Source organism: Lathyrus oleraceus, chromosome 3, assembly GCF_024323335.1.
Source record: "Lathyrus oleraceus cultivar Zhongwan6 chromosome 3, CAAS_Psat_ZW6_1.0, whole genome shotgun sequence".
Classification (NCBI taxonomy): domain Eukaryota; kingdom Viridiplantae; phylum Streptophyta; class Magnoliopsida; order Fabales; family Fabaceae; genus Lathyrus; species Lathyrus oleraceus.
In genome coordinates, this window is record NC_066581.1 from 460002476 (window position 1) to 460146654 (window position 144179).

At 39.8% G+C, this 144179-nt stretch overlaps 1 protein-coding gene across 1 annotated transcript; it reads right to left on the reverse strand.

The window, feature by feature from the left end:
- Positions 1-32771: 32771 nt before the first annotated feature.
- LOC127131658 (uncharacterized) lies at positions 32772-98845 on the reverse strand. Its single transcript, XM_051060571.1, has 2 exons — positions 97295-98845; positions 32772-32831 (listed from the first exon to the last, which is right to left on the reverse strand). Exons 1-2 carry the CDS (start codon positions 98843-98845, stop codon positions 32772-32774), a joined length of 1611 nt encoding a protein of 536 aa, XP_050916528.1.
- Positions 98846-144179: the final 45334 nt, after the last annotated feature.

Consider the following 144179-nt stretch of genomic DNA (forward strand, 5'->3'; position numbering starts at 1 on the left):
TGATGACACTGAAATTCACCGTATTTTCGACTCCGATTTCCCATGCATTTTAGTTGTTTTATTATTATTTTGTTATGTTATTATTATGTTTCTCTTTGTTTTCAGTTTTTCAGTCTAATCGGAGCCCCGATCGAGAAAAGGAGTGAAAACGAGCTAAAAACCCTAAAATTCAGCATTTTACACTTGTGGCACCCATTGTGGTTGGCGCCATGGGTCCAGCCATGACGTGTCCTAGCTTAACTTTCCTCAACTGCCACGTCTCCCACTATCTCCATTTGAGCGCCACACTTTGCTCTTGTGGCGGGCGCCACAAGAAGAAAAGTTTTCCCTCCCAATTTCAAACTGAAGGGCATCCTTGTCTTTTCCATTATTTTACTTGCCTATAAATAGAGACTCGAATTCATTTGTTTAATCATCCAAACTTAGAGCAAACTTAGTTTCACTTAGGCATATATTCAGTATTTTAAAGTGGTAATCGCTTCACATCAAGGTGTTACTACAATTGTGTAGTCAAGTCTGTGATCGAGTCTGTAATCGAGTTTGGAGCACTTTGGAAGGAAGTTAATCCTGCCGCCATTTTCATTTCTGTTTCACATTTTATTCAACCCTCTGATTGGAGCAGGTTTTTATTGCTTTACCTTTATCTATTTTATTTCCCGCATTATCTTTACTTCATTTATTTCCCGCACTGTCTTTACTTTATTTATTTCCCGCACTGTCTTTACTTTATTTATTTCTCGCACTCGCACTACTTTTATTTATTTCTCGCACTCGCACTACTTTAATTTATTTCCCCTCATTGTATTTACTTTATTTATTTCTCGCACTCGCACTACTTTTATTTACTTTCCACACTCGCACTACTTTCATTTATTTTCCGCACTCGCACTACTTTCAATTACTTTCCGCACTCGCACTACTTTTATTTAAATTAAAATGCACCTTTACTTTACCATGTCTAACTAAACCTATAAAGGTTAGAATGTAAGGATCATAATTGAACCGATAATCCGTACAATTGTTCGTAGAAACACTTAAGGGCTATTTTGACTTTCAACTTAAGTTTTCCCGCACTAAATTTCCGTAGGGTAAGATCGAAAGTCGTCCAACGTCTTTTTAAACTTAGTTGTTTTTTAACTATTTCAAAAACAGCGAAAGCGCTTTGTTTAGTTCATTAGGAGTTTTTAACTTAAGAAGAAAAGTGATTTTAAACCTATTTTCAGACGCGTTTATAAGTTTAGAGTCTGGTTCGTGAGAACCTCTTTTGGTTAAGAAATCCAGGTTAAAATACTTTTCAACTTAGTCAAGATACTATATTTCTTAAAAATAGGTTTACTACTCTAACGCAATGCGCGCCTTTTTATAAGTGACAATAAGAGGGTTTGATTAGGGAGTACAACTCGGTTTTGAATACGCGAAAGCGACAGTTCCTGTTAAATTGGTTCTTTTCAAAATAGGAAACACTGCCCATAAGTAGTTCTGTTAGCAAGTACTTGGATTATTAATTGATTATGTGAATTACATTCGAGCCTGTTTTTATTAATTGAATTTAATTTAATACTTTACTTTTCATTGCACACTCTAAAAACCCCTATTTCGATTACCTTGGATAAACACCATAACAATAGATAACGATAGATTGAGACTTGGTCTCTGTGGATTCAACAATCTTTTATATTACTCTGACGCGTTCGTATACTTACGAAAAGCACGCATCATTTATCTGTATAAATTTGACACTTTTGGCATTTCTTCATAAACTTGCAGAAGCCAGATTCCATGGTCAGCCAATAGTAACCTTCTTTCAACATCTTCTTAGTCATAGCATGTCCATTGGAATGAGTACCAAAAGAACCTTCATGAACCTCAGTCATCAATAAGTCTGCTTCGTGTTTATCCATGCATCTGAGCAAAACCATATTGAAGTTTCAATTGTAGAGCACATCACCATTCAGGTAGAAGTTACCAGCTAATCTCCTCAAAGTCTTCTTATCTTTCAAAGATGCCTCAGGCGGATAAATCTGACTTTCGAAAAAACTCTTGATATCAAAGTACCACGGCTTTTCATCTCTCACCTCTTCAACAGCAAACACATGAGCAGGCCTATCAAGATGCATCACAATCAAATTGGGAACTTCATTCCATAATTTCACCATAATCATAGAAGCCAACATTGCAAGAGCATCTGCCATCTGGTTTTCATCTCGAGGTATATGATGAAATTCAACCTTTGTAAAGAAAGTTGAAATCCTCCTCGCATAGTCCCTATATGGTATTAAAATGGGTTGATTCATCTCCCATTCCCCCTTGATCTAATTTACAACCAAAGTTGAATCTCCGTAGACGTCAAGATACTTGATTCTAAAATCAATGGCTTATTCAAGCCCCATAATGCAAGCTTCATACTCGCCCATATTGTTCGTACACTTGAAAGTTAATCTAGATGCAAACAGAAAATGATGAAGGTGAGAAAAACAAGAGAGGGGGGTTTGAATTGTTTTAGAAATGAAAAGCTTTTTCAAAGATAAGAACACACATAATTTTATACTGGTTCGCTTATAACACAAAGCTACTCCAGTCCACCCGGCCAAGGTGATTTCGCCTTCAAAAAGGACTTAATCCACTAATCTTGAAAGATTAATACAACCAAACGTGCAAGAGAGTGATCTCTTAGTCCTCCCAAGTATACAGACTACGCAGAGACACTTGAGGAACAAAAGCAATTTATCAAAAATAGATTTGTAATCGAGAGTGCTTCTAAGGGTAAGCAAATATTACAGCAGAATAAATAAGCAAGTGTTTTCACGTATGAGCAGCAGCTCGTGAAAAACTAAGAGAGAATGTAAAGAGTTTTCTGTGCGTTGTTATGTCTCTCAATGAGGTAGGCTGTCCTTTATATAGTGGTGAAAGGACCGTTGGAGTGATGACAGAATATTGGCCTTTGATGAGCATTCAATGTCATTACTTCTATGTTTCTTGCCATAACCAATTTGTCTCCCTGAATAACTTCTTTCTAAATATACTTTCTTTCCATTTGAAGAAGTTCTTTCCGTTACTCTTTCTGGATTTGGAGAATCTTCGTCAAAGTCTTTGTTATCTCGGAGTTTCTGTGTCAACTAGAGATTGCGTTGAGGTTACGTCAGAGCTTCTAAGAGTACTGGTCTTTTAGATCATCAGAACTGAGTCCAGTGGAAGTTTAGAGATTCTGGTATTCTAATGTCGTATTTTTCTCAGAGTCAGAACTTCTAGAGCGCACTTCTTCTTCAGATGCTTCTGATCTTCTAGTACTTTGTATCTGATCAGAGTTTGTATCTGATAAAACGATCAGATTCCTTTGTTTCTGTTCAGAGTCCTGCACACTTAGAGAATTTTCGTTAGGGTGCCATTTTTGGTTTCATCCTTTGTTATCATCAAAATCCGGGAATTATATTGTAGAACTAATTTTGTTCTTACAATCTCCCCCTTTTTGATGATGACAAAACAATCTTAATTAAGAGATGAAACATTTAGAGATAAGGATATTTAGATCAGAAGGACGTGAGCTCCCCCTGAGATAAGTCTGGGAGTTCAGAAGTTCTTACCGGAGCTTCCATGATATGATGTTTCTAGATACTCTTCTGCATATTTCTAAGTCAAAAAGGATTAGAGCCAAATTATTAAATAATGTTTGCAGAGTACTGAAGGATTTAGATATGTTTTCATCAGAGCTGTTTTTTGAGTTCTCCCCCTTTTTGTCAGAATCAAAAAGACTTAGCAAAATAAAGGAAGGGCAAATATATATATATTCAGATAGAAAGCACAAACAGCAGAAAGCGAGAACAAACACTACAGAAAGCAACAAGCAAGTCAGCAATCAAAAGGAATCCTAGGTGCCTAAGGGTTTGGAGGTGGAGGCATCCTCTGAAGCAGTTGCGTCAGCAGATTCTAAATGTTGACATTGATTGAATCCTGTTGATCCAATCTGGCTCGAACTTCTTTCTGCTCCTTTTGAAGATCTTCAAGTGTCTTGAGAACCAGAGGGACAAAGGTGGAAGACTCCCCCTGAGTCAGAGCATTCGGTTCTACCCTGTTGGCAGATTCTTCAGCACGACGAGCTTCAGCTTCAGCAGCAACTTTAGCTTTAGCTTCAGCAGCAGCTTTTGCTTCAGCTTCAGCAGCAGCAGCGTCAGCTGGAGCTTTGGCTTCAGCTTCCTTAAGTCTTTGTATTTCCTCTTGCCATGCTTTTTCTTCTGCTTCATTTCGGGCTTGCTCCTCAGCTTCTCTGGCTAGGCGCTCCTGTAGTCTTACTTCAGCAACTCTGATGAAGTCGTTTCTGACTTGCTCAAATGTTTTGTGGTTCCAATGACCATTTGTGTTAAAGCTTTTGATAAACATTAGCTTTTAGGTTTGAGTTATCCTAGAGGTTGATATAATACTCACATGTATCCTTAGTGATGGACCATAAGTCTTCCATGCTTATTATAGGGTTAACCCCACACTAGCATGTTGAAGCTCTCCTCACATGGTGGATTTGTGGTTTTAGGTTGAGTTTTCTCCCTTTGATAACAAAAGACCTTAAGGCTTTTGGCCAATCAATTCACCAACTTCTTTTGTGATTTTTACCCCGAACTACGAGGTTTTGATCCTACCTTTTTAAGATGGTACGTAGGCAATGGGTTTATCCGTTCAAACACAAAATTGTAACTAACTTGTATATTCTTTTCTCATCTCCCCAATCATGTTTGCACAAATATTTTCACAAATACCAACCTACCTTACACATTTGTAAAAAGGGCTCCCTTAGAGTACTAAGGATTTTTTGGGTGCTTAAAACCTTCCCATTGCATAACCAACCCCCTTATCCAGATCTCTGACATTTTTATTAGTTTTTTATTTGATAAAACTTCTCGGTTTTTGTTCGCTTTCTAACATTTCCTTTGGATAAATAGAAGTGCGGTGGCGACTCGAATTGTATGATTTACTTTTGATTTAGTCAATAAATCTAAAGGTAACGAATACCTCGCTACAGAAAAGTGGCGACTTTGCTAAGGATACATTTGCCTAGTGGGTTTTGCCTACTTTTTACCTTTGTTGTATTGTATGTTTATATTATTTGTGACATATTTTTGTGCAAATTTGGGATGACTGTATTGATTGTAATGTATGAATTGCTTGATATATCAATTGCTTGTGTGCTTGGTGGTCTTTTGTGAGATGAGTTCTCTACCCGAACTCGAGTGCACTTATGATAGGATAATGGCATAGTCTTGTTGACTTGGGTGGAGTTATTCCTTAGCAAGTTGACTTGCAAGCCCATTCACTTGGTGGAGGTTATGTTGGGATTAATAATGTCACATGAGTAGTCATGGTTAGGCATTACTCTTTCCAATATATGCCTTAGAAGCCAAGGAACTTAGATTACCTAGCCCATGTTGGCCTATTTTAGGACGTAGTGCGAAGGTCGTTCAAGTGTAAGATTTGATACGATTGTTACGCGATACTACACTCATAAGAGTCTCTCTTGAGAATGTTTTTAGAATACAAGTAGTCATTTATCCGATAATATCCAAAAGATGAGATAATGACTATGGGAACCTCTTGTAGAACATGATTGTCAGGTTTTACCATAGTACACTCCCTTTGGGTGGTTCTTAACCGAGACTCCATGCTCGTGACTTGCAACAAACCCTTGATTCGCGGTCGATCCGTTCTCGTATATCTTTAATATCAATGGAACTTAGGTGTTGATAAGGTGTAAACCATAATCCACCAAAATGGATGATTGATATTAAGGATGACTTGATCCATCCCTTGACCTTTGTGTGGTGTGATTTGCTTGATCCTTGAGTGTGATTGTTGCATCCATGCATTCATGCATCCATATCATCAACAATGAGAAAATTTTCAAGGAACTTAAGAGGTCTATTTGCAAATTTTCAGACATGGATAAGCAAAGAAGGAGTACAAAGAAGTACAGTTTCAGACAACCCGACTTAAAAGAGTTAAGGAGTTTGACATCCTATGTATTAGATCCCTTGGAGTTCAAAACTCGCCATGGGAAGCTTCTGTCTATTCTTGCGACTCAGGTGGATGAAGGTCTGATGAGTGTGTTGGTGCAGTTCTATGATCCCTTGTACCGTTGCTTCACTTTTTCGGATTTCCAGCTTTTTCCCACGCTTGAGGAGTATGCCTATCTTGTGGGTATACCTATTCTAGATCAGTTGTCGTTCAGTGGCTTGGAGAGAGTTCCTTCTTCCCAAGAGATTGTTGATCTGTTGCATATAGATAAATCTATTGTGGGTGCTCATATGACTACCAAAGGTGGAATTCAAGGTCTCCCATCTAATTTCCTCATTGCTCAAGCTACTTATTTTGGGAAGGCCATGAGTGAGGACGCCTTTAAGGCCATATTTGTACTTCTCATCTATGGGCTAGTGTTATTCCCCAACATCGATAATTTTGTGGATGTGACGCTATTAGGATTTTCTCTACTCTTAATCTCGTTCCTACTCTGTTGGGTGACACTTATTTCTCTTTGCATATGAGGAATTCAAAGGATGGTGGTACTGTAAGACCCTAATTTTGTCCCTAAGATCCCTCATAGCATCATATCATACCATATCATTGCCTCAAGGATCTTTGTGCACCTTTGCTTCCCTCCTAGTGGGTGGGTTATCTTCTGAAGAAATCAACAGTCAATCAGTCAAAAACAGCCATTGAGCAATAGATGGTGACCATTCTTGAAGAATTTGGGCACCATGATCATTAATTAAGAGGTCATATGGGTTGTGATATCATTTGGAATCAAGATCTCAAGTGGTAGGGGCTTGGAATTCATCAGAACATGGTTCAGTCAACCAAAACCCTAGCAAAGTCAACTGTGGTCAACTGTGCATTTAATCAGTAATTTGATGGTGGGAATTGGTTTGAGAGGTCTCATTCATGTCCATACAAGCCTCATATAACATGTCAAACATCCACAGTGAAGGATTGGAGGTCAGATGAAAAGTTTCCAAAAATAGTAAGTTGACCTGTAATTGGAAATTGCCAAAAATGGAAGTTCTTCTCCTCACAATTACTTCATCATACAAGCTTCAAATGAATTTTTGCCCAACATGAAAGTTGAAGATCTTGTTCTCCCATTTCCAAAAAGTCCACGAACACTCATTTCTCATGTGTGGTTGGCAAGTTATGATCAAATCATTCTCAAGAATTTTTGAACTTCAAAGTGGCATAACTCTTGAACCATTTGGCCAAATTGAGTGAGGTTTTTTTCTACAAGTCATATTTGAAATTCTCTATCCAAATCCTTCATCACATTTCATCAAATATCATCCAATCAAAATGGCCTTTTTTCAAGTGACTTGAATTAAAAATGGGAGGGGTACAAAGTGACTTTTCATTTTAAACATTTTCTGCACATTCTACCAATTACACTTGATTAAAAACCATATTTCGAGTTTGCTTGAGCCCAATTTTCACACTGTAGCATGCCATGCACATGCAATATGAGTGATGTTACCAATTGTCCAAAACACCTCCACTTAGCTAATTGCATTTACCACTTCATTAACCAAGTTTAGGCATTGTTAATTAGGAGTATATATGGCATGTTTCTGACTGAAAACCCTAGCCACAATTTACAAAACTGAGATCTGAACTTTTTCTCTCAAAAACTCTCAATTCTTCACTTGGATTTTTTCTGAAAAATCTCCAAAGAACTCGTGCCCTTGTTCATTGATTCATCACTTGCCATCATTCTTGAAGCTTTTGCAAGCATATTTTCACAACTGTAGAGCTCTTTCCTAGCACCGTTCCATTGAATATCATCCATGGCAGTTGGACTTTCGAACTGGAATTGAAGCAACTGAACCTTCAAGACTCCTCCATTCATCTCCTGGAGCATCATTGAGCTGCTGTTTCTACCTTCCAAGGCCAAATAACCACGAATCAACACTGTTCTTCAAATCAGGTAAATTTTCGAACCTTGCCAATGATGAAATCATGATATGCTTATTATAGATCTTTCCATGCTGGTTGTAATGAGCTTTGAATCATGGAATATTGTTGAGTATTAAGGGAGATACACTGATTTAAAGTTTGGTTATCAAATGTTGTGTTGCTTATTTCTTCCATGATAGTTTGAATTAGGGTTAATGAGTGTTGGATTGTTGATGTACACTGTGAGATGAGTTGAATGGTGTATCCATTTCCAAAATCTGGGATAAAAAGTTCATCACGATGATGAACATGATGAAGGTCGTATGAACCCTAAATTCTCCAACCCAGAATCGTGTTTGATCCATTAGAATTGTTTCTGCATGCATTTCGTGTTTCCCATGGCCATGCACCAATCAGAACAGGACACGCCCTTAAGTGAAACGCGGCGTTTCACTTAAGTGGCCAGTTAATTACAAAAATGCCATTGTCCGTGTTATATTTCATTTAAATCATTTCTTTTTTCAATTTTTATTTCAATTGGTATGCCAATCTTAGAAAATTCATAACTCTGCCAATACTTGTCCAAATAACATGGGAGTTTTTGTGAAATGCTCCTCATGATCTCTAGTTTTTTATGGTGTTTTTTCCAGAATTTTTGCACGTGTAGATTTTTAAAATGCCTAGAGTTTGTTCTTGTGTGTCCAATTTGTGTATGCCATGCCATTTTGCTTGTGAAATGATGATACCTAATCCAATGAGGCTGAAATTTTTTGTGCTTAAACTAGACATGTTCATGGTCATTTTGGTGTAGGGTTTGTGATTTTATCATTGCTGGTTGATGAGATATGATTTTTTGAATAGAGGTGTGACAATTTGTGTCACACCATTCATGTCCAACTTCTTGATTTTTGTTACCATGCTTATTGAACTCAAAATGGTTTGGATTTTTGCATGAAGCTACTTGTGAATGTTTAGAATGCTTGTGAATTTTTTCTGGAATTTTTGAATGCATTTCCTATTTGTTTGGTAATTTCTCCCCTATTTGACCAATTGTTGACTTCTTGTGAGACATGTTTTCATTTGATTTGGGAAATCCTCATGCATTATTGGATGGATCTACAATTTGGCATGTGCATTGTAGACATCTTGAGGTATATCGTGGCTTTGGTCCCATTCATTTATCATGTTTTATCGTTGTTTTATGATTGGTTGAAGTTTATGCATGTTTTGATGCTTTGTATGAGCTTGCTTGAACTTGCCTGGATGTTTTGAATTTCATTGACCTACTTACTTTGATCCAAATGAGCTGAAATTTGGTATGCCTATCATGTTGTGGATGATGTTTGATCATGAATTATTTGAGGATTTATTGAAATGTTTGTGATTGGATTTGAGTGGAGTCTTTCTGTTGACTTCTTTGAGGTTCTATATGACATGCTTTGACCTAATTTGTTTGTGAAATGATAATGATGAATGATATGAATGTGAAACCACTTGGGTTTGTTTCTTAATTGTTTGAACTTGATTTTGGATATCTTTCACTTGCTGTTTTGGATTTTTTATCTCCTTTTGACCCTAGGCTTGTCCTAGTGGTCTTGCTTCTCATGTTTGAGTTTGCTTTTCAGGTTAAGAAGCAAATGCTTTAAGGAGATTAATGCAAGTTGATTGAGTTTGGTTTATTTGATTGTTATGAGCTAACTTGTTTGTTTTGTAGGATGCTTAGCTCACTTGCTTTGAGCTTTGTGCTTTGCACATGAGATTGATTGTGTTGTCTGTTGGTTCTTAGCTGTTTGTTTTGATCTTGTGATTGGTATACTGATTATATTTGATTGGTTTCAGGTACCATAGTTGCTAGTAGTTCTTTGAGAACTTGCATTGCTTTGCTTGATAGCATTTGCATTGAGGTATAGCACTTTTTTCTCCATGTAGTCTGGAAGACCTGGCCTGTTACATGGCCAGGCAACTGTCTGAAGTCCTCCTTAAGAGGCAATGTTCGTGCTTGTTTACTTTTGTCCCCGAGCAGGAAAAGTCCTTCGAATAAGGCAATTGGTAAAACACAAGAGATATGTAACCTATCTCCTACTATTCTGTGTGTCACTCACCTTGCTCACACCACATGTGTTGATGCATAGTGAGTAAAAGCCCAAGATCAATCGAGTCAATAATCTATGGAGAGAGTTCCTACTTTCTGAACTCCCACACCTTCTATCATTTGAAGCTCTCCCTGACCAGGGATAAGAGCATGAGGCACACCCCTCATATCCTTTCATCTGCTTCACCTTGGCTCTCAATGTCAAGGTTAAGAGCACCATTAACCCCATTCCAGTTGGCTTCAATGCCTAACCCTTTGTATGAGCCTAATTGTTTGGTTATAGAGTGTGCTGAATGACTTCGGTTGATTGATTGCTTACTTCATATGCACATGTTTGCTTGTATGATTTGTGCATTTATCATCATTAATTGATCATTAGTGCATGATCATTTCATTTGTCTTTGTGACATATCCTTGTTGATTGCCCATTGAGGATAATTGTAAGACCACTCATTGGCCATTGCTCCTATGATATGGAAGTGAGTATAAGACCATTTCATTGGCCACTCATCTTCTCTTTGCTTGATGCATTTGCTTGTTGTATGTGAGGATGCAATTGTAAGTCCATGTAATTTGGCATTTGTAGGCAACGGGTTCATCCGTTCAAACACAAAAATAACTAACTTGTACATTCTTTTCTCATCATCCCATTCATGTTTTCACAATATGTCAAAACAAATAAACATTTTTTATACAACAAGAGTGAAAAGGGCTCCCTAGGAGTACCTAGGACGTGATGGGTGCCTAACACCTTCCCATTGCGTAATTTACCCCTTACCCAGACTCTCTGATCTTTTATTGGTTTTCTACGTGTAAAACTTCTTAGGTTTTTGTTCGCTTTTTAACCAATCCTTTGGATAAATAAAAGTGCGGTGGCGACTCAATTCATTGTATGCTTTGCTTATGGTTTAATCAATAAATCATATAGCGACGAATACACTGCTACAGAAAACTGGCGACTCTGCTGGGGAAGACTGAAAGTCCTTGGTGGTATTGCCTACTTTTCACCCTTGTTGTGTGCTATATTGTTATTTGTTATATGACATATTTTTGTACCATTTGGGATAACTGTATTGATTGTAATGTTTGAATTGCTTGATATACAATTGTTGTTTGCTTTGGTGATCTGTGAGATGAGTTCTATACCCGAACTCGAGTGCACTCTAGGATAGGAGAATGGCATAGTCTTGTTGACTGGTGTGGAGTATTCCTTAGCCAGTTGACTTGCGAGTCCATTCACTTGGTGGAGGTCATGTTGGATTAATAATGTCACACAAGTTATTTGTGGTTAGGCATTATTCTTTCAATCATGTGCCGCAGAAGCCAAGGACCTTAGTTTAGCAAGCCCATCTTGGCCTATTTTTAGGACGTAGTGTGGAGGTCGTTCAGATGTAAGTTCTGATGCGATTGTTACGCGATACTACACTCATAAGAGTTTCTCTTGAGAATATTTTTGGAATACGAGTATTCGTTGCTCCGATAATATTCGAAAGATGGAACGATGATTATGGGAACCTCTGGTAGAACATGTCTGGCAGGTTTAAACCCTAGTACACTCCCTTTGGGTGGTTCTTAACCGAGACTCCATGCTCGTGACCCTCAGCAAACCCGTGATTCATGGTTGAGTCGTTCAAACAACCTTAATATCAATGGAACCTGGGCGGTGATCAGGTATAAAACCTAAATCCCCCAAAACGGATGGTTGATATTAAGGATGTTCGAGCTGGTTCATGTACCGTTAATATCAATGGAACTTGGGTGTCGATAAGGTGAAAACCTAAATCCACCAAAATGGATGATTGATATTAGGGATACAATGAGCTTTCCCATGACCTTTGTTTGGTGTGACTTGTTTGATCCTTGAGTGATATTGTTGCATTCATGCATTCATGCATTCATCTGCACTTCATGTCATCAGAAAAAAAGAAAATTTTCAAGGAACTTAAAAGGGTTTATTTGCAAAATTTTCAGACATGGAAAGACCAAAAAGGCATACAAAGAAGTACAGCTTTAGACAGCCCGATGTAAAAGAGTTAAGGAATCTGACATCTTATGTATTAGATCCCTTGGGTTTCAAAGCTCGCTATGGGAAGCTTCTACCTCTGCTGACTACTCAGGTCGATGAAGGGTTGATGAGTACTCTAGCCCAGTTTTATGATCCTCTGTATCACTGCTTCTCTTTCCCGGATTTCCAGTTGCTGCCTACTTTGGAGGAGTATTCTCATCTTATTGGGATCCCGATTCTGGATCAAGTGCCGTTCAGTGACCTAGAGAGTATTCCGACTGCTCGAGAGATTGCCAATTTGTTGCACATAGATGAAGATTTGATTAGGGCTAATCTGACTACCGAAGGCGGAATTCAGGGTTTTCCTTCCGAGTTCCTCATTGCACAAGCTACCTTTTATTGGAAGGCCATAAAGTGAGGATGCCTTTGAGGCTTTATTTGTGCTGCTCATCTATGGATTGGTGTTGTTTCCCAACTTCGACAAGTTCGTGGACATGAACGCCATTAGGATCTTCTCAGTTCTTAATCCCGTTCCAACTTTGTTGGGCGATGCCTATGTCTCTTTGCATCTGAGGAACGCAAAGGGTGGAGGAGTTATTGTCTGCTGTCTACCTTTGCTATACAAGTGGTTTATTTCGCACTTGCCGCAGACAGTTGCTTTCAAGGAGAACAAGGGATGTCTACGGTGGTCTCAGAGACTTATGTCTCTCACTAATGATGATATCACTTGGTATGATCGCGTGTATGATACCGTCCAGATCATTGACTATTGTGGTGAATTCCCTAATGTGCCTCTTCTTGGCACATGTGGTGGGATCAGCTACAATCCCATTCTCGCACGACATCAGCTTGGGTTCCCCCTAAAGGATAAACCTCATAACATTCTGTTAGAAGGTGTGTTCTTCCAGGAGGGTAAAGATCCCCAAGGCCTGAAAGCCAGATTTGTCCGTGCTTGGCGCAGTATTCACAAGAAGAGTAGGAACGAGTTGGGTCCAAAGAACTGCATTGCTTTGGAGCCATACACCTCTTGGGTCAGACAGAGAGCTGCCGTGTACTTGATGCCATATGATCATCCGAGACCTACACCATTGGATGTGGCTGGGCCTTCAACCCTCCCTACCCAACGTGTAGAGGAGTCGAGAGAAGAAGACCTTTCACGTGCTTGGATCCGTGAAAGAGAAGAATTGCTTCAGCAACTTAAGGAGAAGGACGCTATGATTGAGTTCCTCGAGCATCGAGTGATCGACGATCCGAACGACACTTGGACCTCTCTGCTTCCTCAGTCTTCCAAATTCTGGAAGAGGAAGTATGATCGACTTGCAAAGGAGAAAGCAGACATGGAAGCGGCCTATGAGAGAGAGATCAAGAAGTTGTGTACTTCTCGTCTTCCAGCATCCCGAGCTTCTAGGGATCCATAGGATGTTTATTTCCCTTTTCTCTTTGTAATGATCAAAAATGCTGTACTTCTTTGTCTCGATATATTGAATGAGATATTTTCCATGAGAAATTAAAATGCTTTAACTATTCAAAATATTGCAAATAATACCCTAAGGGTTCCTTGAAAATAAACAAAGCATCTGCACAAGCATTTCACGCATCATTTTGCATAAGCAGGTACCCTTTGTTTCTGGTCTTCTTGTCCTAACTCTGTGTTCTTCATTTATTTTGAAAACAAGCTGACTCACCGATATTATACTCGAGTCAATTCTGCAAGAGTTATGGAGCAGCTAGAACAAGAGAACAGAGAACTGAAAGAAGAGGTCGCCAGACTTGGCGCTTTGATGGAGCAACTCCTCGCTGCTCAAAATCAACCTGCTCAACCGCCTGCAACTCCTACCCAGAGGACGGTCATCTCAGAGGTCGTCGCTTCGACTGTGCCAGTCAGTGCTCATCATGTGCCCGATGCTATGCCAGCCGGTTTCCCTTGGGGAATGCCTCCAAGTTTTATGCCTGATCAGCCTGCTCCAACTTTTGCTCATATGCCGGCATCTAGCCCGGTCCCTGTTGCCGCTCCTCCTGTCGTGCATACCATGCCAAGGGTAGACGACACCATCTATCACTCCGAGCCGTCTGAGGGCCCAGACGTTAATGAAAAGATGGACGCCATGAACGACCAATTCCTTGAGCTGAGAAAGGAATTGAGGACTCTTCGAGGTAAAGATTTGTTCGGCAAGTCTGCTGCCGAATTGTGCCTTGTTCCCGGTGTGAAGATACCGATTAAATTCAAAGTACCTGACTTTGAAAAGTATAAAGGGAACACCTGTCCACTCGCTCACCTGGTCATGTACGCCAGGAAGATGTCTACCCAAACTGATAATGATCAGCTGTTGATTCATTATTTTCAAGACAGCCTGTTCGGTGCTGCACTTAGATGGTACATGAATCTGGACAGTGTTAATATTCGATCCTTCAACGATCTTGGCGAAGCTTTCGTCAAGAAGTATAAATACAACGTTGATATGGCGCCTGACCGTGATCGACTCAGGGCCATGTCTCAGAAGGATAAGGAGACATTCAAGGAGTACGCCCAGAGGTGGCAAGAGCTGGCAGCTCAGATTACTCCACCGCTAGAGGAGAAAGAAATGACCAAGATCTTTTTGAAGACTCTTGGCTCATTCTATTATGAGCGGATGGTAGCAAGCGCTCCCTCTGATTTCACCGAGATGGTGAACATGGGGATGCGTCTTGAGGAATGTGTCCGTGAAGGACGATTGGCGAAAGATGAGAGCTCTTCTTCTAAACGATATGGGACGTTTAAGAGGAAGGATGGGGAAGCACATGCTGTGCAATCCCATCCCAAACATAGAAGACCCTCTGTTCAGAGGAAGCCTGCACGTCGTGCCGGTCATCAGCACCAGGTGGCTTATATAGCACCTGTCTTTAAAGACAATGCTCAGCAACATCAGCAGTATCAGCATCAGCAACAATATCAACAACCTCAGTATCAGCAACAACATCGTCCACAACAACAGGCTTACCAGCCTCGTGGAAGTACAACCAATCAAGCTAACTTGAGTTATGATAGGAAGAAGATCAGCTTCGATCCAATTCCTATGTCATATGCAGAGCTTTATCCTTCCTTGTTGGAAAGGAAATTGGTTTCTCCCAGGGATCCTCCTGCCATTCCTGCAAATCCACAGTGGTGGTATAAACCAGATCAGCATTGTGTTTACAATTCCGGTGCTCCAGGCCATAACATCGAGAATTGCTACCCACTCAAGACTAAGGTTCAAGACCTTATGAGATGTGGAATTTTGAGCTTTGAAGATTCAGGCCCGAATGTCACCAAGAACCCATTGCCTGCGAATGGGAAATCGGTTAATATGGTTTAAGAATGTCTTGGGAAGTACAAGGTCAGATATGTAAGCCACATTAGACAGTCGTTGGTTGAATTACATCGTTTGCTGTGTCAGTACAGCCACATGGAGCATGACCACGACAAGTGCCGCATCTGCTCGGTTAACCGCTTGGGTTGTAATCAGGTACGAAGAGAACTCCAAGAGTTGTTGGATGAGGGTACCATTGAGATTTTGCAGAATCGCAATGTTGATGAAGACGAACCTGAGGTTAATGTCATTTCACCAGTGTTCAAGCTGCCCGAGCCTGTTGTTATCCGTTACGATAGCAGCAAGCCGAAGGTTTCTCCTTCGTTGGTCATTAAGCCTGCAGGCCCATTGCCCTATTCCTCTGACCGAGCTGTGCCATTCAGATACAATCCTGTCGCTGTGCAAGATGGGGTAGAAGTGCCTTTACCTTCAACTTCTGTGACCAACGTCGCTGATGTAAGTGGGTTGACCCGAAGTGGTCGTGTGTTTTCTGCGCCTCCTAAGGCTGTTGCTTCTGATACTGTTGAGCGTTCTGTAGGGACAGCTGTGAATATTCAGAATCTGGCACGTGATGTTGCCAAACCATCCTCCTCTGTACAAAAAACTCTCGTTTCTTCAGTTGGCCCGAGTGGCATTATGGATGAAGAATCTGATGAAATGCTGAGGCTCATCAGGAAGAGTGAGTACAACGTTGTAGACCAGCTTCTACAAACGCCATCCAAGATTTCCATTCTTTCTCTGCTGCTGAATTCAGAACCCCATAGGGAGGCTCTACAGAAAGTCTTGGATCTGGCGTATGTTGATCACGACGTCACCGTTGAGCAATTTGATAGTATTGTTGCAAACATTACCGCTTGCAACACTTTGAGCTTTTGTGACGCTGATCTCCCTGAGGAGGGAAGAGACCACAACATGGCTTTACATATCTCCATGAATTGCAAATCTGATGCAATGTCCAATGTGTTGGTGGACACTGGATCATCTCTAAATGTATTGCCAAAGACCACACTCTCTCGATTGTCATATCAAGGTCCTCCTATGAGGCAGAGTGGGGTTGTTGTGAAAGCATTCGATGGGTCGCATAAGACCGTGATTGGGGAGGTTGATCTCCCAATCAAAATTGGACCAAGTGATTTCCAAGTTACCTTCCAGGTAATGGATATCCACCCATCTTATAGCTGTCTCTTAGGCAGACCATGGATTCACGAGGCTGGCACCGTGACATCCACCCTACACCAGAAGCTGAAATTTGTCAAAAATAAGAAACTGGTGGTGGTAGGGGGAGAAAAGGCTCTCCTGGTTAGCCACTTGTCTTCTTTCTCATACATTGACGCTGAAGATGAAGTTGGAACGCCATTCCAAGCTTTATCTATTGATGAACCAATTGAGAATAAGTCTCCATCATTTGCTTCCTACCGTGATGCAAAGCTGGCCATTGAGTGTGGTGCAGTTGCTGGTTTAGGGAAGGTGATCGAGCTTGAAGACAATAGATCCCGGGCTGGCATTGGCTACTGTTCTGGGGCATATAATGAGCAAGGTTTGTTCAAGAGTGGAGGATTCATCCATGATGATCAACCTGAGGAGGAAGCTGCTGCTATCTTGGAAGAGGATGCAGAGGACCTGAACAATTTCGTCATTCCTGGTGGTGTCTGCCACAATTGGGTCGCTGTAGATGTTCCTACGGTCATCCATAGATCAGAGTAATTGTTCACTTTGTTTGAAACCCTTCTCCCATGCCAAAAGGAGAAGTGATGACATTGTTGGCAAAGCATATATACAATGATGTTTTCATTCAATTAATGCATTGTTAAACATTTGTTTTTCCTTTGTTTTTACTTTTTGCTTTTGCATGAAATCAGTGATCACAAAAAACCCATAAAAAACAAGAATAAAAGCAATCTTTTTCATCTGCATAATGGTTTGCTTGTTTAAATTCTAAAAGTTTTTCATTAACCAAAATCATTATGCAGGTTGATCCTAAAACCCATTGAACATAATGATCCAACGCCATCTCCCAATTTTGAATCCCCTGTATTTGAGGCAGAGGAAGATGATGTTGAGGAGATTCCTGATGAGATTACCCGTCTCCTTGAGCACGAAGAGAAGATCATTCAGCCGCATCTCGAAGACTTGGAAACAGTCAACTTGGGGTCTGAGGATTGTGTTCGTCAGGTGAAGATTGGGGCACTTCTTGAAGGGTCTGTCAAGGAAGATTTAATCAGTTTGCTACGAGAATATTCAGATATCTTTGCGTGGTCATATGAAGATATGCCGGGTTTGGATACAGATATTGTGCAACATTTCCTACCTTTGAAGCTTGAGTGCGTGCCTGTGAAGCAGAAGCTCAGAAGAACTCATCTAGATATGGCAGTAAAGATCAAAGAGGAAGTTCAGAAGCAAATTGATGCGGGGTTTCTGGTGACTTCTACATATCCTCAATGGGTGGCCAATATTGTGCCTGTTCCTAAGAAGGACGGAAAAGTCCGTATGTGCGTTGATTATAGAGATTTGAACAAAGCTAGTCCGAAGGATGATTTTCCTCTACCACACATTGATATGTTGGTAGACAATACAACCAAATTCAAAGTCTTTTCGTTTATGGATGGATTTTCCGGATATAATCAAATCAAGATGGCACCAGAGGATATGGAGAAGACAACATTCATCACACCTTAGGGAACATTCTGTTATCGAGTGATGCCCTTCGGTTTGAAGAACGCCGGAGCCACGTATCAACGAGCTATGACTACCTTGTTTCATGATATGATGCACAAGGAGATAGAGGTCTATGTTGATGATATGATTGCTAAGTCCCGAACGGAAGTTGAACATGTTGAGCATTTATTGAAGCTTTTTCAGCGTTTGAGGAAGTTTAAACTTCGCTTGAATCTGAACAAGTGTACATTTGGAGTCCGTTCTGGCAAATTGTTGGGTTTTGTGGTAAGTGAAAGAGGTATTGAGGTTGATCCTGCAAAGGTCAAAGCAATACAAGAGATGCCTGCACCCAAAACTGAGAAGCAAGTCCGAGGTTTTCTTGGCCGCTTGAACTATATTTCCAGATTTATATCCCACATGACGGCCACATGTGCGCCGATATTCAAGCTCCTCCGGAAAGATCAGTCTCATGATTGGACCGAGGATTGCCAGAAAGCTTTCGACTGTATCAAAGAATATCTGTCTGAACCTCCGATATTGTCTCCGCCTGTGGAAGGAAGACCTCTGGTTATGTATTTGACAGTTCTTGAAGACTCGATGGGTTGTGTACTCGGTCAACAAGATGAATCGGGGAAGAAGGAATTTGCTATATACTACCTCAGTAAGAAGTTTACTGATTGTGAGTCTCGGTACTTCATGCTTTAGAAGACGTGCTGTGCTTTGGCTTGGGTTGCTAAGCGTTTACGCCAGTACATGATAAATCATACAACTTGGTTGATATCTAGAATGGATCCAATTAAGTATATCTTCGAGAAGCCTGCTTTAACTGGGAGGATTGCCCGTTGGCAGATGTTGTTGTCTGAGTATGATATTGAGTATCGAGCTCAAAAAGCTATCAAAGGTAGTATCTTGGTTGACCATTTAGCGCACCAGCCGATCGAAGATCATCAGTCTGTTCAGTATGACTTCCCGGATGAGGAGATTCTGTATTTGAAAATGAAAGATTGTGATGAGCCTACACTTGATGAAGGTCCGGAACCTGGTTCCAGGTGGACGATGGTGTTTGATGGCGCTGTTAATCAATATGGAAATGGAATTGGGGCAATGGTCATTACTCCTCAAGGTTCACACATTCCGTTTACAGCAAGGCTAACTTTCAAATGCACGAATAATATGGCGGAGTATGAAGCCTGTATTATGGGACTTGAAGAATGCATTGATTTGAGAATCAAGCATCTTGATGTGTATGGTGATTCGACCCAGGTTGTTAATCAGATCAAGGGTGAGTGGGAGACGAATCAACCAAGTCTCATACCATACAGAGATTATGCAAGGAGGATTTCAACGTTCTTTACAGAAGTTGAATTTTATCATATTCCTCGAGAGGATAATCGGATGGCAGATGCGCTTGCTATGCTTGCTTCCATGATTGTAGTCAGACGGTGGAATGATGTCCCCAATATTACTGTGATGCGCTTGGACAGACCAGCTCACATATTTGCAATTGAAGAAGTGAAAGATGACAAGCCTTGGTATTTTGATGTCAAGAATTTCCTCCAGAACCAGGTCTACTCGCCTGGGGCATCTGTGAAAGATAGGAAAACTCTGAGAAGGTTGTCAGGCAGTTTCTACCTCAGTGGTGAAGTGCTGTATAAGAGAAATTTTGATATGGTTTTGCTCAGATGCGTGGATAGACACGAAGCAAACCTATTAATGGCTGAGGTCCATGGACATGCCATGGCTAAGAAGATGTTGAGAGCAGGCTACTATTGGCTGACAATGGAGTCTGATTGTTGCAAGTATGTGAAGAAATGTCACAAGTGTCAAGTTTATGCGGATAAGATTCATATTCCTCCGACACTTCTGAATGTGATTTCATCACCATGGCCTTTCTCTATGTGGGGAATCGACATGATCGGCATGATTGAGCCGAAAGCGTCCAATGGACACAGGTTTATTCTCGTAGCAATTGATTACTTCACCAAATGGGTTGAAGCCGCTTCGTACGCGAATGTAACCAGGCAGGTGGTTGTGAAGTTTATCAAGAACCAGTTGATTTGCCGTTATGGTGTGCCAGAGAGGATCATTACTGATAATGGATCTAATCTGAATAATAAGATGATGGATGAGTTGTGCGCTGAATTCAAGATTGCACACCATAATTCCTCTCCCTACAGACCTAAGATGAATGGGGCTGTTGAAGCTGCTAATAAGAATATCAAGAAGATTATCCAGAAGATGACTGTCACGTACAAAGATTGGCATGAGATGCTGCCATTTGCTTTGCATGGATATCGTACGTCTGTACGCACTTCAACAGGGGCAACCCCTTTCTCTCTTGTTTATGGCATGGAGGCTGTTCTCCCAGTAGAGGTGGAGATCCCATCAATAAGAGTCTTGATGGAAGCCAAGTTGACTGATGCTGAATGGATTCAGAGTCGTTATGACCAATTGAATTTGATTGAAGAGAAGCGGTTAACTGCCATGTGTCATGGTCAGTTATATCAGCAGAGAATGAAAAAAGCATTCGATAAGAAGGTCAAGCCTCGTGTGTTCCGAGAGGGTGACCTCGTGCTCAAGAAAGTTTTGTCTTTCGCGCCCGATTCTAGGGGCAAGTGGACTCCAAACTATGAAGGTCCATATGTTGTCAAGAGAGCCTTTTCAGGCGGTGCTTTGATGCTTACAACAATTGATGGGGAGGATTTCACTCGTCCTGTGAATTCAGATGCAGTCAAGAGATATTCGCCTAAAAAAAAGGTATATGCAAAAGAAAAAACAGAATAGCTCGCTAAGTTGAAAACCCGAAAGGGCGGCTTAGGCAGAAATGAGCGTCTCGGTGGAGAACCCGCAAGGGTAATCCAGGCAAAAATTAGAGACTTAAAAAAAAAGAATATTTGCATCCCGCTAGATTGAGTACCTCACCCTGGGGCAATCTAGGCAAAAGTTAGGGATTTGGCAAGTAACTGCATCCTGACAAGACTTTCTGTTTCACCAGCTGTCTGTTTATCAGAGGATTCTCGATTCGCCGTCAATTGAAGCTTCGAATACATCGAGATTCAAATTGGTAGAGAAAGGATCATTATGTTCAATGTAGCCCTCTTCCAATATATATCACTGATTTCAAATTTGTACAGATCTATGGAGTCTTGCTATTTGCAGGCTACCATTCCATCAAATCAATTTGAGCTTTTTATCCAATTATTTGCGCTCTTATTTGTTTCAATTCAACAAATGTTTTGCATGTTTTAATTGATAAAATGTCATTGTTTTAAACGAACAGATTTTTCAAAATTGTTGTTTTAAACAAAGTGAATATTCACAATGTTGAAAGGATACTCAAGAATATCTCAGTGCTCTCCTGAGGGTGGCGTGATCTCCAACAGGTAAGACATTTGTTCATATTCCTGGTTTGGTTGTATCTTCTTTCTTTAGATCTTTGTTGGGGTTGTTCCTCAAACAGAGTTGTTGGTGGGGTTGTTCCCCAAGTAGAGTGTTGTTGAAGACTTCGTTTTCTCCAGCAGCAGTCTTCCCCAACTGAGTGCTCTCCTTGTGGAAGATTCGGTGGTTAATGGTTTGCCATCCTGGTGCCCCGTCACCTTCTCCAGTGGGTCGACATCCCCAGAATTTATTTGTCTCCTCAACATAGTCGCGAGCAGAGTTGTTGTCACTCTCCCCAGTGCAGTTGCCAGTAGAGTTGCTGCTTTCTCTCTATCAGAGTGTTTGTTCTCCTCAGCAGAGCAGGATTTATTTTCCTACTCAGTGGTTGATTGGGGTTGGCATCCCAGTATTTTCACCCATTCTTTCCCGGCGTAGTCTGCAGAGTGGTTGTTGGGGCAGTTTTGCCTGTTGAATACTCCTTCAATCCCCGGTATGGTCGGATGATGGCTCCATCATCCAGAGATTGGATTGATTTCCTGATTTGCTTGTGATCCTCAGTAGAGTGGTTTGTTGCCGAAGCTACTGGTGTGATCCGTCCTCCCTCAGTGGGTTGTTCCCCGGAGTTGTTTGGAGTTGCAGAACTCTTTGTTTCTCAGTTGATGCTGAGATCCCCTGCGGATCTTCGAGATTTTCTCTTGTTCCCCAACAGATTCGTCTTGGTGGCTGTTTTACCCGTTGTGACTTTTTGTACCCTGGTTGGTTTGTTTGCTGATCCAGCATTCAGAGATTTGGTGTGCCCTGATATCTCTAAGCCTCTGCTTCCCCAGCAGTACCCGCAGATCTATGCTTTATAGCATGTAGATCTCCGCAGACTGGCTTTCCAGTTGGTTTTTCCCTTGGAAGTATAGTACCGGGCGTTTGGTTCCTGGACCTGTTTGTGTTAGATATGTCTGTTTTGTCAGCATTCATCAAAACATAAATCACGCATATTCATAAACATTCAGATATTCATGTTGCATTTCTCGCCATATATCTCTTGTTGATTGTTCCTTGCTATGGTGATGCAGATCCCCAATAGATCTCCCCTAGCAGATGTCGGGTGTTAAATCTCTCCATATAGAGTCAGCCCCATAAGCAAGAAGTGTCTGTTGTCTTTCCTTCTGCAGTTCCCCACTGAGATATATCCTCGTGGATGACGGTTTCTTCCGTTTCCTCCCAACATATATATTGGGATGGATTTTCCTATTTGAGTTACATCCTCATTAGGACGTGTCTTGATTCAGTCTGTCTTCTCGGATTGATCCCGAATTGGCTATTTGTCAACTGTCTCGTGCTTCCCTGTGGGTTGTTCCCCAGCGGAGTTTTTTCGGGCCTCTACCCTTATACCGGTAGTTGTAAGTCCTATTTTCTTTGCCCTTTCAGCGGAATTGGTGGTTATATACCTTTTATTCCTCGGCAAGTTTTTTGGTTTTCTACCTCGTATTTGGTAGATGTAAACCCTAATTCATAGTTATCCCCACCAGAGTATGGCTATTACCCCGTATTCGGTAGTTGTAAGTCCTATCTCTTTTCCCCTAACAGAGATAACCTTTGTGGTTCGTCCTGATTGTAAGTGGATTTCTGTTGTTGTGGTTTTATCCCTAACAGACTTGGTGTCTCCCTGTGGTGATTTCTATCCCCAGTTTGAGTCTGTGGTCTTCTACCCCGTATTTGGTAGCTGTAAATCCCATGTGTTGATTCTTTCTCCCCAGCGGAGTTTGTGCCTTGTGGTATAGTTGGATAATTTCTGTTTGCTAGCAATTTTATCCTCAGCTGAGTCTTTGGTTCATACCCAGTAGTCGGTATTCTTAACCTCTCGTTTCCTCAGCCAGATTTTTGGTATTCTACCTCGTATTCGGTAGCTGTAAATCCTAATTTCTCCCTTTTGCAGAGCTAACCTTGTTGTTCATCCTAACCGATGATGGTTACTCCTTGTGTCTATCTTCATTCGTTGTTCGATGTTGATATTCCCTGTTGCTTCTGGGTAATTGCCGGATGCTAGCAATTGTTTCCCCAGCAAGCAATCTTCTGGATAATTGCCGTATGCTCGCAGTGTTATCCCTTTTGAAGTCGCCAGTGGGTCTTTTCACTGTTTGCTAGTGATTTGTTCCCCGGATCATTGATTGTTTATCAATGCATCCCCAGCTTTTGTGGATAATTGCCGGATGCTTGCAATTTATCCCCAGCGGGTCTTCTTTCATTTACCCTTGTGTTGGTAATGTTGTTGTTCCCTTTGATTGGTCATCATTATATACCTAGTTTGGTATCCCGGTGCCTTCCTTTTCGGTTGATTTATCCTTTATTAACCCAGTAACCGGTTGTGGATAATCTTTCATGCGAGTATGTTATCCACGGTCTGCCGGTAATGAATAATATATCTCATGCACTCTTCAGTCGAAGCCTTTCGTGTTTCCCTGATCGAGTAAGATTCGTACTTCCCTTTGCGGAATCGAATATTCTTTGTTGTTGGATAATTGCCGGATGCTTGCAATTTATCCCTTTGAGTTGTCTTTCGTTTACCCGGATGCTTGGTATCGATTGTCTCTCTTTTTGGTTAGTCACCTATTATATACTTCGGTATCTCTGGTGTCTTTTCCTTTCGAGTATATTATTCACGGTCTGCCGGTAATGAATAATATGTCTCATGCGCTCTTTAGTTGGAGTCCTTTGTTGATCTTCCCCAGTCGAGTGAGATTCGTATTCTTTGTAGAATCGAATATCCATCCTCTAACCAGTTTGTGTTTCGGATGATGAGTGTTTTGGCATATATACCAATTCACGTTTTCGGTAGATCACCTATTATATACCTTGGTATCTCTGGTGTTTCTTACCATGCGAGTTTATTATCTACGTTCTGACGGTAATAGATAATATATCTCATGCGAGTTTTCTTATCCCCGGTCTGCCGGTAATGGATATTATATCTCATGCACTCTTTGGGTTTGTGTCCCCAGTTGAGTAAGATTCGTTTTCCCGTTGTGGACTCGAATATCCATCCTGTAAGTCGATTTGCTTCTTCAAGCCCTCCTTTCGGATGATGAGTGTTTTGGCATATATACCCATTCACGCTTTGGTCGGTCACCTATTATATACTTCGGTATCCCTGGTGTTCCTTCCCCTTCTGCTCCCTATTATGACCTCGGTCCCCTGTGGAGTCAGATTTTCCTGAGTTTATGTACCTTTTCCAGGTCTTTCTCGGATGTTTGGTTGATTGATATCTCGCACCTTTATACCGGTCTTAGATATTCATTCTTCCTGAGTTTGTTGCCCTTACACCGGTAACACCTCATTCTTTGGTGCTTCCCCAGTGGAGTTTCCTGTTGCTTTTCCCCAGGAGTCAGCTTGTGTCTCTCCAATGGATGTGTTCTCCTTTGGAATCTTCTTTTCCCAAGTGTGAGTCCTTCACTCCCCAATGAGGTCTCCAGTCGGATTTCTGTTATTCCCTAATCGGAGTCGTGTCTTGTTCACGCTGTGTCAGTTTTGTTTTCCCCAACTCAGAGTCGTGTCCTGCTCACGCATTCTTTTTTCTTTTACTATCCCCAACAAGAGTCATGTTAGAGTCTCTGTTCCTGGTGAGTGTATTACTCCGACGGATCGTCTTTTCTTCTGTGTGAATCATATTCCCCACAGAGTTTGTGTCTTTTGCATACATACATTTGCATCATGAGGTCGCTTAGGGACCAAAATTTGTCTCATTACTGTTATTTAAGCCCATTCTACCGCGTCGAGATGAAGATTTCTAAACTTCACTTCTCCGGCTAGAATGACCTTAAATAGGGGCATCTGTAAGACCCCAATTTTGTCCCTAAGATCCCTCATAGCATCATATCATACCATATCATTGCCTCAAGGATCTTTGTGCACCTTTGCTTCCCTCCTAGTGGGTGGGTTATCTTCTGAAGCAATCAACAGTCAATCAGTCAAAAACAGCCATTGAGCAATAGATGGTGTCCATTCTTGAAGAATTTGGGCACCATGATCATTTATTAAGAGTTCATATGGGTTGTGATATCATTTGGAATCAAGATCTCAAGTGGTAGGGGCTTGGAATTCATCAGAACATGGTTCAGTCAACCAAAACCCTAGCAAAGTCAACTGTGGTCAACTGTGCATTTAATCAGTAATTTGATGGTGGGAATTGGTTTGAGAGGTCTCATTCATGTCCATACAATCCTCATATAACATGTCAAACATCCACAGTGAAGGATTGGAGGTCAGATGAAAAGTTTCCAAAAATAGTAAGTTGACTTGTAATTGGAAATTGCCAAAAATGGAAAGTTCTTCTCCTCACAATTACTTCATCATACAAGCTTCAAATGAATTTTTGCCCAACATGAAAGTTGAAGATCTTGTTCTCCCATTTCCAAAAAGTCCACGAACACTCATTTCTCATGTGTGGTTGGCAAGTTATGATCAAATCATTCTCAAGAATTTTTGAACTTCAAAGTGGCATAACTCTTGAACCATTTGGCCAAATTGAGTGAGGTTTTTTGCTACAAGTCACATTTGACATGCTCTATCCAAATCCTTCATCACATTTCATCAAAAATCATCCAATCAAAATGGCCTTTTTTCAAGTGACTTGAATTAAAAATGGGAAGGGTAAAAAGTGACTTTTCATTTTAAACATTTTCTACACATTCTACCAATTACACTTGATTAAAAACCATATTTGGAGTTTGCTTGAGCCCAATTTTTGCACTGTAGCATGCCATGCACATGCAATATGAGTGATGTTACCAATTGTCCAAAACACCTCCACTTAGCTAATTGCATTTACCACTTCATTAACCAAGTTTAGGCATTGTTAATTAGGAGTATATATGGCATGTTTCTGACTGAAAACCCTAGCCACAATTTACAAAACTGAGATCTGAACTTTTTCTCTCAAAAACTCTCAATTCTTCACTTGGATTTTTTCTGAAAAATCTCCAAAGAACTTGTGCCCTTGTTCATTGATTCATCACTTGCCATCATTCTTGAAGCTTTACCAAGCATATTTTCACAACTGTAGAGCTCTTTCCTAGCACTGTTCCATTGAATATCATCCATGGCAGTTGGACTTTCAAGCTGGAATTGAAGCAACTGAACCTTCAATACTCCTCCATTCATCTCCTGGAGCATCATTGAGCTGCTGTTTCTACCTTCCAAGGCCAAATAACCACGAATCAACACTGTTCTTCAAATCAGGTAAATTTTCGAACCCTGCCAATGATGAAATCATGATATGCTTATTATAGATCTTTCCATGCTGGTTGTAATGAGCTTTGAATCGTGGAATATTGTTGAGTATTAAGGGAGATACACTGATTTAAAGTTTGGTTATCAAATGTTGTGTTGCTTATTTCTTCCATGATAGTTTGAATTAGGGTTAATGAGTGTTGGATTGTTGATGTACACTGTGAGATGAGTTGAATGGTGTATCCATTTCCAAAATCTGGGACAAAAAGTTCATCACGATGATGAACATGATGAAGGTCGTATGAACCCTAAATTCTCCAACCCAGAATCGTGTTTGATCCATTAGAATTGTTTCTGCATGCATTTCGTGTTTCCCATGGCCATGCACCAATCAGAACAGGACACGCCCTTAAGTGAAATGCGGCGTTTCACTTAAGTGGCCAGTTAATTACAAAAATGCCATTGTCTGTGTTATATTTCCTTTAAATCATTTCTTTTTTCAATTTTTATTTCAATTGGTATGCCAATCTTAGAAAATTCAAAACTCTGCCAATACTTGCCCAAATAACATGGGATTTTTTGTGAAATGCTCCACATGATCTCTAGTTTTTTATGGTGTTTTTTCCAGAATTTTTGCACGTGTAGATTTTAAAAATCCCTAGGGTTTGTTCATGTGTGTCCAATTTGTGTATGCCATGCCATTTTGCTTGTGAAATGATGATACCTAATCCAATGAGGCTGAAATTTTTTGTGCTTAAACTAGACATGTTCAAGGTCATTTTCGTGTAGAGTTTGTGATTTTATCATTGCTGGTTGATGAGATATGATTTTTTGAATAGAGGTGTGACAATTTGTGTCACACCATTTATGTCCAACTTCTTGATTTTTGTTACCATGCTTATTGAACTCAAAATGGTTTGGATTTTTGCATGAAGATACTTGAGAATGTTTAGAATGCTTGTGAACTTTTTCTGGAATTTTTGAATGCATTTCCTATTTGTTTGGTAATTTCCCCCCTGTTTGACCAATTGTTGACTTCTTGTGAGACATGTTTTCATTTGATTTGGGAAATCCTCATGCATTATTGGATGGATCTAAAATTTGGCATGTGCATTGTAGACATCTTTAGGTATATCGTGGCTTTGGTCCCATTCATTTATCATGTTTTATCACTGTTTTATGATTGGTTGAAGTTGATGCATGTTTTGATGCTTTGTATGAGCTTGCTTGAACTTGCCTGGACTTTTTGAATTTCATTGACCTACTTACTTTGATCCAAATGAGCTGAAATTTGGTATGCTTATCATGTTGTGGATGGTGTTTGATCATGAATTATTTGAGTATTTATTGAAATGTTTGTGATTGGATTTGAGTGGAGTCTTTCTGTTGACTTCTTTGAGGTTCTATATGACATGCTTTGACCTAATTTGTTTGTGAAATGATAATGATGAATGATATGAATGTGAAACCACTTGGGTTTGTTTCTTAATTGTTTGAACTTGATTTTGGATATCTTTCACTTGCTGTTTTGGATTTTTTATCTCCTTTTGACCCTAGGCTTGTCCTAGTGGTCTTGCTTCTCATGTTTGAGTTTGCTTTTCAGGTTAAGAAGCAAATGCTTTAAGAAGATTAATGCAAGTTGATTGAGTTTGGTTTATTTGATTGTTATGAGCTAACTTGTTTGTTATGTAGGATGCTTAGCTCACTTGCTTTGAGCTTTGTGCTTTACACATGAGATTGATTGTGTTGTCTGTTGGTTCTTAGTTGTTTGTTTTGATCTTGTGATTGGTATACTGATTATATTTGATTGGTTTCAGGTACCATGGTTGCTAGTAGTTCTTTGAGAACTTGCATTGCTTTGCTTGATAGCATTTGCATTGAGGTATAGCACTTTTTTCTCCATGTATTCTGGAAGACCTGGCCTATTACATGGCCAGGCAACTGTCTGAAGTCCTCCTTAAGAGGCAATGTTTGTGCTTGTTTACTTTTGTCCCCAAGCAGGAAAAGTCCTTCGATAAGGCAATTGGTAGAACACAAGAGATATGTAACCTATCTCCTACTATTCTGTGTGTCACTCACCTTGCTCACACCACATGTGTTGATGCATAGTGAGTAAAAGCCCAAGATCAATCGAGTCAATAATCTGTGGAGAGAGTTCCTACTTTCTGAACTCCCACACCTTCTATCATTTGAAGCTCTCCCTGACCAGGGATAAGAGCATGAGGCACACCCCTCATATCCTTTCATCTGCTTCACCTTGGCTCTCAATGTCAAGGTTAAGAGCACCATTAACCCCATTCCAGTTGGCTTCAATGCCTAACCCTTTGTATGACCCTAATTGTTTGGTTATAGAGTGTGCTGAATGACTTCGGTTGATTGATTGCTTACTTCATATGCACATGTTTGCTAGTATGATTTGGGCATTTATCATCATTAATTGCTCATTAGTGCATGATCATTTCATTTGTCTTTGTGACATATCCTTGTTGATTGCCCATTGAGGATAATTGTAAGACCACTTATGTGCCATTGTTCCTATGATATGGAAGTGAGTATAAGACCATTTCATTGGCCACTCATCTTCTCTTTGCTTGATGCATTTGCTTGTTGTATGTGAGGATGCAATTGTAAGTCCATGTAATTTGGCATTTGTTTTCCTATGATCATATGTTGGAGGTTAGAGTAAGCCCAGATAAATTGGCATCTGACATCCAAGTGTTTGCTTTGTTGTTGGAGATTGGTATAAGCCCAGATAGATTGGCATCCGGTATCCACTTTTTATTTCTTTGTTGAGGAGATTGGTATAAGTCCATGGAGTGGCCTCTGATATCCAGTTTTGTTTTAGGAGATTGGTATAAGTCCAGTGATTGGCATCCGGTATCCGCTTTTGTTGACTTTCTTCTTTTGCTTTGCTTGTTTGTTATTACTCATTGCCTATTCCAAAGGACACACTAGAGTCATCTTCTATATGATCTCAAGAGGTGAACCTTCTAGGAAGTTTTACACTCCACCTTCATCCATTCATCCATTTTGTCATAAACCTTTTCACACATTGCTTTCAAAACTTGAGATAAATATTGTGCAAACATCTTCATGCTGTCAAATTAGAAACCTGGACCCTAAGTCCTTGACTTTCAAATTCCATTTCATAATACTTCTTTTGAATCAATCTTAATCATACTTTGACTCTCCTTTTGTGAATAATCATAATCAATTAACTTCACCCATTCAATTGTTTTGTGGCGTTGTCCATTCTTGTTAAGTTTTCATACATTAGCCATAGGTTTGATTTATCCTAGTTGGTTGATGTTAATCTCGCCTATTTGTCCTTAGTTGATTGAATTGTAAGTCTTCCTTGCTTATTATAGGGTTAACCCCTCACTAGCAAGTTGAAGCTTTTCTCACATGGTGGACTCGTTGTTTCATAAGGTTGAGTTTTCTCCTGTGGATAACGTAAGACCTTAGGGCTTGTGTTTAAAATTGAATCCAATAACTTTTGGAAATCTTTTAGCCGAACTACGGCGTTTTGATCCTTACCTTTCATGGAAGGTACGTAGGCAACGGGTTCATCCGTTCAAACACAAAAATAACTAACTTGTACATTCTTTTCTCATCATCCCATTCATGTTTTCACAATATGTCAAAACAAATAAACATTTTTTATACAACAAGAGTGAAAAGGGCTCCCTAGGAGTACCTAGGACGTGATGGGTGCCTAACACCTTCCCATTGCGTAATTTACCCCTTACCCAGACTCTCTGATCTTTTATTGGTTTTCTACGTGTAAAACTTCTTAGGTTTTTGTTCGCTTTTTAACCAATCCTTTGGATAAATAAAAGTGCGGTGGCGACTCGATTCATTGTATGCTTTGCTTATGGTTTAATCAATAAATCATATAGCGACGAATACACCGCTACAGCATTGTGTGTTGTTTGCTTCTATTGTACAAGTGGTTTATTTCGCACTTGCCACAGACGCTCACCTTCAAGGAGAACAAAGGATGTCTATGGTGGTCTACGAGACGTATGTATCTCACTAATGATGATATCTTTTGGTACAACCGTGTATATGATGGTGTGCAGATTATTGACTCTTGTGGTGAATTCTCCAATGTGCCTCTTTTTGGTACATGTGGTGGAATTAACTACAACCCTGTTTTGGCACGTCGTCAGCTTGGGTTCCCCTTAAAGGATAAACCTAATAACGTTCTGTTAGAAGGTATGTTCTTTCAAGAGGGTAAAGATCCCCAAAACTTGAAGGGCAGGATGGTCCGCGCTTGGCGCAAGATTCATAGGAAGGGAAGGAAAGAGATGGGTCCGAAGAATTGTATTGCTTTGGAACCCTATACCTCGTGGGTAAGAAGGAGAGCTTCTAAGTACCGCATGCCCTATGACTACCCGAGACCTACACCTATGGTTATGGTTGGGCCTTCAACCCTCCCTAACCAAGGAGTAGAGGAGTTGAGAGATGAAGACCGTTCGCGTGTTTGGGACCGTTAGCGAGAGGCGCTACTTCAATAGCTTAGATATAAGGATGTGTTGATAGATTTTCTGGAGCATCAAGTTATCGATAAGCCTAATGATGTGGTAACTTCTCTTCTTCCCCAGTCATCCAGGTTTTGGAAGAGGAAGTATGATCGACTCGCCAAGTAGAAAGCAAATATGGAGGCAGCCTATGAGAGAGAGGTGAAGAGGCTTCGTGCAACTTATCTTCCGGTCTCGAGAGCTATGGATGACTGTTACTAGGGTTCCATAGGATGTTCATTTTCCTTCTCTCTTGTATTATATTTGGTTACCAAGACTGTACTTCTTTGGTGTAAAAATTTTCCAAATATTATTGATATGATTATTTTATATATGTCTAAATGATTAATATTTCCAAATGTTTGCAAATAGGTCTCTAAAGTTCTTCTGATTAAAAAATAAATCATATGCACAAGCATTGCATGCATCATGTGCATAAGCAGGTTTTGGTCAGGGCTTCTTGTTCAGTGGTCTAACTCTGTGTTCTTCATTTATTTTGAAGACAAGTTGACGCACCGGTACTATACCAGAGCCAACTCATCAAAGCTAATGGATCACCTCGAGCAAGAGAACATAGAACTCAAGGAGGAAGTGGCAAGATTGACTGCCCTGATGGAGTCATTCTTAGCCGCCCAAAGCCAGTCTTCTCCAACGCCTTCAACTCCTCCCCAGAGGATGGTCATTTCTGACATTGTTTCCTCCATCGTGCCTGCTGCCAGCGCTCACTTTGCTCCTTCAGCTATGCCAGCCGGGTTTCCCTGGAGGATGCCCGCGAACATTGTTCCAGAGGGTCTCTCCCCAACGTTTGCTTCTCTGCCGGCATCTAGCTCGGTCCTTGCTGTGCCACCTCCAGTCGTGCATACTTTACCGAGAGTTGATGACACCATTTATCACTCTGAGCCATCTGAGGGCCCAGATGTCTACGAGAAAATGGGCGATATAAATGATCAATTCCTTGAGCTGCGCAAGGAACTTAAAACTCTCAGAGGGAAGGACCTCTTCGGCAAATCTGCTGTTGAGCTATTTCTCGTACCCAATGTCAAGATTCCAGTCAAATTCAAAGTGTTGGACTTTGAAAAGTACAAAGGAAAAACTTGCCCGCTCAGCCATCTTGTGATGTATGCACGCAAGATGTCGACTAAAACCTGGAAACAATCAAATCCTGATCCATTACTTCCAGGACAACCTGTCCAGTGCCGCTTTGAGATGGTACATGGGCCTGGATATTGCGAACATCCGCTCCTTCAACAACCTTGGCGAAGTCTTCGCCAAGCAGTACAAGTATATCGTTGATGTGGCTCCCGATAGGGACCAACTGAGGGCCATGTCCCTGAAGGAGAAAGAAACATTTAAGGAGTATGCCCAGAGGTGACGCGAATTGGCTGCACGGATTGTGCCCCCTCTGAAAGAGAAAGAAATGACGAAGATCTTTCTCAAGACTTTAAGCTCTTTCTACTACGAGCGGATGATTGCTAGCGCTCCTTCTGACTTCACCGAGATGGTGAACATGGGGATGCGTTTAGAAGAAGGAGTCAGGGAAGGGCGCCTGACTAGAGAAGAAGGCTCTTCTGCCAAACGTTATGTGGCGTTTTCCAAGAAGAAAGATGGAGAGGCACCTGTTGTGACCTCCCATGCTAAACAAGGAAGACCCTCTATGAAGAGGAAGACTGGGCGTCCCGCCAGTAACCCGCACTAGGTGGATCATATAGCACCTGCATTCAGAGAGAACCAACATTATCAACATTAGAACCAGCAACAGCAACATCAGCCGTATCAACAACAACAACATCGTCCGCAACAGCAGGCCTACCAGCCTCAAAACAAAAATCAAACCAGCACTAGCTATGATAGGAAGAGGGTCAGTTTTGATCCTATTCCAATGACCTATGCAGAATTATATCCTTCATTAATTGAAAGGAAGCTGATCACTCCACGTGACCCATCTGCTATACCGACTAACCCTCAGTGGGGGTATAAGCCCGAGCTTCATTGTGTTTATCATTCCGGTCCTCCCGGACATGATGTGGAGAATTGTTACCCTCTCAAGACCAAGGTTCAAGACCTTGTTAGAAGCGGTATTCTGTTTTTCGAGGACGTAGGTCCTAACGTCAAGAAGAACCCATTACCCGAGCATGGGAAATCTGTTATTAATATGGTTCAGGATTGTCCTGGCAAATACAAGGTCAAATATGTTAGCCATATCAGACAATCACTGGTCGAGATGCATAGACTGTTATGTGGATACAATCATTATGAGCATGACCATGACAGCTGCCGTGTATGCACTGTCAATGAGAGCGGATGCCATCACGTCAGGAAAGACATCCAAGAAATGCTGGATCAGGGTGTGATCGAGATACTTCATAATCGTGATGAGGATGAAGTTAATGTGATATCGCATGTATTCAGGATACCTGAGCCTGTTATTATCAGATATGATGGCAGCAAGTAGAAGGCCTCTCCTACTCTCATTATTAAGTCAGCTGGCCCTGTTCCATACTCTTCCGACAAGGTTGTTCCCTATCGATATAATGCAGTTGCATTAGAAGATGGGAAGGAGGTGCCTCTGCCCTCCACCTCTGTGATAAATATTGTTGATGTCAGTGGTTTGACCCACAGTGGTCGTGTTTTCTCGGCGCCGCCGAAACCCCAGCCTGACACCAGAAGAACTGATGCTGCTGATAGTATCGTCCGTCCTATGGGGAATTCTTCTTCTTCTCTGAATTCGTCACTTGCTGTTGATAGACCTGTCGCTGCTGCTAGAGCTCCTGTCCCTGCTGGCCAAAATGGCATGATGAAAGAGGACTGTGATGAGATGCTGAGGCTCATCAAGAGGAGCGAGTATAATGTTATAGATCAGCTGCTACAAACGCCTTCAAAGATATTTGTGTTGTCTTTGTTGATGAACTCTGAGCCACACCGTGAAGCTTTGCAGAAGGTGTTGGACGTGGTGTACGTGGATCATGACGTCACCATAGAACAGTTTGATAGCATTGTTGCAAACATTACTGCTTGTAACAACCCAAGCTTCTGTGATGTTGATCTTTTCGAGGAGGGAAAAGACCACAATTTGGCACTTCACATTTCAATGAACTGCAAGGATGATGCCATGTCTAATGTGCTGGTAGACACAGGATCATCGCTGAATGTGTTACCAAAATCCACTCTGGTGAAACTTTCTTACCAGGGGCCTCACATGAGGCAGAGTGGAGTGGTTGTGAGAGCTTTTGATGGATCCCGAATGACTGTGATTGGTGAGGTTGAACTCCAAATCAAGATTGGACCTAGTGATTTCCAGGTCACTTTTCAGGTCATGGATATCCACCCATCATATAGTTGTTTGTTAGGAAGACCATGGATTCACGAGGCAGGCGCCGTGACATCCACCCTACACCAAAAGTTAAAGTTCATGAAGAACAAAAAGTTGGTGGTGGTAGGGGGAGAGAAGGCTCTCTTGGTAAGCCATTTGTCTTCCTTTTCTTACATTGATGCTGAGGATGAGGTTGGGACTCCGTTCCAAGCCTTGTCTATTGCTGAGCCTTCTAAGAAAGGAACTTCTTCATTTGCGTCCTACAATCATGCAAAGTTGGCCATTGAGCATGGCGCAACTACTGGTTTAGGACAAATGATTAAGCTGGAAGATAATAAATCCAGGGCTGGCATAGGGTACTCTTTGCGCACTTTTAACAAGCACGGTTTGTTTCAGAGTGGTGGATTCATCCACAAGGTCGAAGACCAAGAAGATGTTGTTGTTGTGGAAGATGATGTAGAGGAAGATTCTGGCAACTTTGTCATCCCTAGAGGAGTCTGCAATAATTGGGTCGCTGTTGATGTTCCAACAGTTGTCCATAAGTCCACATAATGTTCATTTTTTGTTTAAAAACCCTTCTCCCATGCCAAAAGGAGAAGTGATGACATTGTTGGCACATAAATACAATGATATTCATTCAATAAATACATGTTAAAGGTTTGATTTTCCAAATTATTTTCACTTTTTACTTTTTGCATGAAATTGGTGATCACAAAAAACCCTAAAAAGAGAATAAAATCAATCTTTTCATTTGCATAATGATTTGCCTTGTTTGAATTCTAAAACCTCTTTATATCCAAAATCATTATGCAGGTTGATCAACCCCATTGAACATAATGATCCAACACCATCTCCCAACTTTGAGTTCCATGTATTTGAGGCCGAAGATGATGATTTTGAAGAGATCCCTGATGAGATTACCCATCTTCTTGAGCACGAAGAGAAGATCATTCAGCCACATCCTGAGAATCTGGAAACAGTCAACTTAGGGTCTGAAGATTCTGTTCGTGAGGTGAAGATTGGGGCACTCCTGGAAGAGTCTATGAAGAAGGGGTTGATTGAGTTTCTACGAGAGTATGTCGACGTCTTTGCCTGGTCATATGAAGACATGCCTGGTCTGGATACTGATATCGTGCAACATTTCCTGCCTTTGAAGCCTGACTACGTGCCTGTAAAGCAGAAGCTCAGAAGAACTCATCCTAATATGGCAGTGAAGATTAAAGAAGAAGTTCAGAAGCAAATTGATGCGGGGTTTCTGGTGACTTCTACATATCCTCAATGGGTGGCCAATATTGTGCTCGTGCCTAAGAAAGATGGAAAAGTCCGAATGTGTGTGGACTATAGGGACTTGAATAAAGCTAGTCCGAAAGATGATTTTCCTCTACCACATATTGATAGGTTGGTAGACAATACAGCTAAATTCAATGTCTTCTCATTTATGGACGGAATTTCCGGTTATAATCAGATCAAAATGGCACTCGAGGATATGGAGAAGACAACATTCATCACACCTTGGGGAACATTCTGTTATCGAGTGATGCCCTTCGATTTGAAGAACGTCGGAGCCACGTATCAACGAGCTATGACTATCTTGTTTCACGATATGATGCACAAGGAGATTGAGGTATATGTTGATGATATGATTGCATTTGTTGAAGCTTTTTCAGCGTTTGAGGAAATACAAACTCCGTCTGAATCCGAACAAGTGTACATTTGGAGTCCGTTCCAACAAGTTATTGGGCTTTATTGTCAGCGAAAGAGGTATTGAAGTTGATCTTGCCAAGGTCAAAGCAATACAAGAGATGCCTGCACCCAAAACTGAGAAGCAAGTCCGAGGTTTTCTTGGCCGCTTGAATTATATTTCCATATTTATATCCCACATGACTGCCACATGTGCGCCAATATTCAAGCTCCTCCGAAAAGATCAGCGTCATGATTGGACCGAGGATTGCCAGAAAGCCTTTGACAGTATCAAAGAGTATCTGTCCGAGCCTCGGATTCTATCTCCTCCTGTGGAAGGGAGACCCTTGATTATGTATTTGACAATTCTTGAAGATTCCATGGGTTGTGTATTGGGTCAACAAGACAAATCAGGGAAGAAAGAGTATGCTATATACTATCTGAGTAAGAAGTTCACTGATTGTGAGTCTCGATACTCAATGCTTGAGAAGATATGTTGTGCTTTGGCTTGCGCTACTAAGCGCTTACGCCAGTATATGTTGAATCATACAACTTGGTTGACATCCAATATGGATCCAATCAAGTATATCTTTGAGAAGCCTGCTTTAACTGGGAGGATTGCCCGTTGGCAGATGCTGTTGTCTGAGTATGATATTGAGTATCGAGCTCAGAACGCTATTAAGGGTAGTATCTTGGCTGACCACTTGGCACATCAACCAATTGAGGATTATCAGTCTGTTCAGTATGACTTCCTAGATGAGGAGATTCTGTATTTGAAGATGAAAGATTGCGACGAGCCTACGCTCGATGAAGGGCCAGAGTCTGAATCCCAATGGAGCATGGTATTTGATGGCGCTGTAAATCAATATGGAAATGGTATTGGGTAAGTGATTATTACTCCTCAGGACACACATTTTCCTTTTACAGCAAGGCTAACTTTCAAATGCATGAATAATATGGCGGAGTATGAGGCTTGTATTATGGGTTTAGAAGAGTGTATTGATGTTAGGATCAAACATCTTGATGTTTATGGTGATTCGGCCCTTGTTATTAATCAGATAAAGGGTGAATGGGAGACGAATCAGCCTGGCCTCATCCAATATAGAGATTATGCGAGGAGGATTTCAGCTTTCTTTACTAAGGTTGATTTCCATCGTATTCCTCGAGATGAGAATCGGATAGCAGATGCGCTTGCTACGCTTGCTTCGATGATTGTGGTGAAATTCTGGAATGAAGTTCCCAATATCACTGTGATGCGCTTGGATAGACCAGCTCATGTATTTGCAGTTGAAGAAGTAAAAGATGATAAGCCATGGTATTATGATATCAAGTGTTTTCTTCAGAGTCAGATTTACCCGCCTGGGGCATCTGTTAAAGATAGGAAGACTTTGAGAAGATTATCTGGCAGTTTCTACCTCAATGGCGGTGTGCTTTATAAGAGGAATTTTGACATGGTTTTGCTCAGATGCGTGGATAGACACGAAGCAGACCTGTTAATGACTGAAGTCCATGAGGGTTTATTTGGTACTCATTCCAATGGACATGTCATGGCTAAGAAGATATTGAGAGCAGGCTACTATTGGCTGACAATGGAGTCTGACTGCTGCAAATATGTGAAGAAATGCCATAAGTGTCAGATTTATGCGGATAAAATCCATATTCCCCCGACACTTCTGAATGTGATTTCATCACCATGGCCTTTCTCTATGTGGGGATTTGACATGATTGGCATGATAGAGCCAAAGGCGTTCAACGGTCACAGGTTTATTCTCGTAACAATTGATTACTTCACCAAGGGGGTCGAAGCGGCATCATATGCAAACGTGACCAGGCAGGTAGTTGTGAAGTTTATCAAGAATCAACTCATATGCCGTTATGGTGTGCCAGATAAGATCATTACTGATAATGGATCTAACTTGAACAACAAGATGATGAAAGAGTTGTGTAGCGAGTTCAAGATTGCACATCATAATTCTTCTCTTTATAGACCCCAGATGAATGGGGCTGTTGAAGCTGCTAACAAGAACATCAAGAATATTATCTAGAAGATGGTTGTTACGTACAAAGATTGGCATGAGATGCTGCCATTTGCTTTGCATGGTTATCGTACATCTGTCCACACTTCAACAGGGGCAACCCCTTTCTCTCTTGTATATGGCATGGAGGTTGTGCTCCCCGTGGAAGTTGAGATCCCATCAATGAGAGTCTTGATGGAAGCCAAGTTGACTGAGGCTGAATGGGTTCAGAGTCGTTATGACCAGCTGAACTTAATAGAAGAGAAGAGATTGACTGCCATGTGCCATGGTCAGTTATATCAGCAAAGGATGAAGAAAGCCTTTGATAAGAAGGTCAAGCCACGTTTTTTTCGAGAAGGTGACCTCGTGCTCAAGAAAGTCTTGTCATTCGCGCTCGATTCCAGGGGCAAGTGGACTCCAAACTATGAAGGTCCATATGTTGTTAAGAGAGCATTTTTAGGCGGTGCTTTGATACTTACAACTATGGATGGGGAGGATTTCACTCGTCCTGTGAATTCAGATGCAGTCAAGAAATACTTCTCCTAAAATAAAAACAGAATAGCTCGCTATGTTGAAAAACCGAAAGGGCGGCTTAGGCCAAAAGGAGCGTCTTGTTGGATTGAAAACCCGAAAGGGCGATCCAGGCAAAAGTTAGAGACATGAAGAATATATATATATATATATATATATATATATATATATATATATATATATATATATATATCCCGCTAGATTTAGTACCTCACCCTGGGCAATCTAGGCAAAAATTAGGGATTTGGCAAGTAACTGCATCCTGACAAGACTTTGTTTTTCAGCCGTCTTCTGTCAAAGATTCTCGCTCAGTCATCGTCAACTTAAGCTTCAAATACATTGGATTCAGAGTTGGTGGAGAAATGGTCATTATGTTCAATGTAGCCTTTTTCCAATATATATCACCAATTTCAAATTTGTATATATATATATATATATATATATATATATATATATATATCCCGCTAGATTGAGTACCTCACCCTGGGGCAATCTAGGCAAAAATTAGGGATTTGGCAAGTAACTACATCCTGACAAGACTTTGTTTTTCAGCCTTCTTCTGTCAAAGATTCTCCTCAGTCATCGTCAACTGAAGCTTCAAATACATTGGATTCAGAGTTGGTGGAGAAATGGTCATTATGTTCAATGTAGCCTTTTTTCCAATATATATCACCAATATCAAATTTGTAAAGATCCATGGAGTCTTGCCATTTGCAGACTACCATTCCATCAAATAAATTTGAGCCTTTATCCAATTCTTTGCACTCTTATTTGTTCTTGTTCAACAAATATTTACATGTTTTAATTGATAAATAAAATTTGTTTTAAATAAAGTTTTTATAAACTGTTTTTCAACAAAGTGAACATTTACAAAAGACTGAAAGGATAAATGGAATATCCTCAGTGCTCTCCCAAGGATAGTATGATCTCCAAAAGGGTAAGACATTTGTTCATATTCCTTGCATATTTGTATCCTCTTCATCATCTTTCAGTTTGTCTCCTCAGTGAGCGCAGAAAGGTAATACACCACAAAATCCCCAGAGAGTATGGATATTGGTCTCAGTCTTCTAGCTCCCAAGTGAGTCTGGATCCAACATAGGTGTTTTATCAATTATATGGTTGACATCCCTTGTGTGGATTGATCTAAAATCCCTTATAGATTGATAATTTGACAAGCTAATCTTTTCGAGGAAGTTGGTACTTCTTCATTCAGATTGGAAATCTCCTGCAGAGCGAGTTAGAATTCCCTGCATGAGTGGAATTTTCAACAAGTTGGTTTGTAGCTTATCCCCAGTGGATTCACATACATTGATATCCAGCAGGTTTGCCTCCCGTTCATTCCTTAGTAGGGTTTCTCACATTTGGCTTTCCCCAGTATGGTCACCAGCAGGTTCTCTCCAGCTGATCGCCTACAGGTTATTCCCGGTTCAGTCATCAGCAGTTGTTTCCCTAGTGGAGTTGCCTGATCGGAGTCTGTTTGTTGTTACTTCCTCCTTCTCAGATAGTTTCCTTCTATAGGAGTGGGTGATGAAAATGTTTATTTTCCATCCCCAGCGGAGCAGTGTTTTCTCTTCTCCTCGGCAAAGATTGTTTCTCCAGCAATATGAGGAATTGTGATGGTTATTGGAACTTTTGATTGGTGGTTTTTCCCCACAGAGTTTCATATCTTCCTCTGGTTTTTCCCCAGTAGAGTTACTTCTACGGCGGATCTTATCCATGTTTAGTTCCCCCAGCTAAGACTCTACCTAATCCTAGTTTGGCTTTGGAACTTCTAAAAAGATGTGTTATCTTCTTCCCTAGTGGAGTGACTAGTTCTCCTTCTCCGCAGCAGAGACATTCCTTCCGTGGTTAGAAGTGAATATTGTTTGATGTGCTTCTGTTTGGTGGTTTTTCCCCACAGAATTCCACATCACCCTCCTGATAAGATTCACAGAAGAGTTCTTCTCTAGCTGATCTTATCCATGTCTCTGCATACTGTTGGAAGATCCCCAATTTTGGTGGTTGTGATCCTTTGCTTGTTCCCCAACTTTGGTGGTTTCCTAGTATTTATTGCCCCCATCAGATTGGATTTCCCCAGTGGGCCTGGCTTTCTCTTTTGAGATGTTGTACCGGATGTCTGTCTGTTGATTCATGGACCTGCTTGTGTTAGATATGTCTGTTTGTCAGCATTAATCATACATAAACTACTCATATACATGCATAATTATAACATTTAGATATTCATGTTGTATTTCTTTGCCATATATCTTTGTTTGTTATCTCCTGATAATGGTGAAATCTTTCCCCAAGTGGATGATTGTGTCTGATCTCTCCATATAGAGTCAGCCCCATAGGCAGAAAGTGTCTATCCTTTCCTCCATATTCCCCACTGAGTTATGTCCTCATGGATGATTAGTATTTCAGTTTCCTCCCAAAACATGTATTGGGACGGAATTACTCCCCTGAGCTATATCCTCATTGGGTTGAGTCTTGTTTCATTGCGTGTCTCTAGTTTGTCCGTAGACTGACCCCTGTCTTGTTATTTCCCCTGCACTTCCCTGTGGTTCAGGTGATCAATTACTCAGTAAACAGTAATTGTTCATTCTCTCCCCAGCGGATGTTGTGGCCTTCTACCCAGTAACCTGTAGTTGTAAGTCCTATTTTCTGTGGTTTTCTACCCAGTAACTGGTAGTTGTAAACCCCATTTTCGTCCCCTTGCAGAGTTAACCCTTGATGTTGTTCATCCTAACCGATGACGGTTACACTCTTCTGTGGTTTTCTACCTAGTGATCGGTAGATGTAATCCTCTATTTGTTGGTTATCTTGATCCAATATTCAGTATTGATATTCCTTCCTTTTTAGTATACCATCCAGTAACCGGTGATATATCTCCCGGATCATTGCTTTTGTCAATGTATCCCCAGTGGGCCATCTTTCATTCACCCTTGTTTGGTAATGATTGTCTCTCCCCTTGGATTGGTCATCATTTTATACCCAGTAGCCGGTATCCCGATGTCCTTTCTTTTCGGTCGATTTATCCTTTATTAACCCAGTAACCGGTTGTGGATAATCTTCCATGCGAGTATGTTATCTATGTTCTGACGGTAATAGATAATATATCTCATGCGCTCTTCAGTTGAAGCCTTTGTTTTTCCCCAGTCGAGTAAGATTCGTATTTCCTCATGGAACCGAATGTCCATCCAGAAATCGAGTTTGCTTTTTCAGCCCTCCTTTCGGATGATTAGTGTCTTTGAAATGTTCCCAATTCACGCCTGATTGGTCACCTATTATATGCCCGATAACCGGTATCCCTAGTGTTCCTTCCTTCTGCTCCCTATTATAACTTTTTATCCCCTGTGGAGTCAGAGTTTCCTGAGTTGAAATATACCTTTAGGTCTTCCTCATACGTTTGGATGATTGATATCTATCACCCTTATACCGGTCTTAGATATTCATTCTCCCCGAGCGTGTTGTTTTAGTTCACCCTTATACTGGTGATTTGATCACATGTCTCTTTGAGCTTATTACCCAGTAATCGGTAATACCTCATTTGTTTCTTCCTAGGCTGAGTCCTTTGTGGATTTCCCCACCTGAGTCCCTTTGTGGACATTCCCCATCTGAGTCCAGATTTTTTTATCCGAGGTATCCTTTGTGGATAGTTTTGCTATATTGGCATATTCCTCAATACATGCATCTTTGCGTCAGCTCAAGTCTTTCCATTGATTTATTTTCATGGAATCCCTTCGTGTCTCCCAGCATGTTTTAAGTCGTGACATGCTCACGCATTTTATCCCCTTTATTCCGCAGTAAAGTCCCTAGAGTCTTTGTCCCATTTATGAGTGTATTACTCATATGGATTTTCAGTTTCTCCTGATTTCTTTTCTTTGTGGACATATATCCCCACAGAGTATTAATTTTTGCATACATACATTTGCATCATGAGGTCTCTTAGGGACCAAAATTCGTCTCTTTGTTATTATTTAAGCCCATTCTACCTCGTCGAGACGAAGATTTTAACCTTCATATCTCCGCCTAGAATGACCTTAAATAGGGGCATCTGTAAGACCCTAATTTTGACCCTAAGATCCCTTATGGCATCATATCATTGCACATTGCATTTGCCTCAAGGATCAGAGTATCTTGGCTCCTTAACCCTAAGGTGGGACTTGTGTGACTTGAATTGTATATTATTGCTTTTCTTATTTTGTTTACTAGCCAAAAGCACACAAATATGTGACTAACTTTGTTTGTTTTGAAGCTTGAGCAGTCAAGTGATCCAAGGCTCCTAGGAGGCCCCTATGCCCATTGAAGTGGCCAGATGAAGTGAAAGCAAGCATGAAAATGGTTCACAAAGCTCTCAAGCATCATATATGCCTCCCAAGTATCTCAATTATTCAATTTGATCAAGATAAACCAAAGGGCTTGAGGATTGCTTCCCAAGGAAACCCTAATTCAACTGTGCATTGACTGTGCCTTGCTCATGAAGCAACCTCAACGTATGATCAAATACAATCAATGTAAGTTCTTTCATTCATCATTTTATGCATATATGTGCCTATGTGAGTTTCCTTAATCATCCATTCATCAAGGTTTGAAGTTTGGCTTTGAGAAGTTGATCAGTCAATTCATTTGACTATTTTGAAATCCACTGAGACCTAACTTTTCATGTGTTTGTCAAATGAAGATGACCCCAAGATAAAATATCTTCTTAAGACCCATGTGAACAAGTTTAATGTTCATAAAAAATTTATTTGAAGCTTGTAAGGTCATCATTCATTTAAAAATATTATAGGTCATTTTGACTGAAACCCTAATTTTGGGTCAACTTCCCAAGGACCTAACTCCTTCATTTTTTATGATTTTGAGGTGGGACCAAGTGAATTGGAAATTTTAAGATGTCTAATTCATTTTTTATGTTGGACAAAGTTTCATAATCCTAAAATAAACACATGTGATAATACAAAATATTATAGGTCACTTTGGACCAAAGTCATTGAAATGTGAAAAAGTCCAACTTCAAGTGACCATAACTTTCTCATAAAAAATCAAAATGATGCAAACATTAAGTCCAAATTAATTATATTGAAAATATATACAACTTTTTTGTTGAAGGTTTTGTCATTTGAGTCTTGCATCATTGAAACAGAAGGGCTTGAAGTTGGTACATTTTGGCAAAAATTCCATATACATGTTTTGTTCGACATAACATTTGTTTCTCATGTCAAGACCTTTCCAACCATTACCCACATGCCTATGTTTCAATTTTTCAAAGGGGATTTTCGAAGAGGTGAAGTTTTATGATTATTTATGGAAGCCATGTTGAATCTTTGTGCACAAGCTAATACGTTGCAGGTTGCACATCCAAATCATCTCACACTCATCTCAGCTTGCATTTTCCATTGCATATGGGCCTCCCATGCGCCTGTACAGGCCCATGCATGGAGGACCCAACTTCACATGCACACGAGTTCCTTCATGCTTGCATCAAGCTTGCCTATAAATAGAAGACTGCATTCACTTCAAAAGCCAACCTAAAGGCGCCTGAAGTTCTGCACAAGTGAAATCCCAACCTCCATTAAAAGGAATTTTGAGTTTTTTCTTTCAATTTTCAAGTTCAATTTTCATCTTCATTGGTTGATCTTTGAACTTCAATTCCTGAACAAGCTTCATCAAAGAATTGGAGTGGATCTAGCACGGAAAAGCTGCACTTCAAAGGTTGTTGTTCAAACTGTTTTCATTCGAAACTCCTTGGACATTGATCATTTCTTGCATTGCTTAGTACCTCTGAAGTCCTCATGTGAGAGACAATTGATTTGAGCTTTTAATTTCATGAATTGAATAAGTTCAGTTTGAACACCAAAAATTTCCATCTCAGATTTCTGTCTCTATAGAGATCTTGAGTGGAAACCAAGGGTACAGGGGTGATGTACGTTACCCCAGCTTTCCATTGATGTATAGATCGTGCATTTTGGTGAAGGTTTCGAAACCTGCAAATTTTGGTCGGAACTGTGAGTCTCGCCGGAGAAGACGGTGGTTTCCACCACCGTTCCCACGTGGACGAGTTCATGGCCATTGGATCTGTTGCTTATGATTTAATCTGGACCTTTGGTTTAATTGACTTTATTAAATGCTTTGTGTTACGCGTTTGACCAAGCCCTACCATGAGCGCGTGCTATACAGCCTTCTGATCAGCCACGTCATTTAATGAGCCTTGATCAGACACTCTTTGTTTTTTTCCAAGTTTTGAATTTCATTTTATTTTCTTTAATTCCATTTTTATTTTAAAAATTCATAACTTCTTCATTTTTAATCATAAAAATATGGGACCAATTGCAAAAAAAATCTTTTAAATTCTAGTTTCTAAAAATGATTTTTAATATTTTTTATGATTCCATTTAATATTTTTTGTGAATTATTTCTTTTCTGGTTATTTTTAATTCATTTAAAATACTTTCCAATATTCAAAAATGCAAAAAATATTTCCTTAACATCATTGAATGATGATGGATCTATGAAAAATATTCTCATCAATTTCTTAATTGATTTGAGATTTATTTGAGATTTTAGTTCAATTATATTATTTTTCTTCATTTTTAATTGTTTAAAATTAGTTTCTGTTTTCAAAAAATGATGAAATTTTTTGTCAAACTTTGTTTGACCATGTTGAACTTATGATGATCCAATTGAACTTTTCCAAGTTGATTTGAATTGGATTTGAAGTTTGACCTTTATTTGTTTATTTTAATTCAAGTATTATTTTAATTCCAAAAAATTACCAAAAATATTTTTATTGTTTCTTGACTTCTAAGCTTCATCTCACTTCTATTTACCATTGACTGATGTTGATTTCATTCATATTTTGTCAATGTGTTTTGTTAATGTCATTTAAATTTCAATTATGTACATTCAATTTCTTCTTCTTCTTCTTCTTCTTCTTTTTTCTTTTTGATCGATGAGTTAATGATTGATAGTTAGCCTTGACATATGAGGGGCTTAACCTTATTTGATTCAAATCAAATTCATCTTGATCAAAGATCAAGTGAATTGCTTTGCATTAAAGATAAGTTTCTTCTTAGTCAAGCAAAAAACCTAAATCCATACAAGATCATTCTTCTTTTCTTTTGGCATGGCAAGTTGTAGGAGCTTCGCTTACTAGTCATGGTCTCTAACTTGTGTTTGTTGCCCATAGTTTTATTGACCAACCTCAGATAGGTGTGACTACTACGTTAGTCCACTTACGATTGCTTAACATAGCGCTAAATTGCCTTATGGCACACTAACACTAACTACTAATGATTAACTTTTAATTCAAGCATTTAATTCTTGCAATTTACTTTAATGCAATTTAATTTCTTGCTCATTAATTCATTTGTCTTTGCCTTTTGCTCACTTGAGCTCATGTTTATGCTTATGCAATTTGCCTTTTGCTCACTTGAGCACATTATTGTGTATATACTATTGCTTTGTGCTCGTTTTGTTTTTGTTTGTGTGAATCCAATGCAAATGGAGAAAGGACTTAGATTTAGGACCTCACCTATGCTAATAGAGTTTCAAGAGCAACTAGCACCTCATGCCTTTAGAATGATAAACATGTTGAAGAGCAACTAGGCCTCATGCCTTTAGAATGCTTAAAATCTTGAAGATAACATTGCAAGGATCCTAATTCTAAACTCACTCTTGTCCATTCTTTCTATTGCATTGTGGATCTTTTTGATTTGTGTGTTCTTGTGTTAGGGACCCCAAACTTGAGCTACTTAGAAGAACCATTGTCATGGACACCGAAGATAAGAGATACAAAAGCCAATTGGAAGATTCCTAGGAGCTTGATTGATTATTTGCTTGATTGCTTGAGTTATTTGATTATTGCTTGCTAAGTCCAAAGGAAAGGAGCAAGTTGGGTCATCTTTATGATCTCAAGAAGGGAACTCCAAGTGGTTTTATTTCTCTTCCCTCATCTTTGCATGTTTAGGATCTAGCCATTCTCTTCTTCTCTCCACTCTAACCCAAGCCAAACTTTTGTGCAAACATTAACATTACTTTCAAAATTAGAAACCTAGGCACTATGCCTTTGAATTTTCAAACTCTTTAAATAACACTTCTTTTGAATTGACTCCTAAGTCAACTTTGACCTTACTTTGTGAATACTTTTCCTTTGTAAATACAACTCACTCAAATGTTTTGTGGTTCAAATGACCATTTATGTTAAAACTTTTCATAAACATTAGCTATTAGGTTTGAGTTATCCTAGAGGTTGATATAATACTCACCTGTATCCTTAGTGATGGACCATAAGTCTTCCATGCTTATTATAGGGTTAACCCCTCACTAGCATGTTGAAGCTCTCCTCACATGGTGGATATGTGGTTTTAGGTTGAGTTTTCTCCTTTTGATAACAAAAGACCTTAAGGCTTTTTGCCAATCAATTCACCAACTTCTTTTGTGATTTTTAACCCGAATTACGAGGTTTTGATCCTACCTTTTTAAGATGGTACGTAGGCAATACGTTTATCCATTCAAACACAAAATTGTGAATAACTTGTATATTCTTTTCTCATCTCCCCAATCATGTTTGCACAAATATTTTCACAAATACCAACCTACCTGTAGCACCTCAAATTTGCCCCCCTCATTCATGCATTCATTTTTAGGTCATTTAACATTTCATATTGCATTTCATCATGTCAATCAGAATTAGATCCAAGAAGCTTGAATATCATCCAAGACACTTTGTGGGTTATATCTAGGTGATCAATCAACACAAGGGAATGACTTGAGTTACTTCCAACATGTTCAAATGGGGCCTATCCATCATTCAAAATGCTAATCTTGAAGGAGAAAAAGTCTGTTCCCGAGCTGTCATGCTCGCTAGGCGAGCAGCGTGGTTCGCCTAGCGAGTCTGAACTGTCATGCTCGCTAGGCGAGCAAATTCTTCGCTAGGTGAAGCGCACGCGTTTTAAAAATAAAAAAATATATATAACAGAAAAATCTTGGACTTGGACCTCTCTCATTTGAGCCCACCAATCCATGGAAATCAGGTTATAAATTCTAAAAATTCAGTGGAAAAACCTAAAAAAGAGCTAACAGAATTCAGAGCAGTCTCCATAGACACTGAAGAAAAAACTCCTTTGCACAGGATCACCTCTACCAATTCCATCTCATATAAACCCTAAGATTGCTTTACAAACCCAACCGGGCAATTCAATTTCATTCGATCTCTCCAATCAGGTTTGCCCTATTTCCATTACTTTATGCTTTCAATTTGAAATTTCTGAATGTATGAGGCATCATGGGTGAATTTGGAAGAGTGGGTATCGTTAGGTTTCACATGTGGGTTTAGATATGCATGAATGTGTAGAACAACGCCTTGAATGTTTGATCACTTAATTCCTGAAATGGGTACCACGGGGTTTGGGGTTACTGAAATCGGACTGTTATCGAGGAAGAACCCAGAATCCGCAGGCATTCGCTAGCAATTCGCTAGGCGAATCTGCAGCGAAGCTTTGCTAAGCCTTCGCTAAGCGAAGCAGTAACGATCGTGACAATAGTTGTTTTTTCTGTTTACTCTCTAATCCGTCTTGTCTTTGTTGGTTTTTCTGTTTCTATTGCATTCGTACACTGTTTACCTGACGCTGTTGTGGTTATGGTCCTTTTGTTTGGTGCAACTCTTGATTGCACCCCATCTTGTTATTCTAACTTGTTTGTTGAGTTTTTTGTGAGGGCTCACATGACTCTTGAAGAGATAGCTTGCTTGGTATTCCACTTTATTTGTGGGATACCATTTGGAGATTTATTCCGATTACTTTACTGACTTGCTTTCTTTGATGGTGCTAGCTTGAGAGATCACCGGGTTTCTTGCTTCTTTAGTTGTTATTACTTCGGATTTTTATCCGTGTGGTATATCTCTTGATCCCTTTATCTTTCCCTCATTTTACCGCTTTCTTAGCTGGAAGACCTCGATAGGAATGTGAAACCTACCTTATAACATTTGTAAAAAGGGCTCCCTTAGAGTACTTTTGGTGCTTAAAACCTTCCCATTGCATAACCAACCCCCTTATCCAGATCTCTGACATTTTTATTAGTTTTTGATTTGATAAAACATCTCGGTTTTTGTTCGCTTTCTAACCTTTCCTTTGGATAAATAGAAGTGCGGTGGCGACTCGAATTGTATGATTTACCTTTGATAACTTTTGGGGTACGACACAACGTACCAGAGAACTATGACCACTCATTTTCATGATATGATGCATAAAGAGATCGAAGTTTATGTTGATGATATGATTGCCAAATCAAGTGATGAAGAAGAACATGTTAAGAATTTGTTGAAGTTATTCCAGCATTTGAGGAAGTACAACCTCCATTTGAATCCCAATAAATGCAGTTTTGGTGTTCGTTTTGGCAAGTTGTTGGGCTTTATTGTCAGCGAGAATGGTATTGAAGTTGATCCTGCCAAGGTCGAAGCAATACAAGAAATACTTGTGCCCAAACTGAGAAGCAAGTCAGAGGTTTTCTCGGCCACTTGAATTATATCTCGAGATTCATATCGCATATGACTGCCACATGTGCGTCTATATTCAAGCTTCTTCAGAAAGATCAGTCTTGTGATTGGACTGAAGATTTCCAGGAAGCTTTTGACAGTATTAAAGAGTATCTGCTTCAGCCTTCAATTCTGTCTCCACATGTTGAAGGAAGACTGTTTATCATGTATTTGACTGTGCTTAATGAGAGTATGGGTTGGGTTCTTGGTCAGCAAGAGGGATCTGGAAAGAAAGAATATGCAATCTACTACCTTAGTAAGAATTTCACCGACTGTGAGACTCGATATTCTATGCTTGAAAAGACTTGTCTGCGCCAGTATATGTTGAAATATACTACTTGTTGATATCTAAAATGGATCCAATCAAGTACATATTTGAGAATCCTACTTTAACTGGGAGGATTGCCCGTTGGAAGATGTTGTTATCAGAGTACGATATTGAATATTGATCTCAAAAAGCTATCAAAGGTAGTGTCTTGGATGACCATTTGGCTCACCAACCGATTGAAAATTACCAGTCAGTGCAGTGTGACTTTCCTGATGAAGAGATTTTGTACCTAAAAATGAAAGATTATGATGAACCATTGCTTGAAGAAGGGCCAAAACCTGATTCCCGTTGGGGCATGGTATTTGATGGAGCTGTTAATCAGTATGGTAATGACATTAGGGCCGTGATTATAACTCCTCAAGGCACTCATTTTCTGTTTGCAGCTAGATTGACTTTCAAGTGTACAAACAACATGGTTGAGTATGAAGCTTTCATTATGGGGCTTGAAGAGGCCATTGATCTTAGAATCAAATATCTCGACGTCTATGGAGATTCAACTTTGGTTGTAAATCAGATCAAAGGTGAATGGGAGACGAATCAACCCGGTTTGATACCATATAGAGACTATGCAAGGAGGATTTCAACTTTCTTTACAAAGGTTGAGTTTTATCACATCCCTCGAGATGAAAACCGGATGGAAAATGCTCTTGCAACGTCAGCTTCTATGATCATGGTGAAATTCTGGAATGAGGTTCCCAATCTGACTGTGATGCGTGTTGATAAGCCAGCTCATGTGTTTGTTGTTGAAGAAGTCAAAGATAAAAAGCCATGGTATTTTGATATTAAGTGTTTCCTCCAAAGTCAGATTTACCCACATGGGGCCTCTTTGAAAGATAAGAAGACTTTGAGAAGATTAGCTAGCAACTTCTACCTAAATAGTGATGTGCTTTATAAGAGAAACTTCGATATGGTTCTACTCAGATGCGTGAATAGACACGAAGCAGACTTATTGGTGACTGAAGTCCACGAAGGTTCCTTTGGTACTCATTCCAATGGACATGCTATTGCTAAGAAAATGTTAAGGGCAGGTTACTATTGGTTGACAATGGAATATGATTGTTGCAAGTTTGTGAAAAAATGCCACAAGTGTCAAATTTTTGTAGATAAGATTCATGTTCCTCCAAAACTATTGAGTTTCATCTCCTCTCCGTGGCCCTTCTCCATGTGGGGAATTGATATGATTGACATGATTGATCCCAAAGCTTCGAACGGATATCATTTCATTCTAGTGGCTATTGACTACTTCACAAAGTTGGTTGAAGCGACATCGTATGCAAATGTGACCAAGAAAGTTGTTATGAGGTTTATCAAGAATCATATTATATGTCGTTATGGTGTGCCGAGTAAGATCATTACTGATAATGGATCTAACTTGAACAATAACATGGTGGAAGCTCTTTGTAAATACTTCAAGATTGCACATCTTAATTCTTCTCCCTACAGACCTAAGATGAATGGGGTTGTTGAAGCTACAAACAAGAACATCAAGAAGATCATTCAGAAAATGGTTGTGATGTATAAAGATTAGCATGAGATGCTCCCATTTGCTTTGCATGGGTACCGTACCTCCATCCGCACTTCAACAAGGGTAACCCCTTTCTCACTTGTATATGGTATCGAAGTTGTACTCCCAATAGAGGTTGATATCCCATCATTGCGAGTCTTGATGGAAGCCAAGTTGACAGAAACTGAATGGTGCCAGACCAGATATGATCAGCTGAATTTGATTTAAGATAAAAGATTGACTGCCATGTGTCACGGTCAGTTGTACCAACAGAGAATAAAGAAGGCATTTGATAAGAAGGTTAGGCCTCGCGTGTTCAGAGAAGGTGACCTTGTGCTGAAGAAGATTATATCTTTTAAACCTAATGCTAGGGGAAAATGGACTCCTAATTATGAAGGCCCATATGTTGTTAAGAGAGCTTTTTCAGGCAGTGCTTTGATTTTTACAACTATGGATGGTGAAGAGTTCACTCGTCCTGTGAATGTCGATGCACTCAAGAAATACTTCGTCTAAAAAGAAAAAAACAGCTCACTAAGTTGAAAACCCGAAAGGGTGGCTTAGGCAAAAATGAGCGTCTCGGTGGATTGAAAACCTGAAAGGGAGATCCAGGAAAAAATTAGAGACATAAAATAGAAAAATCATCCCGATAGATTGACTACCCCGCTTTAGGGAAATCTAGGCAAAAATTAAGGATTATGGCAAGTAACTGCATTCGTTTAGGCCGGATCATTAGAGACAGTTTTGAGCAAGTCATTTGTTTTTGATTCATCATTCTCGACCGAAGCCAAGGACACGGTGGATATTGAAGTTGGTAGGGAAAGTAGTGATCATTGTATTCAATGTATCCATTTTCCATGTAAATTACCTTTTTTCAACTTTTGTAAAGATCTATGGACTCTTGTCATTTACATACTACCATTCTATTAAATAAAGTTGAGCTTTTTATCCAATTATTTCTACTCTTATTTATTTTCAGCTAAATAGAATTGAATTTTATGTTGATAATTTTGAAATTGAATTAATAAGTAAAAGTCATTTTTCTTAAATAATAATGAAAGTAATTACTTTGAAAAAGCAATCAATTACAGTAAGGAATATCAACAGCAAACTGAGAACAGGTAAGTCCTAAAGTGCGACGCATTGATGGTTTCTCCCAGCGGTTGGTTTGATAACCTTTTCCTCCCCAAGAGCAAGTCAGTTTCCCCAGCTGAGTTTGTAATCACCTCCCTAGCTGAGTTGTAAGCTCACATCCTCAATGGTTTGCATGGACCCAACCCAGAGTTTAATCTCCTAGAAGTCCCCAACGGAGTTCATTTCTGATCCCCGACAATGTTGATTCGTGAGAAGTATTTTATTTGTATCCCCTACGAGGTTGTCTCATTTGATTTTATGTTGACCTAAAATTCCCCCAGAGTTGACAGTTCAGGTATTCGAAAGATCTTCTCTCTCTATCCCTAGCCAGGTTTAGGATGTTCAGATCCAGTTGATTTGCATCCATCCCCAGCATGTTTCTCCAGTTGGTGTTTCCATCTAATCGAGAATAGCTAAGTGTTGTAGCGATGATCCAAATTGGTGACATTTGTATCCTTTGTGATTGTTTTTGTCAGCATAATCATCAATCATATACATACACATTCATACATCAGATATTTCATTATGCATTTTATTGCATTTGATTCCTTAATTCTGATCCTCTACTATGGTGATAAGGTTTCCCTATGTAGATTCAGTGCGACTGTTCTCTTTCAAAGGTAGAATGTCACCTCTTAAGCAGAAATAATATGACCTTTCTCATTTCCCACTGAGATATTTCCTCGTGGATGATTATTATATCAGTTTCCTCCCCGGTTGATTATCTGGATGGAACCGCTCCCCCTGAGTTATATCCTTATTGGGTTGAGTCTTTGTTTGACCATTTCTTCCTAGCTCTTCCCTAGACATATATCTTTGGTCCCTTGAGAGTCTATTACCCAGTAACTGGTAATATTCTTCTAAATTTTTGAGTACTTTACTTTTTCCCAATACATCGTAAAAGTAACTCACTTCCTATTTCCCCAGCGGATTCTTTTTCATGTTTCCCCAGGCAGTCTATCCTTGATATGTTCATCCTATCCGATGACGGATATTCTCCCCTTTGCAATTTTCTACCCAATAGAAAGGTAGTTGTAATCCCTATTTCATTCCTCATAGAGTTTCTCCTTGATATGTTCATCCTAACCGATGACAGATGTTCTCTTTTCAGTTTTCTACCGAGTAACTGATAGATATAATTCCTAGTTTTACCCAGGTGGTCTATCCTTGATATTTTCATCTTAACCGATGATGGATTTTCTTCCCCTGAGTCTATCCTTGATATCTTCACTTTAACGGTGACAAATATTCTCTCTTTGGTCTTCTGCCTAGTGACCAGCAGTTGTAAATCATATTTGTTGTTTTCCACAGCAGGTTATTCTTACCCAATAACCGGTAACGAATACGCCTCATATTTCCCCCAGTGAGCCATCTTTGATATGTTTACCCTAACCGGTAACGGATGCCTCTCGGTCAGATTATGTTATATTCCTACCCAGTAACCGGTAATAGATAATATACTTTTGGTACTCCTGTGTTGAAGTTTATTCTTCCCTAGTTGAGTTTGAGTGCATATTTCCTCAGTGAAATCGTCATCCCTTGTTTGGTTCAGGTATTTGAGCTTTCTTCTAATTTACCCATTTCCCCCCGCATATTATCCCTATTCCCCAGATGAGTCCTTCCATTGATTTATTTTCATGGAACTCCCCCGTGTCTCCAGTAGTTTTTTAAGTCGTAGCCTGGCCTACGCGCAACACTTTTGTCCCCCGTAGTCTCTGTCTCCTTAGTGAGTGTTCCTTATGGAATGCATTTTTCTCCTGTGGACTTTCAGTCTCTCCGAATTCCTTTCCTTTGTGGCGACATCTTTCCCCACAGAGATTACTTTTAACATTCAAATTATACCCATCATGAGGTCTCTTAGGGACCAAAATTTGTTTCTATTATTTGTTATTTAAGTCCATTCTACTGAGTTGATATGAAGATTTTAACTTTCACATCCTCAGTTAGAATATCCTTAAATAGGGGCAGCTGTAAGACCCCAACTTTGACCCTAAGACCCCTCATGCTATCTCATCATATGCATTGGCTTTGGGATCACACCTTGGCATCCTCTTCACCCCTCATTCATTGGGTTTGCATTGGGAGAGATAACCAAGCACATTTTGATTGTATCATACTTTCTCTTTCATTATTCACTAACCAAAATACCAAAAATATGTCCATGTATAGTTTGTTGCTTTTGTAGGTAGTGTTTGTGCTCACCTATGCTCCATAAAGTTCATATCTAGGGTTAGAGACCCTCAATGCAAGGAGATCAATCAAGAAATGGTTCAAATTGGTTATAGACATCATATATGGATCCCTATGGTCTTCACATATATTTTTGATCAAGAATTCATCAAGAGTTTGAAGCTTGTTGGCCTTGGAAATCCTAATTCATCTAGGTATCTTTTGTGATTTCCTCAGCAAGTTTCTCCAACAATTGAACAAATATTTCAAGGTACACTTCATATTACATAATCTTACACATTTGTGATCCTCCATGAGTCCCAAAAATCAAGATAATGTCAAGCTACCAAGATGGTTCATGGTGGTTGAATAGAGAAAGTCAACTAGTCAAAACTGGGGTTCCCTAGACCCTATCTCCTACAATTTTTGTCATATTAAAATTATTCCAAGAGAAACGTTACTCAAAATGACATTCCAAACAACTTTAAGGTTGAAGTCAAGAGCTATTTTTTCTTTGAAAGTCATATATTATGGTGAAAGATTATAGGTCATTTTGTCTGAACACTAGTTAGGAGGTCAACTTCCCAAGACCATAACTGTCTCAGTCTTTAAGAGATGAAAGCTATTAAAATTCCATGATTGAATTCAAGATGTCTACCTCAACTTTTATGTTTGGAGGAAGTTCAAATTCAACATGCAAATGCATGTGCCAAGAGGAAACATTATAGGTCATTTTGGGCCACTACCATTGAACAAGTGATTTTCCTCAGCTTCTAAAATGCATAACTCCTTCATGCCAAATCCAAATGAGGTCAAATTTGTGACTAAATTGAATATGTTTGAAAGAGATACAACTTTTATGAAGGAATGTTTTCCATTTGAAGTCCATATCAAAAGATATTCAAGGTGGAAGAAGTGAACATTTGACTTGGTGGTACTTAGAATTTTTTTCAAATATGTTAGATTTTACAAACTTCCACCTTAAAATTCATCATTATCCAAGCTTCAAATAGAAACGTATTTAACATGAAATTTGTTCCTCTTGATCCCACCTTTCCAAAAAGTCCAAAATCATCTCATTTGGATCAATATTGGAGTACTTGCACATGGGTGCATTGTGTGGTACCATTTGGAAGAATTTCATGATTCAACTCAATTCAACATTGCATGGCTTAATGTAACACTTTCAACATGACCTATGCATGATTTTGGACCTTTGCTAATGATTAATTGGGCTACTCCCATGCTAGCTCATGAAGGAACTTGCTATTTTTGAACATTCAAATGGAAGTGTGTGAAAATCAATTGCCAAGGCTATAAATAGAATTTCATTGTGATCAGAACTCTATCAATACCTTGCCCAAGCTATGCCAGACCAATCCAAACCCTCAATTCCATAGAATTTTTGAAGATTTCTTTTGAAATCGAGCTTGAACTTCATCTTCTTTTAGAAGTTCAAACTCCAAAAATTCATTCCCCTTTTCATCTCAATTGGTTTCTGTAAGCAAGAGGTAGAGGAAGCAAGCAAATCCAAATCAAGATCAAGTTAATTTGAAGCAGCTTGAAGGATTAGGCAACATTCCATATGCAAAAGAACTTGGCCAATGCCAACATTTCTGAGACCAAGTATTGTGATTTGAGCTTTCATCTGACGCATGTATTGGGATCCACTTGAATTCATCTACTACATGGTGTTGATATAACTGTTATTTTGATCTTGTGTGTAATGCTTTATCCTGAGTTAATCAAGGAGTATTTCATCTGATACATAAGAAGACAAAGAAGACTGCTAACTAAGGAATTGCTTCCTTGGATGTGGTTATCTTTATTTTATGCCTTGATCTTCATATTGCTAATTTCTTGCGGATATTTTCTTGATTCAGAGTCCAAAGGGAAAGTGGGTTTTCTATATGACATTCTTGTCTGTTGGATTCCATCCCATTGGTCAGATCTTTTCAACTCTTAACTTTTAATTTTATGCTTAAGATTAGTCTCTTCATCTTCTCCCACTTCTTAAATTTCAAAATTTCTCCCCCTTTTTCAAAAACTTTCTTTGCTTGTGATTTCAAAACTTAGACCTTATTTCAAATTAGAAACTTTGGCCTTATGCCATTGCATTTTTAAACTCTTTTCTTAATCAAATTTGTAAATGAACTTAATAATATTGACTTAAAATTTCAAAAGACAAAAAGAAACTAACACTCATTCAAACTCTTGGGCCTTTTGTGCCTCTTTTTAATTTAAATTTTGATTAAAAGCAATCCACTCATTTTGAAATTGTTACCACGAACTATGAGGTTTTGATCCCTCATTTTTATGTTGGTACGTAGGCACAAGTCCGAAGGTCTTGTCAAACACAATAATATAATCAATGAATTCTTTTCTCATCCCCACACTTTATTCTTATCAAACATCTTTTATACCAAAAAACGCATACACACATAAAAAAGGGCTCCCTAGGAGTACCTAAGGCACTTTGGGTGCTAACACCTTCCCTCTGTCTAACCAACCCCCTTCCCTGTAATCTCTAGCATTTTATTAGTTTTGATTTGAAAACTTCTTATCTTTGGGTTTTGTTCGTACTTTTCCCTTTCCCTTTGGAAACAATAAAAGTGCGGTGGCAACTCTGGTTTTATTGACGTTAAGTTTATTCATAGCTTAATGGTCATGAATTTACCACTACAGGCGCGTGTTATAATGGTGTCGGGAAGTCAGTTTGTAGCGTCGGTTTCTGATCGAGAAAGGGTGAATGATGAGTTTTTGATTGTTTGTTTTGAAAATGAAAATGATGCATGAATGTTTTTATATTAATTCAAAGCTCTTTAGTTATCCGTGTTGTTATATTTGCAAGAAACACTTAATAATTTATGATTGCAATAAGGAAAACACACATAGTGAAGTCAACAAAGTTTCATTCATCCTTTGAAGGGAATAATACAAGTACAAGTATAATGGAAATTTTAAAATATAAGTTGTTGAAATAAATAAAGCAAACTAGATGTCAACCCGAAAGGTGACCCCTTGAGACTTGCGGAGATCCTTAATGTCAGTGATGAGATCTGCCACTACCTTCTTGAAAAATTTGACAAAATGGTAGACTTCTTCAAGGGTGTTCTCAGGGAACATGATCAAATCATCCTCTTTTAACTTATTGGGAAAGTCTTGGAGGGTATAATTAGTTAGGACTGCCATGTTTGCATACTTGTCTCTCCACTCGTTGTAGAGGGTTTAGGAGGTTTTGGATTATGTCATCCCTTTAAGCTATTGAACTTTCTACCCCACATTATCTCTCCTCCCAATATCTGCAATCATTTTGCAATTCCATGTACGCTTGGTTGTAAATTCCCATCTTCAGATTCTTGATTTGCTCGCAATCTCTTCCAAGGTTGTACTGCTAGCATAAGAAGCTCTGATGAACCTTTTCCCTTTCTAGTTGTTTTGTATCCAAGAGATCCTTGCACTCCTTAAGAGTGGTCCTAAGCTCTGGGATTTGGGCTTCATAATTCTCCCTAGCTTCTTTCTTCATTACATTATACCTCTCAACGGTCTTCTCAAGGTCCTTGATGGTTCAGTAAGCTTGATCCAACTTGTCGTTACACGCATCTAGATCTGAACTGGCTCCTAGTAGAGCACCAATTTCCTAAACTCTTTAGCCTTCCACTTTCCTTAGTCTCTTCATGATGCCCATGAACTCATCAGAGACTTGCTTACCCTTGTCATCCAAGGTGTAGTTATGTTCCTTGGTGCAGCCGAGTTGGACTCATAGTTGAGTGTTCTCCAACTCAAGCTCTCGTATTTTGTTGGTAAGCTTGTCCATGTATTCTTGCAATATGGGCTCGGGTTCGGGTTTTAATGATGAAGAGTCATAAACGAAGGGCATCTTGACGACCCTAGCCCCTTCTTTTACCCATACAAAGCAGGGTTCCTTGGCTAGGATGTTCTTCTTTCCCCACTCTTGGTCGATCCGGATCATGCTTGTCCAAGTTGTCTTCACTCTCTTCACAACTGAATTAAGTGGATCCACAATGTTGATGATGAAAGGTGTTAGAAAAAGATTTTGATTATGCAATATATCTCTAAGTTTTGATGATAACAAAGAATGAAACAAGTTAGTACCCTAACAATTTTATTAAGTGTGCAGGATTCCAAGTTAAATTGAATTTAATGAAATGAATATTTGCATCTGAATTAGCCTAGAAATGCTGACCCAACACAAAGAGAAATCAGATCTAACTTGGAACATAATGCATCTAAGGACCAATTACCTGAGGAATCTGACTCTGAAGTTCAAGCTCTGATGATCTGATTCTAAGAACTCTATCTGAGGACTCTACAAGAGATATCTGAAGACTATACAAGAGATATCTGAAGACTCTGCAAGAGATGTCTTAAGACTCTACAAGAGATATTTGAAGAATCTACAAGAGATATCTGAAGAGTCTGCAAGAGATATCTGAGGACTCTGCAAGAGATATTTGAAGACTCAGCAAGAGATAACTTAAGACTCTGCAAGAGATATCTGAAGACACTAACTCTGAAGACTCAGATCATGCTCACCTCATTCTGACACATGCTCAGAAATACGCAATCAAATGTCACCTGGTCATAAACTTAAGCTAGAAGCATCCAAAATTTTAGTACAATCCTTTTAAGGAAATATTTGATTTTGCTCCAATTCTGCTATGGTAAGGACAAGGAATTTACTACATTTAACTCCCACAGCTGGCACGAAATATTTTTTGATTTCCCCTAACGGTATCATCTCAAGTGTTATAAGGGCCTCCTCACAACTTACTGAACAACATAAATTTGATACAACAACATTCTCATACTGAATATTCTTCACCATTATTTTTGTAAGAAATAGTTTCCATACAAGAGGTGTTGCTCAATATTGTGTGGTTCTTCTTCACTGTTCTTAAATTGTGTCTATACTGCTTATCTATAAGCATCTAGTGAAACACTTTGTAATTCTTGTAATTATTTGTGATTCCTCAAGTGACTTGTTTAGGTCTGTAGACTTTAGAGGGCTAAGAGGTTATTGGACTCTTAGACAAACTTTGTAATATGTTGAGCTTAGTGGATTATGTCCTTAGTGAAGGTGAAATCACTTTGGCCGGATGGACTGGAGTAGCTTTGAATTTCAAGTGAACCAGGATAAATCATTTGTGTTGTCATTATTTATTATGTGTGTGTTATTTCAAAAATCTTTTAATTCCTGTGAAAAAAAATTCAAACCCCCCTTCTTATTTTTCTCTATCTTCAATTGGTATTAGAGCTTCAGCTCTGTTATTGATTTCTGAATCAAACACTTAACCGTGTAGAGAGACCCAGGGTGATAAAAGCTTCATGGCAAACAGAAATGAAAGAGATAGCTACAATGTAAAACCTGCAGTTTTTGATGGAGACAAATTTGACTCCTGGAAAGACGAAATTGAAAGTTTCTTCCTTGGCTACAATGTTGATCTCTGGGATATGGTTACAAATGGTTATGAGCTACCCATCTCTACAATTGGTATTCCTATTCCAAGAAGCAGAATGAGTGATGATCATAAGCGTGATTTCAAGAATCACCATAAAGAAAGAACTGTTATGTTAAATGATATTTCCTACAACGAGTATGAGAAGATAACCAACCGGGAAATAGCCAAAGATATTTTTGACTCCTTGAAAATGATGCACGAAGGCAACAATCAAGTTAAAGAGACTAAGGCTCTGGCCTTAATCCAGAAGTATGAAGCCTTTAGAATGGAAGATGATGAAGTTGTTGAAGTGATGTTCTCAAGGTTCCAAATCTTAGTTGCAGGACTCAAGGTTCTGGACAAAGGATATACTACAATAGATCACGTCAAGAAGATAATCAGAAGTCTTCCCAAGAAGTGAAGACCTATGCTTACTGCTCTGAAGTTGTCCAAGGATATGAATAGCGTAACTCTTGAAGAACTTATCAGCTCTCTCAGAAGTCATGAAATAGAGATAGAATAAGATGAACCTCGGAAGAAAAGAAAATTCGTTGCTCTAAAGTCTAGATCAGAAAGAAGAAATCCAGAAAGGAATAAAGCATTTCAAGCTGAAGAGAAAGAAGTTGATGACTCTGAGAATGAAGATTCTAATGATGAAGAAGAATTATCTCTACTTTCCAGAAGAATCAAACAGCTCTGGAGAAAAATACAAAACAAATTCAGAAGATCCAGATAGAAGGGAGACCGTCCAGATTAAACCTCCAAAGGAAGACCCAACAAGGAAGTAGCCTGTTATGAATGCAAAGAGCCTGGAAACTAAAGAAATGAATGTCCAAAGCTAAAGAAGGAAAGCTCCATAAAAGAAAGCTTCAAGAAGAACTCATTCAAAGCAAAGAAGAAAGGACTCATGGCAACATGGGAGGACTCTGAATCTGAAGCTCTAGAATCGGATTCTGAAGAGGAGCAAGCAAACATAGCATTCATGGACACTACCTTTGGAAGTTCATCTGAAACAAAGTCTGACTCTGAAGAGGTATTCTCTTACTTTTCTCGTTCTGATATTGAATCCCGTTTGTCAGAATCTCTGAGCTTGTATCAGAAGCTTTGATAGAAATTCAAGAACCTGAAAAAGGTTCATGAAGAGACTGTTGGACAGTGTGATAAGCTTGAGAAAGATGTTTCTGAACTTAAAGAAAATAATTTTATGCTTAAAAGAGAAAAAGATTTTTCAACTAAGAAATGTTCAAAACTTGAGGAAACTCTTTCTAAAGCTCCACCTACTTCTGACACTATCATATACAAATATGATAAAGCCTGTCATAAATTTCTGAATAACATCCTAGATAGAAGCAAAATGGCTTCTATGATCTATGGTGTAAGTCATAATAGAAAAAGAGGAATTGGTTATGAATATAATGAAGATGATCGGAAACCCTCTATAGAAAACAAATCAAAATGTCCTTTTTCTTACCATTATACACCGACGCAAACACAGAAGTTTAGTAACGTTAGAAAACTCAAAGTTTTCAGACACTCTAGGAGAACTATTCCTAAAGGACCCAAAAAATTATGGGTACCAAAAGATAAAATAGTACACATTGCACATATCCTATGCAGCAGTGTTAAAATACCAGTCATGGTAGTTGGACTCTGGATGCTCGCTACACATGACGGGAAGAAAGCATATGTTCCAATACCTGGAACTTAAGGATGCTGGTTTCGTAGGCTTTGGAGGAAATCAGAAAGGAAGAATTAGAGGATCTGGAACAGTTGTTAACAAATCTCTTCCCTCTATTTCGGATGTTAATTATGTTGAGGGATTAATGCATAATTTGTTATCCATAAGTCAATCAAGTGATAATGGTTATGATATTACTTTATGTTGGTTCTATGTATTGGCATCAATTTTGATAAAACTTAGTGTTATCACAAGATGTCACGCGTGTTATTTTGACATGTGATATCAGCTTCCTGCAGGTTGTTTAAATATGGTTGTGCAGGAGTTAGCCAAGATGTTAGGCCCGATGTTAACACATGTGCATACAGAACATTCAGTCTGAATGTTATGTGTTTTTTGTTGCGCATTTCATTAAAATCTTTGTGTGCTTATGTGGAGATTGCATGTGTTATTCAAGGAGTAATTCTATTTAAAACCAGAATGTTCTATTTTCCAAAGAGGAATGATTAGCTATTGTTTCTTAGGAGATACGCAATTAAAATAAAATTAGGGTTTCATGCTGCCCTGGCCCATTCAAAAAGCTTATATTTAAAGGCCATGTAAAACTTGTTTTACACACGCAAGATACTAACGATGAAGTGAGAGAGTTTTAGGGTTTTAGTCTTGTGTGAGCTTGTGAATTCTGAGCCATTCATTCATCTTGTTGATGTATGAATTGGACTGAGTTTCGTGTTGTAATTTGTCCACTCTAAGCTTTGAAGTACGAGTGTATTTGTTTACTTGATTGATGCTTTTAAGCAAGATCAAGTATGTGTCCTTTAAGTGTGTCTTCTTTATTTGTAGTATTTGTTCTAGTATCATTGTTGTGATTGAGGGGGAGTGAGTAGGGTCTCATATCGAAGAGTTCTTAGATAGAATTCATACGGGTAGAGATTAGGTGAAAAGACTGTAACTTGAAGTTGCTTACTGAGAGTCTTTGAACTAATTCTATTTAGTGGATTTCCTTCCTGGCTTGGTAACCCCAAGACGTAGGTGCGTTTGCACCGAACTGGGTTAACAATTGCTTGTGTCGTTGTTTAAATTGTTTCTCTAATTTTATCTTGTTTATATTTCACTTGTTGTTCAGAATTTAGTGTTGTGATATTACCTTCGACATCTCATATCTGATACCAGAATTTCAATTGGTATCAGAGCAGGCATCTTGCTCTAGCTCTGGGTGTGATCTTGGGACGTTACTTTCTGGTACTATGGATAGAGACAGAGGATCTGTGCATAGACCACAATTCTGGATGGATCTAACTATGACTATTGGAAACCTCGGATGGTAGTCTTCCTGAAATTGTTGGATAATAAGACTTGGAAGGCTGTTCTAACAGGATGGGAACATCCCTTCACTACAAAGGATGAAGAAGTTACAACTGATAAGAAGCTTAAGGAAGAATGTACCAAGGAGGAGGATGAACTAGCTCTTGGAAACTCTAAAGCATTGAATTCTATATTCAATGGGGTTGATAAGAACATCTTCAGACTGGTGAACAATTGTGAGGTGGCTAAAGATGCTGGGAACATTCTTAAAACTACTCATAAAGGTACCTCTAGAGTGAAGATGTCTAGATTGTAACTGCTTACTACAAAGTTTGAGAATATGAGGATGAAAGAAGATGAAAGTATACATGACTTCCATATGAGTATCCTTGAAATTGCTAATGCCTCAGGAGCCCCGGGTAAGAAGATGTTAGATGAAAAGCTTGTGAGGAAAATTCTCAGATCACTTCCCAAGAGATTTGCCAGGAAAGTGACACCATAGAAGAATCTCAAGATATGTGCAAGATGAGAGTGGATGAGCTATTTGGATCCCTCCAAACATTTGAGTTGGGAATGAGTGATGGATCTAAAAAGAAAGTCAAAAGCATAACCCTGTGTCAAACACTGAAGATAAAAAGGAAGAAAGCAATCAGGATACTAATGAAGATATGGCTAATGATTTAGCGTTACTTGGAAGACAACTCAACAAAATCCTGAAGAGCCATTGTTCATATCATTCTAATTGTTTATGATAATGCAATTTTTACTTTGTCCATTTGGACCATATTGTGTGATATATTTTATTTGTGTATACTTTGCTTGTTTATGTGGTCTTTGACCATTAATGTACACAATAATAACAAAAACCCTAAAAGACTTTTGAGTGGATTGTTGGCTTGATCTTGGACAAATGGACTTTGAATCTAGGCAACCTTCCTATGCTAAAGAACTTGGCCAATGCCAACTTGTTGAGAAACCAAGTGCTTGCAATTTGAAATTCATCTGATACATCTTTGAAGACATCTCTAAGTTCATCTACATCATAATCATTGTGAAGCTGTTATTTTGAACCTGTGACTTGTGGAATTCATCTGTTACATGGGCTATTTTGGAGAAGATCATGGAATGGATAAGCTTGGATGTAGACATCTTTATTTGATGCCTTGCTCTTCATGATAATATAATTGTGCATTTGTGTGTTGCTTGATTCTAAAAATCAAAGGGAATTCGGGTTTCTATTGACATTCTTGTCTATTGGATTGCTACCCATTTGGTTAGATCTTTTCAACTCTAAACTTTTAATTTTGTACATAGGATAGTCTCTTCATCTTCTCCTCATTTATTTAAGTTCAAAATATCTCCCTCCATTTTTCAAAATCTTCTTTGTGTGACCTACTTTTGTTCTAAACTTTGACCACTTTGCAAAAAAAGATAGAAACTTTGGCCTTATGCCATTGCATTTTCAAACCTCTTTTCTTAAATCAAGCTTGTAAATAAATTTAACTATACTTGACCTAAACTTTCAAAAAGCCAAAAAGAACTAACTCATTCAAACCATTTTTAGGCCTTTGTGCCTTTCAAACTTAAATTTTGTTAAAAGTAATGCATCCACTTTGAAATTTGTATCACGAACTACGAGGTTTTGATCCCTCATTTTTATGTTGGTATGTAGGCACAAGACCGAAGGTCTTGTCAAACACAAAAATATAATTAACGAATTATTTTCTCACCCCCCCCCCCATTCTATTTGTTTGTAAACATCACTTTATACCAAGTATATAAGGACACAAAAAGGGCTCCCTAGGAGTACCTAGGACACTTTGGGTGCTAACACCTTCCCTCTGTGTAACCAACCCCCTTACCTGTAATCTTTGACATTTTATTAGTTTTGATTTGAAAACTTCTTACTTTTTGGGTTTTGTTCGTACTTTTTCCCTTTTCCCTTGGAAACAATAAAAGCGCGGTGGTGATTCTTGTTATTTGATCTCTGGATTTTCAATAGCTTGATGATCATGAATTTACCGCTACAAGCAGTTGTCCTTAGATCTAACTCCTCTCATGATCGTCTCATTTTTTGCATTAGTAATCAAGCATTCAGTTTTTGTGAAGTTCACATTTAGACCTTGATCACATAGTTGACTAATGCTAATCAGGTTTGTAGTCAATCCTTTAACAAGCAACACATTATCAAGGTTAGGAACTCCAGGGCAGTTCAACTTTCCAATCCTTTTGATTTCACCCTTTGCTCCATCACCAAAAGTTACATAGTTGGTGACATGGGATTGAAGGTCATCCAGCAGGTTTTTGTTTCCATTCATGTGTCTGGAGCATCCACTGTTAAAGTACCAATCTTCTTTGGCTGAGACTCTGAAGGAAGTGTGAGCTATCAAGTTAGTAGCACCAGCCTTAGGAACCCATTATTTTTCTGTTAGCAGGGATGTGTTGTTTGGGTCTAGGTTGATGAGTAGGACTAGGATAACCATACAGCCTAAAGCAGAATGGTTTTATGTGACCAAATTTCCCATAGTAATGACATCTCCATCTTTGGTGTTTTCCTTTATGTTGTCTTTCCTTGTGATGTTGAGACACCTGATATGACATCTTTGGTTTTCTATCAGTGGGACTACATTCAGGAGAGGATTCATTGAACCCAAGGCCAGTTATGTCTCCTTCCATCTTTCCGGCTTGGAGGATTTTGTCTAAGGTGTCAGATCCACTGTTTAACATTCTGACATACTTTGTCATCTCATCCAGTTTGGAATTCAGGAACACAACTTCAATCTTCAACTTAGAGATGGTTTCTAAGTGTTTTGTCCTCTCAGTCTCTAGCTGAGTTATTAGTTTCTTCTGATTCTCTACTTATTGACACACTTCTTCACTTTTGAAACACAACTTCCTGTAAGAAGTAACTAGTTCATCAAAGGTCAATTCATCATCACCAGAGTCTTCATCAGGATCCCATCTCCCAGTCAAGGCAGTCACACGATTGGCAGATTCTCCTTCTGTTTCACTTTCAGAATTATCATCAGACCAAGTAGTAGCAAGACTCTTCTTTTGTTTCTTGAGATAGGTCCCACATTCAGCTCTAATGTGACCATACCCTTCACATTCATGGCATTGAATTTCTTTTCTCTGTCTATATTTTTCTTTAGATTTTGTTCTTCTTCCAGCATCATTGGGCCTACTGATGTCAAATGAGTTGTTCTTGACATTAGACTTTGACCTCACATCCATCCTCTTCGGGATTTTATTGAGTTGGCTTCCAAGTAACACTAAATCATTTGCCATATCTTCATCAGTATCCTGACTGCTTTCTTCCTTTTTATCTTTAGTGTTTGACACAAAGGTTATGCTTTTGACTTTCTTTTCAGATCCATCACTCATTCTCAAACCAAATGTTTGGAGGGATCCAATTAGCTCATCCACTCTCATCTTGCAAATATCTTGAGATTCTTCTATGGTTGTCACTTTCATGGCAAATCTCTTGGGAAGTGATCTGAGAATTTTCCTCACAAGCTTTTCATCTGACATCTTCTTACCCATGGCTCCTGAGGCATTAGCAATTTCAAGGATATTCATATGGAAGTCATGTATACTTTCATCTTCTTTAATCTTCAAATTCTCAAACTTTGTGGTAAGCAGTTGCAATCTAGACATCTTCACTTTAGAGGTACCTTTTTGAGTGGTTTTGAGAATATTCCATGAATCTTTAGCCACCTCACAATTGTTCACCAGTCTGAAGATGTTCTTATCAACCCCATTGAATATAGAACTCAATGCTTTAGAGTTTCCAAGAGCTAGTTCATCCTCCTCCTTGGTCCATTCTCCCTCAAGCTTCTTATCAGTTGTAACTTCTTCATCCTTTGTAGTGAAGGGATGTTCCCATCCTGTTAGAATAACCTTCCAAGCCTTATTATCCAACGATTTCAAGAAGGCTACCATCCGAGGTTTCCAGTAGTCATAGTTAGATCCATCCAGAATTGGTGGTCTATGCACAGATCCTCCGTCTCTATCCATAGTACCAGAAAGTAACGTCCGAAGATCTCACCTAGAGCCAGAGCAGGATGCCTGCTCTGATACCAATTGAAATTCTAGTATCAGATATGAGATTTCAAAGGTAATGTCACGACACTAATATCTGAACAACAAGTGAAATATAAACAGGATAAAAACAGAGAAACAATTTAAACAGCGAAACAAGCAATTGGTAATCCACTTCGGTGCAAACACACCTACGTCTGGGGGCTACCAAGCCAGGATGGAAATCCACTAAACAAAATTAGTTCAAAGACTCTAATTAAACAACTTCAAGTTATAGTCTTTTCACCTAATCTCTACCCGTGTGACTTCTATCTAAGAACTCTTAGATATGAGACCCTACTCATTCCCCCTCAGACTTAGGGGATTGGTGGAATGTACATTCCATCTCCCAAAATGAATGGATGATATTAATTTGGCAAAAGTCCTCCTTTGACCAATTTGTGATTCGATCCATTCTCCTCCCACTTCATCTTATTCCCTTTCTTCATTCATTCATTCCATTTGGCGTATGCTATCTCATAATCCTAAGGCTAGTTGATTGAAAAATTGACATGAGTATGGATGAACATAGGCCACACCTTTTTGCATATTCTTTTTGTGTGTGGTATGTTTCATGATCATAGTCCATTATACTATGTCTCTAACATGCATTAACACCAAAATTTTATTGCCCGGCCTCAAATAGTTGTGACTTCTACATAAGTCCAATTACGATTGCTTAACATAACGCTAAATTTGTGACATAGAAGACATAAGCATTCTAGTTAGCGCGATTGTAAGTCTCCCCTCTTTCATGGTATTGTGTGGAAATTTGGCCTTTTTTCCTTCCTTTGGCAGATGTCTTGGTTCAAGGATCCATGTTTGTGATAAGTGGGTTGAGTGTTCTCCAAAGAATGACTTCAATTAAAAAGCAAAAGCAAAATAATACTAACTTCTAACCAATTAACTACTAACTTTTAATTTCAAGTCCTTTACTTTAATGCCATTTAATTTTTGTTTCTATTCATTCGCCATTGTTCATATCATTCTAATTGTTTATGATAATGCAATTCTTACTTTGTCCATTTGGACCATATTGTGTGATATATTTTGTTTGTGTATACTTTGCTTGTTTGTGTGGTCTTTGACCATTAATGTACATAATAATAATAAAAACCCTAAAAGACTTTTGAGTAGATTGTTGGCTTGATCTTGGATAAATGGACTTAGAATCTAGGCAACCTTCCTATGCTAAAGGACTTGGCCAATGCCAACTTGTTGAGAAACCAAGTGCTTGCATTTTGAAATTCATCTGATACATCTTTGAAGACATCTCTAAGTTCATCTACAACATGATCATTGTGAAACTGTTATTTTGAACCTATGACTTGTGGAATTCATCTGTTACATGGGCTATTTTGGATAAGATCATGGAATGGATAAGCTTGAATGTGGCCATCTCTATTTGATTCCTTTCTCTTAAAGATAATATAATTATGCATTTGTATGTTGCTTGATTCTAAAAGTCCAAGGGAATTCTGGTTTCTATTGACATTATTGTCTATTGGATTGCTACCCATTTGGTCTGTAAATGACAAGACTCCATGGATTTTTACAAAGTTGAAAATGGTAATTTACATGGAAAAAGGGTTACATTGAATACAAATGATCCTTAATCCTTCTACCAACTCTTGATATCCACTGTGCTCTTAACCAATGTTGGGGCTGAACTGATGTCAACCTTGTGCTCAAACAAACCTTCAAAACACTGAAGATCAGCAGAATGCAGTTACTTGCCATAATCCTTAATTTTTGCATAAGTTGCCCCAAGGTGGGGTACTCAACTTATCAGGATTTTTTTTCTGTTTTATGTCTCTAATTTTTGCCTGGATCGCCCTTTCGGGTTTTCAATCCACCGAGACGCTCGTTTTTTCCTAAGCCGCCCTTTCAGGTTTTCAACTTAGCGAGCTATTCTTTTATTTTTCTGGGCGAAGTATTTCTTGACTGCATCTGCGTTCACAGGACGAGTGAACTCTTCACCATCCATTGTTGTAAGAATCAATGCGCCGCCTGAAAAGGCTCTCTTAACAACATATGGGCCTTCATAATTAGGAATCCATTTTCCCCTAGAATCTAGTTTGAACGATAGAATCTTCTTGAGCACAAGGTTACCTTCCCTGAACATACGAGGTCTGACCTTCTTATCAAAAGCGTTCTTCATCCTCTGCTGATACAACTGACTATGACACATGGAAGTCAATCTCTTCTCTTCAATCAAATTCAGTTGATCAAACCTGGTCTGACACCATTCAGCCTCAGTCAACTTGGCTTCAATGAGCACACGCAATGAAGGAATCTCAATCTCTACGGGGAGCACTGCTTCCATACCATAAACAAGAGAGAAAGGGGTTGCCCCTGTTGAAGTGCGAATGGATGTACGATACCTATGCAAAGTAAAAGGGAGCATCTCATGCCAATCCTTATTTGTGAAGACCATCTTCTAGATAATCTTCTTAATGTTCCTATTCGCAACTTCAACAGCCCCATTCATCTTGGGTCTGTAGGGAGAAGAATTATGATGTGCAATCTTGAAGTCTTTACAAAGAGCTTCCACCATATTGTTATTCAAGTTCGATCCGTTATCAGTAATGCTCTTACTTGGCACACCATAACAGAATATGATCTGATTCTTAATAAACCTTACAACAACTTATTTGGTCATATTTGCATACGATGCCGCTTCAATCCATTTTGTGAAGTAGTCAATTGCCACTAAAATGAAACGATGTCCATTCGAAGCTTTGGACTCAATCATCCCAATCATATGAATTTCCCGCATAGAGAAAGGCCATGGGGAAGAGATAACATTCAATAGTGCCAGAGGAACATGAATCCTATCAGCATAAATTTGACACTTGTGGCACTTCATCACAAATTTGCAACAGTCAGATTCCATTGTCAGCCAATAGTAACCTGCTCGCAACATCTTCTTCGCCATTGCATGTCCATTGGAATGAGTATAGAAGGAACCGTCATGCACTTCAGTCATCAACAAGTATGCTTCATGTCTATCCACGCATCTAAGCAAAACCATGTTGAAGTTTCTCTTGTATAGTATACCATCATTCAAGTAAAAATATCGGCTAATCTTCTCAAAGTTTTCTTATCTTTCAAAGATGCCCCAGGAGGGTAAATCTGACTTTGGAGGAAACATTTGATGTCGTCATACCACGACTTATCGTCTTTGATTTCTTCAACAGAAAACACATGAGCCGGCCTATCAAGACGCATAACAGATAAATTGGGAACTTCATTCTAATACATCACTATAATCATCGACGCCAACGTTGCAAGAGCATCTGCCATCCGATTTTCATCTCGAGGGATATGATGGAACTCAACCTTTGTAAAGAAAGTTGAAATCCTCCTCGCATAATCTCTATATGGTATCAAACCGGGTTAATTTGTCTCCCATTCTCCTTTGATTTGATTCACAACCAAAGTCGATTCACCAAAGACATCTAAATACTTAATTATGAGATTCATGGCCTCTTCAAGCCCCATAATGCAAGCTTCATATTCTTCCATATTGTTTGTACACTTGAAAGTCAATCTAGCTGTAAATGGTAGATGCGTCGCTTGAGGAGTAATAATCACTGCCCGAATTCCATTTCCATATTAATTAATAGCTCCATCAAATACCATGCCCCAACAGGAACCAGGTTTTGGCCCTTCTTCAAGCAATGGTTCATCAGGAAAATCATATTGCACTGATTGATAATCTTCAATTGGTTGGTGAGCCAAATGGTCAGCCAAGATACTACCTTTGATTGCTTTCTGAGATCGGTATTCGATATCATACTCTGACAACAACATCTGCCAACGGGAAATCCTCCCAGTTAAAGGAGGCTTCTCAAATATATACTTGATTGGATCCATTTTGGATATCAACCAAGTGGTATGATTCAACATATACCGAGGCAGACGCTTAGCAGCCCAAGCCAATGCGCAACAAGTCTTCTCAAGCATAGAATACCGACTCTCACAGTCGGTGAACTTCTTACAAAGGTAGTAAATTGCAAATTATTTCTTTCCAGTCTCATCTTGCTGACCAAGAAAACAACCCATACTATCTTCGAGCATAGTCAAATACATGATCAACGGTCTTCCTTCAACAGTGGGAGACAAAATTGAAGGTTCAAGCATATATTCTTTGATACTGCAAAAGCTTTCTGGCAATCTTCGGTCCAATCACAAGACTGATCCTTCCGAAGAAGCTTGAATATAGGTGCACATGTGGCAGTCATGTGGGAAATGAATCTAGAAATATAATTCAAGCGGCTGAGAAAGCCTCTGACATGCTTCTCAGTTTTGGACGCAGGCATCTCTTGTATTGCTTTGTCCTTGGCAGGATCAACTTCAATAACCTTCTCGCTGACAATAAAGCCTAATAACTTACCAGAACGAACACCAAAAGTACACTTATTGGGATTCAAGCCGAGTTTATACTTCCTCAAACGCTGGAATAGCTTCAACAAATGCTCAACATGTTCCTCTTCATCAATTGATTTAGCAATCATGTCATTGACATACACTTCAATCTCTTTATGCATCATATCATGAAAAAGAGTAGTCATTGCTCTCTGGTAAGTTGCACCAGCATTCTTTAGACCGAAAGGCATCACTCTATAATAGAATGTTCCCCAGGATGTAATGAATATGGTCTTCTCCATATCTTCGGGTGCCATCTTGATATGATTATATCCGGAAAATCCATCCATAAATGAAAAGACTTTGAATTTATCAGTATTGTCTACCAACATATCAATGTGTTGTAGAGGGAAATCATCTTTCGGACTGGATTTATTCAAATCTCTATAGTCGACACACATGCGGACTTTTCCATCTTTCTTCGACACATGCACAATATTGGCCACCCATTGCGGATACTCAGTTGTTACAAGGAAACCGACATCAATCTGCTTATGCACCTCCTCTTTGATCTTCACAGCCATATCAGGATGCGTTCTTCTCAACTTTTGCTTAACTGGCGGGCATTTTGGCCTCAACGGCAATCTATGCTCCATAATCTCAAAATCCAAACCAGACATGTCTTGATAGGACCAAGCAAACACATCTGAATACTCTCAAAGAAGATCAATCAATCCGTTCTTGACATCTGGACACAGTCGAGACCCAATCTTGACTTCCTTCACATCATCTTTGGAACCCAAGTTGACTAGCTTAATCTACTCTTTAAACGACTAAATAATCTTTTCATCTTGCTCAAGAAGACGAGACAATTCATCACTCACTTCTAAATCACTCTCCTCCTCGGCCTCAAACACAGGGAATTCAAAATTTGGAGAAGGAGAAGGATCATTGTATTCAATGGGGTTAGGAACCAACCTGCATAATGATTTGATATTTTGATTTTAGAGAAGTGAATTTGTGACCAAATATTATGAAGATGGACAATTATATTGTTTATTTATGTTTTTTGTGATTACCATTTTAAGAATAAAGAAAAAAGTAAAAATAAACATCAAAGATGTGGATGAATAGAATTAATTTTGTTAATAATCAATTTAAAATGCCCAAACAATGTTCACTTCTCCCTTAGGCATAGGAGAAGGATTTTAAAATATAAAAGCAATTACTTAGATCGATTCAAAATAACAGGAATATCAACAGCAGCCCAATTGTTGCAAGCCTTTCCATGCGTCACATAATTGGTGCAGTCTTCCTCTTCGTCATCCTCTAGCGCAACAGCTAAGTGTTGTTCATTTCCATTAATGAACCCTCTGCTACGGAAGCTGATTTACATATCTTCAGATCTTGTAATTGATGAACCTTTCTGGAACCCCAAACCGGTTTTGCCCTTGCTATCGGAGACCTCTACCATGCGCCCCCACTGATCAACAGTACCTTCTTCAACAAACTTCTGAGCATCTTTCAACGAGGACATAGGTGCCCCAACTCTCTTTTCATCAGTAATACGTTCCAACCTCATCCTCAGCTTTAACATACAAGAAAGATGACAAATGGCTAACCAACAGTGCCTTCTCTGATGCAAAGTGGAGGTAACAGCTCCTGCCTCATGAATCCATGGCCTTCCCAATAAACAACTGTAAGTCGGGTGGATATCCATTACTTGAAAAGTAATCTGAAAATCACTCGGACCTATCTTAACTGGAAGGTCCACTTCACCAATTATTGTCTTGCGCGAACCATCGAAGGCTTTGACGATTACACCGCTATACTGTAGGAGAATTGCCATCCAAGGCGCAGCGGAATTTAAAAATTTCTCCATTTAGTGATCCTTACGAATGGGCATGATCAGTGATAGAATCGTTACCTCTTGTGGCGATTCAAACCTTTGGTGCAGATCTCTGATAATGATCAAAACCTTTGATACAGATCCACGGGGCGATCACGAACGTTGAACGATGACAACGTCTCTACTCAGTCCACACGAACGAATTCCTTCAATCGCAGTGCTAGCTGTTATGAATGAAGGCTTTGAGTGAGAGAGAGAGATACGAAATTCCAACTCTTCAGTTGTGTTTTCTGTCTCAGTGAGTTACAATGGTATAGACTGTGTCATCCTTTGAGTGAGAGAGAGAGATACGAAATTCCTCCTGTGATAATAATTATGTGTATAATTACCCCTTTGCCCTTATGTCTATATTGAACACAAGGTATAGACCGTGTCATCCTTGTCCAGTTCAATATTGGGCCCATAGACATTTATCCTGTTACGCAGGATGGGCAAATTTCATCTAGGACACTCATGTCCCTCAGCATGCTTTGTGGAGTACTCATCAACTGTCTTTATGGTTATCCACTTACGGACAACGTTGGATCAGCAACAAAGCACTCGACTCTACATCAAGGATCCATAGTGGTTTCAGGTCGAAGAGTGGTATACACTATTATCACCATGAGAATAACTTATGACACTTTGCATGACTTTCTATATAGTATTCTCATAGCGGGTCAATCCGGTATAAATATTACTCCTAATATTCATACCTATGTTTAAGACTTGATAACTCTTTATCCATGATCCATGAGATGTGATCATCAGTCTACAACCATAATAGTCTTAATGCTTTAATGTTATCCCACTTCACACTAAAGCTCGACTACGGATACTTTAAGAATAGTGTCCTTATGTTTAATGTGTTCTCATGATTAAGTCACACTTAATACATTAAACGGGCTTTCTATTCCAGGGACTTTATTAATTAACCATAATAAGGAAAATGCCTTTTATTATTAATAAATAATTCGATACAAGTACCAAAAGTATTGGCCTCTAGGGCTTACACCAACATATACCTCATAGGCGCTCCTTGGTAAGATAGCTTTGACAAAGTTGACTTTAGAAGCATATTCAGCGGCGACCCAGTGTCAACAAGCACGTTTGACAAAGCATCTTCCTTACAGTTCATTGAAATATGCAAAGCCAGGTTATGATTTCTTCCCTCCTCAGGGAGTTCTTCATTGCAAAAGCTCAAATTATTGCAAGAAGTGATGTTAGGCACGATGTGATCAAACTGATCCACAATAACATCATGCTCTACGTATGCTTATTCAAGAACTCTCTGTAGTGCTTCTCTGTGCGCTTCGGAATTCAAAAGAAGAGACAACACTGAGATTTTTGAGGGGGTCTGGAGCAGTTGCTCAACCACGTTAAACTCGCTCTTCTTTATCAATCGGAGTACCTCATCATCATCAATGGCTTTCAATTTGCTGGATTCACCAGACTTATCTTTTGAAACGCCAATTGGATCTACATTAGGAACCTCTACCTTCTTACCAACAATCGTTTCTTCTTTGTTTTCTGGGAACACCGACCCAAACACTCGACCACTGCGGGTCACCTTTGTTACATCAGCAATGCTCACTACTGAACTAGCCGTAGGTAACGGAACCTCTTGACCATTCCTTATCATTGTAACATTGTACCGGTATGGTACAACCTTATCAGATGAATACGGGACTGAGCCCGCTAACTGTATTACCAACGATGATACTGATCTTTGACTGGCATTATTATTGTTGCTGCTGTCATATTGAATTACCAACCGCTCTTGTTTTTTGAAAACAGGTACTATGACATTGACGTCGTCATCTTCATGACGAGATTGAACAATTTGGATCGTTCCTTCATCCATCAAACGTTAGATGTCCCTTTTCACTACAACACACCCTCTTCGGTTCACACTACAAACAGCATAACCATCATGGTCATGTTCACAGTCACTCACCAAACAGATATCCTTGTGCATCTGCACCAAGGATCTTCGGATAAACCGGACGTCATAAACCTTGAATTCTCCAGGACAACCTTCCACTATATTCACTAAAGAGTTCCCATGAACGGGCAAAGAGTTCTCTTCCACACTTGGCGCGCGGTCCTCAAAGGACACCATACCACTCTTCATAAGCTTTTGAACCTCATACTTCAATGGATAGAAGTTTTCAATATCGTGTCCGGGTGCTCCTTAATGAAAAGCACAATAGAGCTCAGGTTTATACCACCAGGGAAGTGGTTCTGGGATCTGTGGTGGGTTCCTCGGTTGAATTAAGTTGTTGAGAACTAATGAGGGATACAGCTCTGCGTATGACTTAGGAATCGGGTCAAAAGAGACCTTCTTCCTCTCAAAGTTCTGCTGATGATGATTGTTGATGGTATTGTTGTTGTTGTAGGTGTTCGTTCTTTATTGCGGTTGTTGTTATTGACGTTGATGTTGTTGTTGTTGAATTGGTGTTGCTTGTTGATTGGAAAATATTGGAATTACTGATGACACTTGATGATGATGATGTTGACGGGGTGGTGGTTTCCTTCTAATCTGAGGCCTCCTCTGCCTCCCACTGATTACTGCGTTGGTCTCACTATCCTTCTTCTTACCAAAGTTGCTACCATATCTCTTGCTTGTTGATGCGTCATCTCTTGACAACCGTCCCTCACGGATTCCTTCCTCAAGTCTCATCCTCATGTTTACCATTATGGTAAAATCACTGGGGGCACTATCGATCATGCGTTCATAATAAAATGAACTCAAAGTTTTCATGAAGACATAGACCTCAGTTGGTCTCTATCTGGCACCATGTCCACATTATACTTGTATTGCTTCACAAAAGCCTCTCCCAAGTCGTTGAAAGTGTGAATGCTTGCACTATCCAACCCCATGTACAAACGGAGTGCAACACCAGTCACACTATCATGGAAGTTATGATTAAGCAATTGATCATTGTTGGTCTGAGTAGACATCTTGCGGGCATACATCACAAGATGACTGAGCGGAAAAGAGTTCCCCTTATACTTTTCAAAGTCAGGCACTTTGAACTTCACTGGGATCTTGACGTTGGGCACTAAGCACAACTCAGCAGAACTCTTTCCAAACAAATCTTTACCTCTCATTGTCTTCAATTCCTTGCACAACTCAAGAAACTGATCTTTCATCTCGTCTATCTTCTTATAAACATCCGGACCCTCAGACGACTCGGAATGATAGACGGTATCCTCTACGCGAGGCAAAGTATGCACAACGGGGGGTGGCACAGACATGAACGAGATAGATGTCGGCATGGAAGCAAATGTAGGTGCAAAGACTTCGGTCACAAAGTTGGGCGGCATTCCCCACGGGAATCCGGTAGGCACATTCGGCGTGAAATGAGCGGTAGCAGCAGGCATGGTAGAGGTAGTCACCTCTGAAGTAACAGTCCTCGCGGGAGGAGTTGCGGGTGTTGGAGAAGCTTGGTTCTGAGAAGCAAGAACTGACTCCATCATGGCAGTCAAGCGGGCGATCTCGTCCTTCAGCTCTCTGTTCTCTTGCTCCAAATGTTCCATTATTTTCAGATGATTGGCTCGGGTATTATACCGGTGAGTCAGCTTGGCTAAAGCACAGAGGAAACACCAATCAGACATTTGGAGAAAACCTGCTTATGCAAATGATGCATGAAATGCAATGCTTGTTTATTTTTATTTTCAAGGAACTTACTATATCATTTGCAAATATATAATATTTAAATGGCAATTGCAACAATTTGATATGACCAAAAATCCCTTTTTATTTATACAAATTAGAAGGATTACACTGAGTAAAATTTCAGAAACCAAAATAAACAGATACAAGAGAAAAGGAGACAAGTCATCCTAAGGATCCCTAACAACAATGTGAAGAGATCTGGATGAAGGCGTGTACTTCCTTCGAATGCGACGGATCTCGGTCTCAAAAGAAGCCTTCATCTAAGTCTTCTCGAGGACAAGCTGATCAACAATCTTCTTCCAAGCAACGGAAGGCTGAGGCATGCTAGAAGATGAAACCTCTGTCTCTCTCTGTCTCTTCGTCACTCGGTCTTCAAGTAGCTCAATAAGTGTATCTTTGTCCTTGGACTCCAACTGCAACTCTTCATGCTTCTTTCTCAAAGCATGGAAACGCTTTTCGCACATGTCCTTCTCTTGCTTCATCTTGATGAACGCGTCTTCCAACTCCTCTACATTTTGGTTAGGGATAGTTAATGGCTCAACCACAACCATAGACATAGGTCTTTCGCAAGGATAAGGCATTTTTAACTCCATAGCTCTCTTCTTCACCCAAAGAGTGTAAGCTTCAAAAGCTACACAATTACGTGGACCAAGCTCGGATCTTCCTTTCCTATGCACACTATGCCAAGCATGCACAATCTTTTGCTTCAAATGTTGGGGATCTTTACCCTCTTGATAGAAAAGACTATCTAATAACATGTTATTAGGTTTGTCTCTCAAGGGGAACCCAAGTTGACGACGAGCCCAAGCAGGGTTGTAGTTAATTCCTCCTTGTGTGCCAATGAGAGGCACATTAGAGAATTCACCACAACTATCAATAATCTCTGAAATGCTTAAAGACAGATCATAACAAACTATATCATCATTATTGAGAGACATAAGTCTCTGAGACCACCTTAGACATTGTTTGTTCACCACAAAAGCATGTGTCTGAGGCAAGTGCGAAATAAACCACTTGTACAGAAGGGAAATACAACAGACAATCGTTCCACCACCTTTAGAATTCCTTAGATGCAAAGAGAAATACATATCACCCAAAAAAGTAGGCACAAGATTCCCAATCAAGAAAAGTCTAATGGCGTTAACATCAACAAAATCGTCAATGTTATGGAGAAAAGCTAATCCATGGATGAGCAACACAAAGATAGCTTCAAAAGCATCCACACTATCAACTTGAGCAAAAGTAGTAGCTTCCTTGATGAGGAAAACATATGGCAACCCAAATAACCCATCTTTCTTCACCCAATTGTAGCGGGAAATTCATGATCATCGAGCTATTGTCAAGCTAGAGATCAATTAACAAGAGTCGCCACCGCACTTTTATTGTTCACAAGGGAAAAGGGAGAAAGTACGAACAAAACCCAAAAGGTAAGAAGTTTTCAAATAAAAACTAATAAAAGTTAGAGATCACAGGTAAGGGGGTTGGTTACACAAAGGGAAGGTGTTAACACCCAAAGTGTCTTAGGTACTCCTAGGGAGCCCTTTTTGTGTGCATATGTATTTTGTACAAAGTGATGTTTACAAACAAATAGAATGAGGGGATGAGAAAAGAATTCATTAATTATATTTTTGTGTTTGACAAGACCTTAGGACTTGTGCCTACGTACCAACATAGAAATGAGGGATCAAAACCTCGTAGTTCGTGATACAAATTTTAAAATGAGTGTGTTGATTTTAACAAGATTTAAGTTTGAAAGGCACAAGGGCCTAAAATTGTTTGAGAAAGTCAGTTCTTTTTGGCTTTTTGAAAGTTTAATGTCAAATATAGTTAGTTTTATTTACAGGTTTGATTTAAGAAAAGAAGTTTGAAAATGCAATGGCATAAGGCCAAAGTTTCTATCTTTTTCGCAAAAGTGGACAAAGTTTAGAACAAAAATAGTTCACACAAAGAAGATTTTGAAAATTGGAGGGAGATATTTTTAAATTAAAGAAGTGGGGGAAAAGATGAAGAGACTATCTTATGCACAAAAATTAAAAGTTTAGAGTTGAAAAGATCTGACCAAATGGGTAGCAATCCAATAGACAAGTATGTCAATAGAAACCCAGAATTCCTTTGGACTTTTTGATGCAACATACAAATGCACAATTATATTATCTTGAATAGCAAGGCATCAAATAAATATGGCCTCATCCAAGCTTATCTATTCCATGATCTTCTTCAAAATAGCCCATGCAACAGATGAATTCCATAAGTCACAGGTTCAAAATAACAGCTTAACAATGATCAATGTTGCAGATGAATCTTAGAGAGATCTTTAAAGATGTATCAAATGAAGTTCAAATTCCAAGCACTTGGTTCTTCAATAAATTGGCATTGGCCAAGTCCATTAGCATAGGAAAGTTGCCTAGATTCTAAGTCCATTTGTCCAAGATCAAGCCAACAGTGCATTCAAAAGTTTTTTAGGGTTTTTTGTTATTATTATGTGCATTAATGGTCAAAGACCACACAAATAAACAAAGTAACACAAACAAAATATATCACACAATATGGTCCAAATGGACAAAGTGAAAATTGCATTAACATAAACAATTAGAATGATATGTATAATGGAAAATGAAATGGAGTGCTAAAAATAAACGGCATTAAAGTAAAAGCTTGAAGTTTAAAGTTAATAGTTAGTAGGTTAGAAGTTAATTTTGTTTTGCTCTTGATTTTAAGACATTCTTTGGAGAACACTCAACCCACTTATCACAAGCATGGATCCTTGAACCAAAACATCTTCCAAAGGAAGGAAAGAAGGCCAATTTTCCACACAATACCATGAAAGAGGGGAGACTTACAGTCTCACTAACTAGAATGCTTATGCCTTTTATGTCACAAATTTAGCGCTATGTTAAGTAATCGTAATTGGACATATGTAGAAGTCACAACTATTTGAGGTCGGGCAATAGGCTTTTGGTGTTAATGCATGTTGGAGACATAGTATTATGAACTATTCTCATAAAACATACCACACATAAAAAGTGTGGCCTAATCGCATCCATACTCATGTTAATCTTTCAATCAACTAGCATTAGGACTTTGAGATGTCATAGGCCAAATGGAAATAAATGAATGAAGAAGGGGAATTAGATGAAGATGGAAGGGAATGAATAAGATCACAAATTGGCCAAAGGATGACTTTTACCAAATTAATATCATTCATTCATTTTGGGAGATGGAATGTACATTCCACCAATCCCCTAAATCCAATGATATTAACTTGACAAAGTCAAATCAACCTTGACCAAGGCCCAACAACAATAAGCAAACTCAAACAAGTCAATACAATTGATCAACAAAATTTAATAGGCATTTATTCAATTAAAAATAATAAAATAATGCATTTAATTCAAACATGTTTTGTCCAATCCCTAAAATCTCATCAAAACACCAAAGAAATGGCCATGAGATTTATCATAGGTCAAACATGGTCAAAGGACCTTAGAGAAAAAAATTCATAATTTTTGGACATTTAAAAATATTTTTAAACAATTAAAAACCAATGCAAAAACAATTAATTGATAAAAAATATTAATAACGATCCAAAATATATTTTTAATTCAGAATATGAAAGAGAAGAATATTTAATTTTTTTTTGTAAAAGTCCCATATTTTTTGGATCAATATTGAATTTAATATGAATTATTGAAGAAAATGCAATGAAAATAAAATATCAGAAAATCAAAATTACGTGGACCATCAGATCTCCCTCATTAATTGAGGTGGCAGATCTGATGATCCAAAACGCGCGTTCCACATGTACATGAGTCAGCTGCATGGCAAATGTGGTAATCAACACCAATGCTCAGGATTAGAACGTGAGAGGAGGATCATGTGGTTTAGATGTAACACAACTCATCGTTGGAGCAAGAGCTCCGGTCTTCTCCGGTGAGCCTCACCGGACTGGTCAACATGAACCATCACCAAAATAAAAAACAGGGACATGATCTTGAAGAAAAAATGGCACTAAGCTCGAATCTGACCTCCATTCATTCCAATACCAAATATATTGAGAGATATGTGGAATTGAAAATTGAGGTACATGAACTGAGTTGCTTCGATTTGACCTCAAAGCAACTCAATCTTCTTGCCTATATTGGTAGGACTTCAGACAACAAAAGAATCAATGGAATTGAGCAAGTATTTAAGAGAATCGAAGAGTTTAAAATTTCTGAAAATTACCTTCAATGGAGGTCTGAACATGGTGGATCTTGATCTGCCTTGTGCTTGGACTCACTCTACTTGCTTGTAGGAAGAGAATGGAAAGGTGTAGAAGCAATGGATTCCTGGAGAATTGAATTCCAAAACAGTGGAGATTCAAGCTCAAATTCAAATGAATTTATCAGGTTTATCCTATGAGAGTGAAGGGTTTTCAATGGGGGATCAAAGCTGGCGCAATGGTGTGTGAAATTCTGAGCAATTGAAGCTCTATTTATAGCTAAATCATGTGATATTTGCACACTCACTTTCACTTTCCAAAATTGGCAAATGATGATGCAATGCTGCATGGGCGCGCATAGGCCCATGAAATGATAACTTGAAGGTCCAAATTGAAGATCAGATGTGTTAAAGTTGGCTTAGATTCCAAGGCACATGTATATTGATGTTTGATGTTGGATCCATGCTAAATGATATCAGCCTATTTAAGCCATGTGCAGCCTATGTATTTCAAGTCCAAAATGGATGAATTTGAGCTCTTTGGAAAGGTGAGATCAAGAGGAACAAGTTTAATGTTGAACACATTTTCATTTGGAGCTTATAACTTGGAGAAACTTGAGGTGGAAGTTTCGAAAAATTTGACATATCAAAATTTTTCTAAGTGTCAAGCCATATGTCTCAATATTCCACCTTGCTTAACTTTTTATAGGAGCTTCACATGAGAAACGTGTCTTCATCAAAGTGGTAGCTCTATAAAATACCGTCAAAATGGTCACCAATTTCATGTCATTTGAATTTGAAATGAAAGATTTATGAATTTTTGAAGTTTGGAAAAATCACTTGATCAATGGTATAGGTTAAAAGTGACCTATAATGTAGCCTCATATCATATGCTCAAAAAAGTTGAACTAACTCCCACTCCAAACATCAAAGTTGAAGTAGACACATCGAATTTGATTTTGCAACTTGGAAATCTTTAATATCATAAAAATTGAGAAAGTTATGGCCTTGGGAAGTTGACTTTCAAATTAGGGTTTAGACAAAATGACCTATAATGTTTGAACATAGAAAATGATTTTCCAAGCACCACTAGCTCTAGGTCTCCACATTAAAGTTGTTTATGATGTCATTTATAGTAAGTTTTCTCTTTGAATCATTTTCATATGTTGAAAATTGTAGGAGATAGGGTCTAGGGAGACCCGACTTTGATCAGATGAATTCATCTGGCCAACCACCATCAACCAACTTGCTAACTTCCTATTCTATTGACTTTCTTGGGTCATGGTAGATCATATATGAATAAGATGATGATTTTTGAAGTGTACCTTGAGTAATTTTATCAATCGGTAAAATAGCTTGTTGGAGAAGTTACTCAAGATACCCAGTCAAACTAGGGTTTCCAAGGCAAATCACCCTCAAACTCTTGAAGAAAACTTGATCAATATGACATGCAGAGAACTTTGGGACTCATATATGATGTTCATAACCATTATTGAATCAACTCTTGGTTGTGCTTTTTGTTCATGAGGGTCTCAAACCCAATATGTGATTTTGATGAATCAATGAGATCATGGCCTACCTACAAAAGAGTTAGGCAAATGCAAAGACATATTTTTGGTATTTTGGTTAGTGAAATGATAAAATTCAAGTATGATATAATCATAAAGTGCTTGGTGATCTCTCCCAAAACAAACCCAATGAAATAGGGGTAAGGAGGATGCCAAGACATGATCCCAATTCTTATGCTTATGATGTAATTGCATGAGGGATGTTAGGGTCAAAATTGGGGTCTTGCAGTTGCCCCTATTAAAGGACATTCTAACTGAGGAGGTGAAGGTTAAAATCTTCGGCTCGACTCAGTAGAATGGGCTTAAATAACAACATAGAGAAACAAATTTTTGTCCCTAAGAGACCTCATGATGCATATGATATGAATACATAAGTCAATGCTCTGTGGGAAAATATTGCCACAAAGGAAAAAGAAATCAGAGAGACCAAAAGTCCACAGGAGTATGATGTATTCCATAAGGAAACTCACTAGGGAGACATAGACTCTGAGGGGATAAAATGAGTTATGCGTAGGCCAGGCTACGACTCAAAACTACTGGGGGACTAGAGAGATTCCACAAAATGGAAAGACTCAGCCGAGGAAATAACAACATCTGCAGGTTATACGAATACGCCAAGATAACATTGAGGTACTCGACTCGTACAGGGGAACAACGATTTCACTAAAGAAATGCGCACTCAACTCAACTAGGGAAGCAATAAACTTCAACACAGGAGGAGCAGAAATCTATTATCTACTACCTGTTACTGGGTAAGGAGATAATAAAAATCTGACAGAGAGAACATCCGTCATTGGTTAAGATGAACATATCAAGGATGACTCGCTGGGAACCAACATGAGGGAGTATTCTTGACCGGTTACTGGGTAAGAATAACCTTGCTGGGGAAAACTGCAGAAAGTAGGATTTACAACTACCAGTCACTGGGCAGAAGACCAAGGGTGAGAGTATATGTCATCGGTTAGGATGAATATATCAAGCATAAACTCGACAGGGAAGAAAATCTGTCACCGGTTAGGATGAACATATCAAGGATAGACTTTCCTGGGGATGTTAAGGAGGATACCCATCATCGATTAAGATGAACATATCAAGGATATACCAACTGGAAAAAAAAAAGAATTACATCTATTGAAAATCGGATAGAAAACTGTCAGGGAGAATAAATCTGTCATCGGTTAGGATGAACATATCAAGGATTAACTCTGCGAGGGGGAAAAATAGGATTTCCAACTATCGGTTACTGGGTAGTAGACCAATCAAAGAGAAAATTCGTCATCGTTTAAGATGAACATATCAAGGATAGACTCTGAAAAGGGGAGCAAAAATAGGGATGACATCTATCAGTTACTGGATAGAATACCAAAGAAGAGAAAATCCGTCATTGGTTAAAGTGAACATATGAAGGATAGAATCTCCACAGGAAAAAGTAGGATTTATAACTACCAGTTACTGGGTAGAAAACCAACAGGGAGAAGAAAACCCGTCATCGGCTAAGATGAACATATCAAGGATTAACTATCTGAGGAACCAAAATAGGGATTACAACTACCTTTTTATTGGGTAGAATACCAAAGGTGAGAACATCCGTCACTGGTTAAAGTGAACATATCAAGGATAGACTCCTGCGGGGAATAGATCCGCTAGGGATTCTGTTGAGGAGAAAAAAGGTACTTTTGCCGGGTATTGGGCAAGAAGTAACAAACCACAAACTAAGAAGAATATTACCAGTTACTCGATAATAGACTCTTAAGGGACCAAAGTATCTATCTAGGTAAGAGCTAGAAAGAAAACGGTCAATCAAGAGTCAACCCAATGAGGACATAACTCAAGGGGAGTAATTCCATCCAAAAACATTTGCTGGAGAGGAAACTGAAATAACAATCATCCACGAGGAAAAAAACTCGGTGGGGAAATAGAGAAAGGTTAAAGTCTTTCTGCTTAAAGGGGTTGACACTCTACAATTGAAAGAGGACAGACACCAGATTTGGTATGGGGATAAAGTATCGCCATAACAGAGAATGAGAATCTGAAACAAATCAAATGTGCAGGATATGCAAAATCATGAAATTATATGAATGTATATGTATATGTATATATGATGATTATGCTGACAAAACGATCGCAAAGGATACAGAGGTGTCACAAAGAAATTGAATCACCCGTACAACCCTCGGTCAACCCACTAAATATGGAGACTACTGCTGGAAAAAATGAAGATCGCCACCCAAGGGACTTCACTCTAACTGAGGACAGAGGAAATCTACTGAGGATAGAACATCCAATTTGTGGGGAATTTTAGGTCAACACCATAAAAATGGGGGATAACCCTACAGAGAAATTAATCAATAAATGTTGTTCAGGAACCAGGAGGAAATTCTGACTGGGAGCAAAGGTACATGGCGATTGGTGAGGACACCAAAATGATCTACTGTGGAAAGATCAAACATCTCTGATGACATTCCACTTGCTGAGGAAATATGAACTCCGCTGGGGGGGACTCTGTCGGGGACAAGAACATGCTGCAAAGTATCTGAATCAAACAACTCAGTTGGGGATAAAGAAATAAGCTCTATCGGGGACCAAACGCTCCACCGAGGAACCTAATAAACACTGAAGCTTAGGTATACCCGAAGAGTTAACTGCTTGGGGAACCTCATATGCTTCACACTTAAGGACTTGCTTTCTACTGAAATGTTGTTGATATTCTTTTTACTTGCTTTGGAAAAATTCTTGCTTTTATATATTAAAGAAAACTTGATTTTGATTTAAAATTTTAATTTCAAAATGATCATAATAAAATTTAAAATTATTGGCTGAAGAAAATAAGAGTAGAAACAATTGGGTCAAAGCTCAGTTTTATTTAATAGAATGGTAGTCTGTAAATGACAAGACTCCATAGATTTTACAAAGTTGAAAATGGTAATTTACATGGAAAAGGGTTACATTGAATACAAATGATCCTTAATTCCTCTACCAACTCTTGATATCCACTGTGCTCTTTCCCCCTGCTGGGATGATGAATTGATGTCAACCCCTGTGCTCAAACAAGTCTTCAAAACATTAAAGATCAGCAGAATGCAGTTACTTGCCAGAATGCCTAATTTTTGCATAAGTTGCCCCAAGGTGGGCTTGGGGTACTCAACTTATCGGGAAATTCTTTCTGTTTTATGTCTCTAATTTTTGCCTGGATCGCCCTTTCAGGTTTTTAATCCACCGAGACGCTCATTTTTGCCTAAGCCGCCCTTTCGGGTTTCCAACTTAGCAAGTTGTTCTTTTCTTTTTAGGCGAAGTATTTCTTGACTGCATCTGCGTTCACAGGACGAGGGAACTTTTCACCATCCATAGTTATAAGTATCAATGCACAGCCTAAAAAGGCTCTCTTAACAACATATGGGCCTTGATAATTGGGAGTCCATTTTCCTCTGGAATCTGGTTTGAACGATAAAATCTTCTTGAGCACAAGGTCACCTTCTCTGAACACTATAGGTTTGACCTTCTTATCAAAAACTTTATTCATCCTTAGCTGATATAACTGACCATGACACATGGCAGTAAATCTCTTCTCTTCAATCAAATTTAATTGATTAAACCTGGTCTGACACCATTCAACCTTAGTCAACTTGGCTTCCATGAGCACACACAATGAAGGAATCTCAACCTCTACGGGGTGTACTGCTTACATACCATATACAAGAGAGAAAGGGGTTGCCCCTATTGAAGTGCGGACAGATGTACAATACCCATGTGTAATACCCCAAAATTTACCCTTCCATTTTTTCCTAGAAGCATGGGATTGTCTCACTTTTCATTAGCATCATACTAGGTCATACTCATTGCATACTGCATTAGTGACTTGGAAATCAGGGTTTGATTGATCACTCCTTAACAGAAGGAGCCCACACAAACCAAGACTGAGAATTGAACTTCATTCTCCAAATATACAAGTCTCAAGGGGTTCCACATGTCTTATTATGGTCCCTAGTTCATCAGTGGAAGATTCAAAGCTCTCAGAGTGTGCATTTGGATTTAATCAGAAATCAGGGTTTCATGGCTATCTGCAACAGGAAAGGTTTGGTTGGAAGTGAAGGAACTCATTCATGTCATGATTATAGAGGCATCTTGGCCTAAGAAGATCCACAATTATCTCAGAAAGATTCATTGGCAATCAGTACAATCAGTTCTTGATCACTTTTGCCCTAAACTAGGGTTTGGTATAAAATCGGTTTATTTCTGATTCCTTGGGTGAAACTCTTTTCCATGGCCCTCCATATGTCCACAAGGGTCTACATACAAAAAATCAACTCTTTATTTGAGCCAGAGATTTCACTCAACCTCCTGCCTACGTATCTCATCTGGTATGAGAATCAGGGCAACGTAGTTCCCCTTAACAGGGGTAAAACACTCTCCTAACCAGAGGCCGGGGAAACAATAAACTAATAGGGAGACTGAGACTCGAGCCTAATAGTTGTCATTCAATCAATATCCCTAAATCGAGGTCTCTAACAAGAACTTAACTCACCCATAAAGCGAGTCAACTCAAGTCTAAACTCTACATACGTTGAACTTCTTCAGAAGTTAATCGTACGACTCCTATAGAAATGGAGATGAGAAGAGGAAAGAAAATAACCACACCAACACAAGTGAACAAGCATCACACACTATATCCATACAAAACGCTCAAACAATGGATGGGCTTTAGTCAAGAGGGGTCATATCAACCTCGACAAACAAGCCAAACTGTAAGGGTAATCAAATGGGCTCTTAACCACTGACATTGAATGTCAGGGTGAGCAGATCAAAATGGTAATGAGGATGAGACCTCATAGCTCTTAACCCTGGTCAGGGTGAGCTCATGACATAGAAAGCGTGGGGATCCAGAAAGTGGGATCCTTTTCCACTTGACAGACTCTGGACAAAAGATCTGGGGCACATGTTCAGAAGCATCAACACGTAGTGCGAGCATAAAGAACGACACACTGAATAACGGGGGATTGGCTACTAATCCCTTTTATCCGTGAATTGCCTCTTCTCTTGGAGGTCTTATCAAATATCACATGCCTCTTCTGGGAGGTCTTTGGGCACAATTTTAAACAAAACACAAACAGAGCCTCTGAAGGAGGACTTGCCAGCAAAATGCCTGCCAAAAAGGTGATAGGACTTCAGACTACATGAAGTAAGATGCTAACTACCTATGTGGTGTGTCAAACAAGCTCATAAGCTCACCACATCAATTAAAACCCTACAAAATAGAATTATGTCAGAACTCAATGCATTTTGTATCTCACAAGGTGAGAACAATCCCAATCATCAATGATGAGTATCCACCTGAAACAAGCGACAAAGTTAGTTTATGTATATCCAATCCAACACAACAAACCATAAACAAACAATGGCATGAGATAAATTGAATCACAAATCAGGGATCAAACCAACGTAAAAGAGGCAAAGGCTCAAGACACAAAGAAGACCCCAAACCAAGTCAAAGAAATGGACCAAGAACAAACCCTAAAACTGGGTCAAAACTCTAGTACAAAGACAAGACTCAAAACCTAACCAAATGACCAAACCAGGCCCCATCCTTTTGCACATCACACCTTCAAACACTCCCTCCAATGTCCTCAAAAGTACCAGCATCAAATCAATAATCAAGTATCTCAACTTGTTTATGTAATGTAATGACCAAAAATATGCACAAAATGAACTTCCAATTTACAAAATTCATATCAAATCAGAAATACACGCAATGACTTTGGGATTTTTTGTATAAGTTCCTTATGCCATGAATGTTCAATATGCAAAAGATCAAGTCAAAAATGATCCAAAAGCTATGTGAACAAAAATGCACCACATCAATGTCGAAAATGTGACACAAATTGTCACATTCTTCACTATGTGTCAAAAATGATGATAACAGGTGAGAAAAAATCCAAACCAGTGACCAATAATTCATGTCATGTATGAATGTCATGTATGCAAAAGAGTGGATCAAAAGGTTTAAAATTGAGGATTTCACAATACATTGAATGCACTAGGTCAATTTGGCACAACATTGATTCAAAAATTCCCACATAAAAATCCAGACATCAAAAGTTCTTGAAATTAACACCATAAAAAAGTAGACACAAATACAAAACTATGAAAAAAAATTGGGACTCAATTGGACAATTTTTGGATTTTTTATGAATTAAACAAAATGACCAAAATAAATGAAATATGAAATAGAAAATGGAGGGAAATGGAATATTTGAATTAATCAGAAAAAAACACAAGCCATTGGATCTGGCACGCATATGAGATCAACGGTCCACGTTTAAACCATTGAAACGCATCGTTCCATTAATTGACTCAGCCACCCAGTCAGCAGTCAATGCACGCGTGGCCTTGGTCAAGCAAACACCATCCAATCAAATTGCCACGCATTGAACCACATGGCGCCCATTCATCCAAACCCTAAAACAACACAGACGCCGGAGCTCCGCTCCGGTCGTCTTCTCCAACGAGTCCCCGTTGGCTCCCACGGCGGCGCCACCATGAAATTTCCCAGAAATTCACCAGACCACCACCATTCCACTCATTTTTCCACACTGGTTCCAAATATCCTATTAGTTTCTCCTAATTCTTCCTAGGTTTTGAAAATCGAAGGAGAGAAGTGTTCAGATCAAAACTTCCAGTCACAACTACGTCCTCAATTTTCACTCAACCTCAATTCTAAACATATATTCATGACCTACACAACAAGATCTTCAATCCTATAACCTAAAATCAGCAAAAGAAGGGAGTGAAAATGAAGTCACCTGGAAATGGAAATCTCTGAAATCGCGTTCTCACAAGCTCAGCTGCTCCAGATCAACTCCTATGAACTTCCTTTGAAGCTTTATGCAAAAAGCAATGGCTGAAACCTCTTGAATGCACCTCAATTTCCAAATCCGATCATCATGATAATGCACTTGAACTGCTTGATTTCTTGAGGAATTGCACCAAACGATGGATGACTCTTGCTCAGTGAAGCATGAGGATCAAGAATATGCAATGATCTTTGAGAATTGTATGAAGAAAATGCCAATTCAAAGAGAGAGATTTTGAGAGAATTTCTTGAATTCTAGATCTGAAAATGCAGTTATGGCAGTTATGATTAGGGTTTCACTACTTATACTCCTTGCTAATGACACTGATAATCATTTTATCCATTTACTAATCATGATTAGTGAGTTATCATGCCAATTGCAAAAATGCAAATTAAGCTTCCATGGCCATAATGCACGTGCTCATCCCCATGCTAGGATTTTAATCCACTTAAGAGCAACCAAGGGTCAGGATTTGAAGATTATTTAGCTTGCATCTTAAGCCAAGAATGAATGGTGAAGATTTGCTTCAAAATGCACATGTGTGAAACAAGGAATGTACACACCTATTTCATGCATGACAAGGGCTCATTTTTACTCAAACATGGTCTATGAAGAAGGCTGAAGTGAAGCCTTGCCTTGGTTCTTTGTGAATTTTGATTTGTAGCATGATATCATCCTTAGAACAAATGTGAAATAATGTGACTTTTGACCATAATTCCTTGAGGCTTAGCTTGCACAATCGAGTCAAATGATGTCATTTTGGGATGCCTTGAACATGAGAAGCATTTTGCAAAAAGAATGAACCAATTTGAAGCATTATATCAAAAGTTATGCCATTTTGAATTTCCATGCATACTTTGTGATCAAATGACCATAACTCCTCAACCATTCATCATATGGACATGAATCAGGACTTTTTGGAAAGGGGAGACAAAGATCTACAACTTTCATGTTCACCAAAAATGCATTTGAAATGCCTTTGATATTGAAAATTCAAGTTGAAAGTGGACCAAAAACTTGCCAAATTTGGAAACTTTGAACTGTAGGTCATTTCCATTTTTAGTAACTTTTTCAATGACCTTTGAATCTTCAAGATGGATGTTTATAATGATTAATAGACCCCATTTGAACATGATTGAGGTGTCTCAACTCATTTCCCCACCTCATAGCCCTCAGTTGACTTTTAGTCCTCAGATGACCTTGAGATGTCTTGATCCACTTGAACCTCTACCACTTGGTGAAATTGCTTCAAAATGAAACCCTAGCTCATGTAAGCTCCTTATAATAATCATGTGATCCTCAGCCCAAGATAACACCTCATCTCTTTGAGAAACCCTAGTTGGAAGAACTGCATTGGTTAGGGTTGACCAGAGGTCACAACCCTAATCCAAAGGAACTTGAGGATGAACTATGAAACCCTTGATGATGATAGAACCATGATGATGGTAATATATCCTTGCAGATAAGATGATGCTCAAGACCTTTGAAGAATCAAGAAACCCTAATTGGAACCCATACCCTCAGATGGCTGATGATCAATTCATAGAGACCTTCAGGCTTGAATCACCTAACTTCTCCATCTTTTGAAAAGACTTTGGAGGATGATCTTCTTATTTTCATATGAGCTGCAAAATGCAATGCCTAATGCCCTAAAACATGAAATGCGATGCCGCAAACTAGTCTCAAGAAGAGGAGGGCAAATTTTGAGGTGTTACAGCTGCCCCTATTCAATCCACTGTGAACTTGTCGATATGAACAACCTCGGCTTTCTGATGATCAGGGTGAAGAGTGGTTGAATACCAAGAACAAACGAACAATTTGCGCTCCACTGGAAATTTTCTCTTTATTATTATTTTTTCTTTTCTTGAACCCCAAAAACTTCTTTGATTTTTTTCCTTGGACCCCTACACAAATATTTTTCTTTCACGCGGATGATCCCTGATCACCGCGTTTGAACCCCGACAACTTCATGTCACCCTTGCTGCCAAACAATGAACTTCTTTCTCCATTTGAACCCCAGTCGCCTGACGATAACTCTCGATCGTCATTGTGAACCCCATTCTCCAGAAGACACCCTGTGTCTCCTTTTCTCCATTTGAACCCCGTTCTCCATTCTCTTGTGATAATTCCGTTGGCAACATCGGAAATAAAACCAACCACCACTCTGATGGCGACATATCAGAGGGTACACCTTCACAAAAGGAAGGTAACATGTGCATTTCTTCCCTTGAAGACACCCATAACGACTTCTGTTGACCTCGCCAAAGTCTAAGGTGACACATGCTCAGAAGACAATCCTGAGGACCTCATCCCGGATACAATCTTCAATTCCCATCTCCATCTCCAGTTGAACCCCGTTCTCTAGAAAAAGCCTAGCACTTCCTTTTCTCCTGGTGGACCCCAATCTCCGCGCTGATCGCGTAACATTCTCCAATCTTCATTTCCATCTCCGCACGACGGAATCTCTTCCTCCAATATCGCGCTACTGGGGAATACTGTTGATTCAAAATCACGATGCCAAACTCCTAAGAGTAACATCTTCACCAAACAGCTAAACCAACCCTCAAACAGTAACCACGGCTTGAGACTAGCTTATGCTTGCAATGCCGATGCATGAGTTTTACAGCGTAATGCTCCATAACCATGGAAATGCTACGCAATTAACTATGCAATATGCTATGCTTCTCTAAATGATGAATGTATAAAAAGTATCCCCCTCAGGGGACGGCACGAGCAACTCTGTTGAGGAACTCGATATCGCTCCAATCTCCGACCTGCTTGGGATAACACTAATGTCGAGGAAAGAGTAACCCTCACTGGGGATGACCTCTACTGAACTCGATCTGCTTGGCGACCTTACTGGGGGAAAAACTACCAACGCACACCCCTGCCGGGGGAACAGCAACCTTCAGGCCTGGCTGTTGAGGAAATACCGACCTCGAACCCGCTGGGGAGATACGGAATATTTGACACGGAACACCCGTCAACTCGTCGAACACTGGTACTCACCATCCAACCACAGTGTCAATTTTCCACTTTTGAGAGCTCCCAGACTCATCCGGTCTTTTCCGATTTATCACCTTGTACTCTCGACCTCTCCTTACTTCAAAAAAATCAACCTCCTTAGATTCGTGCCAACTCTCTAGTCCTCAGACTTTGAAGAGTCTTAATGATTAACCCCCTAGGATCGTCGCAATTATTTCGCCGTCTCTACACCATTCTTCAATTCCTCATCCCTGATTGGACCTCAAAGGAATCTTTTGTCAAAAAGAAACGCTTTGCACCACCAACTGCGAGGGAGTGAAAATAACCAACAACACCTGCAAAAGAGATCATCAGATAAAACGTGCTCCAGGCGCGCCAAAATTTCAACACCCAGGTCACTCTACCTTCCGAATAAGATTTCAAGTCTCAATCCTCTAAACATGCATTGGAAGAGACCCCTACATAACAATATACAAAGATTCTTATCAAAATAAACGGATGTTTTTGCGATCAAAGCGGTAATGAAAACAAAAAAAAAATTATTTGAATGAATATGCATTTTATTGATTGAAAAAGGTGGCTCGTAATTGAGCAGTACACAGGAAGCAATCCCTGAAAAGAGGTAATTGCGCACAAAAGGAAAATCTATCCTAATGGCAATGTGAACCCGTGATCTCATCGAGTTCCAACCCGGTTACAACCCATATGTCCTTAAGACTCTCCGCGCTTTCTGCCTTCCGAAACAAGGCGCTTTCGACCGATCTTTGCTTTTAGATTATCCAGGTGTCAAATCCAAAGTACAAACGACCATGCTAGACTCATTTCTTCGTTTCACTCCCTCTTTTGCCTGGACCGCCCTTTCGGGTTTTCAGTCCACCGGGATACCCTTTTTTGCCCAAGCCGCCCTTGTGGGGTTTTCGACTTGCCGGGTGTACAGTTTTTTCCTTTTATCCCTAATTTTTGCCCGAACCTTTTCATTTTCATTTTTTTCGGTTCGCCGGGATGCCCATTTTTGCCTGGACTATTTTACTCTTTACGTCCAGCGGGTCTCTTATACGAAGTATTTTTTAACTGTGTCCGCATTCATAGGGGATGGAAAATCCTCACCATCCATGGTCGTCAACAACAAGGCTCCGCCAGAGAAAACCTTCTTGACCACGAATGGACCTTCATAATTGGGTGTCCACTTGCCCTGACGATCGTTCTGAGGAGGAAGGATCCTTTTCAACACCATATCTCCCACATGGTACACATGAGGTCGCACCCTTCAGTCAAAAGCACGCTTCATTCGCTACTGGTACAACTGCCCATGACAAATGGCCGCCAGCCTCTTTTCCTCAATCAGGCTCAACTCTTCATACCGAGTCCTTACCCATTCAGCCTCTTCCAATTTCACATCCATCAAGACTCTCAATGACGGAATCTGGACCTCAACCGGTAGCACAACTTCCATCCCATACACAAGCGAGAAAGGCATTGCCCCAGTAGATGTACGCACTAAGGTTCGATACCCATGCAATGCAAACGACAACATCTCATGCCAATCCTTATAGGTTACGACCAATTTTTGCACAATCTTCTTAATATTCTTATTAGCCGCCTCGACCCCCCCATTCATCTTTGGACGATAAGGAGAAGAATTGTGATGCTTGATCTTGAACTCCCGGCACAGTTCTACCATCATCTTGTTGTTGAGATTATAACCATTATCAGTGATGATTCTTTCGGGAACCCCATATCTGCAAATGATGTCTCTCCTCAGGAACCTGGCCACGACCTGTTTCGTCATGTTTGCATAAGACGCCGCTTCCAACCACTTGGTGAAGTAATCAATAGCCACTAATATGAACCGGTGCCCATTCGAAGCCGTAGGCTCGATCTTCCCGATCATATCAATGCCCCACATAGCAAACGGCCACGGAGACGACATCAAACTCAACGGATTTGGAGGCACGTGCACCTTGTCAGCATAAATCTGGCATTTATGACATTTCCGCACGAAGGTGAAACACTGAGCCTCCATTGTCATCCAGTAATATCCAGCCCTTAGCAACTTTTTCACCATCGCATTCCCACTGGCGTGGGTACCAAACGATCCCTCGTGCACCTCTTTCATCAATTGGCTTGCTTCTTTGTCATCAACACATCTGAGCAAAACCCAATCAAAATTCCTCTTGTACGAAACCCCATCTTTATTCAGATAAAACTCCATGGCCAACCTCCTTAGAGTCTTTCGGTCCTTCTTAGATGCTCCCTCAGGATACTCTTGGGTCTCCAGATAAAGCTTGATGTCATAATACCACGACTTTTCATCATCAGGCACTGTTGCGACAACAAACACATAAGTTGGTCTATCCAGCCGTCCCACCTCAACACTAGGAACTCGATTCCACCACTGCACTTTAATCAAAGTAGCCAGACTAGCCAAGGCATCTGCTAAAGGATTTTCTTCTCTCGGCACATGGTGTAATTCCACCTTGGTGAAGAACGTCAACAATCTCCTCGTATAATCCCGGTATGGAATTAAGTGGGATTGATGCGTATACCATTTCCCGTTAACCTGGTTCACAACCAAAGTTGAATCTCCATAAATAGCAAGGTTCTTGATTCGCAAATCAATCGGCTCTTCGACACCCAAGATACAAGCTTCATATGCAGCCACATTGTTGGTGCATTCAAATGTTAGTCAGGCAGCAAAAGGAATATGGGATCCCTTCGGCGTAACCAAAATAACACCAACTCCGCTACCATTCACGTTAATGGCCCCATCAAACATCAGAATCCATTCGGACTCAGGGTCAGGCCCCTCCTCCGGGATAGGTTCCTCACAATCTTTCGATTTGAGAAACATGATGTCCTTATCAGGGAACTCAAATTTCATCGGTTGATAATCCTCAATGGGTTGTTGGGCGAGGTAATCAGACAATACACTCCCCTTTATTGCTTTTTGAGAAGTGTACTGGATATCGTATTCAGTCAAAATCATTTGTCATCTCGAAACCCGTCCGGTCAATGCTGGCTTCTCAAATATATACTTGATCGGATCCATCTTGGAAATCAACAAAGTGGTATGAACCAGCATATACTGTCTCAGTCGCCGAGCAGCCCATGCCAAAGCGCAACAAGTTTTCTCGAGCAGTGAATATCTTATTTCACAGTCGGTAAACTTTTTGCTAAGAAAGTAAATTGCATGCTCTTTTCGACCAGACTCGTCATGCTGCCCCAGTACACACCCCATAGACCCCTCAAGGACTGTCAAGTACAGGATTAACGGTCGCCCCTCCACAAGAGGCATCAGAATCAGAGGTTCCTGCAAATATTCTTTTATTTTTTCAAATGCCGCTTGGCAATCATCATTCCACCTGACCGTTTGATCTTTTCTCAACAACTTGAATATGGGTTCACACGTGGCTATTAGATGAGATATGAACCGTGAAATGTAGTTCAATCTACCTAAGAAACCAAGAACCTCTTTTTCTGTTCTTGATTCAGGCATTTTGTGTATCGCTTTTACTTTAGCAGGATCAACCTCGATTCCTCTTTCACTTACAATAAACCCCAGCAACTTGCCGGACCGCACTCCAAAAGTGCACTTATTCGGATTCAACCTCAATTTGAATTGTCTCAACCGGTCAAACAACTTGGCCAAGTCTACCAGATGCCCTTCTTCTGTTTGGGACTTTGCTATCATGTCATCAACATAGCATTCGATCTCATGATGAATCATATCATGAAACAAGGTCACCATAGCTCTTTGATACATGGCACCGGCGTTCTTGAGACCGAATGGCATCACCTTATAACAAAAAGTGCCCCATGGTGTGATGAACGTTGTTTTCTCCATATCACCTAGCGACATTTTAATTTGATTATAGCCAGAAAAGCCATCCATGAAGGAAAACACCGAGAATTAAGCTGTATTATCTACCAACACATCGATGTGAGGTAATGGGAAATCATCTTTCGGGCTAGCTCTATTCAAATCCCGGTAGTCCACACACATCCTCACCTTTCCATCCTTCTTCGGTACTGGCACAATGTTCGCGACCCAAGGCGGATAATTAGTGACAGCTAGGAAACCAGCATCCAATTGCTTTTGTACCTCCTCTTTGATTTTCATGGCCATCTCAGGTCGAGTTCTGCGCAACTTCTGCTTTACTGGAGGACAATCTTCTCTCAATGGCAACTTATGTACAATAATACTGGTATCCAACCCTGGCATATCTTGATAAGACCAGGCGAAGATATCAACATACTCTTTCAACAGTGCTACCATTCGGCTCTTGACATTCATCCCTAAAGCGGCCCCAATTTTTACTTCCTTTCTGACCTCCTCGGTGCCCAGATTAACAATCTCAACTTGCTCCTCGTGCGGTTGAATCACCTTCTCCTCTTGTTTCAACAACCTGGCTAACTCTTCCGGCAGTTCACAATCTTCTTCGCCTTTTTCTTCGGCATGATAGATCGGGTTGTCGAAGTCATATAGGGGTGTAACAGGATTCTCATCAATGAGATCTGGAGAATAATCGCATTTGCATGAATGTTGATTCATGCGTTGCTTTAGAATCGGAACGAAATAAATTAAAAGGGAGGAAAATGAAAACAAACATTGCCATTTTATTATATTATTTTTTAAACTGCAAAAATAAATGAAAAACAGAGAACACCGCTTCTAATGCGAAAAACATCCGTTTATTAATGATGCAATGCAAAATGAAACACATGAGGTGGCCCTTACAATGGACCATTACGTTTTGGGAAAAACGTATGGCTTTCATGTAAACAGAATTGACAAACAGAAATATTACTCTTCACGCAGAGTGACAGTGATGATCTTTTCGGCTTTCCAGTTCTGGATCTCCATTCCTGGTACGCACGGTTTTATCCATGAGTCAAGCTCGCAGTCACTGCCAGTTTCTTCACCCACAGCACAGATACGGCCTGGATCTAGCATTCCAGCACTGGTGAATGTGAACGGTTGGCGACGACTTTTATCCTGTCTAGACGAGCCTCGGCCTGACTGATAACCAATCCCAAACTTATCCTCCTTCACCGCAACATCTAACACTCTTCCCCAACCTCGGGCTTCTCCACTTTTCACCACCTCCACAACCTGTTTATAAGAAGCAATGGACGACTTCTTCTCTCTTTCAGCGAAAATGGCATTCTCCACCTTGACGGTTTCAAACGCCTGGCTTGGTGTTTCGAATATTTCACCGTCCATTTCCACATACTTAAATGATGACAATTGGCTGACAAAAATATCCTCCTCTCTACAAATTGTCACGACTTTTCCGTCCAAGATATACTTTAACTTCTGATGTAGAGTCGATGTTACTGCCCCAGCGACATGTATCCATGGACGACCCAACAAACAGCTGTACGTCGGCTGAATGTCCATGACATAAAACACAGATTTGAACACCTCAGGACCAATCTTTACGGGGAGCTCAACTTCCCCGAACACATCCCTTTTAGAGCCATCAAACGCTCTAACCACCAGATCAGTAGGCCTCAAAATCAATCCCTCGCAGTCCAATTTAGCCAAGGCCTTCTTAGGAAACACATTGAGTGACGAGCCTGTATCAACCAAAACATGCGAAAGCACAACTCCTTTACACTCCATCAAAATGTGTAGTGCCTTATTGTGATTGCGCCCGTCCACAGTAAGATCGAGATCAGTGAGACCCAACCCATGGCTGGCATTAACACTCGATACCACTGTGTCTAGTTGATTGACTGTAATCTCGTGCGGGACGTAGGCCTTTTTCAAGATCTTCAACAAAGCATCTCTATGACCTTCTGAACTTAACAACAGAGATAAGATCGAAATTTTGGACGGAGTCTGCTGCAAATGATCAACAAGCTTGTACTTAGACTTCTTAGTAATTCTCAAAAACTCCTCGGCTTCAGCGTCAAACTCAATTTTCGGCTCAACAGGCGCCTGTGCCGCTCTAGGAGTATCCTCATTCACCACCTGCTTTCCTTTTGCCCTGGTTAAAGCCTTGGCCTTATCTCTCTGTTCTTTTTCTACATCACCACCTCTCAACGTGTTAGGTGCAAACAACCTCCCATTGCGAGTGAAACCACTAAGTCCGGCATTGTCCACCTTTGAAATGGTGGTATCAACTGCAGCCTGATCTTCCTTCTTTTCCCCATTGCAATACACATCACCACCATAGTCCCATGGCACAACACCATCACCTTCATACGGAATAGGTCCAGGTACCGTGATGGTAATTGGAGTTGCATCTGCCGGTACTGACAAGTGGACAGGATCAAAATAAATGGTTATCGTGGAAATATCCTCATCCTCCAAAGCAACTTTCTCGAATCGGAGACTTCCCTCATTCATCATTTTCTGAACCGTCTCCCTCAACATTACACACCCATTCGTAGTTACAGTACAAGCAACACAAAAATTATCACAACCAGGAAAAACTCCATTCTTTAGCAAATGTCTCTTGACCACAGACATTGGGTCCTCAAATGATCCACATCTGTCACCCCGATTTCACTTTTATTCTCAGAAATTACACTCACCATCATCTGACCATGCGTCGGCATGGGACTGGCATTAACATTCGGCGATGGTGCAAAATTGATGGCCTTGGAATCCACGAAGTCTTGAACAACACGCTTAAAGGCTTTACAACCCTCAATATTGTGCCCGGGAGCACCAGAATGGAACTCACACTTGACGTTCTCATCATAACTTGCAGGCCTATGATCTGGTCTTAACGGAGCTAACATCCTCAACTGTACCATCCCGAGATCCTTCAACTTCTTCAACAGAAAGGAATCTGTCATAGGTGGCCTGTCAAACTGGCGATCTGCCATCCTTCCCCTAACTTGGTACCCAGCCCTTTGTGTTCTCTGCTAAAATGGCTGATGTTGCTGTTGCTGTTGTGCGGGTTGATTATCAACAGGAATCGTTACTGCAGCAGTATGCTGGTAGTAATGATTCCTACCGTGTCCCCTTTGGGCATACACAGCACTCGAGTCACCCTCTTTCTTGCGCTGACCATTTCCAAAGGGCTTCTTCAATCCAGACAACGGAGCATTTCTCCGTATTTTTCATTTTCTACCAGCTTTCAATCCTCTCACCAGCCACTACTATATCCGCAAAACCAGTAACTGGACATCCCACCATCCTCTCAACAAAAGTCCCCTGAAGAGTACCCACGAACAAATCTGACATCTCCCGATCCACTATGGGGGTTGAACCCTGGCAGCCAACTCTCTCCACCTTTGCGCATACTCTTTAAACCCCTCGTTCGGCTTTTGAGACATACCCTACAACTAGGTACGGCTTGGTGCCATGTCAGTATTAAATTGGTATTGTTTCAAGAAAGCATCCCCCAAATCCTGCCAGCTCTTTATATCTGACGATCTCAGCTTGGTGTACCACTCGAGAGACCCGCCAGATAAGCTATCCTGGAAAAAGTACATCCAAAGCTTCTGATCCATGGTGTAAGCAGATATCTTTTGAACAAAGGCCTAAAGATGAGTTTCCGGGCAAGAACTTCCATTGTACTTATCAAACGTGGGCACCTTGAACTTCTGTGGGATCACAATCCCCTCAACCAGCCCCATATTTGTCATGTTAATAGTCCCAAGAGTGGCATGGCTTTAAGAGCCCTAATCTTTTTTGCTAGTACCTGAATCTCTTTGTTTGGCGGTTGAACACCATACTGACCGAACTGCTCATTCAGCATAGAGAACCGATCCTCTTCTTTATCCTCCACAGCCCCAAAGAAAGGAGAAAACTGAGTTTCCTTCAGAATGTTGCCAACATGACCTGGGCCATTGCCTGCAGCAAAACCAAGACCACCACCATTGTTGATGAATACACCACCATTAGTTGTCTTCCTTCAGGGATCGCCACCACCCCTAGAACCACCAGGACCATGGTTGGAGTTACCCTCTTGACTATTGCCATTATTGGCAATCGAAGCCAGCTCAAGCTTCTCCACCTTCTCGGCGATTGCTTTCTGGTCCAAGGAAAACCCTTGCATGGTGTTGATTAACTCACTCATTTTCTCTTTCAGCTCGAGAATGTCAGCGTTGGATGGATCCATCAGTCTAGGCTTGTTGCGTCTGGTAAAGTATCTGTGCGGACGAGTTACGTGCAGAGGGATGATTCTGCGTGCGCGAGCAATGATTCCTGTAACAACCAAACACGTTAGAAACCGACACCTGCAAAATAGCGGACAAGTTATTATGATTCATGCATGAATGCAATGTGTATCCGTATGAGGAACGTTCTATCCTTCGATCCTGGCTTCATTAAGACGGATAATAATTCGACAACAACATGCTGACATAAATCATCTGGCTTTGCCGTACAAAACAGAAAGTTGTGCTTTAGCAAAGATATCACCCGACCATGTGTGTGTTAAGTAAGTGTAACACGGAAAAGCAAATAAAGCTTTGAGATCAATCACTGAACAATAATAACCACTGTATAACAAAAGTGCGCAACATGTGCGAGAGTCATATATCATATCTGATACAAATCAACTTTACAATCCTCTAGAATCGGAAAGAAATACGAGCAAGTGAATTCCGTCAACATGCCTGACGGTAATCCAACACATGATAACAACTGCAATAAAAATCTAATCTGAAGAAGGTCCCACAGAAGGATCTGCATCATCAACCATCCCGGTAAACTTCATAGCGAACCTGAGCTCAGTGTTCTCCTGCTGAAGTCTTCCCACCTCTTTCTGATGAATCTTCATCTGACGGAAATAATGGTCCCTCTCACCAAGATAGTGATCTCTCTCGACCATAATCTTCGCTTTCTCTTCTTCCTTAACCCTCAGCTTCTCTTCCCCCTCTGTGTTAAGGGCTTTGGCTCTAGCTTCCCTCCGAGTCGTCACAAGGACTTGTCTCTTCTTTTCATCTTCAATGACCTTCAAATCTCTAGCCAACTGCGCTTTGGTAAGGTCGTGCTCCTTTGTAGATGACTCTAAAGCTTGGCTGATCTTACAATAATAGGCGGTGTCTTTCTCAAAATGCTTCATCTCCTGAGCATGTCTCTTTGCCTGGTCTTCTACTTTCCTCTTGACTTCCTGATTAGCCTGTTGAATTCCAGCAACACTCATTTATATCTCAGTCTTCTCTGCTTGCAGTTGATCTCTTGCCCTCCTCATCTCAAGAAATTCTTCCATACTGACAGAAGAGCGTGGCTCCTCAATCAACGGATACCAAAGATCTCCCACAGGAAATGGCAAACGAGTGAGCTCAACCCTCTTTCTGAGCCAATCATCAAATGGAGGAAAAGACCTGTTATTAGCTCTACCAAAAGGAATCTTGCCTTTCCTTTGAATGTTGCGCCATGCATCAGACACTTGCACCAACAATGACTGATTACCCTCAACCGGGAAGTAGCAAGACTCCTGAATCTCACGCTCGAGGGGAGGAACCTCCATAGCAAATCCCATTTGTCTCTTAAGAAGCGTCGGGTTATAATTAATACACCCTTGAACTCCTATAAGGGGCACATTGGGAAATCTCCCGCAGCTGCAAATTAAATCTTGTCCAGCCACATCAATGTGAGTCCAAGCTATGTCCTTGGCTCGCAAACCCATCAACTTGGTTGCCCAACTTACAGTATGGTCAAGAAAGACAAAGGCACCCTTGGAAGGCAAATATTCCATGAACCACTTATACAACAATTGAGCATAACATCTAACCAATCCTCCACGCCGCTTCTCGTTCCGATTATGTAACGAATAATAAACATCCCCAATCAAGGTAGGAATGGGGTTCTTTTGAGCAAACACCCGAATGGCATTAATATCCACAAAATTCTTCTGATTAGGGAACAAAATAATTCCATAAATGCTTACGGCAAGCAAAGCACAAACAGCCTTCCAATTACCCAAAACAACATGTTCCTTGGCTTTGGCCTCCAAGAAACTCAGATGAAAACCGGGCAACTTTCCTTTCTCCTTCAAACCTTTCTTAGTCACTTCCGGGCTCAAATAAAGAGCACGAGAAATCTCAACAATATCAGGTTCTTCCTTAGTAACATAAAAAGGAATCTGGTTTTTGACACGAATGCCCAGAATACCGGCATAATCCTCCATCAAAGGTCCCAACAAATAGTCTGGGAAGACAAAACATCTCAAACCCGGATCATAAAACTGGATAAGAGTATGGATGGCACTCCTATCCCCATCTGTGAGCCTGAAAACCATCTTCGTAACACCGCCATAAGCCTCACGAAACAACCCCACATGGTCAGGTGTAATCAATGTTATCATACCCTTCAACACGCTAATCTCTGGATCAAAGAAACTATAGACAACATCATCTTTTAATTCGGTCCTTATACCTGGAACAAGGATGTCTCTCAACCAGAATCTCAATCAAGAATGTACCCTGCATATGGATAAACATGAGTTAGATGCGGTTAAATGAAAAATAGGAATGATGCAGATGCATGCATGCGATCCATAGTGCCATCCTCCAAGACATCTGAACATCAACTGTACTGGATCCCGTTCTCAGAACTGATCACAACCATCCAAAGGACTAAGTAACCACAAATCCAACTCGGGGGATCCGAAATAAACGGAACCGGAGAATACATCACCATCATCACAGAAAAGTCACTGAACGGATAGCAACAAGATCATCTAGGCAAGTACCCCAAATCTAACCCGGGGAATCTGAAATAAACGGAACCCGCTAACAAATACCACAGACAGAACTCTGGCGTGTCAGAAATAAATATCCGTAAATCCAACTTATAAATAGAACCCAGATCACGAACCGAACCAAAGTCACCATCCAAGAGTCACCAACAGAACCTGTACCTGTAGAAACCAAACCCCTCCCCTCACAGGTGAATTCTAATAAAGTCATCCTAAGGCGGATAATCAATCTCGACAATCGGATGAGATACTCAACGGGTTTGCCCTTTCGGGTGTGCCGTGCAGCTCTCATAAGATCACCTAAACCAATGATCCGGGAAAGAACTGTCACCGAAGTCAACAGCTCAAAAGAGATAACCCAACTATAGTGGAAACTCCACAAGGAAGAGTTCTCTCATAAGAACCTCGTCCGACTGTGGTATGTCACGTCGCAACAACATGTTAATCTAACATGTGAGGAAATATGAGACCACGTTATTCCTAGGTGTATACTCAGGCTTGGGTTGTAGCCCTACTCAGAACACCCATCCCCAAATCAGAGGAACCACACCTGTCCAGAATCCAGCATAGTGATAACATGATGCATGCAAACATATATGCAAATATGTATAATCATAGTATAATAATCACAACTGCAATAAATAAAGCAGTAAAAGCAACCCAAACTACCCTAAAAACTACGCTACAGAGCGCTAGGATTGACTCGCTTAAGGAAGATGGACCAGCAAGAGGTCAACTTCAGTCCCCAGCAGAGTCGCCAGTTGTCGCAACACGAAAAACAACCGGCGGGGAAAATACAAAGCCGCCACCGACGCTATTCATCCTATGACGGAAAGGGAGCGCAGGACTAACCTAAGAAAGGGAAAGGAACGGTCTTACGACCAGAGATTACAAGGTACGGAAGTCGGTTACGCAAGGGGAAGGTGTTAGCACCCCTCACGTCCTCCGTACTCGACGGGATCCACGCTCAAAAGATAGCTCAAAGGAAAGGGTTGCTAATAAACTGCTCAAAGAAACTGCACAAACTGGAACAATAAACAGGTGGGGAAGAGAAAGAAAACGGAAGAAGTGGACTCGGCAGGATGTTGCATCCTGGGCCTACGTAGTTTGTCAGAAACAAACATCAGATTCGACGTAGTTCGAGAAAAGGAGACATGCTCGCTAAGACATCGAATCTTATGCCTACGTATCTTCTCTATCCAGAGGAGAATCAAAGCACTCGTAGCTCGACTAACGGACGCTGAAACAAGACACCAAAAAGGGGCGCTGGGACGTCAAAAGAAACGCTCAAAAGGAAACAGAATGCCAATACATGGACTTACACCCGACTCCCAACAATAACAAAAAGGAAACAGAATGCCAATATATGGACTTACACCCGACTCCCAACAATAACAAACGCTAACCAGCAAACATCAAAGAAAAAGGTTATCAGAACGGACCCCAACAAAGTAACCAAATATCCAAAATAAATTCCCGATATGTATAACCAGTCACCACAAATGAACCCCAAAGATGAACCCCAATATGTACCCCAATATGAACCCCAAGTGAATAACAATCATCACAAATGAACCCCAATATGAACCCCAAAGATGAATGACAATCGTCACCAGAAATATACAGCATAAATTCCCGATATGTATAACCAGTCACCACAAACGACCCCCAAAGATGAACCCCAATATGAATAACAATCATCACAAATGAACCCCGAAGATGAACCCCAATATGAAGAACAATCGTCACAAATGAACCCCGAAGATGAACCCCAATATGAACCCCAAGATGAATAATAATCGTCACAAATGAACCCCGAAGATGAACCCCAATATGAATAACAATCGTCACAAATGAACCCCGACTAATAACAGAAGAAATTCCCCAAGGTATGAACATACCACACACACACACGCTGAACCAACGGGTACTCACACCAATGCTAGCAAATGGCGGAAACAAAGACTCGAAACGGTAAACACAAGTCGAGAATAAGGGTGAACACACGCGAAAACAAAGAAAAAGGTGCCCGGAGAGATTTCTCTCAACCTCCTGCCTACGTATCTCATCTGGTATGAGAATCAGGGCAACGTAGTTCCCCTTAACAGGGGTAAAACACTCTCCTAACTAGAGGCCGGGGAAACAACAAACTAATAGGGAGACTGAGACTCGGGCCTAATAGTTGTCATTCAATCAATATCCCTAAATCGAGGTCTCTAACAAGAACTTAACTCACTCAAGAAGCGAGTCAACTCAAGTCTAAATACATACGTTCAACTTCTTCAGAAGTTAATCGTACGACTCCTATAGAAATGGAGATGAGAAGAGGAAAGCAAATAACCACACCAACACAAGTGAACAAGCATCACACACTATATCCATACAAGAGGCTCAAACAATGGATGGGCTTTAGTCAAGAGGGGTCATATCAACCTTTTCCACTTGGCAGACTCTGGACAAAAGATCTGGGGCACACTGAATAACGGGGGATTGGCTACTAATCCCTTCTATCCGTCAATTGCCTCTTCTCTTGGAGGTCTTATCAAATATCACATGCCTCTTTTGGGAGGTCTTTGGGCACAATTTTAAACAAAACATAAACAGAGCCTCTGAAGGAGGACTTGCCAGCAAAATGCCTGCCAAAAAGGTGACAGGACTTCAGACTACATGAAGTAAGAGGCTAACTACCTAAGTGATGTGTCAACCATAATCCAATTCTCAAGCAAGAGCTAAAGCAAGCAAGCAACTAAGGTACCTGTACAAAGACTAAACAGTTAGTACTTCAGTCATAAAACCAGAAGACAAGCAGTGAAACCCTCTAACAGTTACACAATTCAATGCATAAGTGCTCTAGCACTCAAACAAGCTCATAAGCTCACCACATCAATTAAAACCCTACAAAACAGAAATAGGTCAGACCTCAATGCATTTTGTATCTCACAAGGTGAGAACAATCCCAATCATCAATGATGGGTATCCACCTGAAACAAGCGACAAAGTTAGTTTATGTATATCCAATCCAACACAACAAAGCATAAACAAACAATGGCACGATATGAATTGAATCACAAATCAGGGATCAAACCAATGTAAAAGAGGCAAACGCTCACACCACAAAGAAGACCCCAAACCATGTCAAAGAAATGGACCAAGAACAAACCCTAAAACTGGGTCAAAACTCTAGTACAAAGACAAGACTCAAAACCTAACCGAATGACCAAACCAGGCCCCATCCTTTTGCACATCACACCTTCAAACACTCCCTCCAATGTCCTCAAAAGGACCAACATCAAATCAATAATCAAGTATCTCAACCTGTTTATGTAATGTAATGACCAAAAATATGCACAAAATGAACTTCCAATTTAGAAAATTCATATCAAATCAGAAATGCATGCAATGACTTTGGGATTTTTTTGTATAAGTCCCTTATGCCATGAATGTTCAATATGCAAAAGATCAAGTCAAAAATGATGCAAATGCTATGTGAACAAAAATGCACCAATTCAATGTCAAAAATGTGACACAAATTGTCACATTTTTCTCTATGTGTCAAAAATGATGATAACAGGTGAGAAAAAATCCAAACCAGTGACAAAAAAAACATGTCATGTATGTAAAAGAGTGGATCAAAAGGTTCAAAATTTAGGATTTCACAATACATTGAATGCACTAGATCAATTTGGCACAACATTGATTCAAAAATTCCCACATAAAAATCCAGACATCAAAAATTCTTGAAATTAAGACCATAAAAAAGTAGACACAAATACAAAACTATGAAAAAAATTGGGACTCAATTGGACAATTTTTGGATTTTTTATGAATTAAACAAAATGACCAAAATAAATGAAATATGAAATAGAAAATGGAGGGAAATTGAATATTTGAATTATTAAGAAAAAAAACACAAGCCATTGGATCTGAGGCGCATATGAGATCAACGGTCCACGTTTAAACCATTGAAACACACCGTTTTATTAATTGACTCAGCCACCCAGTCAGCAGTCAATGCACGCGTGGCCTTGGTCAAGCAAACACCATCCAATCAAATTGCCACGCATTGAGCCACATGGCGCCCATTCAAACAAACCCTAAAACAACACAGACGTCGGAGCTCCGCTCCGGTCGTCTTCTCCGACGAGTCCCCGGTGGCTCCCACGACGGCGCCACCATGAAATTTCCCAGAAATTTACCAGACCACCACCATTCCACTCATTTTTCCACGCTGGTTCCAAATATCCTATTAGTTTCTCCTAATTCTTCCAAGGTTTTGCAAATCGAAGGAGATAAGTTTTCAGATCTAAACTTCCAATCACAACTACGTCCTCAATTCTCACTCAACCTTAATTTTAAACATATATTCATGACCTACACAACAAGATCTTCAATCCTATAACCTAAAATCAGCAAAAGGAGAGAGTGAAAATGAAGTCACCTGGAAATGGAGATCTCTGAAATTGCGTTCTCTGAAGCTCAGCTGCTCCAGATCAACTCCTATGAACTTCTTTTGAAGCTTTATGCAAAAAGCAATGGCTGAAACCTCTTGAATGCACCTCAATTTCCAAATCCGATCATCATGATAATGCACTTGAACTGCTTGAATTCTTGAGGAATTGCACCAAACGATGGATGGTTCTTGCTCAGTGAAGCATGAGGATCAAGAATATGCAATAATCTTTGAGAATTGTGTGAAGAAAATGCCAATTCGAAGAGAGATTTTGAGAGAATTTCTTGAATTCTAGATCTGAAAATGTAGTTATGGAAGTTATGATTAGGGTTTCACTACTTATACTCCTTGCTAATGACACTGATAATCATTTTATCCATTTACTAATCCTGATTAGTGAGTTATCATGCCAATTGCAAAAATGAAAATTAAGCTCCCATGGCCATAATGCACGTGCTCATCCCCATGCTAGGATTTTAATCCACTCAAGAGCAACCAAGGGTCAGGATTTTAAGATTGTTTAGCTTGCATCTTAAGCCAAGAATGAATGGTGAAGATTTGCTTCAAAATGCACATGTGTGAAACAAGGAATGTACACGCCTATTTCATGCATGGCAAGGGCTCATTTTTACTCAAACATGGTCTATGAAGAAGGCTGAAGTGAAGCCTTGCCTTGGTTCTCTGTGAATTTTGATTTGTAGCATGATATCATCCTTAGAACAAATGTGAAATAATGTGACTTTTGACCAAAATTCCTTGAGGCTTAGCTTGCACAATCGAGTCAAATGATGTCATTTTGGGATGCCTTGAACATGAGAAGCATTTTCCAAAAAGAATGAACCAATTTGAAGCATTATATCAAAAGTTATGCCATTTTGAATTTCCATCCATACTTTGTGAACAAATGACCATAAATCCTCAACAATTTATCATATGGACATGAATCAGGACTTTTTGGAAAGGGGAGACAAAGATATACCACTTTCATGTTCACCAAAAATCCATTTGAAATCCCTTTGATATTGAAAAGTCAAGTTAAAAGTGGACCAAAAACTTGCCAAATTTGGAAACTTTGAATTATAGGTCATTTTCCATTTTTAGTAACTTTAGCCATGACCTTTGAATCTTCAAGATGGATGTTTAGAATGATTAATAGACCCCATTTGAACATGATTGAGGTGTCTCAACTCATTTCCCCACCTCATAGCCCTCAGTTGACTGCACATTTGACTTTTGGTCCTCAAATGACCTTGAGATGTCTTGATCCACTTGAACCTCTACCACTTGGTGAAATTGCTTCAAAATGAAACCCTAGCTCATGTAAGCTTCTTATAATAATCATGTGATACTCAGCCCAAGATAACACCTCATCTCTTTAAGAAACCCTAGTTGGAAATACTGCATTGGTTAGGGTTGACCAGAGGTCACAACCCTAATCCAAAGGAACTTGAGGATGAACTATGAAACCCTTGATGATGATAATATATCCTTGCAGATAAGATGATGCTCAAGACCTTTGAAGAATCAAGAAACCCTAATTGAAACCCATACCCTCAGATGGCTGATGATCAATTCATAGAGACCCTCAGGCTTGAATCACCTAACTTCTCCATCTTTTGAAAAGACTTTGGAGGATGGTCTTCTTATTTTCATATGAGATGCAAAATGGAATGCCTAATTCCCTAAAACATGAAATGCAATGCCCCAAACTAGTCTCAAGAAGAGGAGGGCAAATTTTGAGGTGTTACATTATGGGCCAAATTTCTTGCATTTCAAGGCATCTTTTGAAAATACTTTCTTCATGACAATTGTACTTTGCCATGTCCTCTTTCATACCTTTTTGGAATCATCCCATTTGGATTATTGGTTTGGGAGATGCACTCATCTAAAGTTGGCATCATGGACTGAATTTTTAGGCAGCGTTTAGGCCAAACTGGCCCAGCCATTTTGCAGTTATGGAACCTGAACTTTAAGGCCATTTTTCACCTCTTTCCACTCATCATTTCAACTTGTGTTCAACATGAAATATGTTAAGCTCCATGCACTCTTCTTACTGTTTGCATTGCCTTGCCATTTGGTTACATACTCATCAAGATACAAGGTCTCAAAGTCACCCTGTTGGACTTATTTCCATGCCATGCTGCACAAACCAACCAACACACTCTTTACCTCATTTGGCCATTTGCTTTTGTTTCACTCAATTAAGTTTTGCCACAATTAGAGTTTCCTTTCACATCTCACTTTTTGCACTTTTTGCTCATGAATCCAAACCAAATATTTCTGCCCATTTAGACACATTAAACCCTACATATTTAAAGCACATAAACCCTAATCTGAAAGGGAGGATGCTATATTTCGAGCTAGGCAAGGCAAGAGGAAGAAGACCAAGTTTCATTCCTTTTCCATTTTCACAAGTTTCTTGAAGTTTCAAAGCATCTCATTTCCTTCCATCCACTCCAATACCAAGAGGCAGTGGACCTTACATCCACTAGGTAAGCTTTTCAATCCATTTCCATGGCTATGGCTTTGCTTATTCCATGCTTATCCTTATGCTTACTTTGTTCATTACTTTTTTTTCATGCCATACCATGCTTGTTTCATGTAGTTTCCTATGTTAACAATATGCTATGCATGCTTATGAACCCTTCAACATGAGACATTGCCATTAAGCTTGAGTTTGTGTTGTGAAATTTCCGTGGAATCCGTGTGCATGAGGCCACCTTGTTGTTCACTTTTCTTCATGCTAAGGCCATTATTTTCATCGAAACAAAACACCATGACGATCTACTCGTTCCATACTAGAATTTTGTTTTTTACTTCATGACGTTTGGTGAACCATAGCATGAGCAATGTTGGTTAGAAAATGAACAAAATTTCCTGTTGTGTGTCGCGTCCCAAGCTGCATGGCGCTAGGGTTCATGCAACATGAAAGAGACAACCATGTGTCGCTCCCAAGGCCCTTAGATCGCGTGCGTCCCTTCTTACCTTGTGTGTCCATTCCCAGTTTTGTCATCTTGTGACTTAAATGATTATTGACCGGTTGACATGCAAGTGACATACATTTTAAAATAAAACGTTACCTTTTTTAATGTCACACGCTGTTTTTGTTCACTTGGACCGGGCCTTTCCCTCATTCGCTTTTAGCACCACCCACATGCCAGGCCCATCACCTTCTTATATTTATTTTCACTTTCTTTTTTAATTCATTTTATTTTTCTGTTTTGTTTTTTTATTTTTATAAATATTTTCTTTATTCATTAAAATACCCAAAAAAATATTTTTCACATTCTTGAAGTCTTATTTAATTTATTTTAAATTTTATTTTCATATTTGTTTAATGTTAATATTTTATTTTAATTATTTATTTCAAGTGGATCTTTTTAACACACATTTTTTCATTTATTTTATTTTCATGACTTAAAATTATTTTTAACTTCTGATTTTTGGGATGAGGCTTGACCAATGTCTCATGGTCAACCTGACCTTTTATTGGAATTTTATTTCCCATTTTTAATTTATTTTGGATTTATTTTTGACCTAGTTTGCTTGGCTGACTTTTCATTTGACTTCTGTTTATTTCAATTAATTTATACACTAATTCATATTATTTTAAAATCGTTTTGGGGGATGATGATGTCCTGACCCCACCTAACTTAGTTTAATTTTTCATAATTTTCTTGATTAATTTACTATTTATTCCATATTTTTTAAAGTTGACTTGACTTTACAGTTGACTTTTCTATGATTGATGTTTGACTTAGGGATTGCTTAGGGCAATTGAAGAGATCTTTTGATCCTCCCTTGTTCATCTCATATGCCATGTATTAGAGGCCTTTCATCTTGCTTTTATTTGATCCTTGCATCATTTCCCGATTAAATTATTCAGTGATCCTTTGTGTGCATAATTTCATCTGTCTGATTCATCTGATATTTTTTATACTTGTTTCTTTCATCCATGATTCTATTTTTTGATTGCTTAACATGTCTATACTTCTCATGCATTGTCTAATGCTTCATTATTTCATTCTTTAATTCTTTGATTTGATCATATACTTGGTTGCTTATCTGATTGTTTGATAACTGTGGCCTACTTGTATGATGTATGAGGCATATATTTTTATTGTTTGATTGCCATGAACAACCCCCCATTCATAACAAATGTATCCCTCTCCCATGAAGTATATAATGTTTATTCTTTCATTCTTTATTCAACTGTTAATACAAGAATTAAAACGAGCATCCGATAATCATTTCAAAACAAGATCAAAACCTCGATCCAACGCCGAGTAATCATTTTCAAAACTTAACAGAACCAGCACATATTCGTCCATCCTTTTGTAAGTCGATTGCTTCATGCATCACCATTTCTCTTGTAAGTCGATTGCTCCATGCATCGCCATCTACCTGTAAGTCGATCGCCTTAGGCAACGCCATCTACCCTTATATGTGACTCTTCTCCTTGCTCCATCCTTTGATTCTTGTTCCGTTTAGGTAGAACCCATTAGGCAGAACCCTTTGTATGGTAACATAGGTAGAATTCCCTTATTCTTTTGTATGATAACATAGGTAGAATTCCCTTATTCTTTTGTATGATAACATAGGTAGAATTCCCTTATTTTTTTGCATGCTAACATTAGGTAGATGTTCCCATTTGTAAATCCTAACACATAGGTCCACATTGCATGACAACTCTAGGGCAGAGCTCCCTCTATTTTAGACCCTCCGTGCGTCTCTGATCTTGTGGCATGTAGTCCGTTCTATTGCAAAGAGGTAACTTCCTAAGACTCGATTCAGCGAGCTGCGACACCTATTGCTAGGACGTGAACACATTGCCCACCTTCCTTTGACACAACTGGTGTCTTCCTTTGTAAGTCCATGTTCAGATAACAATCCCTATGTAGCCGAACTATGGCAACTCTGATTCTCATGTTCAGATGAGATACGTAGGCACGAGATACGATGTCTTGCCGAGTTTTTTGACTGACAACTAACAACTAATCCTTGTCTGTTTTCGCCCTTGTTGCTATTCTTTTCTCTCGCCCTCGTTGCGATCGAGACCTTCCTTTTCTCTTGTCCTAGTTGCAATCGAGACCCTTGTTCCCGTAGTTAGCTGGACTACCTTTTGCTCTAATTCTCATTCTCGATGAGATACATAGGCATAAGATGCGATGTCTTACTGAGCACACTCCTCTTTAGCCCATAGGTAGCCGAGCTATGAAGACTTTGATTCTCATGTTCAGATGAGATACGTATGTAGTGGATGCGACATCCGTGCGAGTCATTTTCTTTTGACCCCTCTTCTAGTAAATAGTACCTTAGATAAACACACACCCTTTAGACAAGAACAACAAGAGTGGATCCCATAGAGTACTACGGATGCGTAGGGGTGCTAATACCTTCCCTTCGCATTATCGACTCCCGAACCCAAGATTTGGTTGCGAGACCTTGTCGTTTCCTTTCTTTATCTTCAGGTTTTCTTTGAGCGTTTCCTTTCCCTCCTTTGGGATAAATAACGCACGGTGGAGACTCTTCTGTCATTTCTTTTTCGCCGATTATTTTTTCGCATTTTATTTTTTTAGGTTGGGACACCATGCAAAGCAAACGAGAGCATCTCATGCCAATCCTTATACGTGACAACCATTTTCTAGATGATCTTCTTGATGTTCTTATTCGCAGCTTCAACAACCCCATTCATCTTAGGTCTGTAGGGAGAAGAATTATGATGTGCAATCTTGAAGTCTTTGCAAAGAGCTTCCACCATATTGTTATTCAAGTTTGATCCATTATCAATAATGATCTTACTTGGCACACCATAATAGCATATGATCTGATTCTTGATAAACCTTACAATAACTTGCTTGGTTACATTTGCATACGATGCCGCTTCAACCCGTTTTGTGAAGTAATCAATTGCCACCAAAATGAAACGATGTCCATTCGAAGCTTTGAGCTCAATCATCCCAATCATATCAATTCCCCACATGGATAAGTGCCATGGGGAAGAGATAACATTCAAAAGTGGCAAAGGAACGTGAATCTTATCAGCATAAATTTGACACTTGTTGCATTTCTTCACAAACTTACAACAGTCAGATTCCATTGTCAACCAATAGTAACCTGCTCACAAAATCTTCTTCGCCATTGCATGCCCATTGGAATGAGTACCAAAGGAACCTTCATGCACTTCGGTCATCAACAAGTCTGCGTCGTGTCTATCCATGCATCTGAGCAAAACCATGTCGAAGTTTCTCTTGTACAGCATATCACCATTCAAGTAGAAATTACAGGCTAATCTTCTCAAAGTCTTCTTATCTTTCAAAGATGCCCCAGGCGGGTAAATCTGACTTTGGAGGAAACATTTGATGTCGTAATACCATGGCTTATCATCTTTGATCTCTTCAACAACAAACACATGAGCTGGCCTATCAAGACACATTACAGATAAATTGGGAACTTCATTCCAATATTTCATTATAATCATTGATGCCAATGTTGCAAGAGCATCTGCCATCAGGTTCTCATCTCAAGGGATATGATGAAACTCAACCTTTGTAAAGAAAGTTGAAATCCTCCTCGCATAATCTCTATATGGTACCAAACTGGGTTGATTTGTCTCCCATTCTCCTTTGATTTGATTCACAACCAAAGCCGAATCACCGAAGCCATCCAGATACTTGATTATGAGATTCGTGGCCTCTTCAAGCCCCATAATGCAAGCTTCATATTCTGCCATGTTGTTTGTACACTTGAAAGTCAACCTAGCTGTAAATGGTAGATGCGTGCCTGGAGGAGTAATAACCACTGCCCCAATGCCGTTTCCATATTGATTAACAGCTCCATCAAAAACCATGCCCCAATAGGAACCAGGTTTTGGCCCTTCTTCTAGCAATGGTTCATCACAATCTTTCATTTTCAAGTACAAAATCTCTTCATCAGGAAAGTCATATTGCACTGACTGATAATCTTCAATTGGTTGGTGAGCCAAATGATCAGCCAAGATACTACCTTTGATCGCTTTCTGAGATCGGTATTCAATATCATACTCTGATAACAACATCTGCCAACTGGCAATTCTCCCAGTAAAAGAAGGCTTCTCAAAAATATACTTGATTGGATCCATTTTGGATATCAACCAAGTGGCATGATTCAACATATACTGGCGTAGACGCCCTTAGCAGCCCAAGCCAATGCTTAACAAGTCTTCTCAAGCATAGAATACCGAGTCTCACAATCGGTGAACTTCTTACTGAGGTGGTAAATTGCAAATTGTTTCTTCCCAGTCTCATCTTGCTAACTAAGAACACAACCTATTCTATCTTCGAGCACAGTCAAATACATGATCAACGGTCTTCCTTCAACAGGGGGAGACAAAATTGGAGGTTAAAGCAATTATTCCTTGTTAGTATCAAAAGCTTTTATGGAAGTCTTTGGTCCAATCACAAGACGGATCTTTCCGAAGAAGCTTGAATATAGGCGCCCAAAACTGAGAAGCAAGACAGAGGTTTTATTGGAAATATAATTCAAACGGCCAATAAAACCTCTGTCTTGCTTCTCAGTTTTGGGCGCAGGAATTTCTTGTATTGCTTTGACCTTGGCGGGATCAACTTCAATACCCTTCTCACTGACAATAGAGCCTTACAACTTACCAGAACGAACACAAAAAGTAAACTTATTGGGATTCAAGCGGAGTTTATACTTCCTCAAACGCTGGAATAGCTTCAACAAATGCTTAACATGTTCTTCTTCATCAATTGATTTAGCAATGATGTCATCGACATAAACTTCAATCTCTTTATGCATCATATCATGGAAAAGAGTAGTCATTGCTCTCTGGTAAGTTGCACTAACATTCTTTATACCGAAAGGCATCACTCTATAATAGAATGTTCCCAGGGTGTAATGAGTATGGTCTTCTTCATATCTTCGGGTGCCATCTTGATCCGATTATATCCGGAAAATCCATCCATAATTGAAAAGACTTTGAAATTAGTAGTATTGTCTACCAACATATCAATGTGTAGCAGAGGGAAATCATCTTTCGGACTGGGTTTATTCAAATCTCTATAATCAACACACATGCAGACTTTTCCATCTTTCTTCGACACAGGCACAATATTGGCCATCCATTACGGATACTCAGCGGTCACAAGGAAACCGACGTTAATCTACTACTGCACTTCCTCATTGATTTTCACAGCCATATCAGGATATGTTCTTTTCATCTTCTGCTTGACTAGCGGGCATTCTGGCTTCAATGGCAATCTATGCTCCACAATATCAAAATCCAACCCAGGCATGTCTTGATAGGACTAGGCAAACAAATCTGAATATTCTCAAAGAAGATCCACCAACCCCTTCTTAGCCTCTGGACACAGTCGAGACCCGATCTTGACTTCCTTCACATCATCTCCGGAACCCAAGTTGACTAGTTCAATCTTCTCTTCAAACGACTGAATAATCTTTTCATTTTTCTCAAGAAGACGAGACAATTCATCACTTACTTCTACATCACTTTCTTCCTCGCCTTCAAACACAAGGAATTCAAAATTTGGAGAAGGAGAAGGATCATTGTATTCAATGGTGTTAGGAACCAACTTGCATAATGATTTGATATTTTGATTTTAGAGAAGTGAATTTGTGACCAAATATTATGCAGATGGACAATTATATTGTTTATTTATGTTTTTTGTGATTACCATTTTTAGAATAAAGCAAAAAGTAAAAATAAACATCAAAGATGTGGATGAATAAAATTAATTTTATTAATGATCATTTTAAAATGCCCAAAAAATGTTCACTTCTCCCTTAGGCATAGGAGAAGGATGTTTAGAATATAAAAGCAAATACTTAGATCGATGCAAAATAACAGGAATATCAACTGCAGTCCAATTGTTGCATGTCTTTCCTTGTGTCACAAAGTTGGTGCAGTCTTCCTCTTCGCAATCCTCTAGCACATTAGCTAAGTGTTGTTCATTGCCATGAATGAACCCTCCGCTATGGAAGATGAGTAGCATATCTTCAGATCTTGCAATTGATGAGCCTTTCTGGAATCCCAAACCAATTTTGCCTCTGTTGTTGGAGACCTCTACCATGCGCCCCCATTGGTCAATAATACCTTCTTCAACAATCTTCTGAGCATCTTTTAGTGAGGACATAGGTGTAGCAGGGTATTCGTTACCATTAGAGATATTGACTATATTCAAGGTAAACCATACAAGTCGAGTCGCCACCTCACTTCTATTTATCCAAAGGAATGGTTAGAAAGCGAACAAAAACCTAAAAGTTTTATCGAATCAAAAACTAGTAAAAATGTCAGAGATCTGGGTAAGGGGGTTGGTTATGCAATGGTAAGGTTTTAAGCACCCAAAACATCCTAGGTACTCCTAGGGAGCCCTTTTCATAAGTGTTGTTCTAGTCTAAAGGGTGTAAGTATATCTAAAGTACTATTTACTAAAAGGAAGGTTAAAAGAAAATGACTCGCAAGGATGTCGCATCCACTGCCTACATATCTCATATGAGTATGAGAATCAGAGTCTTCGTAGCTCGGCTACCTATGGGTTAAAAATAAGTGTGCTCGGTAAGACGTCTCATGTTATGCCTACGTATCTCATCTGGAATGAGAATTAGAGCAAAACGTAGTTCGGCTAAATAGGGGTTAAGGATTGCCATCTGAACATGGACTTACAAAAGAGGACACCAGTTGTGTCAAAGGAGGGTGGGCAGTGTGTTCAACGTCCTAGCAGTAGGTGTCGCAGCTCGCTGAATCGAGTCTTAGGCAGTTACCTCTTTGCAATAGAACGGACTGACATGCCACAAGATCGGAGACGCACGGAAGGTCTAAAAGTGGGGAGGCTCTGCTCTAGAGTTGTCATGCAATATGGACCTATGTGTTAGGATTTACAATAGGGAACATCTACCTAATGTTAGCATGCAAAGAATAAGGGAATTCTACCTATGTTATCATACAAAGGGTTCTACCTAATGGGTGCTACCTAAATGGAACAAGAGTCGACGGATGGAGCGCGGAGAGGAGTTACGGATAAGGGTAGATAGCGATGCCGGAGGCAATCAACTTACAGGTAGATGGCGATGCCTGTGGCAATCGACTTACAAGAGGATGGATGAATGCGTGCTGGTTCTGTTAAGTTTTGAAAATGATTACTCGACGTTGGATCGAGCTTTTCATCTTATTTTGAAATGTTTATCGGATGTTCGTTTTAATTCTTGTATTAATAGGTGACTAAAGAAATAAAGAAATAAATATTATACACTTTATGGGAGAGGGGTACATTTGTTATGAATGGGGATTGTTCATGGCAAACAAACAATAAGAATATATGCCTCATACATCATACAAGTAGGCAACAGTTATCAATCAGATCGGATAAATAAACAATATATAATCAAACCAAAGAATCAAATAATTGAGCATTTAAAAAATGCATGGGAGTATGAACATGTTAAATAATCAAGCAATAGAAAGCATGAATGAGAGAAACAAGTATAAAAGATAAAAGATGAATCAAACAGATAAAAATATACACACGAAGGGTCCACTGAATAGTTTAATCAGGAAATGAGGTAAGGACCAAATAAAATCAAGGTAAAAGGCCTCTAATACATGGCATATGAGATGAACAAGGGAGGATCAAAAGATCTCTTCAATTGCCATAAGCAATCCCTAAGTCAAACATCGATCATAAAGAAGCCAACTGATAATTCATGTCAACTTAAAAAATAACAAACAAATAGAAAATTAATCAAGAAAATTATGAAAAATTAAACTAAATAAGGTGGGGTCAGGACATCATCATCCCCCAAAAATATTTTTAAAATAATGAAAATTGGCACGTGAATTAATAAAACAAAACATAGGTCAAACCAAAACTCAATTAATAAGACTAGGTAAGAAATAAATCAAGAATAAATTGAAAATGTGAAATAAAATTCCAAGAAAAGGTCAGGTTGACCATGAGACAGTGGTCAACCTTCATCCCAAAAATCAAATGCCAACAATAATTTTAAGTCGTAAAAATAAAATCAATAAAAAAAGTGTGTTAGAATGGACAATTTTGAATAAATAACTAAAATAAAATATTAATATTAAGAAAATATCAAAATAAAAATTATATAAAATAAAATAAAACTTTAAGAAAAGCGAAAAATATTTTTGGGTAATTTTATGGACGAAGAAAAAATTTTAAATAAGAAAAAGAAATATGAAAATGGAAGGATTAATGATGATGAACATGGTAAGCAAGCGTAGATATATCAAAACATGGCCATGGAAGAGATGATTACCTAATGGAAAATAGAAGTGGAATGGAATCTGATATGTGATGAAGCTTTGCCTCCTTGCCCCGATATTCCAATGCTCCTTTAGGGTTAGGGTTTCAGCTTCTTAAATAGGCTGGATTAGGTGTTCTCATGGGCTTTTTGATAAGTGATTTATCCATAAGAATAAAAGTGTGAAGTGAGGTGTAAAATGTTGTTATTTTGGGCCAAACTTAAGTGAATGGATGTCCAATGCATGGCCAAAAGAGGTAAAAAAACATGATTGGTTTGTGCAGCATGCTTAGAAAATCTGATTGGGCCAGCCAGGCCCAAAATCTTCCTAGAAAATCAAGTCATGGTGCCCACTATAAATGAATGTATCTCTCAAACCATGGATCCAAATAAGATGATTCAAAAATTATGTGAAAGAGGACATGGCAAGGTACAATTATTGTGAAGAAAGTATTTCCAAATAATGCCTTGAAGTGCAAGAAAACTGGCCAAGAAGTCTTGACAAATTTTGAAGATTTTGGACTTAGAAATTTTTCTAAGTGTTCTAAAAAAACTGTCTCACTTTGATTAAGCATAACTTTCTCAATCCTAATCCAAATGGAGAAAACTTTATATCTCTAGAAATCTTGGAACAAGAGGAGCAACTTTCATGTTGGAGAAATTTTCAAATGGAGCTTTTATCTTGATGCAAAATGGGCTTAAGGTGAGTGCAACGATCATGAAAACTTGCCCTAAATGAAAAGTCAACCATTTCCAAATTAAGTAAGTTTTCCAATTCCTGATTAAATGATGAATCCATGATCCAACCTTGATCAAATTTCACATGTAGGATCCCCTAGGCATGGATTTTGAAATTCCACTCTCAAAATGTCAGGAGTTGACTTTTCTGGCCCCACAGTTGACTTTTCCCAAACTGTGTGGTTCCCGATTCCATTAATCAATTGAAGCACTTCTAGCTCCAATAAAGAGCTGATTTTTTGTATGAAGACCCTCGTGGACATATGGAGGGCCATGGAAAAGAGTTTCACCCAAAGAATAATAAATAAACTGATTTTATACCAAACCCTAGTTTTAGGGCAAAATGATCAGGAACTGATTGCACTGATTGCCAATGGATCTTTCTATGATAATTGTGAATCTTCCTAGGCCAAGATGCCTCTCTAATCATGACATGGATGCGCTCCCCTACTTCCAACCAAACATTGCCTGTTGCAGGTAGCCATGAAACTCTAATTTTTGATTAAATCCAAATGAACACTCTGATAGCTTTGAATCCTTCATTGATGAACTGAGGACCATAATAAGATACTTGGACCCCCCAGAGACCCTTGAGACTTGTATACTTAGAAAATGAAGTCCAATTCTCAATCTTGCTTTGTGTGGGCTCCTTCTGTTAAGGAGTGATCGATCAAAACCTAATCTCCATGTCACTAATGCAGTATGCAATGAGTATGACCTAATATGATGCTAATGAAGTGTAAAACATAATCCCATGCTTCCAGGAAAAATGAAGGGTAAATTTTGGGGTATTACAACTGCCTATATTCAATCAACTGGAGACCCGAAAGGAAGATAGCAACGACTTTCTCACGTTCGAGGTACAAGGGATTGAATACAATAAAAGCCCGAAAATTTACACTGAAGTGAGAAAATGAAGTTATAATGTCTGTTAGGGTCGGCAAAGAGGTGGTCTTGAAAAAGAATTCGTCTGGTACAGTGAGAGTCGGTCTGAACACTGAAACAAGGAATGTTAGCTTGAATACCAAAATAAATGGTAACATAGAAATAACCATGGTTTGAATGCCACTCATCAATCTCAATATTGGAAATGACTTCGATCTGAGCATCGGACGATACTTGATTATCAAACATCGGTCTGAACACTGGGAAACTTGCCTGAATACCACTCCGATCTGAATACTAGAAAACTGGCCTGGATGTCACAAGTTGCATCGACCTGAATGTCGGAAACTTCTTCGATCTGATCATTTGAAAACTGGCCTGAATGCCACTTCAGTCTGAATACCGGAAACTTGGCCTGAATGTCACAAGTTGCATTGACCTGAATGTCGGAAACTTCTTCGATTTGAACATCGGAAAACTGGCCTGAATGCCACTTCGGTCTGAATACCGGAAACTTGGCCTGAATGCCACAAGTTGTGTCGACCTGAACGTCGGAAACTTCTTCGATCTGAACATCGGAAAACTGGCCTGAATGCCACTTCGGTCTGAATATCGGAAACTTTCATGCCTGTCAGCATCGGCAGAAATAAGGAAAATGATAATTGAGGCGGCACGTGGGCCAACGACCCCTGCTGGGAATAATAAAGATAAGTCATGAACAATCTTCAGTCTGAGTACTGGAAACAACTTCTGGCGTATCACTTGGGATACCAAGAATGCCATATGCTTTACATGCGTATGTTTGAATTTTTCAATGGCGTAATGCTCCATAAAAATGGAAATGCTACACAATTTGGGAGGATGCAATGCAATATGATTCTACATGCAGGGATGCGAAATGCTTGATTAGAGAGAACGCCAAGCTGAGGCAAGGAATTCTGCTGCAGAAATGATCACCATCTTTTGGATCCTGGCAAGGCTGTTGGAGATGCATAACACAAAGAACTCTGTCGGGAAATGACCCGCCACACGGTGTTCTAGTAAATAACAAAATACCGAGGCTCTGATTGGGGAGAGAATGGCACTGAAAACTTGCTGCTGAGGAAAGCGACAGTGGTTCTGGCAACCATAATCTGCGAGAGAGACGACTCAGCAGGGGAAGCAAACACTGATACGGTACCGAGATTCTGCTTCAAGGAAAGAGACCATGGGTCTAGCGTCGAGATCATCGATCTGGCATCGAACTCTGAGGAGCAACTGCTTCTGCTGAGAAGATACAGTCTGGCACTGTCGACTCCGCTGGGGATATATAGTCTGACACTGTCAACTCCACTGGGGAGTGTATAGCCTGAAAGAACCGCTTGGGGAAGTACAATAGTGAGAACCTGTTGGGGATTGAAGAATCCAACGCTCGGACCAGCTCTGTAGGAATAAGATATCAAATACCACCGTTGAAGAAAAACACTCGCGATCATCTGGTGGGAACCTTAAGGAAATGCCCCGAGTGTACCTGTTATGAATAGACGATCCAAAGCACTTCAAATTTACAGAAATTGTAAATGTTTATTAAGCATGTACCTGTAAAGCTCTTATGTTTCATGATGCAATGTTTATCAAAAATTCGGACGTCATTTTTGCAAACAAAACAGTAAAATGAAAATGAACACAGAGATGTAGTGAATAACATGATTTTATTGATTGAGTGGCCTCTAAATAGGTATTTACATCAGGAAGCAATCCCTGAAAAGAGGTAATTGCACAACAGATAAAAACAAAAATTAATCTAATGGCAATGTGAAATGGATTTCTATCGGGTTCCAATTCTGCTATGATTCGCTCGTCTTCAAGATCCTCCAGATGATCAGCTTTACGAAAAAGGTGATTGGACTGTTTCCTATCCTTCAGATGTTTCCGGTTATCGACACGAGATAATATTCAGAACTACTCAGAACGCAGCCATTCGCTTAATCCCTAACTTTTGCCTGGATCGCCCTTTCGGGTTTTCAATCCACCGGGATACCCATTTTTGCCTAAGTTGCCCTTTCAGGTTTTCAACTTACCGGGTGTACAATCTTTTCATTTTTTAATCCCTAACTTTTACCCGAACCTTTTTCATTTTCTTGGTACGCGGGGATGCCTATATTTTTTCCTGGACTATTTTTTTTATCGTCCAGCGGGTCTATTTTATGCGAAGTATTTTTTAACTGCGTCTGAGTTCACAGGGGAAGTGAAGTTTTCACCATCCATAGTTGCAAGCATTAAGGCTCCACCATCAAAAACCTTGGTGACAATATACGGTCCATCATAGTTAGGAGTCCACTTGCCCCTGGGATCTGTCTGAGGAGGAAGGATCCTTTTCAACACCAAATCTCCGACTTGGAAGCATCGAGGATGCACTTTCTGATCAAAGACTCTCTTCATCCGACTCTGATACAATTTCCCATGACAAATGGCTGCCATTCGCTTCTCTTCGATAAGACTCAACTCATTGAACCTTGTCTGAATCCATTCAGCTTCGTCTAACTTGACATCCAACATGACTCTTAGAGAAGGAATCTCCACTTCAACAGGTAGGACTGCTTCCATAGCATACACAAGGGAATAAGGGGTTGCCCCGGTCGATGTACGTACTGAAGTACGGTACCCATGCAAGGCGAAGGGTAGCATCGCATGCCAATCTCTATACATAACGACCATCTTCTGCACAATCTTCTTTATGTTCTTATTTGCTGCCTCAAAAGCACCGTTCATCTTAGGACGATAAGGGGAAACGTTGTGATGTTGAATGTTGAAGTTCTTGCACAACTCTTTCATCATTTTGTTTTTGAGATTAGAACCATTATCAGTAATGATTCTTTCGGGAATCCCATAACGACAAATGATTTCTTTCTTGACGAATCGGGCAACCACATGTCTGGTGACCTTCGCAAATAGCGCTACTTCGACCCACTTGGTGAAATAGTCGATGTCAACAAGGATGAAGCGATGCCCATTGGAAGCAGTCGGCTCAATCTTTCCAATCATATCAATGTTTCACATAGCAAACGGCCACGGCGAAGACATCACATTCAGAGGATTTGGCGGCACATGCACCTTATCAGCATAAATCAGGCATTTACGACACTTCCGAACATATTTGAAACAATCAGATTCCATGGTCATTCAGTAATAACCCGCTCTCAACAATTTCTTAGCCATTGCATGTCCACCGGCATGAATATCGAAGGAGCCTTCATGAACTTCCTGCATTAACATGTCCGCTTCGTGTCTATCCACGCATCTGAGCAAAACCATGTCGAAGTTCCTCTTATACAACACGTCGTCTTTGTTCAAAAAGAAACTGCCTTCCAATCTTCTCAAAGTCTTTCTATCATTGTTGGATGCCCCTGTAGGGTACTCTTGATTCTTCAGAAAGCACTTGATGTCGTGATACCAGGGCTTGTCATCAACTACCACTTCAGCAGCAAACACATACGCGGCCCTATCAAGGCGCATAACATCAATCCTGGGAACATAGTTCCACTGAATCACCTTGATCATGGAGGACAGAGTAGCAAGAGCATCTGCCATCTGGTTCTCATGACGAGGTATATGATACAACCTTATGGTTGTGAAGAAAGTCAACAGTCTTCTTGTGTAGTCTCTGTAGGGGACTAGATTAGGCTGGAGAGTATTCCAATCACCATTCACTTGATTGATCACTAGAGTTGAATCTCCGAAGATGTCCAGAGTCTTAATTCTCAAATCAATGGCTTGCTCGATACCCAAGATACAGGCTTCATACTCAGCTTCATTATTGGTGCACTCAAAAGTCAGACGAGCGGTGAAAGGCATGTGGGCACCTTCGGAGTGGTAATGGCAGAACCAATTCCACTTCCTTTGGCATTGACGGCCGCATCATACATTAAAGTCCATTTTTCATCTGGATCAGGTCCCTCCTCAACAACTGGATCTTCATAGTCTTTCATCTTAAGGAACATGATGTCTTCATCCGGAAAATGAAACTTCATCGGCTCATAATCATCAATCGGCTGCTGAGCAAGATAGTCTGACAGAATACTCCCTTTGATGGCTTTCAGGGATGTATACTGGATGTCGTACTCTGTCAGTACCATTTGCCAACCAGAAACCCTTCCGGTGAGAGCTGGCTTCTCAAATATATACTTGACTTGATCCATTTTGGAGATCAGTAAGGTCGTGTGAGTCAGCATGTATTGTCTCAATCGCTTTGTAGCCCATGCAAGTGCACAACATGTCTTTTCAAGCATTGAGTATCTCGACTCGCAATCTGTGAATTTTTTACTCAGGTAGTAGATGGCATGCTCTTTCCAACCTGTCTCGTCGTGTTGACCGAGAACACAACCCATGGAATTATCAAGTACTGTCAAATACATAATCAGCGGCCTCCCTGGGACTGGAGACATAAGGATTGGAGGATTCTGCAAATACTCTTTTATCTTCTCAAAAGCCCTTTGACAATCATCATTCCACCCGATGGCCTGATCTTTTCTCAACAATTTGAATATTGGCTCACACGTGGCTGTTAGGTGAGAGATGAGCCTTGCAATGTAGTTCAATCTTCCTAAGAAACCACGAACTTGTTTTTCTGTTCTTGGCTCAGGCATTTCTTGTATCGCTTTCACCATGGCTGGATCCACCTCAATCCCTTTTTCACTAACAATAAAACCCAACAGTTTTCCAGATCTCACCCCGAAAGTACACTTGTTCGGATTAAGCCTCAACTTGAATTTCCTCAAACGCTCAAACAGTTTCTGCAAATTCACCAGATGTTCTTCTTCCGTCTGAGATTTGGCAATCATATCATCAACATAAACCTCAATTTCATGATGAATCATATCATGGAAAAGAGTTACCATAGCTCGTTGATATGTTGCCTCAACATTTTTCAGACCAAACAGCATCACCTTGTAGCAGAAGGTGCCCCATGGGGTTATGAAAGTTGTCTTCTCCATGTCTTTTGGTGCCATATTAATTTGATTATAGCCAGAAAAGCCATCCATGAAGGAGAATACCGAGAACTGAGCCGTGTTATCCACCAAAACGTCGATGTGAGGTAATGGGAAATCATCTTTAGGACTAGCTCTGTTCAGATCTCGGTAGTCAACACACATCCGTACCTTTCCATCCTTTTTAGGTATTGGAACGATATTTGCAACCAATGGCATATAATTTGTAACCGCTAGAAACCCTGCATCCAACTGTTTTTGCACTTCTTCCTTTATCTTGACAGCCATCTCTGGTCTCGTTCTTCAGAGCTTCTGCTTGACCGGAGGACAATCCTCTTTGAGAGGCAAACGGTGTACCACAATGTCTGTGTCAAGCCCTGGCATGTCCTGATAAGACCAAGCGAAGATGTCAACATACTCTTGAAGCAATTCAATCAGCCCCTTCTTCACATTATCTTTCAAAGTAGCCCCTATCTTGATTTCTCTCTTGGCATCCTCGGTTCCAAGATTAATCACTTCAACAGACTCTTGATGCGGTTGAATGACCCTTTCCTCCTGTTTTAATAACCTGGAAAGTTCTTCAGGGAGTTCAGAGTCTTCATCACCCTCTTCTTCAGCTTGAAAGATTGGATTTTCAAAGTCGAAGCGAGCCATAGCAGAACTGTTATCAATAGGATCCGGTGACGTGCATCTGCATGAGTGATGGTATGTGCTTATGAGTGTGAATAAGAAGTGGAAACTAAGCAAAATATTGCCAAATGTATACTTTTTTTTTATATTTTTGATTTTTGAAAACTGCAAAAGTAGAAGGACAATGAACAAGATATTTGAATGCAAAAAGACGTCGTTTATTTATGATAAAAATGCAGGTATCCATATAGATAAGCCCTACAATGAGTCGTCACGCCCTGGGCGGAACGTAAGACTTGGATATGCATGAATAAACAAAGAAAATTACTCCACCCGGGACCCTTGGACGCACCCAGTTGTCAATGTCGCAATCACTATCCCCATCTTCTTTGTTGATTGTAGAGACCTGGCCGTACTGAATGATGCCATCACTGGAGAAAGTAATCGGCCCCTGACGAGTCTGAGGCGTTGAAGTTGTAGAAGTCAATGCCGACTGATACCCAATCCCAAACTTGTCTTCCTTTACAGGTAAATCCACCAGACGTCCCCAACTGGGAGCAACACCTGAATTTACCAAGGCCTGTGCCTGCTTGAAGGACGACAAAGAGGCACCTGCTTCAACCTCTTCCACTGGAGCTGCATCCTTGACTTGAACTGCCTCAAAGGCCTGACATAGGGTCTCATGAATCTCACCTTCTACCTCTACATACTTAAATGTAGACAGGTTACTAATCAGAATATCCTCCTTACCATAGACAGTGATAATTCTTCCGTTGACCGGGAACTTGATCTTCTGATGCAAGGTCGAGGAGACTGCCCCAGCATTATGGATCCAAGGACGACCCAGCAAGCAGCTATACGAAGGACTGGTATCCATCACATAAAATACGGTGTTAAAGGTTTGTGATCCAATCTGAATTGGCAATTCTACCTCTCCGAACACCGACCTCTTAGAACCATCGAAGGCTCTTACTACAAGATCAGAAGGCTTCAAGATCAAACCTTCTACATCTAACCTTGACAGGGCTCTCTTGGGTAGCACATTAAGAGAGGAACTTGTATCCACCAGAACATGGGATAACACAGTGTCTTTACACTCCATCGAGATGTGCAAAGCCTTGTTATGATCGCGTCCAGCTGGCGTCAAGTCATAATCAGTAAAACCCAACCCGTTGCTTGTATGAACATTTGCAACGATCCCTTCTAGTTGGTTCACTGAGATCTCCTGAGGCACATATGCAGCATTAAGGACCTTCAGGAGTGCCTCCATGTGTGCCTCCAAACACAACAGGAGTGTGAGAATAGATATCTTGGATGGCGTATGAATCAATTGATCGACTACCTTGTAATCGCTTTTCTTTATAATTCTCAAAAGTTCATCCACATCCTTCACAAAAGCAGGCTCAGAGCCAGCCTGTGGTGCAAAGGTACCCTCATTCACAACTTGCTTGCCTTTAGGCTTCGCCACGACGTTAGCACTATCAGGTTGGGTAACCGGTGGTGAGAACAGTCTACCACTTCTGGTGAGTCGCCCGATTCCACCAACATTGTCCACTGCGGGATCTTTTATCTCAATTCCAGGTTCAGACTTCTGATTCTGCACCTCTTCTACTTTCAGTGGCTGCTCCACTCCATGATCATGCGTGTACACACTCCCCCCGTAATGCCAAGGAATGGCCCTTTCGCTGGTGAAAGGTAAAGGACCAGGGGTCGTGATGGTCATATTGGATTGATGTGGTCGCACTGGTGGTACCGGTTGCACTACTGGCGCACTGATCTGAGCGGTCGGGTAGAAAATTGTGATAGTGGCAACGTCACGGTCATACTCAGAAATCTTATTTATTGAAGTACAAACATCCGAAACATCGGAATCAAGTTCAGCAAGTACATCAGAATCAAACACCATGTTTGGAATATCAGCAACATCATCAGAAAGATTAATTACATCATTGGGAATTACGAAATCAGCAGGAACAACATTTGTAAACTCTTCAACACCAATGACATCTTTAGGCAAGAGAGGATCAACATCTGCATTCTCAACAACCCCTTCAACAACCCCTTCAACAGACCTTTGGGCAGATAAGTCTTCAGCTTGGAGGATACCATCGTCAAGCAAGGCCTGGATACCCTGCTGCAGCTTCACACAACCCCCACTCTGTGCAATACAACCCAAACAACCGCTCCCACAACCGGGGAAAACATCTGCCTTTAGCAAGTATTCTTTCATTTCTAACAACTGAGTTTTCAGCTTCAACACCTCCTTGACTAGTTTGGCTTCTCCTTCAACCACGTTAACATTTGCTCCACCATGCTGCGACATGGGATTGTTGACAACATTAGGAGCCGGCGTAAAGTTAATGGCCTTTGAATCAATAAGGTCCTGAACTACGTGCTTAAAAGCTTTACAGTTCTCAATAGTGTAGCCAAGTCCCCCAGAGTGGAAATTACACCTAGCATTGGCGTCATAACCCACTGGAAGCCTGCCAACGGGAGGAGCCAAAGTGCGTAACTGCACAAGTTGCAAATGTTGAAGGTTGGGAAGCAATTGGGCATACGACATCGGAAGAGTGGTGAAACTCCTATCCATCATCCTCTGTCTCTGTTGATAAGCATGTCTGTTACCCTGTTGTTGTTGGTATTGATTTTGTTGATGTTGAGGTTGTTTTTGTTGCACTGGTGCTGCAGCCGGAATGGTCGCTGCTGCAACATAAGGTTGTTGATAGTAATTCTAAAAGTTATTCCTGCGGTTACCCCTGCTCTGATAATAAGATATGGCATTTGTATCCCCTTCTCTCCTCTTCTGTCCTCCAATGAACGGCTTCTTCATCCCTGATGATGATCCAACCCCATTTTGGATCTTACACGTCTTCAAGTAGTTCTCCACCCTCTCACCGGTAGAGACCACATCAGCAAAATTCGAGGCGTTGCAACCCACCAGACGCTCCAAATAAGACCCAGGCAGTGTGTTCATAAACATGTTGGCCATCTCTTTTTCCAACATCGGAGGCTGAACACGGGAAGCCAACTCTCTCCAGCGTTGAGCATACTCTTTGAAGCACTCGTTGCTCTTGAGAGACAGATTTTGGAGCTGAGTCCTGTCAGGTGCCATATCCGCATTGTACTAATATTGCTTCATAAAGGCCTCAACCAAGTCTCTCCAACAGCGAATATGGGCTTTGTCCAGCCTCATATACCACTCCAAGGATGCCCCAGCTAGGCTGTCCTAGAAGAAGTACATGAGCAGCTTCTCATCATCAGAATACGCGATCATCTTGCGGAAGTAAGCTTGTACATGAGTCTTCGGGCAAGAGTTGCCATTGTACTTATCAAACACGGGGACTTTGAATTTTGGCGGAACTCTCACGCCTGGGACCAGCCCCAAGTCAGCAACATCCACACCAAGAGCATTCTGCCCTTCCACAACTTTCAACCTCTCTTCCAGTCTCTTAAACATAGGGTCTATACCATGGCCCATGCTAAAGTCCTCCTGAAGCAAGGGGAATTGATCCTCCTGATCATCATGGATGGGTTGTTGACCAAGGTTGCCATGTGGGATTGGGATAGGCCCCGGTCCATTGGGTCCATTAGCCTCTCCAGCGGGAGGATCAGCCACAACCTCCGGTTGAGTAGTAGGGGGATTCCCCTGTACCAACAATCTAATCTCCTGTTGTCCCTGAGCCACTCCTTGGACCACTTCCATGAACTGATTCATGCGAATCCTCATCTCAGCGAGCTCTGCTTGTAAACCTTCCATTGCTCTTTGTTGATTCCTTCGGGTACTGTATCGGTGAATGCCTGAGTCAGCTATCCTAATAGTGGAATACCAAACAAGATGAGAACACAGCGGCGGTACCTGTTATGCAAGACATGCTAACGAATATGCAAATGAAATGACATGTTTATCAATTTCAAAGGGTATTCTACCCCTGGATTCCAGTCTCACATTAGATAAACAGTGTAAGAAAACCCCGACTAGAATCAAGAAGAAGATATAAACCCCTAGGAATAGATAAATATGATGCATGCAATGCTTATGATTTAATTTTTATATCAGAGGAACTTTAGAGTCTTATTTGCAAATTTTGGAAATATTAAACGTTTATCACATACGGAAATATCACGTCAATTAATATTTGGAAATTTTTTACGCCAAAGAAGTACAGTCTTGGTAACCAAATACAATACAAGAAAGAAGGAAAATGAACATCCTATGGATCCCTAGAAGCAATCGTCCAAAGCCCTCGAGACCGGAAGATAAGCTGCACGAAGCCTCTTCACCTCCCTCTCATAGGTTGCCTCCATATCTGCCTTCTCTTTGGCGAGTCGATCATACTTCCTCTTCCAAAACTTGGAAGACTGAGGAAGTAGAGAAGTTAATGCGTCATCAGGATCATCAATAACCTGGTGCTCAAGGAACTCTATCAAAGCATCCGTCTCTCTGATTTGCTGAAGCAACTCCTCTCGTTCACGGATCCAAGCACGCGAACGGTCTTCGTCTCTCAACTCGTCTACTCCTTGGCTAGGGAGGGTTGAAGGCCCAGCCACAACCAAAGGTGTGGGTCTTGGATACTCATAAGGCACGAGGTACTCAGAAGCTCTCCTCCTAACCCAAGAGGTATAGGGTTCCAAAGCGATACAGTTCTTCGGACCTAGCTCCTTCCTTCCTTTCTTATAGATCTTACGCCAAGCGCGGACCATCCTGCCCTTCAAGCCTTGGGGATCTTTAACCTCATGAAAGAACACACCCTCTAACAGAATGTTATTGGGTTTATCCTTTAGGGGGAACCCAATCTGACGACGTGCCAAAGTAGGGTTGTAGTTAATTCCACCGCATGTACCAAGAAGAGGTACATTAGAGAATTCACTACAAGAGTCGATAATCTGCACACCATCATATACACGGTTGTACCAAAAAATATCATCATTAGTGAGAGACATAAGTCTCGTGGACCACCATAGACATCCTTTATTCTCCTTGAAGGCGAGCGTCTGAGGCAAGTGCGAAATAAACCACTTGTACAACAGAGGCAAACATCACATAACGGTACCACCGCCCTTTTGCATTCCTCATATGCAAAGAGAAATAAGTGTCACCCAACAGAGTAGGAACGGGATTAAGAGTAGAGAAAATCCTAATGGCGTTCACATCCACAAACTTGTCGATATTGGGGAATAACACTAGCCCATAGATGAGAAGTACAAATATGGCCTCAAAGGCATCCTCGCTCATGGCCTTCCCAAACATAATAGCTTGATGAATGAGGAAATTAGACGGGAGACCTTGAATTCCACCTTTGGTAGTCATATGAGCACCAATAATAGATTCATCTATACGCAACAGATTAGCAATCTCTTGAGAAAAAGGAACTCTCTCCAAGCCACTGAACGACAACTGGTCTAGGATAGGTATGCCCACAAGATAGGCATACTCCTCAAGCGTGGGCAAAAGCTGGAAATCCGGAAAAGTGAAGCAACGGTACAAGGGATCATAGAACTGCACCAACACACTCATTAGACCTTCATCCACTTGAGTAGCCAGAATAGACAGAAGCTTCCCATGAAGAGCCTTGAATTCCAAGGGATCTAATACATAGGATGTCAAACTCCTTAACTCTTTCAAGTCGGGTCGTCTGAAACTGTACTTCTTCGTATTCCTTCTTTACTTATCCATGTCTGAAAATTTGCAAATAGACCTCTTAAGTTCCTTGAAAATTTTCTCATTGTTGATGATATGGATGTGTATGAATGCATGAATGCATGGATGCAACAAGCACACTCAAGGATCAAGCAAATCACACCACACAAAGGTCATGGGATGGATCAAGTCATCCTTAATATCAATCATCCATTTTGGTGGATTATGGTTTACACCTTATCAACACCCAAGTTCCATTGATATTAAGGATACACAGGAACGGATCAACCATGAATCAAGGATTTGTTGCGAGTCGCGAGCATGGAGTCTTAGTTAAGAACCATCCAAAGGGAGTGTACTATAGTTAAACCTGGAAATCATATTCTACAAATGGTTCCCATAATCATCATCCCATCTTTCAGATATTATCGGATAAACGACTGCTCGTATTCCAAAAATATTCTCAAGAGAGACTCTTATAAGTGTAGTATCGTGTAACAATCGTATCAAATCTTACACTTGACCGATCTTTGTACTACGTCCTAAAAATAGGCCAAGATGGGCGTGGTAAACTAAGGTCCTTGGCTTCTAAGGCATATATTGGAAAGAGTAATGCCTAACCATGACTACTCGTGTGACATTATTGATCCCAACATAACCTCCACCAAGTGAATGGGTTTGCAAGTGAACTTGCTAAGGAATAACTCCACACAAGTCAACAAGACTATGCCATTATCCTATCCTAAGTGCACTCGAGTTCGGGTATAGAACTCATCTCACAAAGATCACCAAGCATACAAGGAATTAATATTAAAACAATTCAATCATTACATACAATACAGTAATCCCAAATTGCACAAAAATATGTCACAAAGCAATATACCATACAATATAACAAATATGAAAAGTAGGCAAAACCCACTAGGCAAATGATAGTCCCCATTGAAGTCGCCACTTTTCTGTAACGGGGTATTCGTTACCATTAGAGATATTGACTAAATCCAAGGTAAACCATACAAGTCAAGTTGCCACCGCACTTCTATTTATCCAAAGGAATGGTTAGAAAACGAACAAAAACCTAAAAGTTTTATCGAATCAAAAACTAGTAAAAATGTCAGAGATATGGGTAAGGAGGTTGGTTATGCAATAGGAAGGTTTTAGGCACCCAAAACATCCTAGGTACTCCTAGGGAGCCCTTTTTATAAGTGTTGTTCTAGTCTAAAGGGTGTAGGTATATCTAAAGTAGTATTTACTAAAAGGAAGGTTAAAAGAAAATGACTCACAAGGATGTCGCATCCACTGCCTACGTATCTCATCTGAGTATGAGAATCAAAGTCTTTGTAGCTCGGCTACCTATGGGTTAAAAAGAAGTGTGCTCGGTAAGACGTTGCATCTTATGCCTACGTATCTCATCTGGAATGAGAATCAGAGCAAAACGTAGTTCGGCTAACTAGGGGTTAAAAATTTCCATTTGAACATGGACATACAAAAGAGGACAATAGCTGTGTAAAAGGAGGGTGGGCAGTGTGTTCAACGTCCTCGCAGTAGGTGTCGCAGCTCGCTGAATCGAGTCTTAGGCAGTTACCTCTTTACAATAGAACGGACTGACATGCCACAAGATCGGAGACGCACGGAAGGTCTAAAAGTGGGGAAGCTCGGCTCTAGAGTTGTCATGCAATATGGACCTATGTGTTAGGATTTACAAAGGGGAACATCTACCTAATGTTAGCATGCAAAGAATAAAGGAATTCTACCTATGTTATCATACAAAGGGTTCTACCTAATGGGTGCTACCTAAATGGAACAAGAGTCGACGGATGGAGCGCGGAGAGGAGTTACGGATAAGGGTAGATGGCGATGCCGGAGGCAATCGACTTATAGGTAGATGGTGATGCCTGAGGCAATCGACTTACAAGAGGATGGATGAATGCGTGCTGGTTCTGTTAAGTTTTGAAAATGATTACTCGACGTTGGATCGAGCTTTTGATCTTATTTTGAAATGGTTATTGGATGTTCGTTTTAATTCTTGTATTAACAGGTGACTAAAGAAATAAAGAAATAAATATGATACACTTTATGGGCGAGGGGTACATATGTTATGAATGGGGATTGTTCATGTCAAACAAACAATAAGAATATATGCCTCCTACATCATACAAGTAGGCAACGGTTATCAATCAGATTGGATAAATAAACAATATATAATCAAACCAAAGAATCAAATAATGGAGCATTTAAACAATTCATGGGAGTATGAACATGTTAAATAATCAAGCAATAGAAAGAAAGAATGAGAGAAACAAGTATAAAAGATAACAGATAAAAGGCCTCTAATACATGGCATATGATATGAACAAGGTAGGATCAAAATATCTCTTCAATTGCCATAAGCAATCCCTAAGTCGAACATCGATCATAAATAAGTCAACTGAAAATTCAAGTCAACTTAAAAAATAACAAATAAATAGCAAATTAATCAAGAAAATTATGAAAAATTAAACTAAATAAGGTGGGGTCAGGACATCATCATCCCCCAAAAATATTTTTAAAATAATTAAAATTGGCACGTGAATTAATTAAAACAAAACATAGGTCAAACCAAAATTCAATTAATAAGACTAGGTTAGAAGTAAATCAAGAATAAATTGAAAATGTGAAATAAAATTCCAAGAAAAGGTCAGGTTGACCATGAGAAAGTGGTCAACCTTCATCCCAAAAATCAAATTCCAACAATAATTTTAATTCATACAAATAAAATCAATAATAAAAGTGTGTTAAAATAGACCATTTAGAATAAATAATTAAAATAAAATATTAATATTAAAAAAATACGAAAATAAAAATTATATAAAATTAAATAAAACGTTAAGAAAAGCGAAAAAGATTTTTGGGTAATTTTATGGACGAAGAAAATATTTTAAATAAGAAAAAGAAATATGAAAATGGAAGGATTAATGGTGATGAACATGATAAGCAAGCGTAGATATATCAAAACATGGCCATGGAAGAGATGATTACTTAATGGAAAATATAAGTGGAATGGAATCTGATATCTGATGAAGCTTTGCCTCCTTGCCACGAAATTCCAATGCTCCTTTAGGGTTAGGGTTTCAGCTTCTTAAATAGGGTGGATTAGGTGTTGTCATGGGCTTTTTAATAAGTGATTTATCCATAAGAATAAAAGTGTGAAGTGAGGTGTAAAATGTTGTTATTTTGGGCCAAACTTAAGTGAATGGATGTCCAAAAGAGGTAAAAAACATGACTGGTTTGTGCAGCATGCTTAGAAAATCTGATTGGACCAGCCAGACCCAAAATCTGCCTAGAAAATCAAGTCATGGTGCCCACTTTAAATGAATGTATCTCTTAAATAATGGATCCAAATGAGATGATTCCAAAAGTATGTGAAAGAGGACATGGCAAGGTACAATTATTGTGAAGAAAGTATTTTCAAATAATGCCTTGAAGTGCAAGAAAACTGGCCAAGAAGTCTTGACAAATTTTGAAGATTTTGGAACAAGAGGATCAACTTTCATGTTGTAGAAATTTTCAAATGGAGCTTTTATCTTAATGCAAAATGGGCTTAAAGTGAGTGTAACGATCATGAAAACTTGCCCTAAATGAAAAGTCAACCGTTTCCAAATTAAGTAACTTTTCCAATTCATGATTAAATGATGAATCCATGATCCAACCTTGATCAAATTTCACATGTAGGATCCCCTAGGCATGGATTTTGAGATTCCACTCTCAAAATGTTAGGAGTTGACTTTTCTGGCCACATAGTTGACTTTTCCCAAACTGTCTGGTTCCCGATTCCATTGATCAATTGAAGCACTTCTAGCTCAAATAAAGAGCTGATTTTTTGTATGTAGACCCTTGTGAACATATGGAAGGCCATGGAAAATTTTTTCACCCAAAGAATCAGAAATGAACTGATTTTATACCAAACCCTAGTTTTAGGGCAAAATGATCAGGAACGGATTGCACTTATTACCAATGGATCTTTCTGAGATAATTGTGAATCTTCCTAGGCCAAGATGCCTCTCTAATCATGACATGGATGAGCTCCTCTACTTCCAACGAAACATTGCCTGTTGCAGGTAGCCATGAAACCCTAATTCTTGATTAAATCCAGATGAACACTCTAATAGCTTTGAATCCTTCACTGATGAACTGAGGACCATAATAAGATACTTGGACCCCCTGAGACCCTTGAGACTTGTATACTTAGAAAATGAAGTCCAATTCTCAATCTTGCTTTGTGTGGGCTCCTTTTGTTAAGGAGTGATCGATCAAAACCTGATCTCCATGTCACTAATGCAGTATGCAATGAGTATGACCTAATATGATGATAATGAAGTGTAAAACATAATCCCATGCTTCCAGGAAAAATGAAGGGTAAATTTTGGGGTATTACAATAGGTGCCCCAAATCTCTTCTCAGCAGCAATAGATAAGGCTTGGAACAGAGTTCCAACCTCATCCTCAGCTTTAACATACGAGAAAGATGACAGATGGCTAACCAACAACACTTTCTCTCCTCCCACAATCACTAGCTTGCCAGTCTTGAAAAATTTGAGCTTCTGGTGTAGAGTGGAAGTAACAACCCCTGCCTCATGAATCCATGGCCTTCCCAATAAACAGTTGTAGGCCGGGTGGATATCCATTACTTGAAAAGTAATCTGAAAATCAGTCGGACCTATCTTGACTAGAAGGTCCACTTCACCAATAACCGTTTTGCGAGAGCCATCAAAGGCTTTGACAATTACTCCATTGTACCTCATGGCCGCTCCTTGGTAAGATAACTTCGACAAAGTTGACTTCGAAAGCACATTGAGTGACGAATCGGTGTCAACAAGCACATTTGACAAAGAATCTTCTTTGCAATTCATTGAAATATGCAAAGCCAAATTATGATTTATTCCCTCCTTAGGGAGTTCTTCGTCGCAGAAGCTCAAATTATTGCATCAAGTGATGTTAGCCAAAAAATATGATCAAATTGATCCATAGTAACATCCTGCTCTACGTACGCATGTTCAAGAATTTTCTGTAGTGCTTCTCTGTGCGCTTCAGAATTCAAAAGTAGAGACAACACGGAAAATTTTGAGGGAGTCTGGAGCAGCTGCTCAACCACATTAAATTCACTCCTTTTAATCAATTGGAGTACCTCATCATCATCGTTGGCTTTCAAGTTGCTGGATTCACCAGACTTATCCTTTGAACAACCAACTGGATCTACATTAGGTACCTCTGCCTTCTTACCACCACTTGTTTCTTCTTTATTTTCTGGGACGACTGGCCCAAACACTCGACCACTGTGGGTCACCTTCGTAACATCGGCAACGCTCACCACTGAACTGGTCATAGGTAACGGTACCTCTTGATCATTCTCTATCATCGTAGCATTATACTGGTACGGTACAACCTTATCAGATGCATACGGGACTGGGCCCGCTAACCGTATTACCAAGGACGATACTGATCTTTGACTGACATTCTTGCTGCTGCTACTGTCATATGAATTACTAACCACTCTTGTTGCTTGAAAACAGGCACTATGACATTGACATCGTCATCTACATGACGGGATTGAACAATCTGGATCATGCCTTCATCCATCAGACGTTGGATGTCCCTTTTCACCATATCACACCCTCTTGGGTTCACGCTATAGACAACACAACCATCATGGTCATGTTCACAGTCACTCACCAAACTGATATCTTTGTGCATCTGCCCCAAATATCTTCTGATAAACCGGACATCAAAAACCTTGAGTTCACCGGGGCAGTCGTCCACCATATTTACTGAAGAGTTCCCATGAGCGGGCAAAGGGTTAGCTTTCACATATGGCGCGCGATCTTCAAATGACACCATACCACTCTTCATAAGCTTTTGCACCTCATACTTCAATGGATAACAGTTTTCAATATCATTCCTAGGTGCACCCTGATGAAAAGCTCATCGAAGCTCAGGTTTATACCACCAAGGAAGTGGTTATGGGATCTGCAGTGGGTTCCTCGGTTGAATCAGGTTTTTGAGGACTAAAGATGGATACAGCTCTACATACGACATAGGAATCGGGTCAAAAGAGACCTTCTTCCTCTCAAAGTTCTGTTGTTGATGATTTTTGTTGGTATTGTTGTTGTTGTAGGTGTTTGTTCTTTGTTGCGGTTGTTTTTGTTGACGTTGATGTTGTTGTTGAATTGGTGTTGTTTGTTGATTAGAAAATATTGGAATAACTGATGATACTTGATGATAATGATGTTGACGAGGTCGTGGATTTCTTCTGGTCTGAGACCTCCGCTGGCTCCCACTGGAAATTGCATTTGTTTCACTGTCCTTCCTCTTGCTGGAACTACTGGCATACTTCTTACTTGTTCACGCCTCATCTTTTGACAAACGTCCTTCACAGACCCCCTCTTCAAGTCACATCCCCATATTTACCATTTCGGTAAAATCACTTGGTGCACTGGCGATCATGCATTCATAATAAAATGAACTTGGGGTTTTCAGAAAGATTTTTGTCATCTCTTTCTCCTCCAAAGAAGGAGTGATCTGGGCAGCCAACTCTCTCAATCTCTACGCGTACTCCTTGAATGTCTCTTTATCTTTCTGAGACATGGACCTCAATTGGTCCCTATTTGGCGCCATGTCCATATTGTACTTGTATTGCTTCACAAAAGACTCTCCCAGGTCATTGAAAGTGCGAATGCTTGCACTATCCAACCCCATATACCAACGGAGTGCAGCACCAGTCAGGCTGTTCTGGAAGTAGTGAATCAGCAATTGGTCGTTATCTGTCTGAGTTGACATCTTGCGGGCATACATCATAAGATGACTGAGCAGACAAGAGTTCCCCTTATATTTCTCAAAGTCAGGCACTTTGAATTTCACCAGGATTTTAACATTGGGTACCAACCACAGTTTGACAACACTCTTCCCAAACAGATCTTTACCTCTCAACGTCTTCAATTCCTAACGCAGCTTAAGAAATTGGGCTTTCATCTCATCCATCTTTTCATAAACACCCGGACCCTCATATGGCTCAAAATGATAGATGGTATCCTCTATGCGAGGCAAAGTGTGTACAACTTAAGGCGGCACAGACATGACTGGGCTAGATGCCGACATAGAAGTAAAAGTAGGCGCAAAGCCTTCTGGCACAAAATTGGGCGGCATTCCCCACAGGAATCCGGAAGGCAAGTTAAGTGCGAAGTGGGCGGTGGCAGCAGGCACGGTAGAGGTAACCACTTCTGAGATAACAGTCCTCGTGGGAGGAGTTGCAGGTGTTGGAGAAGCTTGGCTTTGAGCAGCAAGAACTGACTCCATCATGGCAATCAGTCAGGAAATCTCGTCCTTCAGCTCTCTATTTTCTTGTTCAAGGTGTTCCATAATTCTCTGATGATTGGCTCTAGTGTTGTACCGATGATTCAGCATGGCTAAAGCACAGAAGAACACCAATCAGACACCTGACAAAAATCTACTTATGCACATGATGCATGAAATGCAATGCTTGATTATTTTTATTTCCAAGGAACTTACTATATCAGTTGCAAATATATATATATATATATATATATATATATATATATATATATATATATATATATATATATATATATATATATATATATATATATATATATATATATATATATTAAATGGTAATTGCAACAATTTGATATGACCAAAAAATCTCTTTCTATTTATATAAATTGGAAGGATTACACTGAGTACAATTTCAGAAACCAAAATAAAAGATACAAGAGAAAAGAAGACTAGTCATCTTAAGGATCCCTAACAACAATGTCAGAAGATCTGGCTGAAGGCGCGTACTTTCTTCGAATGCGACGGATCTCGGTCTCAAAAGAAGCCTTCATCTGAGTCTTCTCGAGGACAAGCTGGTCAACAATATTCTTCCAAGCAACGGAAGGTTGAGGCATGCTAGAAGATGAAACCTCTGGCTCTCTCTGTCTCTTTGTCACTCGGTCTTCAAGTAGCTCAATCAGTGCATCTTTGTCCTTAGACTCCAACTGTAACTCTTCATGCTTCTTGCTCAAAGCATGGAAACGCTCTTCCCACATATCCTTCTCTTGCTTCATCTTGATAAGCGCGTCTTCCAACTCCTCTACGTCTTGGTTAAGGAGAGTTAATGGCTCAACCACAACCATAGACATAGGTCTTTCACAAGGATAAGGCATCTTCAACTCTAAAGCTCTCTTCTTCACCCAAAGAGTGTAACCTTCCAAAGCTACACAATTGCGCGGACCAATCTCGGATCTTCCTTTCCTATGCACATTATGCCAAGCATGCATAATCTTCTGCTTCAAATGTTGGGAATATTTACCCTCTTGATAGAAAAGACCTTCTAACAAAGTGTTATTAGGTTTGTCTATCAAGGGGAACCCAAGTTGACGACGAACCAAAGCAGGGTTGTAGTTAATTCCTCCTTGTGTACCAATAAGGGGTACATTAGAGAATTCACCACAACTATCAATAATCTCCAGAATGCTTAAAGACGGATCATACCAAACTATATCATCATTAGTGAGAGACATAAGTCTCTTAGACCACCGTATATATTGTTTGTTCTCCACAAAAGCTGGTGTCTGAGGCAAGTGCAAAATAAACCACTTGTACAGAAGAGGAATGCAACAGACAATCATTTCACCATGTTTAGAATTCCTTAAATGCAAAGAGAAATACATATCACCCAACAGAGTAGGCATAGGATTCCCAATTAAGAAAAGTATAATGGCGTTAACATCAACAAAACCGTCAATGTTAGGGAACAAGGCTAATCCATAGATGAGCAACACAAAGATAGCTTCAAAAGCGTCCGTACTACCAGCTTGAGCAAAAGTGGTAGCTTCCTTGATGAGGAAAACAGACGGCAACCCAAATAACCCTCCTTTCTTCACCCAATGAGCCTCTATCTCAGACTTTCTAAAGTGAAGAGCTTCAGCGATAATACTAGACCGGGGAATCTCCTCCAATCCACTAAAAGGCACTCTACTAGAAACATATATCCCCAAAAGATGAGAATACTCCTCCAAGGTAGGCATAAGGTGAAAATCTGGGAAAGTGAAACAATGGTCGAGAGGATCATAGAACTACACTAGCACACTCAAGAGTCCTTGAACCACATTAGCAGACAAGATGGACATAAGCTTCCCATGACTTTATTTGAAGTCCAAGGGATCTAATACAAAAGATGCTAGCTTCCTTAACTCTTTCAAATCGGGACATTTGAAACTGTACTTCTTAGTGTTCCTTCGTCCACAATCCATGGTCTGAAAATATTTGTAAATGATACCTTAGTTACTTGAAATTTTTGTTTGATGAATGTTATGATGCGCATGAATGCATGAATGCAACAATCACAAATAAGGGATCACACACAAGGAAAATAAAGGTCAAGGGATGAATCAAGTCAATGTCAAGATCAATCATCCATTTTGGTGGATTATGGTTTACACCTTATTAACACCCAAAGTTCCATTGATATTAACAAGACTTGATTGGATCAACCAAGAATCAATGGTTTATTGCGAGTCACGAGCATGGAGTCTGTGTAAGAACCATCCTGTTGGTTCTATGTGTTGGCATCAATTTTGGAAAAACCTAGAGTTTTCACAAGTTGTCACAAGTGTTGTCTTGACATGAGATATCAGCTTCATGCAGGGTGTTTAAATATAGTTGTGCATGATTTAGCTGAGATGTCAGACCCGATGTTAAGACATGTGCATACAGAATATTCATTATGAATGTTATGTATTTTGTGATTGCGTTTTTCATGAAAATTTATGTGTGATTGATGTGGAGATTGAACGCACCATTCAAGCAGTAATTAAAACCAGATTGATTTATTTTCCAATAAGATATTATCAGTTGTTAAGAAGATACGAAAGGAAAATAGATTTAGGGTTTTATGATGTCCAGGCCCATTCAAAAGCTTCTATTTAAAGGGCATGGAAAACCTGGTTTTAACACATAAGAAAACAAACAAAATAGTGAGAGAGAATAAGGGTTTTAGTCTTGTGTGAGCTTGTGTATTGTGAGTCATTCATTCATCCTGTTGATGATTGAATTGGACTGACTTTTGTGTTGTAATTTGTCCACCCTAAGCTTTGAAGCATGAGTATGTGTTTACTTGGTTGAAGCTTTTAAGCAAGATCAAGTATGTGTTCTTGAAGAGTGTCTTCTTTCTTTGTAATATTTGTTTTTACATCACTGTTGTGATTGGGGGGAGTGAGTAAGGTCTCTTATCTAAGAGTTCTTAGATAGAAGTCACACGGGTAGAGATTATGTAAAAAGACTGTAACTTGAAGTTGTTTACTGAGAGTCTTTGAACTAATTCTATTTAGTGGATTTCCTTCCTGGCTCGGTAGCCCCCAGACGTAGGTGAGTTTGCACCGAACTGGGTTAACAATTGCTTGTGTCACTTGTACTATTGTTTCTTTATCTTTTATCCTGTTTATATTGTTCAGATATTAGTATCGTGACATTACCTTCGACATCTCATATCTGATACAAAATTTCAATTGGTATCAGAGCAGGCATCCTGCTCTAGTTCTGGGTGCGATCTTGGGACGTCACTTTCTGGTACTATGGATAAAGACGGAGGATCTGTTCATAGACCACCAATTCTGGATGGATCTAACTATGACTACTGGAAACCTCGAATGGTAGCCTTCCTGAAATATTTGGATAATAAGGCTTGAAAGGCTTTCTAACAGGCTGGGAACATCCCGTTATTATTAAGGAAGGAGAAGTTACAACTGATAAGAAGGCTGAGGAAGAATGGACCAAAGAGGAGGATGAACTAGCTTTTGGAAACTCTAAATCATTAAATGCTATATTCAATGGGTTTGATAAGAACATCTTCAGACTGGTGAACAACTGTGAGGTGGCTAAAGATGCTTGGAATATTCTCAAAACCACTCATAAAGGTACCTCTAGAGTAAAGATGTCTAGATTGCAGCTGCTTACTACCAAGTGTGAAAATTTGAGGATGAAAGAAGATGAAAGTTTTCATGACTTCCATATGAATATCCTTGAAATTGCTAACGCCTCAGGAGCCCTGGGTGAGAAGATGTCAGATGAAAAACTAGTAAGGAAAATTCTTAGGTCTCTTCCCAAGAGATTTGCCATGAAAGTGACAGCCATAGAAGAATCTCAAGACATCTTCAATATGAGAGTGGATGAGCTAATTGGATCCCTCCAAACATTTGAGTTGGGAATGAATGATGGATCTGAAAAGAAAGCCAAAAGCATAGCCTTCATGTCAAACACTGAAGAGAAAGAGGAAGAAAGTGGTCTGGATACTGATGAAGAACTGGCGAATGATGTAGCATTACTGGGGAGACAGTTCAACAAACTCCTGAAAAAGATGGATGTTAGGTCAAAGTCTAATGTCAAGAACAACTCATTTGACATCATTAGGTCCAATGATGCTGGAAGAAGAACAAAATCTGAAGAAAAATCCAAACAAGGCAAAGGAGTTTAGTGCCATGAATGCGATGGGTATGGACACATTAGAGTTGAATGTGAGACATACCTCAAGAATAAAGGAAGAGTTTGTGGGGAGTTTCAGATTGGAAAGTAGACAAAGATGTCACATCAGAAGATCAAACATGACACAACATCCAGAGTGCTGGAACTTCTCCACATGGACTTGATGGGACCTATGCAGCTCGAAAGTCTTTGTGGGAAAAACTATGCTTATGTGGTGGTGGATGACTTCTCCAGATACACCTGGGTAAATTTTATAAGGGAAAAATATGATGTATTTGAGGTATTCAAAGATCTTGGCCTAAGACTTCAAAGAGAAAAAGAAAGTCAGGTTATCAGAATCAGAAGTGATCATGAGAAAGAATTTGAGAACAGTAAATTTGATGGATTTTGTTCATCTGGAGGAATTAGTCATGAGTTCTCATCTCTCATTACCCCTCAGCAAAATGGTGTGGTAGAAAGGAAAAATAGAACTCTTCAAGAATCTGCCAGAGCTATGATTCATGCTAAGAAGTTGCCCTACCACTTCTAGGTTAAAGCTATGAACACAGCCTGCTATGTTCATAACAGAGTAACCTTGAAGAAAGGGACTCCAACTACTTTATATGAAGTGTGGAAAGGTAGAAGACCTACAGTCAAATACTTCCATGTGTTTGGTAGTAAATGTTATATCCTGATTGATCGTGAACAAAGAAGGAAAATGGATCCCAAGAGTGATGAAGGAATATTCCTGTGTTACTCAACAAATAGCAGAGCATTTAGGGTCTTTAATTCCAGAACAAAAGTAATGATGGAATCTATCAATGTTGTTGTTGATGATCAACAGACTAATGTCACAGACGATTTTGAAACATCTCTAAATGATGCCCCATCTGATCTCCCAGACAAAAGTAATGAGAGTGAACCCACTCAAGCTGAACCTGAAGCTGATAAAATTAATAAGGGACCGTCTATCAGAATTCAGAAGGATCATCCGAAAGATCTCATGATAGGAGACCCAAATTAGGGGGTCACAACTAGATCAGGGAAGTGATCTCA

Excerpts from the sequence above, each read along its gene's own strand:
- LOC127131658 (XM_051060571.1), bottom strand. The coding sequence starts at position 98,845 with ATGTCTGTGGTCAAGAGACATTTGCTAAAGAATGGAGTTTTTCCTGGT. Across the intron at positions 32,832-97,294 it reads ATCCAGGCCGTATCTGTGCT|GTGCTATATGATCCACCTAG; the intron begins GTGGGTGAAGAA and ends CTCTGAATGCAG.